The 120,048-nt window shown below is 36.6% G+C and overlaps 4 protein-coding genes and 1 long non-coding RNA gene across 7 annotated transcripts; 2 read left to right on the plus strand and 3 right to left on the minus strand.

Annotated features, from left to right (window-relative positions):
• Positions 1 to 5,430: 5,430 nt before the first annotated feature.
• Positions 5,431 to 8,317, minus strand: LOC133785997 (receptor-like protein 36). The gene is made up of 2 exons (XM_062225209.1): positions 7,527 to 8,317; positions 5,431 to 6,529 (listed from the first exon to the last, which is right to left on the minus strand). Exons 1-2 carry the CDS (start codon positions 8,315 to 8,317, stop codon positions 5,431 to 5,433), a joined length of 1,890 nt encoding a protein of 629 aa, XP_062081193.1.
• A 47,660-nt stretch (positions 8,318 to 55,977) lies between these two features.
• Positions 55,978 to 61,882, plus strand: LOC133783180 (uncharacterized). 3 transcript variants are annotated; one of them, XR_009870796.1, is made up of 6 exons: positions 55,978 to 56,067; positions 56,771 to 57,007; positions 57,114 to 57,213; positions 58,301 to 58,357; positions 61,341 to 61,383; positions 61,532 to 61,882. It is a non-coding gene; the product is annotated as an uncharacterized LOC133783180 (long non-coding RNA). The 3 variants fall into 3 exon arrangements; XR_009870794.1 differs by having other exon boundaries at positions 61,538 to 61,882; XR_009870795.1 differs by lacking the exons at positions 61,341 to 61,383; positions 61,532 to 61,882 and adding an exon at positions 60,423 to 61,059.
• A 5,696-nt stretch (positions 61,883 to 67,578) lies between these two features.
• LOC133785998 (receptor like protein 22-like) lies at positions 67,579 to 77,023 on the minus strand. Its single transcript, XM_062225210.1, has 3 exons — positions 74,817 to 77,023; positions 68,940 to 69,116; positions 67,579 to 68,743 (listed from the first exon to the last, which is right to left on the minus strand). Exons 1-3 carry the CDS (start codon positions 77,021 to 77,023, stop codon positions 67,579 to 67,581), a joined length of 3,549 nt encoding a protein of 1,182 aa, XP_062081194.1.
• A 7,772-nt stretch (positions 77,024 to 84,795) lies between these two features.
• On the plus strand, positions 84,796 to 102,990 carry LOC133785999 (ethylene-responsive transcription factor ABI4-like). Its single transcript, XM_062225211.1, has 3 exons — positions 84,796 to 85,335; positions 85,419 to 85,703; positions 102,977 to 102,990. Exons 1-3 carry the CDS (start codon positions 85,029 to 85,031, stop codon positions 102,988 to 102,990), a joined length of 606 nt encoding a protein of 201 aa, XP_062081195.1. The 5' UTR covers positions 84,796 to 85,028.
• Positions 102,991 to 103,039: 49 nt separating this feature from the next.
• Positions 103,040 to 104,597, minus strand: LOC133784469 (uncharacterized). The gene is made up of 3 exons (XM_062223805.1): positions 104,151 to 104,597; positions 103,671 to 104,017; positions 103,040 to 103,599 (listed from the first exon to the last, which is right to left on the minus strand). Exons 1-3 carry the CDS (start codon positions 104,524 to 104,526, stop codon positions 103,072 to 103,074), a joined length of 1,251 nt encoding a protein of 416 aa, XP_062079789.1. The 5' UTR covers positions 104,527 to 104,597; the 3' UTR covers positions 103,040 to 103,071.
• Positions 104,598 to 120,048: the final 15,451 nt, after the last annotated feature.

A 120,048-nucleotide genomic window follows, 5' to 3' on the forward strand; every position in this document is an offset into this window, starting at 1 on the left:
ATCTAAGACTTTTTTTGTCTATTATTGCACTGGATTTTTTTTATTTCACCTTCTCTTCTTATTTTGAGCATTTGACTAGGCTGAGGGACACTAAGTTTAGTCTGTTTAATGCACAAATTTGGGTTTTTCAGTTTATGATTTTAACATTTCTGTAGATCTATAGGACCTGCTTTTTTGGTATGTTTAGTCTAATGCTTGGTATATATATTCACATGTGAGAATAATTAGAGAAGGTGCAATCTAAATAATGTTGACTTTTCAGGTATGATTCATGCCATGCTAACAATTTACATGATTGTTTTTCGTAAATTTACTAGTATTTGGTTCTAGTTTTATATGATTATTAGAGCCCTTTATTAGTTTCTCTTTGTTTTTTTTATATATATATTTTAAGCATTAGCTAGTTTCTAGTATAATAGAATGTCATATTTGTTTTTTCCTTTTTGTCCTTTTTTTTTCCCTTTTCTTGGAAGATCTTTATCCAATCACTTAATTTTCTCCATTTAAGTCCCTTAGCCAAAATGAAGTAAAATTGGATAAGTAGTTGCCATGTTTACTTCTCACATATATTCTTAACTAGAGAAGTTGAAAAATGATTGATGTTGAAGTGTAACTTCTTTGCCGTTTTTGTGCTTGTGTTGCATCAACAGATTTTCCTGTTGGTTAAACACTTAGTTTGATAAGATTTTTAACATAAAACTTTACCTCTCACTGCTGAGACATGGGTTCAACATATTATTTTATATACTCAGATCAAATAGAATAGATTTTTTGTTTTCCTCATATAAAGACATTTTTTTTTTTTTGAAGCTTTCTTACCATTGCTTTTGATATATCTGTCTTTGATTTTGAAAGAAAAGTTCTGTTCATTGGGATAGTTTATTGGATTTAAATTAACAATTTTCAATGTACTACTTGTATAGTCTACGGTGAGAATTTTTGTTTCTATTTTTGAGAAAACAGAGCTCTACTAAAGACATCTTGGATGTTTTCTATAGGTTTTCTCGGTAAGTTTAAATTTAATGGGGCGGTCCCAGCTAGTTGTTCATTATATTAATCTAATTCATTTGAGCATCAATTTATTGATAATATTGTTTTTTATCAATTTATTGATAAGAGTTTTGGCCTTGGATGGATCGTTGGCTCATGAACATTATTTTGGGCCCTCTTCATCACTATTATATTAGGAACTGCTTATTCAATCAATGTGAGTTGATTTAGTCTCATATGAATTTTCATATACAATGCATAATAAATGGATTTTCTGAAATAATTGACTTAGTTTTATATTGTCATATAATGAGGAAAAGCTAAGAGGAAAACTTTACAGACTTTGTTTCTCACTTGGTAGCTTTAACTTGACAGACTTGGAAGAGATTTGCTTTAGTTACATCAATGTGCATCCTTGTTGTTTTATCTATTCCTCTTGCCTTGTTAACCAAGTTGAACTTTCCATGTCTCTTTCTACACATGCTATGCTATGCACAATCAAAACATTCTTATTTCTTGTGTCATTTACTGTATAAATATAAGCAAAAGATAAATAAATCGTGCATGACATAGCTGACTTGGCATCCAACAGATCCATATTTAAGAATGTAAATGATATGGAACATGTAGGATAAAAATAGAAGGGTATCATGTGGTAAGGTCAATGCACTTTCAAATTTCAATGGTGTTTCAACTACTGAAATATGGATTGCTTTTCAAGGCCTATCATCTTTGCAACTGCATTTATGAGCTTCTTCTCAGTTGTTGTTATAACATTATTTAAAGTATCAACTTCTTTTTCTCTATTTCTATGGAACTTTTAAGTTGTTTGCTTTCCAAATCTGTTTATGCTTTTGGTTGGGCACATGTAACTCTGTCATAAATAAAATGGCTGTATAAGATATACATGATTTTGATGGAGATAGGATATACGACATCCCATCATTTACCGTGCGCTTAGGTCAAAAGCGGGTTAGGTTTAAATTGGAAACCTTGTTTTGTTTCCATTCTAAATCATATTGTGTAGGTGTTTTGGATATGCATTTCACTACTTGAAATTGCTTATGCATTTGCACATTTAGAGGGAGCATCATCCGGCTTCCTGTGGAGCAAAGTTGAAATTGCTTATAGTTTTTTCTGCTTGCTACAATGTTAAGGGCTCAATAGTGATAGGTTGTATGAATGTTGCCTTATTATATGTAAGTTTCCTTGTTTAGGTATTGGGACACACAATTTTGGCTTCAATACTTTGGACTAATGCCAAGTCAGTTGATTTGAGTAGCAAAGCTGCAATAACATCTTTTTACATGTTCAAATGGAAGGTAAGTAACTATGCTGCCAAACTTACTTTGTTTAACACTTATTCTTGGGCATCCCCTAAATTTTTGTGTCTTGACTTGAATTGCATTGATTCAAAATTCAAATCTCTTGTTCCCATTTTCTCAATCCCTTTTATTTTCCATCATTGAATGACAATTAACTCATTAAAATGATATTTCTTTTTATTTATTTTTACATGTGCATTGATTGCCATTTTAAATGAGTTGGCTGCTATTGAGTGGTGGGATATAGAGGAGACAAAAAATGAGATAAGACATATGAATCCATTGATTCAAGCATTTGACAACTTACAAAAGTGAAAAATACTTAATGTTTCAATGTTATTTTAACTACGTATAATGCTAAAGATCTCGACCTTTAATAACAATTGATGCAACATATGAGTTTGTCATACATTCATTCGATGAATCATGAATGCTATAAATCCACCAATTCTAATGTTGCAACTAATATGCCACATCAATTGACATTAAAATGTTAAAGAGTTAAAATTTCTAGCATATCCTTTTTTTTTAACATGAATAGATATCTCATGAAATCTTTATAGGACTTATAGAAATCTGAATTATAGTCTATTTGTCATAGAAATAGGAACTTTAGGACTCTTTATTGTTAACAGATTGGCATGATGTGTAGTGTTTTTCCGTTAGCTTTACAAACTTTACTTTTTGTTATAACAGACATTGAAATTGACTTAATGGTGTGAGAAAGTGAAATTAGCATAATAATCTCGTTTTTATATTGAATGACGCGTAGGGTTGCTTAATCGATCTTGATAATTATTTTGTAATGGAAAAAAAGAAAAAACTTTTGGTGAAAATGGACTTTTAAAACTTCAACTTGCCAAAATAACATGCTATTACAAAATAATCTTTAGTGTTGTTGAGAAAATTACTTTGCAAATAATATATCAACATAAGCCTTTAACCATCCTTAAGAAAACTAGTTTGAAAATAGTTTTCTTGAAAATTATTTTACAAATAAATTTTCTCATTAATTAATGTTATTTCTACAAAGCATTCTCCTCAAAGAGTAATGCTATTCGTTATGAATTCATGATTCATTTGTAAAAGTAGTTATTGTTTGCTAAAATTTATTATTATATCAAATTATTCATTGACATGTTTTGTGCTATATACATCATGAATTTTAACATGTAATGAATTAAAAAAAAATTATGGTATCTCCATCTTACTCTATCTCTTAGTTGTGTTTGCGATTATAAATTGTCATTTATCTTTTCAATTTCATCTAGGGGCATTATATTAACATCTCAAAATTTGATTAAAACACCCAATTTTTATTAAAAATTGATATAAAATATATCCATTTTTTTTAACTTATGCTTATTTTAAAAAAAAAATTCTTCTTTTGCATATTCTAAAAATACATATAAATAAAATATAATTTAAATATTTAGACATAAAAAATCAAAACAATAAAATATTGGAATAAAAGTAAAAAGCTGTAAAAAAATATTGAACATTATTTTCTAAAATATTATGAAAATAAGAAAATAAAGTGGATTAAATTAACACAAAAAAAATAAAAAATCAAGAAAATAAAAAAAATTAAGAAAATAATTTTTTTTAATATATGGGGTGCCTATATAGATTATTAGAGTGTAAATATCATTGGCCTTTCATGTTTTGGAGAAAATTTCTATGAAATGACAATGATACCCTTAAAGGTTGATACCAGTCATTGTCATTGTTGTGTACATGAGAGGAGGTTGTTGATTTTAGGATATTTTTTTAACAAAATTTTATTGGATTTTTTTTTTGACAAAATTATCAGGTTGGATTTGGTTGTCAGTTGTGAGTAAATTTTATTTTTATTTTTTGTCACAAAGATATTAATTTGATAAATGAATTTACACTTATGTAAATTCTTCCTCAATCCATGTTGTCATTTTCCATTTTTTTTTCTTTATTTTGAAGTGGTCATTTTTGAATTGGGTTGATATATCCTAATTTATTATAAATTTTAAATGATAGTTTCAATAATATATAATTAACAATAATTTTTTTATATAATGAATAAATTTATTATTACTCACTTGTGTTTTTTTATAATTATTTTATGTTGAGTATTTAAAAATTATTTCTTGGCGGATATAAGTTGATTAATCTATAAAATGATGTATAATGAAATCTTGTTTAGTGCTAAGTGTTTCATATATTAACAAATCTTGTTTAGAGATCCTTATATGTAATGCATTCAATAAAAAGAGATCTATGGTCTGCCATTTTATTTGTAATTTTGTTAAAGTAGAAATAAAAACTTTTATTGAAACTACTAATAATAGTTCAATAGTACAGTGTGAGATAATGATAAAATTTATTCGACCCAAATCTTCTATCACGTGGTCTAGTATGCATAAAATAGTATTGGTCTTATTATGTTTGTTTTGTTTTTGTTTTTTTTAAATTTTTTATACTTTTCAAAAAAACACAATCATTTACTTAATTTATGCAAAAAAAAAAAAAAAAACTTCCTTAAAAGGTGAGCATATAGATATATTATGATTAACATGAACACAAACCAAACATTTGTATTATTATTTGGATGAATTAATCAAGTAATTAATATGGCTTTTTTTCTTATCCTAGTTTCTTACCAAAGAAATTAAAAAGAAAAATTCTCTATCTTATTGTAATGCACATCATTTTTTTTTTTTTCTAGTTTTATTTTTCATTCAAGTAAAGTATTTTTATTGAAAACAAAAAAGAGGAATATATTGCAATAATGGGAAGAAATGTATGTCCAAACCATAAATTAATTTTGTAATTGTATTTGAGTTATACATTTTCTTGTCTTATTTAAGAAACAACCATTTTTATCATCATTTGGGAAACTTTATAAGTGTATAGAGAAAAATGAAACAAAAAAAAAAGTTCATTTAAACAACACAGTTTTGTAAAGTTGACTAAAATTCATTTAAACACAAACTTGCATAATAACGAGCTACAATAACAAACAACATACATTTAAACAAAATGAAACACAGTATACAAAAAATGTAAACTAATGTCTTCTCTCAATTCCAACATTTTGACGAGTCCTCCTCTGCTTTGATCTTTTTGCCAAAAGATGTCATTATTCTCCTTTCACTGTTTTGACAAGCCCATCAATGATTTTATCTGAAAGGAACATGTATCCCATCGAAATTCCAATAACCATTCCACTTCCAAATTCCATTAACACAATTTTCCAATCAAATCCATTCACATGTTCCTCATCGTCTTCTTGCTGAAATTGGTGTGTGGTGGTCTCGTTGCATGATTCTGAAATTGGAAACCCACATAAGCCCAAATTCTTTTTGTATGAATCATTTGTGAATGTATCAAATTGTCGACTGCGAGGTATAAGCCCATCCAATTCGTTCACAGAAAGATTTAAAAATTGGAGTTGATTTAGATTTGCTGCCAATTGCGATGGAATCTTCCCCACAAGCTTGTTTGAGGAGAGATCTAACCATTCTAGATTGGTCAAATTTCCCAAAGATGGTGGAATACTATCAGAGATCTTGTTATGTGAAAAATTGAGCCCTTTGAGTGAGTTGAGCTTACCAAGTAATTCTGGGATCTCTCCTGTGAAATTATTTCTTGAGAAGTCAATGACTATAAGCATGGTTTGAATTTTCTCCAACTCAGCATAATATCCTTTTATTGTCAACGAACTGATTTCGTAATAATTACCACCACCAAAATTTGCTTGCATGTAGCTCGAGTAATGTGAAGTAGCATTCATCATTCCCAAAAAATTCTTAAAATACTTTTGCGGCAAATGACCAGTGAATTCATTGCCAGAGAGATCCATAATTCTCAAATTGTGAAAGGGATGTCTCACCTTGGGATTGCCTATTGGACCTTGAAATCTATTAGATCTCAAGATAAGAACTTGGAGATACGAAAAAGATTCCAACCACCAAGGAAATGATCCATTTATCTTGTTGTTTCCAATATCCAAAAATTCCAACCATTTACAATTGAGCAAAGACTTTGGTAAGGACCCTTCCAATTGATTTTCGTTGAGATTCAAAACCTGTAGGTGGTTTCCCTTTGGAAAATGTGAAGGAATGATGCCATGAAGCTTATTCTTGTGCAAATCTAGCACAAAGAGACTTGAATTTCCTAAGCATGGAGGAATGTTCCCACTCAAATTGTTATTTGACAAATCAAGGAGTTGAAGCCCACTGAGATTGCAAATCAAATGTGATATTTCCCATCCAATGTATTGTTTGAGATTGAAAAAAAAGATGTATAAGGTGGTGGGATTGGAAGATGACCTTGAAGTCGGTTGGAGCCGAGGTTAATGATTGCTAGATTCTTCCATGGAATATGATCTATTTGCGTTAAAGAGTTGTGAGAAATATCTAGAGAAAACAATGAATACTTACCCACATTCCACAGCCATTGGGGAACACTGCCTTCAATTTGATTGTTGGAGAGATCCAAGTATATTAAGTTTTCTAAGCTTCTTAAGGAGTACGGGAACTCACTTATACCACATGAAGACAAAAATAAATAAGAAAGAGTATTGGGCAAAGTATCTTTATTCTTACTGTTAGATACCAGTGATAAGCTATTATTAGAAAGAGAAAGAGTTTGGAGCTTTTTTAACTTTGAAAACTGGTCAAACTGCAAGACGTCACTCAAGTTATTTGAGGAAATATACAAATCCGTGAGATTGACTTGCTGAAAAATTGATCTTGGGAAAGAGCCTTGTAATTTATTTGAAGATAAAGAAAGATGCTCCAAAGAATTATGTTGGAATTCCTGAATGCTACCACTGAATTTGTTGGAACCTAGATCTAAATATTGTAAAGATGGAAGGGAATATAACCAAGATGGTATTGTCCCATTAAGCTCATTTTCATATAAATATAGAGATTTTAAATTCAATGGAGGAGAACCCACTAATTGATGTTTTGAAGAGACACACGAAAATGAATTTTTTGTTGAGTTGCTACAAATTTCTGGAATTGGGCCTATGAAATTATTCCCTGAAAGATCCAAATAGGTTAGTTGTTGTAGATTTAAAATGGATGACCATGGATATAACCACCAATATAACCACCAATATAATAATAAGAATAAAGGTCTAAGGAAGTGATTTGTGTGCAGTTGTCAAGCAACGTGGGAGAAAGTTTTAAGAAATTGTAACTCCTTAGAGACAAAATATGTAAATACTTAAACTTTCTACAAAGATGAGGTAGATCTATCACGACTCCAGATTCAGAAAGATTCAATACTTTAAGTGGGCTGCTCCAATTATATTGTAGAAAAGAACCATTGAGATTTGGGTTGTAACTCAAATAAAGTTGTTGAAGGTTTGGCAAACTGAGAACATTTTCTGGAAGTTTCCCCTGCAAATCACTGTTACTAAGATCAAGAGATGTCAAAGAAGTTGACAGATTCATAAATGAATCAGGTGAAGTAGAAGACATATCAACATATCTAAGAAACAATTCTCTGAGATTTGTTAGGTTTGCTAGAGTTCTTTTCCAGCTAGATGTCTCTAGTTTCAAATCATAATTCCTTCTCAAGTCAAGTGTAACCAAGTTGGAAAAGTGAGACAATTCGAGAGGAACTTGGCCAGTGAAATAATTATAAGAGAGAATAAGAGATTGGAGATGAGCAAGAGAGAAAAGAGAGTTGTTGGAGTGAAGAATGCCTTGAAGGCCACTGCATGTAAGGTCAAGACGGATGACATGAGCTGTGACCTCATCACATGTGACTCCACTCCATCTGCAGCAGTCCATGTTTTTGTTCCATGAAATTGTATTATTAGGATTATTAATCCCATATTCCTCCATACAGAACCATGTATTGTTATAGAAGGTGAAAGAATTTCTGAAGTTGAGCAACGCAGAGCTTTCATGGGGATGGCACAATGGAGGTGGAGAAGGAGAAGACAAAGAAGTAACAAAGAAGAAAAAAAAGAGAATGATGAGAGAGTAGAGCCATGAAAACAGATCCATCATTTTCACCCAAATCAACTATAATGGAAGAGATGCAGAGATTAAAATACTAATGTTGGATGAGTTATATGCTATATATTGGCTCATCATCCATATATATATATATATATAGGCAAGAGAGTTAATTAGTTAAAATAATAAAAGTTTGTTTGGTCCCAACGTTTACTTGACTAAATCTCACTTAGCTGATGACATGTATTTATTATAGTCAAGAAAATAATGTTGAAAAAGAATTATATTAGAAAATACCTACAGATCTCATTCTCCTGGTTTTTTTAAAAAAAAAAACAGAAATTAAATAATTCTAGGACATCAGTCCTTGTGCAGTGTTCTTTCTCTTATTTTTATATTTTAATTGACGGTAATATATATAAATATAATTAATTATGAAACATCAGACTTAATTATATTATTGATATTTTATACAGTGTTGAAGAAACACAGAGACGAAAGTTTGTCTTCCACAAGCACAATACATCAATCACGTGATTTTTTTTTTAAATCTACTTAATGTTAAAAATTTAAAATTATTAAAACATAATTATTACACTTTGTAAAACTCACTCTTAATTGCAACATAATATTTTTTAGGGATAAGGTTTCCGAATAACAAAAAATTATAAAATAAAATTTAAGAGGTATTTATGCTACACATTTATAAAATTGTAACAAATTCTCTTTAAAACAATCTCATACTATTTAATTTATTAAATAGTAACTCATAAAAAATTTATATAATTCAACAATCTAATGCTATTCCACTTTCTAAACATGACCTATCACAATAATGATACAAAAAATAGGAATCTCAACTTCAATACAATTTCAAAAAAAAAAAAACTCAACTTTAATAATAATAATAATAATAATAATAATAATAATAATAATAATAGGTCACCTTAACTTCTGTTTTGGGTTGGTCCTACAGTGTGTGGTATAAAGTAGATGTAATAAATAATTGAAGAATTATTCCAAGTCAACAAATTTTCTACAACTCACAATTCTATTTCAGCAAAATAGGAATGTGTATGATTCATGCCATTTTAATCAAGAAAGTGAAATGTATTGATTTTATATTTGGGGGAAAGATTTTGACCCAAATAACTCAACTTGTGTTGTGGGTTGGAAATCTTGTAATAGACTTCTTAATGTTTATAATTGAAGTGATACAATCTATTTTAGCTCACTGTATTTCCAACTCCACATATAACTAAGATTTGTCTCATTTTCAAATATTTTTTATTATTATTTTAGTCATTTTTATTCTCTTTTTCTAAATTAATTATTTGTTTATTCTTTATCTCATTTTTTTATTATTTTAATTAATAAAAATATTTAAATAATGTAGAGAGAAAATATAGAAAAATTTATGTATGATGTAATATAAAAATTTGAGATAAAATATAAAAAGTAAATTTTAATGAGGTAGTTTGAAGGATAATAGAGCTAATGCTTTTATTTTAATATTACTCATGCAAGTTCCTACACTTATTTGTCAAGAAAATAATGTTGACTTATAAATAAGATAAAAAAAGTACTAAATTATCATTATTTGTCATTAGTAAATTAGAGAAGAAATTATAGATAAAAGTTTTTCAACGATTGTCTTACTAATATTATATGACCTGATTTTTTAAAAAAAAAAATCTACTTAATGTTAAAAGAATAAAAATTATTAAAACATAATTGTTACACTTTGTAAAAATAAAACCGTTAGGGATAAGGTTTCCAAATAACAAAAAAAATTATAAAATAAAATTTAAGAGGTAAATTTATAAAATTGTAACATTTATAACTCACAAAAAAATTCATATAATTCAACAATCTAATGCTATTCAACTTTCGAAACATGACCTATCAGAATAATAATATAAAAAATAGATAGAAAAAAAATCTCAACTTCAATACAATTTAATAAAAAAACTCAACTTCAATAATAATAATAATAATAATAATATTGGGTCACTTCAACTTGTGTTTTGGATTAGTCCTATAGCGTGTAACAAATAATTGAAGAATTATTAATTCAAGTCAACAAACATATTCCAAGTCAACAAATTTTCTACAACTCACAATTCTATTTCAGTAAGTAGGAATGTGTATTGACTTTATAATTAAACGAAATCAAATATAATTTGGGGAAAGATTTTGATTCAAATAATAATAATAATATTCGGTCATCTCAACTTATCTTTTGGGTCGGAAATCTTGTAATTTTATCTTCGTCATATATATATATGACAATTATCTTACAGGGGTTTCACTTTAAGCCCTGCCGATGGATATTGGGTCATCTCCACTTGTGTTTCGGGTTTGAATAAATCTTGTAATTCTATCTTCGTCGTATATATATAGCTAAAACTATAAAATTTAGCTTAAAATCATTAAAAATACACTCCATTTGGAAGAGTTAAATCACTCATTTATTTTAACTCACTATATTTTTTAACTCCACATGTAGCTAAGACTTACATCTCTTTCAAACATTTTTTTATTATTATTTTAGTTCTTTTTATTCTCTATTTCTAAATTAATTATTTGTTTATTCTTTATCTCCTTTTTCTATTATTTTAACTAATAAAGATATTTAAAAATATAATATTTAAATAATTTAGAGATAAAATATATAGAAGCTGATGTATGATGTAATGTAAAAATTTGAAGTAAAACACCATATATGATATTATGAGTTGGCAATGCTCTTAGGAGTGCTCTTAGTTCAAGATTACTCATGCAAGTTTCTACACTTATTTTGCCTCATCTTTAGTTTATTGCTTTTTTGATATGTATATCCATCCCTTTCAAAATAAATAAATAAATTAGAAAAAGAATTTCATTGTTATTTTTGTTTAATTAAGACATTGCCAGAATTCATTTCTCACTAAAGTATATGAATTTTGAATGAAATCTAATTAAACCTATCCAATTGTGACCAGTTAACATGGGAAGCTTTTCCATGGTAATATAAATTAAATTTAAAATAATATATCTTGTAATTGTAATAAAAGAAAGCAACTCAATAAGCAAACAAAATTTCTCTATAAAAGAAGATTTTTTTTATTTAACAAACTTTTTCTTCATTTCACAATTAATTACTTATAAGGACTAACTGCACAATAAGAAATTGTTGACGCCGTTTTTCGTCAACAGATAAAAGAAGAGAGCACGTAAACAATTAAAGACAATGGCTAAAAGAAACAAACGAATCAGACACACGGTTTTTACGTGGTTCAGCAGTTAAATCTGCCTTGTCCACGAGTCTCTGTTATTAATCTTAAGATTATCTCTGAAAATTCCTTAGCATGAATTCTTCAGAGTTTTCTCTCAAGGATCATAATTTTTTTCTTTTACAATGGTGCATGACTTCTCTATTTATAGAGAAGGATGCAGAATACTATTCCACATATTTTGGGTAGTTACTCTTTTGTGAATAAAAATAAATGGCTTTAAATGCCAACAATCAGATATAAAAGGAAACGTTCCCCAAAGATCAGGAAACGCATAACTGACTAAATAATATCCCATGATTCTTGGGGATTTACATCAATAAATGAGGATTACATCCCATATCTACGATACTTGTAGATATTTAAGGTGATCATAGTGTATCTCCAAGGCTTCAGCATCTAAGGTTTCACGTCATTGTGCGAGCCACTGACATCTCCCGAGCTAACATTGCTTTCGAGATAACATATCGAGCTCGAGATTCCTGCTCCGAAGTTGTTCCTGAAGATGAGGGGCTCTCAGAGCTATCCTTCGAGATCGAGATCATTTCGAGGTCACCATATTCGAGGTCTGTATCATACTTTGCAGGCTCCGATTTACAATCGTAGAGCATACCCTAACCCTCACGAGACCATTTAATGCGAACTCAGCTTTCGAGGTCATATTTGCTATGGCTCGAAATCTGGGTATAACATTTTGCCCCCTCAAAAGTATTTGTTCGAATCCTAAGAGAAGGAAACTTTTGAACTACTCTTTTCGGGAACCATACCGTCACACTCTTAAAAACGGACACGTGCCAGATGGGTATTGCTCACTTTAGGTACTTGAGTACCTTGGGAACACGCCCACGATCGTTCGTCTGACAACTTTTCGGCGTCATCTCATCACCGATTCCCCTCCATTCGATCTGTTGAGGATTTTAACCAACGCTCCTGATCGATTTCAGTTTTCCCACCTATATATATAAGATCTCCTCTTCATCTTCTTCTTTACGTTTGTTCATTGTAAACCAGAAAGAAAAGAAAAAACAAGAAAGCCAGAAACTTTCTTAAGAAGCTTCCATCCTGTGCATGTTTTCTCGACCCAAAAGACAAAGGAACCCTGGTCTGTTCGAGTCAGTGAGTTCATTCTTGCAACCTCTTCTCCACTCGACGATTTCGCTGCACTCACCATCACTGTGTAAGTACGCCATTTTCGTTGTTCTTTTTATACTGTGCTTGCTGTGTACGTTAGTATGTGTTCTTAGCATAATGCGATAGGAGGTTTTGAACCGATAGGCTTTTAGGCTTTCTGGACTTCCACTCTGGATGTTCGTCTCTGGTTTATACCCAGTTTCGACGTTTGAATGTGGTTCCCATTTTCTGGGTTTTGAAGTTCTTAGGCGGCGTTTCTTGTTCATTAAGCTTTTGGATAAAAACATGGGTTTTGACAAATACACGAAAACCAAAAACGCTTTTTCTGGCTAACCGCCACTCTCCTTTCCCTTGAATTTCGGGATTTTCAAAAAGAAATCATCCACGCTCCTTTTTCTTTCCTGTGGAAGCCACGCTCTGACTCTTTAGCAAGGGTCTAAATACTTGATTTCTTGTCCTTAGATATCCGAGCTCATCCTATCGAGTTCGTGATCTTTGCATGCATGGCCCTCACCATTTTTTCTTTCTCGTTAGATGTCACAGAATCTGGAAAGACGGTGGGGGTCATTACGAGCAATCCCTTACGAGCCCAAATCTCCGAGCCCGGAATCGGTCTTTGTCCGGAACCAGCGTCTGATTAAAGAGTACGAGATCGCACGCGAGCAAGAAGACATTCGAGCCCACTATCGCCGCCAGATTGACGAGGTCATCGAAAAGAAGAGAAGGGTCCTTCGGGAAGCCATCTATCCGGAGCCTAACCCCGGACCTAGGCCAGTTCCCCTCGACCCCGCGTTAAAAGTCACGGTAGCATACCACCCGGGGGAACTTCAGTTTTCCTTAATGGCGGAGCCTTCGTCTTCGCAGCCTAGGAGGGAGATGTTTGAAGCCGAATTCTACCAGAGCTCGGTTACCACCTCCGACCAGATAACTGACATCCTGGCCATTCATGGCCTTAGCTCGCTAGACACGCTGAAGTGTCGAGCTCCGACAAGGCATGAACGGAGCTGTTTCGCTCCTGGGGGCCGCGATTCCAGTGTGAAATACGCGGCCTGGAGCCAGGAACACCTAAAGGCAGGAGCTTTGCTGCCCCTGAAGTCCTTTTTCAGAGACTTCACCGATTTCGTTGGGTTGGCTCCATTCCAACTCAACACCAACTCATATAGGGTGCTGTCTGCCCTGAGGTCCTTATTCCACGAACTGGGGTGGATAAGACCTTCACCCCAAGAGATTTTATATCTCTTTTGTTTGAAGAGTAATCCCTCCCGAGCTCGGGGAGGAGATGGTTTCTACTATCTTTCGAGCTACCCCAAAGAGACAAAAATCTTTGAAGACCTTCCGAACCATCCCCCTGACTTCAAGAGGGCTTTTTTCTGGACAGACGGTCTGTTCCCGTCTCGACATCGTTCGTTTAGGCGAATTCGTAAGTATTCTTGTTACTTTCTATTTTTGAGCTCGAATCCTTAGCCCTTGAATCCATGTTTAGCTGAAGTGTATCTCGCCTTTCAGCTAACTTTCAGCGTCCCACCCCTGACGAGACAATGAAGGAGCACAGAGAGAGCCTGCTCCGACTCCCTTATGGCAGGAGGTCTCTCTCATTTCTGCTACATGAGGACAAGCTACGAGCTTGTGGGTTGTTGGGACAGGGCCAGTCAACCTCTGACTGGTCCAGTAACAAATATGAACGTTGGGAGGAAGTGCCTCTGCCCACAGGCATCCTTCCTCCGAGGAGGGAAAGGAAAACATCTCTCCCAATTCGCTCGAGAAGTCCGCGGTCGGGGAACGAGGCCAATGATGAAGCCTCGAGTTCGGACTCCGATGGAGGTAAAACCCTTCCTACTTCGCGAATGTGGTCCCCTACTTTATTAAAACACAGGCCCAATAGACTAGTCTCGTGCCCACAGGATAGATACCACTTCTACATATGGAGTTGGGTAGATGACTGTGTCCATAGGTTTGATAGTGGGCGCGGGAAATACGACACTATGTATACCACGGACGAGATGTGGAATGGGATAGCTGTGCAGTATGGGACCAATGATTATAGGGGCCTTTCGAGGTTATCACCAACTTATAGGGAAGGCCCTCCCCCCGCCTCTTCTGAAGACGGGGGAATTTCATGGTCCCCAAGCTCAAGCTCGGGGGAAAGTTCCAGTTAGGTTTTTTCTTCCACCACTCTATATATAGTGTTGAGGTAACTTGTATTTCTTTTACTGACTCAATGTGATGACTTGTGCAGGCGATATGGACTCCGACCTCGACGCCCTTATCGACAATGCGGGTGCCAAGAGGAGCAAACGCCCCAGGGCAGGGGGACTGAAAACCAGCCAGCCTGGGAAAAGCTCCAAGAGATCTAAGAAAACAACTCCTCCTCCCCCGCCAGCTTCGAGCTCTGCTGCTGCGTTGACTGGTCAGACTAACGCCCCCACGACGATACCACCCTCGCAGGCCGTCGTCTCTGTGGTGGCGCCGACCTCGCAGACTGGTATCGCTGCCGTGGTCGAATCCCAACTTCCTGTGGCGGGTCAAATGCCTTCTACCCAGCTCGCCAAAAGACCTTCTGCTTCCCGAGCTCAGAAGCTAACCATTTCCACCCATATGGATTCGTATGTGGTGGATAATGCTGCCGGTCCTCACGGATCTACGCTGATCTCGGATGTAATGTCCCGGATCGGCCAGAGCTACGGCAATTTCGAGGCTCCTCAGTGGCAGTGTCTAACTGGCACTCGGGACCGCACTGTCCTGTACGAGAAGAGTATCGAGCACACTGCCGCGGTAAGTATCCTATATTCCCTTTGCTTACATTCATACTGTCTCGAGGCTAATGATGGTTTCTTCCTTTTTTCAGGCTCTTGCTTTCACTGCCCAGCTCAATTACGAGCTGAACAACGAGGTCCATTCGAGCAGGACCCTCGCCCAAGAGGAGAGGGACCTCCACCTTAGAGCGAATGATGACCTGAAGGCGGCGAACATTAAGCTCGAGGCAGTGGTTAAGGAGCGTGAGGAAATGGCCAAGGAGCTTGGGAAGCTGAAAAACGAACTCGAGGAGCAAAAGAGAGATAACATCCAGCTTCGGGAGACCAATAAGAAGCTCGAGGAAGACAAGGCCGTCACCCTCGACCTCATGGAGGATATCAAAACCCGCCTTACTGCCGAGTTCAAAGAAAAGAAGGAAACGGCGGTCGATTCAGCCATGTACCGGATGTGGGCCTATAACGAAGAACTGGACACCAGTTTTTTGGGTCCCCTCGAGGCGTCCTTCCTCGAACGATGGAATGCTCGGCTCGAGAAGGAAGAGGCTGAGCAGCTCGAGAAGGATAAAGCTGCTCCGAGTACCGTTTCGGAGGGAGCTCAGGAGGATAGTCATGCTATTCGTCCTGAGGGGTCCGGTGCCACTGATGCTGAGAAGGCCAAGGAGACTCCTCTTCTTTGAATCTGACCTCGGGGAGATCAGTTTTCGGGGCTGCGTCCCATTATTTCTGTAATTATTTTAACTTATGCCCACGGGGCTGATACAATTTCCTTTACTATTCTTTTATATGCTTACATTTCTTGGCTCGAAATATTTTGCATATTTTTATAATTGATGGACCGGTTATGTTTATTTATGCATACAAACATAGTTTGGATTTATGCTCGAAATTCGATGCATTCATGCATAGTTTATTCGAATTATCCGTTTCCAACCTCGTTATTTATCAAGGTCGGACATTACTTTAACCATGAACTGAAAAGTACTTATATGGCATGTAATATGAATGATTTGGTTAATCTTTTAGTCACTTTTCCTCATCCTTAGTATCTTAGCTCCGAGGTTATGAGTTCGAAACTATTTTAAGATGTTCCAGCCTCGATCTCGACATATTTTGTGATGGGTTTTGGCTCCCATTTATCATCGATCGATAATTTGGCTGGTTTGTTCCAAACCTGTTATGCTTGCACATCTGGTTAACTCCAAACGTTTTTGGTTTTTGGTAGTTCGGTAATGTCCGAACTATCTAAGCCCGCGTACTTGGTTATTTCCAAATACTTAATGTTTTTGATAACTCGGTTAAGTCCGAACTATCTAAGCTCGCTCGGTTAAGTCCGAACTATCTAAGCTCGCGTATTTGGTTATATCCAAATACTTTTTTGTTTTTGATAACTCGGTTAAGTTCGAACTATCTAAGCTCGCTCGGTTAAGTCCGAACTATCTAAGCTCGCGTATTTGGTTATATCCAAATACTTTTTTGTTTTTGATAACTCGGTTAAGTCCGAACTATCTAAGCTCGCTCGGTTAAGTCCGAACTATCTAAGCCCGCGTACTTGGTTATATCCAAATACTTTATATATTTTTTATTTTTTAAGCTGGAGGTATGTATACCAACAATGCCCCCTTAATATCCTATGAGTGTGACCATAGGTTATTAAATTAAGAGAGATTGCAAAAATAAAAATAATTACATGTGAAACAAAGTAGACATTTTATTTGATGAAATTCAAAAACAAACTAACGTGGATAGAAAATCATGGTTACAGGCAACACTTTTCCTATACTATTGATAATAAGGTCTAAGGTGTTCGCCATTCCATGCTCGTGGTATGAGGCTCCCATCTAATCTCGCAAGTTTGTATACGCCAGGGCGGATGACTGATTCTATCTGGTATGGTCCTTCCCAGTTTGGCCCGAGTACTCCTGCTGCTGGATCTCGGGTTGCTAAGAATACGCGTCTCAATACCAGATCTCCTACTCCGAACTTTCGACTTCGAACCCTTTTATTGAAATATCTTGTGGTTCATTGCTGGTAAGCAGCATTTTTCAGCTGAGCCTCTTCCCTTTTTTCTTCGATCAAGTCTAGGGTTTCTTCGAGCTGAGTATGATTGGAACTTTGGTCGTAAATCTGAGTTCGAATTGTCGGAATTTCGACCTCAATGGGCAACATTGCCTCGCAGCCGTATGCTAGAGAAAACGGGGTATGTCCAATTGATGTCCGAGTTGTAGTTCTATATCCCCAAAGGACTTGGGGTAATTCCTCAGGCCATCGTCCCTTTGCTTCTTCCAACTTTTTCTTCAAGGAACTCTTGAGAGTTTTATTAACGGCTTCGACCTGACCGTTCGCCTGAGGGTGAGCCACTGACGAAAAGCTCTTTATTATACCGTTCTTGTTACAAAAGTTGGTAAATAAATCGCAGTCAAACTGGGTTCCGTTGTCAGACACAATCTTTCTTGGCACTCCATATTGGCATACGATGTTCTTTACCACGAAATCTAGGATCTTCTTCGAAGTTATGGTCGCCAATGGTTCAGCCTCCGTCCATTTTGTGAAGTAATCAACCGCGACCACAGCATATTTTACTCCTCCTTTGCCAGTTGGGAGTGAGCCTATGAGGTCGATGCCCCATACCGCAAAAGGCCATGGGGATGTCAACATGGTTAGTTCGGAAGGTGGAGCTCGGGGTATCGTGGCGAATCTCTGGCACTTGTCGCACTTTTTCACGAACTCGAAAGAATCCGTTTTAATGGTTGGCCAGAAATATCCTTGGCGTATAATCTTCTTGGATAGGCTATGCCCCCCGGTATGATCTCCGCAGAACCCTTCATGAATTTCTTCAATAATCTTCTTTGCCTCGGGGGGAGTCACACACCTGAGCAATGGCATGGAATACCCTCTTCTGTATAGCCTTCCGTCCAGGGTGGTGTAACGGGGAAGTTGATATATTAGTTTCCGAGCCTGATTTCGATCTTTCGGAAGAATTCCATTTTCGAGGTACTCAACTATCGGGCTCATCCAGGTCGGCTCTGTCTCGATCATACTCACATCTTCCTCGTCAGGCTTAGTTATGCTGGGCATTGACAGGTGCTCTACGGGTACAACATTCAGCTCCTCATTTTCGGCGGAGGTGGCGAGGCGAGCTAAGGCATCTGCGTTTGAGTTTTGTTCTCGGGGAACCTGTTCGATTGCATAAAACTCAAAAAACTCCAATGCGCACTTTGCCTTCTCCAGATAAGCTGCCATTTTTGTGCCACGAGCCTGGTACTCTCCCAAGATTTGATTAACTACGAGCTGAGAGTCGCTGTAACAATGTATAGCTTTGGCCTTGAGTTCCTTTGCTATTCGTAGTCCCGCCAGTAAAGCCTCGTACTCAGCTTCATTATTAGATGCTTTAAAGCCGAACCTTAATGCAGAGTGAAATTTGCTCCCTGCAGGAGTGATCAAAATAACTCCTGCCCCCGCTCCATTTTCATTTGACGACCCGTCGACGTAAAGTTTCCATAGCTCGTGGGCCGTGGTTGTTACCTCGTCATCAGCGATGCCGGTGCACTCCACTATGAAATCCGCCAATGCTTGTGCCTTGATGGTCGTCCTCGGATGGTAGGTGACCTCGAATTGTCCGAGTTCAACAGCCCACTTTAGGAGTCGACCAGACGCCTCTGGTTTAGACAAGACTTGCCTTAGTGGTTGATCTGTTAATACATGGATAGGATGTGCCTGAAAGTAAGGGCGGAGCTTTCGAGATGAGTGGATCAGACTGAGGGCGAGCTTCTCCATCAGTGGATACCTTGACTCTGCCCCCAGTAATCTTTTACTGATATAGTAGACGGGTTTCTGTATTCTCTCTTCCTCTTGGACGAGCACCGCGCTTATCGCGTGTTCGGTAGTTGAGAGGTACAGGAACAGTACTTCTCCCGTCTCAGGCTTTGATAGGATGGGCGGTTCGGCTAGGTGCTTTTTGAGCTCCTGAAAGGCTAGCTCGCACTCTTCTGTCCATTCGAACTTCTTACTTCCTTTCAATAAGTTGAAGAATGGGAGACCGCGGTCTGTTGACTTCGAGATGAACCTGCTCAGAGCTGCCATCCTGCCAGTCAGGCTTTGAACATCTTTATGCTTCCGAGGTGAAGGCATATCGATGAGGGCCTTTATCTTGTCGGGATTAGCCTCGATCCCACGAGAATTGACAATGAAACCCAGAAATTTTCCTGAAGACACCCCAAAAGTGCACTTCTGAGGATTCAACTTCATGTTGTACTTTCTGAGCACGCCAAAGCACTCTTCGAGGTCATCAACATGGTTCTTGTTAAGTTGAGACTTTACAAGCATGTCGTCAACATAAACTTCCATGTTGTTCCCTATTTGCTCTGAGAACATCATGTTTACGAGCCGCTGGTACGTGGCTCCGGCATTCTTGAGTCCGAATGGCATGACATTGTAGCAGTAGAGCCCTTTGTCTGTAATGAAGCTCGTATGCTCTTGGTCGGGGGCATGCATGGGAATCTGGTTATATCCAGAATAGGCATCCATGAACGACATCAAACCATGCCCTGCCGTGGCATCTACGAGCTGATCAATTCTCGGCAGGGGAAAACAGTCTTTCGGGCAGGCCTTGTTGAGGTCCGAGTAGTCAATGCACGTCCTCCATGTCCCATTGGGTTTTGGGACCAACACTGGATTGGCCACCCAATCAGGGTAAAAAGCGTCCCTTATAAAATTATTCGCTTTCAGCCTGTCCACCTCCTCCTTTAGTGCTTTCTTTCTGTCTTCATCCAGCTGCCTTCGCTTTTGCTGCTTCGGGGGAAAGCTTTTGTCTATATTCAATGCGTGGCTCGCTACATTAGGGCTTATTCCCTCCATGTCAGAGTGTGACCACGCGAAGACATCCTGGTTTTTCTTCAGAAAGCAAATTAATTGCTATTTTGATTCGTCTTGGAGGTGTTTCCCGACCTTCACCTTCTTTGAGGGATCAGATTCATCGAGCTGAACCTCTTCGAGCTCTTCCAAAGGTTGGAGGTCGACCTTCTCCTCAATCCTTGGATCGATCTCCTCATCAATTTCTAAAACTGTCCCATCTTTATTCTGTATGACAACGAGTGCTTGCGCGCTTGTTTGTTTCTTTCCCCTTAAGGAAATGCTGTAGCACTCCCTTCCTGCCAATTGATCTCCTTTCAATGTTCCGACCTTGCTTGGAGTTGGGAACTTAAGGGCTAGATGCCTTACAGATGAAACTGCCCCCAGCCCGACCAGGGCGGGTCTCCCGAGCAGTACATTGTAGGCAGATGGTAACTCTACCACCACGAACTCCATCATCTTGGTCACCGAGACTGGATAGTCTCCCAAGGTCACAGGGAGTTCAATGGACCCCATACAGGCGGTTCCTTCTCCAGAAAAGCCGTACAAAGTGGTTGCACAAGCCTTCAGGTCGCGAAGGGAGAGTCCCATTTTCTTTAGTGTCGCTTTATAAAGAATGTTAACTGAGCTCCCATTGTCTATGAGAACTCGGCGCACTCTTTTGTTGGCAAGCTGTAGGGTGATGACGAGTGGATCATGATGAGGGAACTGGACATGGGAGGCATCCTCCTCGGTGAAGGTTATAGGCTGAGTCTCAACCCTTTTGCTTTTTGGTGCCCTTGGTTCGGGTTCGTATGGAGACCCGTCCCCTGTCTTCAGCTCATTCACATATCGTTTTTGAGCATTTCTGCCCCCTCCTGCGAGATGAGGACCTCCCGAGATGGTTATTACGTCCTCTCCATCTATCGGCAGAGGCCTGTCCTCATCCCGAGATCGGGAGTTATTATTCTGTGCTGCCGGAAGCGCGGCTACTCTCTGGCTAGCAGTAGCCTGTCCAGTATTCTGGTTTTTGACGTACTGCCGGAAATAACCTCTCGAGATCAACCCTTCGATCTCGTCCTTCAGCTGTCGGCACTCATCAGTTGTATGGCCGGTGTCCCTATGAAATCGACAGTATTTGCTGGAATCCCTCTTGGACTTTTGATTCCTCATAGGGTCCGGACGCCTGAAGGGGACCTGGTTTTCATTAGCCAGGTATATGTTTTCCCGAGACTCGTTGAGCTCGGTATGCACTTTATATACGGAGAAATACCTTTCTCCTTTTTTCTTCTTTCCTCCATCAACCTCGGGATTATTTCCCTCGCTCTTTTTCCTCTTGGAGGGATTCTCCGAGGTAGGCTGTGTAGCTGCTGGGTCAACCGAGGTTGAGGCGGAGTTAATGTTTATCGTTGTAGTTTCGGTCTGCGAGGTCGCCTTGAGTGTTGACCTCACCTCTTCTACATTGACAAATCTCTGCGCCCGTCTGTTAAACTCGGTTATCGACCTCACCGGTTTCCCTTGCATGTCATCCCAAAGGGCACTCCCGGGTAAAACACCAGCTCGGATGGCCATCAAATGCCCACTGTCATCCACGTCTCGAGCTCGGGCGACCTCTAGATTAAATCTTGTCAGGTAGCTCTTCAGTGTTTCGCCCGGTTGTTGTCGGACGTTAGTCAAAGTGGATGCTTCGGGTCTGACTCCCATCATAGCTCGGAACTGCTTCTTGAAGTCTCTAGACAATTGATCCCACGAAGTTATAGAATGTCTCTTGTACTTCTCGAACCAACTCTTGGCAGGCCCGACCAATGATGTCGGAAACAACATACATCTGAGCTCGTAACCCACGTTACTAGCTCTCATGATAGTGTTGAATGTACTCAGATGGCTGCATGGGTCGGTTTTTCCTTCAAACGCTGGGACGTGAGGAATCCGGAACCCTTGGGGGAACTGAGTGTTAGAAATATTGGGAGCAAACGGCTCGAGCTCCTCATCAGAGTCCTCATATCGACCGTTCCCTCGTTCATTCTTCAAAAGCCTAAAGGCTTTTTCGAACTGATCGATCCTTTCTTGTACTGGGTCCTTAGGCGGTGTTTGGAATTGATAGTCATTAATCGCGATCCCAGGCTCGCGTCTCCGTGAGGGATCTCTACGCCCATTCAGATGATTCCTAAGATCCGGATTTGTCTGATCTCCCTTTCCCCTGCTCTGATTCAGATGATTGCGCAGGTCGGGATGGCTCTTGTGATTTCCAGTATTTTTACGACCCCGGTCGTGTTTACTGACAGACCTAGTTTCTCCGGACTCATCACTGGTGAAACTCATCGATCGGTCATTTTGCGGTGGATCCTTTCTACGTCGCCTTGTCTCTGCAGTGCGAGATCGGGACGTCTGACTTCTCTCGGATGGCGCGCCTTTCCGCCCCCGGAACGTCTCCCTCTCCCCTTGTCTTTCCCCTGTACGCCCTTGATCCTGATCTCGACCAGGTTGAGCGTTCCTGCGGGGAGGTGAAGGATATCTTATGGGAGACGGAGGAAACCGTATAGGTGACGGTGGTTGCCGTCCTTGCCTCGGCCTGGAGGGTCCAGAATTTGCCCGAGATGGGCCAGTTGCGTTCGGTGCACTACCAGGGACCTGAGTCCGAGCCTCGGCAGGAGCTCGGTTGTTCTCAGTTCTTGCAGGCACTTCCACAGGTGGATTAGGCGGGACCCGAGCTCGGGTACTCCTCTGAGGCCTAGAAGGAGCAGATGGCTCTGTTGGTGCTGGAGGTTGTGCTGGCCTCCTTGTGGTAGAATTTTTCCGTGGACGCCCACGGGGCCTCCGGGGAGGAACGTGCACGTCCCTTGGAGGAGGGACTTGGTCTTCGCGCGAAAGCGGGGGCTGAGCCACCTGCGCCTCCGCGGCTATCCTAGTCAACTCCTCGTTACGTTTGTTGGCATCTGCCAGCAGTTGTTTCAGCTGCTGATTCTCCAATTCTACAATAGGGACATAACGCTCAGGGTTATAATACATGTCCTCATCCCTTGGTTGTGGAGGTGGTCCCCGGGAATCAGAGGACCCACTCCTTTCTTCAGCATCCGGGTTCTCCATTGGTTGTTTTCCAGGACGCCTTGGGTAATTTTCTTCAGGAGTGTTCTGATTGTTTGCAGCCATGAATCTCTCTGGGATGGATGCTTGAGGCTCTCAATGAAAGCAACAAACTGTTGACGCCGTTTTTCGTCAACAGATAAAAGAAGAGAGCACGTAAACAATTAAAGACAATGGCTAAAAGAAACAAACGAATCAGACACACGGTTTTTACGTGGTTCAGCAGTTAAATCTGCCTAGTCCACGAGTCTCTGTTATTAATCTTAAGATTATCTCTGAAAATTCCTTAGCATGAATTCTTCAGAGTTTTCTCTCAAGGATCAGAATTTTTTTCTTTTACAATGGTGCATGACTTCTCTATTTATAGAGAAGGATGCAGAATACTATCCCACATATTTTGGGTAGTTACTCTTTTGTGAATAAAAATAAATGGCTTTAAATGCCAACAATCAGATATAAAAGGAAACGTTCCCCAAAGATCAGGAAACGCATAACTGACTAAATAATATCCCATGATTCTTGGGGATTTACATCAATAAATGAGGATTACATCCCATATCTACGATACTTGTAGATATTCAAGGTGATCATAGCGTATCTCCAAGGCTTCAGCATCTAAGGTTTCACGTCATTGTGCGAGTCACTGACATCTCCCGAGCTAACATTGCTTTCGAGATAACATATCGAGCTCGAGATTCCTGCTCCGAAGTTGTTCCTGAAGATGAGGGGTTCTCAGAGCTATCCTTCGAGATCGAGATCATTTCGAGGTCACCATATTCGAGGTCTGTATCATACTTTGCAGGCTCCGATTTACAATCGTAGAGCATACCCTAACCCTCACGAGACCATTTAATGCGAACTCAGCTTTCGAGGTCATATTTGCTATGGCTCGAAATCTGGGTATAACAGAAATAAACAAAATTATAATGATAAAAATAGATAATAGAAGAAATCTCAATGTCTTTCAAGTAAAATAAATAAAATCGAAATCTTGGTGCTATTTTGGTTTTAGCTTTGTCTTGTGCCAATTTTAATTTAGTTTCGTCTTTGTGTCAACTTTATTTTTGGTTTTGTCTTGTGTCAATATTTATTTGACTTTGTTATGTTATTAGTATTTTTTTTAAAAAAATTGATGTTATAAGTTTAGTGACTATTTATGGTTTGATTTTTTTGCTATGTTTTTTTTACTTATAATCTCAGTTGAAAGAGTTTGTTGGTTTTTTTTATTTAACTTGTACAAGAAAGTTTACCTTTAATCTTATTTGTTTTTTATGTGGTCTATAAATCGATAGTGCTTTTCTAGAATGACTTTTATTTTATGAAACTGAAGTGATTGATTGTGTCAAGTGGAAGCTCTTGCCTTATTAGAGGGACCTTTTTTGGGACTCAAGTTTCTTCGCTTTTTACATATTTATGTTTTTGTTTTCTCAATTATGTAATTTTTTTGGGATAATTCTCTCTTTTGTTGGTTGCTTTCTTAAAAAGTAGCTAATAAATTTGTTTATATGTATTTTGGCTAGATAATAAGTTTGTTGGATGGAAATGATACACCCATTTAGTTTGTTCTCTACAATTCTATCTATGGTGATTTAATTACTTTTTTTTTAAAAAAAAAAAAAGTGTAAAAACTTGAATAAGAATGGATGACCTCAATGTATTTAATATATTGGAAACTAATATTGTATTTTATTCATTATGTCTTCTTATCATCAATGATTAGGACACTATAGACCTCATTATTAAACATCTCAAAGTCTTCCATGTAAAACAAAAGTATACATAACATAACCACTTTAATAATTGTTTGTCTAAACTTTTTTTAGGGTGTAGAAATCTTGATTCATCCTATCTTATTCTATGCTAGACTTTTTAGCACATCTATTGATTGTACAAATATTGCTATGACTTGCATTAAAGACTTTGAAGTAGAGTTTTTTCTTTTCAAACTTGACTATATGAAGTTTTGTTAGCTGAATTTTCTTAATTTGCGATAGTTATTTTTTACTCTATCCATTGATCTCACTGTTTACTTGATCAACACTATTTGAATGGATTTTTTTTACCTCTAATTAGCACTATTTTATTAAATAAAAATTGAATGAGAAATTTAGGATTGTCATCATTTTAATTTGTGCATGTTCTTGTTAAGTATTGATTTATATATAAAATTTGAAGTAAACATATTAAAATTTGGCAGTCACATAGAATAATAGATTAACAAAAAAAATTATAAAATTACCTTTGAAGTAAGTTCTTTACTTTTTGCTGCAGCAACTGATTTTCCCGTTGGTTAAACACTTTGTTTAAAAAGATTTCTGAATCTTGACATAAAATTTTACTTTCCAGTTCCATTGCAAGGACATATATGTAGACAAGTTTTTTGTTTTCTATTTTTTTTCAAATAAATTTATATATAAAAAAAGCATGAATTGTTTTCAAAAATTTTCTTACCGTTGATATTTTTATATCATGATTACTTCAATTATAGTAATCACTATTCTCAATAACCATTTTTTGATGAAAGAATTTGGTCAGTTTATTTTTTATTTTTTTATTTATGTGTGTTATTAAGAAACATTATTACAAATATAATTATTAAGGATTGAATTTGCTTATGCTACTTCAAATCTAACAATTTAATAATTTATGCTAGAAATGATAAGGCTCATCCAACGAAGTATTTGCTTCATATGGCAACTCTTTTGGCATAATATGCACATCTATTACTTGGCTCTTTCAACATTTATTTTTTGGACTTTGAATTTTCATTCCATATTAATTAGTTATGAATTTGTGAAAGCCTTTTCAAGTAAAACAAAAGTATTGTCATTGTGGATTGGGACCTAACAATATGACTTGATCATATCATCAATTATATAAATCTTCCAACCTTATATTTTGGGTTGGAAAATTCTTGTGTCTGAATGCTAATTTGGACAAGTATTATGTGGTGTAGAAGTAATGAAACTGACCTCCACATACATTTTAAATGTCCAAAGGACTTTCCAATGTTATTTCCATGGTGCACCATTATTGTATATATATATATATATATTCACTTTACCTATTTCACTATTTACTAATTGTTATGAAAAATATACACCCAGATATTAAAAATTTTGAAAATTTTCAAAAAATATGGTTCATGTGGTGAACTAGGTTCGTGATTGGTTTGCTGAGTCAACTGAGTGAGTTGCTCAGGCAAATCATGCTTTCTTGAAATATTGCATATTTTGTGATTGTCTTTGATTTTATATAATCAATTTGATAGCTGTGAAATTTTTTGATTAGTTCTTGAAAATGTATATTTAATGTTCTTAAGTATTAAAATAATTAAGTTTTAATCAATATTTTTATGAAATTAATGTAATATATTTTATTATTGAAAATATTTGATTTGATTTTGAATTTATGTTTATTTTACACAAATAATAATACATTGTGGCAAATATAAAGAAAGAAATTAAAAAGAAATAAAGATGCAAGCTTTGAAAGAGAAATTGGTATTTTTGAAAATTAAAAGCCCACAGAAAAATGACATTTTTAGGGGAAGAATCCAGAAAAATAGAAGTGACATTTGTACAATAGATCCCCCATATTCATATTTAAGGCCAGTTTGGCATGAATTTCAAAACTTAGAGTTGTTTTAATATTTAATGCTTTTAAAAAGAAAACTTCAACTTTTTTTTTAAAAAAAAGCTCTTAAATGATTTAGTGGCGTATTTCTAAAATTACAGTAAATTATATTTTCTATCAAAACTAAATGGGTTTTTTACACAATTCATTACAATATTATTTTTAATTACTATATTAATACCAATTAATATATTTTCATTTATATATACAAATCTTAACCAATTTTTTATTTTATTTACTAAAATTATTTTTATTATTTCTTATACAAATATTATATAATTAATTGAGAAGCGTGATATTAGAGTATGTATTTAAAATTTACCATTTAATTTTTTTTCTCTTTTTGGTTTATTTCAAAAAAATTCTGAACCTCTGCCATAAAGCACCTGTTATATACATTTCCCCAAACACTGCACATTTTCCCAAATTAAAAATCAAAACCCCAAACATCTTCTTCTCTTCATTCCCAACTGAAAACTCATACACTCAAACCCATTTCTATTCTTCATCTTCCAAACCGATGGTCTCAACGAGGAGCGTCGGTGATACTCTTTCCATAGACTCGCTGAAAAAGGAAGAAGAGATGGAGGTTGAGTCTGACCCCGAGAAGACTCGTCATTGATACTCTTTAACGTGACTGTTTGTTTATTTTTATAAACTCAATTGTATATTTTTATTTTAAATTTAATATATTGGTTATTATTAATAGCAATTTTGTTTATTTTTATGTTTATGCTCATGATGTCATTTTAATTTTTTGGATTGTTTTGTATGTTAATTTATTTTTTATTTTTATGAATATAAAGTTATGTTTATATTTATTTTTATGAATATTTCTTGCTATGAATATACAACTAAGTTTATGTTTATTTTTTGGAAAACATTGTTTATTTTGTCAATGTTGAATGAATATATTGCACTTTAAAAAGATTTGTTTATTTTTTAATTGTTATTTTTTGCTTTAAATTGGTAGATGTGGTAAATGTACACAATTGTCATATTTGTTTATTATGTTTTAATAAAATAAACAGTATTGTATATGATAGACAATAACGTTATTGTTAAACATTGTTTTCATTTATTTTTATCATGGTATAGTAAAATAAACAAAAATATTTTAGTTAGACGGGTAGATTGTAATTATACATCGTAATTTTTTTTAAAAATCTTTATCGATAAAATAAAAATAAAATAATACATTAAAATAACATGTTATAGTTATATAAACGTTTTGTTAATTTATTGTTCAATGTGTATTTTTATATTAAATAATTTTATGTTTATTTTTTTTTCACTATATTAGTTTATCAATTTATAGTAGTTTTTCTGAAGATGGTTATTCAAATATTTTATTAATTACCGCCAGTTAATTGTGGTATCTCATTTAATTGAGATAATAATTTGAATATTATATAATTACTATTTGATTTATAAATTGAATTCATATAATATTAAATATGGGAAGTTATATATATATATAAAACAAATTAGGAAAGTGGCTTAATTGGTGAGATTGTGTTTGTATAATTATGTTTAATAAAATAGTATATATTGTATATAATCTTGTAAATAATATATGTGATATTATTATAGTAAATTCTTTACTTTTGTTTTGTTGTATATAAGTGAAAAAAGCTCAAACTAAATCAATATATGTTTTTGGGAATTTTAATAGAGTATGCAAAAATATGGCTTTTTTTTCAAAAAAGGTTAATCTATGGCTTTTTTTTTTAAGAATTTTCACTTTTATGGGTTTATTTTCCCATATTTTTGTATAAAAATTGGTTTATGCCATAGTTTTACTCTTAATCAAATTTGGAAGGGTATGTTTGTAATTTGATTATTATTTTTTTTAGGTTATTTGTCTTTTATATTGTTTTTATATTAAATTTTTCTTTGGTTGTTTTACAATTTTTTTTTTGTAATATGAATTGTTTTTAAAATTATTATTTATTTATTATAAACATTTTTTTAAGATTGTACATTTTTTTTAAAAATCCTGGGTAGGGTAACCAATTACTTGATTGATCTTAAAAAAAATCATAGAGCTAGGTTAAATAGCATGCACCAAGAGGGGTAACCAATTATCCTGAGATGAGTAACTTTCTACCATAAGAGAGGTAACCAGTTACCTAAGAGAGGTGACGAGTTACTCATATTAAATATGAAAAGAAACATCAAATTTGAAGGCAAAAAATGGAAGAACACTTCATTAAAAAAGGAAGAAGAAGTAACTATGACTTCAGTAACATAAGTAACTAGTTACCATAAAGAAACCATAAATATACACACACCAGAACGTGAAAGTAACCAGTTACCCTAAGAAATATACACACAAAGAATGTGAAGGTAACCAGTTACCCATTCACGTTTTCATATTTTTATTAGTTTTCTTTCCAAATTTTGGTATTCCTATAAGTGTTACAGTAATTTATTTGAATTTTTTTTACATATAGTGGAAAAAACTATAAAAAAAATTACAATAATAAAAGATAATAAATAAAAAAATAGTAGAATAATTATATAATGTTAAAATATATGTGTGAAAAAATTGAAAAAAAAAAGAAATAGAATGAGAAAAGAATAAGTACAAAAATGAAAAAAAAACAAAAGAAATGATGAATGAAAAAAAATAGATGAATAAATAAGAATGAAAAGAAGAAGAAGAAAAATAATGGAAAAATGAAAAGAAAAAAAATATGAATGAAAAAATTAGTAGAAAAAAATGAAAAAAAAATGGAAGAAGAAAAAAAAAGCTCATATATGTGAAAAAAGAAAAAAAAATGGAAGGAGAAAATAATAAATACAAAAATGAAGAAAAAATAGAATGAAAAAAAACTGAAAAAATATGAAAAAAAAAAACAAAACAATACAAATGAAAGAAAAAAATAGATAAATGAATAAAAATGAAGAAAAAAAAGAAGAAGAATAATGAAAAAATGGAAAGAAAAAAATTGGTAGAAAAAAAAAAGAAAAAGAAAAAAATAGAAGAAAAAACAAGTAAGGAAAAAAAAATAAAAAATAAAAAAATGATGGAAAAAAAGAGAAAAAAGAAAAAAGAAAACATAACTATGATAAAAAAATGTGACATTTCCATATATTTAGTTAGCTACTAATTGTGTTTCCATACTTTAACTCTTTCTTTAATAAATTTCCCATACAAATTAAGAAAAGTATAACTCCCATATTTTTGCACATTAATGGTATAAAAGCCATATTTTTGAAAAATTCCCCTCTTTTAAAAGTTTTAAATGTAATTTTTTTCCCTTTATTGGGATAGTATTTTTTTTTACCTTTTTGATATGCATGAAAATGAAATATAAATCTTTTCGAAAAAGAAATATAAAAAAATTCGTTAAATAAAAAATAAAACAAATTTTTTAACGTAAATGGTGATTATTTACTTACTCATATCATGAGAACCTCTTAACAAGAGTAAAACGATATAAATTGTTATATTATTTTATATAATATAATGTTAGGTTAAATAATATGACAAAATATGATTTGTCGCACAAATATGATTTGTAACATAATATGGATGTTACAAAATTAGACATATGTGTGTGTCTAAGTGTGTAACATATTTGGAGTTACAAAATCAGTATTAACGCCGTTTTTCGTCAACTTAAAATGTAGAGCACGTAAACAGTAAAGAATTATGGCCAGAATAAAACAATAAAACAAGCAAGGAGAGTTTTTTACGTGGTTCAGCAGTTAACTCTGCCTAGTCCACGAGTCTTTGTTATTAGAACTTAGAAATTTCTGGAAATCCTTCAGAGATGAATTCTCCAGAGTTTCTCTCAAGATCACAAAAATTCTGGTCCTTTACAAAGGTATATGACTTCTCTATTTATAGAGAAGATCTCAGAATACTATCCCACACGTTTTGGGAAGTTATTCTGTATATTAATAAATTTAATGGCTTTAAAGCCTATAACTCCTATATACAAGGAAACGTCCCCTGAAGACCAGGGGACGTGTAACCGACTAGTAAATATCCCTTTATTGTAGGGAAGTTACAATAATAAATGTAGACTGCGTCTCTTCAAGTGACCTATTAAGCTGTTCGAGATCAGCAATTAGCATCATCAGCATCATGCCAGTCTAGGCCTCTGAGTAACTTACGAGTTATATTATTTTCCCCCAGATCAGCTCGGAGTTAGGAAAATATCACTGAGACCACCTTGTTTCGAGCTCACACTCATGTCAAGCTCAGACTTCTTGATCCGAGGTCACCTGAAAATGGACGCCTTCCGATGTTCTGTCTTTCGAGCTTATAAGGACTTCGAGGTTACCCATCTTCGAGATTGCCACCAACTATGAAGATTCGGCGCCTAGGTTGCGAACATGTATTCTAGATATTGCGAGCTCATACCTGACGAATCCAGCTGTAGAGTCCAAGAACTTTACTTAGCTAATTGTTTAGTAGTATTATAGTATGTTTAGTGCTATCTTTGTTACTATGGATTTTTGGTTCAGACCGGGAATTATTTGGACACTCATAGTAGTACTTATAGATTTTCTAAGTTTAACCTATAGTTTAAGAATAGTAAGTATAACCTAAGGTTTGATTATGTGACTGATATTAAGGATTATATTTATTATATTATAAGGTTTAGACATCAACCAATAGGATTTTAAGCACATGTTATGAATGGTGATTAAGGATTAAAGATTTTTGAGGATTTAATTTAATAAGGAGTAAAGTTTGAATGTTATAGGGTCAGTCAGCAGCTTTGAATACGTTGAGGGCTTAGTCAAGGCTGTTTACTCCATTCAAACTTAGCTAAAAATGTGTAATTTTGTGTTTAATTATTCAGCGTGTGCCGATATATCGCAGCTATAGGGGGCGATATATCGCAGCACGTAAATACGGAAAACACGAAACGATGCACGGTCGCCTCGGGCATACTGGCCCAGGCGATATATCGCCTACAGGGGGCGATATATCGCCTCCTCCAGTATGTTTTCAAACGTTTTTGAATTCATTTCCTTTCAGCCATTCAAACTCCTTCAACAGTCCAACATCTTTTGAACGAGTCTTCAGCCTCTGCTGAGCGATTATTCAAATGATTTTCACCTAAAAAGCCATTATTTTTATTCAAGTAAAATCAAGATACTTTCATTCCCAAACTCTATAAATAGGACCTAGTACCCAGCCATTATTCACCTTTTGCTCTAAGTTCAGAAGCTGCTAGTGTTAAGTGAGTGTGAGAGTGTAAACACCTGGTTTGGGAAATCATAAGCTTAAACATCATAAGCTTATCAAACACTTTGGGAAGTGAGGTTCGTTAGTATTTCGGTTGTGGTTAGATTGATCTTGCAAGTCTTTGAGGAAACCAAAACTCTAGTTCATTTCTGTATTATGTTATTTTCTTTCTCATAGTCTTCTACTCAATCTCTAACCTTAATCTCTATTTTGGTTAGGGAATCTAAGTTCTTGAGCACATAAGTTTCGGTAAGCATGTCTCTCAAATGGTTTAGTCTTCTCATTTCCTTTTCATCTCTTTCCTTCTTTCAACTCACTCATGTTCATTATGGTTTTAGGAGTGTTCCAAAAGTCCCAACTCAGTCCATTATATCCCGGTAACTTTGGTAAGGAAAATAGGCTAGAATCAATATGTTATGTGCTTATGTTATCTATATATTTTATGTTATTAAATGTGTATGATATGTATGTATGTTGTAGGCTTGGGCATATGACCCATATGACTAACAAGACCCCAAATGGGTTATGGGCATATGACCTACTTAGCTAGTAGGACCCCACTAATTCCATGGGCATATGCTTGTTTAGTCTATGGGACCCCAAGTAATAATGGCCATTATAATAAGTGTATGTTATATGTATTATGTTAAGTCTTTATGTTTCTTATGAAATTATGTATATGACTATGTGTTAGATTTTCCTTGCTGGGCATTAGGCTCATTCCTTTCTGTTTTATGTGCAGGAAAATAAGCTTTAGAGGCGGTAAGGTTCGTGACGCTTAGAGGATGTGTATCGATGGTGAATGGAGTCAAGGGGCCGAGCGTTATTCGATTCGAGGATGTAGTCTCATTTTATGTTTTTTATGGTTTTACATGTATTTTCCGCATTTCTTATGTAATGTCTTTTAATTCTTAAATCATGTTTTGTTTTTAAAGACAATGGGATCCCATATCCTTCTAAGTATTCTATTTATTTGTAAGTAACTCTTATTTTTACAAGTTACTCAATAAAATTATGGTATTTTCGTAAAAATGTAAGTTTTATGTATAGTTTCGTTAATGGTCCAAATAGTCTAGATTAGTGGGTCATTACACCATCTTTCGAGATCACAACTCTCAAGGCTCGAAATCTGGGTGTAGCATTTTGCCCCCTCAAAAGTATTTGTTCGAATCCTATGAGAAAGAAACTTTTGAACTACTTTCTTCGGGAACCACACCGTCACACACACTCGAGTATGGACACGCGTCAATTGGGTATTGCTCATTCAAGGTACTCGAGTACCTTGGAAATCTGCCCACGATCGTTCGCCTACCACCTTTTCGGCACCATCTTGTCATTTATCCCTGGCCGTTGGATTTGATAAGGATTCTGGCCAATGGCTCGGATTAATTCCTTTTTTACCACTTCTGATAGTCTATATATAAGACTCCAGTCATCTTCTTCCTCTTACTTTAACGTTTATCAGAGAGAAAAGAGAAGAGAGAAAAAACCAAATGCTAGCCCAGAAAGCTTTTTGCTTTTGCATGTTTTCCCAGCCAAAGAAGCAAAGGACCGCCAGCTTGTTCGAGACCGTGAGATTATACCTGCAGCCTCTTCTTCAATCAACTATTTCTCTGCAATCGCCATCTTCATTGCGTAAGTATCTGATTTTTTTTTATCAGTTTCTGGCTTTGCTGTTCTTTAGTTTCTGGGAATGCACTAGTTCATTTTTACTTTGATGTACTAGGACGCTTTGATCGATAGATATTAGGTTTAGGTTCTCCCATTATTGGTTCTAAATCTAGTTTATATGTAGAAAGACCCAAACGTGGTCTCTTTTTTCTAGGTTTTCAAATTTTGGAAGACGTATCTTGCACACCAAGATATTGGGTACAAAATCTTGGTTTTGAAGAATGCATGATACTCAAAAAATACCATTTTTGAATAACCGCCACCTTTTTTCCTTGATATTTCGGGATTTTCAAAAATCAAATCCACTTCCTTCCCTTTTTCGTGAAATACACGTTGTGACACTAATCAGGTCCTCAAAATCGAACTCATCTCGTACCCAAGCATCTCCGAGCTTGTTTCACCAAGCTCGTTATTCTTAATTCCTTGCTTGCATGGCCCTTACCATTTTTTCTTTCTTGCTAGATGTCACAGAATCTGGAAAGACGATGGAGGTCGTTGCTTGCCGTCCTGTACTTGCCAAAACCTCCAAGCCCGGAGTCGTTGTTTGACCGGAACCAGCGTCTAATCCGTGAACACGAGCTGAGGTGTGAGCAAGAGGACACCCGAGTTCACTTCCGACGTCAGATAGAAGAGATCGAGGAAGGAAAAAGAAAGAAACTAAGGGTCGCCCTTCATCCGGACCCTGACACCGAGCCTAGACCGATTCCCCTCGACCCTAACCTTAGAGTGACAGTTGCCTTCAAACCAGGTGACTTGCAATTTTCACTGATGGGGGAGCCCTCTACCTCACAGCCGAGGAGGGAATTTTTCGAGGCCGAGCATTATGGGAGCTCGGTTACGTTGCTAGGCTAGATAACTGATATCCTGGCCTTTCATGGCATAGGATTATCAGGCTCGTTAAGGTGTCGAGCCCCGACCTCCCACGAACGAAGCTGTCGCGCTCCAGGAGATGGAAATCCTGACAACAAGCTAAGATACGCGGCTTGGAGCCAGGAGCATATGAAGGCAGGAGCGATACTGCCATTGAAGTCTTTCTTCAAAGACTCCACAGACTTTGTTGGGTTGGCCCCTTTCCAACTCAACACCAATTCTTACAGGGTTCTGTCTGCCCTGAGGTCGTTATACCACGAGCTGAAGTGGGAAGGACCACCGCCAGAGGAGATCCTGTATCTTTTCTGTTTGAAAAGCAATCCTTCCCGAGCTCTGGGAGGAGATGGCTTCTATTATCTCTCGAGCTACCCCAAGGAGAAAAAGATGTTTGAGGATCTTCCCAACCATCCTCCTGACTTCAAGAAGGCCTTCTTCTGGACAGATGGCCTAGCTCCGTCTCGATACTACTCGTTCAGACGGATTCGTAAGTATCCCAACCTCCTTCTTTTCTGTGCTCGGACTTTTGTCTATAGGCCCATACTTAGTTGAAATGTATTTTATTTTCCAGCCAACTACCATCGTCCTACTCCTACTGACGAGATGAATGTAGAGTCCCAGAATTTACTTAGCTAGTTAGATAATAGTAGTAGTAGTAGTAATAGCTAGTATTAGTTATAGTATGTTCATTACTGTGGATTTTGGTTCAAGCCGAGACTTAGTTGGAAACTCCTAGCAATAGTTATGAATTTTATAAGTTTAACCTATAGTTTAAGAATATTAATTATAACATAAGGTTTGATTAATATTGCTGGTTATTAATATGATGATTATTATAACCTAAGGTTTAGATAGAGCCAATAAAATAATGACACTTGTCATATGCATGATTATTAAGGAGTCATAATGTTAATAAGGGAAATATAAGACGTAGTCTTCATCAGAATTTGTTAGGAGCATGATATTTATTTAGATATTTAGACTCACAATTTTATTTATTTGTGATTTAGATATTTTATTTATTTGTGATTTAGATAATTAAATAGATTTTTCGTAACTTTAGGGTACTGTAACTTCCGACCTATTTTTGACCCAGTTATGTTATTAATTTCGAAAAATAGTATTTCTAAAAAGTTGTAGATAATTTAATTAGCTTTCTAACGGTATAAAGATATTCTAAATCGGAGTCCTACAGCTCCAGATATGTTGATTTTACAGTAGGTTAGTTTAGAGTTACGGGATTTAGAAAGTTAGAAGATTTTTATTCCTTAGGATTCTATTTTAAATTTGAATTTAAATTTGGATTATAATTAGAAGATTTTTATTACTTAGGATTCTATTTTAAATTTGAATTTAAATTTGGAGAAGATTTTTATTCCTTAGGATTCTATTTTAAATTTAAATTTAAATTTGGAGTATAATTAGAAGATTTTTATTCCTAGAGCTCTATAAATAGGACCTAGCACCAAGCATTTTTCATTCATTCATCAAGTTAAGTTCAGAGGCTGCAAGTTGCTAGGTTATTGTGAGAGTGTAAACACTTGGGTTGGGGATTATAAGCTTAATCATTTTTAAGCTTACCAAACACTTGGGAAGTAAGGTTTATAACACATTTCGGTTCAAGGTTTAGATTGGTCATAAAGCATTCAAGGTATTCCAAAACTCTAGTTCATTTGGTATTATTTTCTTCAAGTTCTTATAGTTTTCTACTCAGCCCCTAACTTTATTCTTTATTCTTGGATAGGAAATCTAAGTTCTTGAACATAAGGTTTTTGGTAAGTATATTCTTAATGGTATAGTTCTTCCATTCTTTTCATCGCATTCTCTTTAGTATACTCACCCTGTCATTTATGGTTTTTAGGAGTGTTCCAAAGTCCCAAAACTGTTCTCATATCCCGGTATTTTTGGTAAGGAAAATAGGATAGTTTTATATGCTTATATGTTATGTTGATATGTTATGCTATAGTATGTTATGTTATGTTTTCTTATGTTTCATGGTTATGATTTACCCTACCTCAGATATTAGACAGGGGACGTAGATGGGTGATCATAAACCTACCATGTGATCTAACCTACCTCAGATATTAGAAAGGGGACGTAGATGGTTTATCACATGTTTTAATGGCCATTAATAGTATAGTGTTATATGATGTACGTCTTTATAGATATATGGTATATGTTTATAGCTTATAGTTATGTGTATGATTATGTTTCATGCTTGTAGTAGATTTTCCTTGCTGGGCATTAGGCTCATTTCTTTATGTTTATATGTGCAGGAAAATAGTTATGGCGGCGGAAAGATTCTTGGCAGCTTGAGGATGTGTATTGAGGCAGGATGGAATCGGTGGATTGCGCGTTCGATTCGAGGATGAAGTTTTTAAGTCTTTTAGTTATGATTTCTATGTATTATTTTTCCGCACTTAATTTTGTAACCAATTTATTTAAGTTATGTTTTGTTTTCAAAACAATGAGATCCCATATCCTAAATGAATTTTTATGTATTTAACCTTTACTTTACAGTTTTTAAATAAATTTATGGTTATGTCATATGTACGTTTTCTTAAGATTAGTATAGTAGTCATTAATGGTCCAAAGTCTAGAATAGTTGGGTCGTTACAATGAAGGAGCATAGAGAGACTATGCTCCAACTCCTTTATGGCAGGAGATCCCTCTCATACCTTTTGCATGAAGGTAAGCTCCGAGCTTGCGGGCTCTTGGGAAATGGCCAGTCCACCTCGGATTGGTCCAATAAAAAATATGACCGCTGGGAGCTCGTGCCTTTGCCAACAGGCATCCTCCCCCCAAGGAGAGAGGTGAGGCCCTCGCATCCAGTTCGCCGAAGGGGCCCGCAATCAGGGAACGAGGCCAACGATGAAGCCTCGAGCTCGGGCTCAGATGATCAAGGTATAGTCATCGTAAGCTCGAAAATGTGGTCCCCCTCCCTATACAAACACAAACCTGATAGGTTAGTATTATGCAAGGACGATAGAGACCATTTTTATGTATGGACTTGGGTAGATGAACGGGTTCATAAGTTCGATAGCTGGCTCGGGAAATACGACACCATGTATAGCCTGAATGAGGTATGGAATGGAATAGCCGTCCAATATGGGACCAACGACTATAGGGACCTTTCGAGGTTGACATCCACCTATAGGGAAGGTACTCCCCCCGCCTCTTCTGAAGATGGGGGATTTTCTTGGTCGCCGAGCTCAAGCTCGGGGGAGAGTTCCAGTTAGGTTTTCTCCACTTGTCTTTTTTATCTTTGTCTGTTAGTGCCATGCTAAACTTTAATTGCTATCATGCAGGTGACATGGACTCCGACCTTGACGTCGTGCTTGCCAGTGGCGAGGGGGCTCAAAGGAGTAAGTGCCCGCGAGGTTCGCGGAGGTCGGACCGACCCTCCAAAATCCTCAAGCACACTGAGAAGACTCCACCAGCTCCAACTACTGCGAGCACTGCCGAGGACCCGACTGCCCAGGTCGATGCATCTGTCTCGGCCGCATTTGCCGTGCTTCCTCCGGCTACAATTCCTTCAGCACTCGGCCCACCCCCAAAAAAACCCTCAACCTCCAAGTCACTCCTGCCGTCGGCCCGACCTCATGTTAACAAGGCGGTTAGGTTATTTTACTACGAAATTAAAAACATGAACATATACTTTCTTTCACACACCATTAAACGTCATTTTGCACCAAGTTGTTTTTAAGTTTTAGTAGTATGTTTCTAGACTTCTCATTATGCCTACAGTAATTAGGAATTCTAGAAAGAAACTCTCCTTAAAGAAATCTGTGACATCCCAAAGGCTCAGATGGATGAGGTTAACGACAGAGCTGAAAGAATATCAGTTCTCTAAAAGACGTCTGTTGTGAATGAACGCATTGAATTGATGAGATGTATCATAGGAAATAGCAAGTATGACAGTATCAAGTTTCATGTTTCAAGTAAAGCAGAGAATGGAATACGAAGACGATAATATAATTATGTGACGCCCCACATCACTATGGCTGGGGTCAACCTCAAAATGGTCGGAACAACCACAACAACAGGTGTTAGCATAGCAATAGTAATAGTAATGGTCAGAAGAGAAGGCATCTAGATGATAAGCAGGCCAATGGTGATAAAAGAGCACGAATAATCAACGAAGGCAATAAGTCGGGTTATGTAGAATACCCGCAATGCTCTAAGTGCCAAAAAAAACATCTTAGGGAATGTCATGCACACATCAAGGGATGCTTCAACTGTGGATAGGAAAGTCATCGAAAGAAGGATTGTCCACAGCTCAAGCAGAAGGAGAAAAGGGATTGAACGATGGTTCCAGACCAAAATCTTTGCCTTGACCCAGGGAGGAGCCCATGCTAGTAACAAACAGTTACAGGTCAAATTCCTATCCTCGATACTATATGTTCTAGTATCGCTTGATTTGGGAGCAATATACTCGTATATCTCGTTAGGAATGATAAAGAAATTAGACAAACCTTGTAGAACTAGGTTTGTGACATAGTTTCCTTTGGGTGAAGTAGTCCTATCATCACAGATAGTATGAGGCGTACCGATCAAAATTGAGGACATAGAACTAGAAGGAGACTTGATAGAAATAGAGATCAAAGACTTTGACATGATATTAGGCATGGACTGGCTAGCAAGGCATGGCGTAACCATCGATAGCAGACGTAAGCAAGTGATGTTTGAGACTCCTGACGATCAGAAACGATGCTATATGGGAAAAGTTTTAGGACTACATACACCGCTTATTTCATCACTCAAAGCTTAGATGATGATAGAGAAAGGATGTCACACATTCTTAGCTAGCGTTACGCATGTGGTAAAGGGAACACCACTAAAGGTCGGAGATGTACATATTGTAAGGGAATTCCCAGAGGTATTTCCCGACGACTTGCCAGGATGGCTGCCGACGCGGGAAATTGACTTCACAATTGAATTAGTACCGGGCACCGAGCCTACCTCCAAGGCACCATACCAGATGGCTCCTACCGAACTCAAGGAGTTAAAGATGTAGTTAGAAGAACTCTTAGAATTGGGTTTCATTAGAACGATCCATTCACTATGGGGAGCACCGGTACTATTTGTGAAGAAGAATGATGGAAGCATGCGGATGTGTATAGAATATCGCGAGCTGGCCCGCTACCCCGACTTGAAGACTTGTTTGATCAACTCCGAGGGGCAACCGTGTTTTCAAAGATTGATCTACAGACCAGGTATCATAGCGCAAAGTACGGGAAGAGGATAATCCCAAGACGACTTTTAGAACTCGTTATGGACATTACGAGTTTCTAGTTATGTCTTTTGGTCTTACCAATGCTCCAGCCGCGTTTATGGATTTAATGAATAGGGTTTTTATGGATTATTTGGATAAATTCATTGTAGTATTCATTAACGATATCTTGGTGTACTCAAAGAACGAAGTTGAGCACGAGAAACATTTAAGGTTAATCTTGTTATGACTAAAGGAGCATCAGCTTTACGCCAAGTTCAAGAAGTGCGAATTTTGGCTTTTAGCATTTCTTGGCCATATAGTATCCAAGGACGAGATTGTTGTAGATCCATCTAAAGTAGAGGTTGTGAAGGATTGGCCAAGACCAAAGAATGCGTCAGAAGTAAGAAGCTTTCAGGGATTAGCAGGCTATTATCGGAGGTTTGTAGAAGGTTTTTCCAAGATAGCCACTCCGCTCACCAACCTGACTCAGAAGCGGTAAATATTCAACTGTAATGATAGATGTGAAGAAAGCTTCCAGTTGCTTAAGGACAAGCTGCGTTCAGCACCAGTACTCTGTGTACCGACACCCAACGATAAGTTCGTAGTCTACTGTGATGCATTGAAGCAAGGGTTGGGTTGCGTGCTGATGCAGAATGATAAAGTGATAGCCTACGCCTCACGGCAGCTAAAGGAGTATGAGCAACGCTATCCAACGCATGATATGGAGTTGGCAACAGTGGTCTTTGTGTTGAAAATCTGGCGCCATTATCTTTACGGAGAACAGTTAATCTTACTACGACTTAAGGAGCATTAGCTTTACGCCAAGTTCAAGAAGTACGAATTTTGGCTTTCACAAGTAGAATTTCTCAGCCATATAGTATCCAAGGACGGGATTGTTGTAGACCCATCTAAAGTAGAGGCCGTGAAGGATTGGCCAAGACCAAAGAACGCATCCGAAGTAAGGAGCTTTCTGGGATTAGCAGGTTATTATAGGAGGTTCGTAGAGGGCTTTTCTAAGATAGCCACTCCATTCACCAACCTGACCCGGAAACAGCAAAGATTCAACTGGAATGATAGATGTGAAGAAAGCTTCCAGTTGCTTAAGGACAAGTTGTGCTCAGCACCAGTACTCTGTGTACCAACACCCAACGATAAGTTCGTAGTCTACTGTGATGCATCGAAGCAAGGGTTGGGTTGCGTGCGATGCAGAATGATAAGGTGATAGCCTATGCCTCACGACAACTAAAGGAGTACAAGCAATGCTATCCAATGCATGATATGGAGTTGGCAGCGGTGGTCTTTGAGTTGAAAATCTGGCGCCATTATTTTATTTAGAACGGTGCGAGATTTATACGGACCACAAAAGTTTAAAGTACTTCTTCACACAGAAGGAGGTCAACATGAGGCAGCGCAGGTGGTTAGAGCTATTGCAGGATTACGACTGCGAAATCATATACCACCCAAGAAAGGAAAACGTAGTTGCCGATGTGCTAAGTAGGAAAAGTTATGGAAGTTTAGCAGCGCTAGCAGGAATAGAAAATTCGCTACAACAGGAGCTGATCAATGCCGGAATAGAAATAGTTTTCGGTAAGCTGGATAATTTGTCTGTCCAGTCAAATCTGCTAGAAGATATACGAATTGGGAAAGGGCATGACGACACACTAGTGGCACAAATGGATGCAGTTAGAGAAGGCAAGGCCATTGATTTCTCAATATCAAATCAAGGATTATTGAGATATAAGGATCGGGTATGCGTGCCAAATGACCAAAGGATTAAGATGACGATTCTAGAATAAGCGCACAGTACCTCGTACTCAGTTCACCCAGGGTCGACTAAGATGGCACACGACATCAAGGCAATATATTGGTGGCCAATGATGAAGAAGGACATAGCAGAATTTGTGTCTAAGTGTCTAGTATGCCAGCAAGTGAAAGCAGAACATCAGTGGCCTACAGGCTTATTGCAACCACTTAGCATTCCAAAATGGAAATGGGAGGATATAGCCATAGATTTCGTGACGAGTTTACCACGAACAAGTAAGCAGCATGATTTGACTTGGATAGTAATAGATAGATTAACCAAGTCAGCTCATTTCCTTCCTGTTAAGACTTCATACACAGCGGATCAATACAAAAACGTTTAAGTCCAAGAAATAGTACGACTGCATAGAATCTCTAAGACAATAGTATTCGATGGAGGATCGGTGTTTACATCGAGATCTTGGAGTGAGTATTTGCTGTTGATAGAATTCTCCTACAACAATAGCTACCAGTCAACAATCGGGATGGCACCCTACAAGCTACTTTATGGAAGAAGGGTCGATCACCGTTGCATTAGGACGAGGTAGGAGAAAGGCAACTACTTGGACCTGAAGCTGTTAGAGGAGCTCAGGATGTAGTAGCACTGATTAGAAAGCGTATGCTCCCTGCTCAAAGTCGTTAGAAAAGTTATGCGGATGCCAAGCGACGTGATGTGGAATTCAAAGTCGGAGATCAAGTTTTCTTAAGAATATCTGCTATGAAAGGTGTGAAGCGGTTTGGGAAGAAAGGCAAACTTAGTCCCTGATTTATAGGTCCTTTTGAGATATTGGACAAAGTGGGAGCAGTTGCATATAGATTAGCCCTACCGAAAGCTTTAGCAGATAGTCATAATGTATTTCACATCTCGATGCTGCATAGATATGTGTCAGACCCATCTCACGTCCTCAAGTATGATACGATAGGAGAAATCTTTGACCATCGGACACCATCTATTTCCCCATTGGTATGATATTGTCCGCTTTGGGCCTAAGCCCTCACAGATTTGTTTTTGGGCACCTTCCCAAAAGGCCTCAATCCAATGGAGATAGTGTCCATCCTTATATACCCAAGATCCTTCCCATTTCTAGCCAATGTGGGACTTTGGTTGTACACCCAACAATCCTCCCCTCAAACAAAGGACCACCTTGCCTCCCCTCAGACGATTACAGATCTAAACCTCAATCACTCGATTCCAACACTCAAGATCCCCTTGAGTAAGCTAAATGAATCCCTTCACTAGCTAGATTCGAAATCCCTTCGAATACCTGAATCCCTCGATTCCAACACTCAAGATCCTCTTGAGTAAGCTAGATGAATCCCTCCACCAGCTAGATTCGAAATCCCTTCGAATCAGATCTGAACCTCCGATGACTCTAGCAGCAAGCTTCACCTCCTTTGTTTGCATCTCTTCTTGCGGCTCCCTCCTTCCAAATACGGTCCTCCAAGAGCTCTACCTCCAAAGCCCTTTCAAGAGTTCAGCATATGTAGTTACCCCGACACTCGTCATCTTTACATCACGGGCAATCATAGGCTTTAATCCTCTGACAAACCTATGAATTCTTATCACTTCAGTGGGCACTAAATCTTCTGCGAAGTTTGCCAGTCTATCGAATTTTTGTGCGTACTCGGTCACAGTGGAGTTTCCTTGAGTTAATGCTACAAATTCATCTACTCGTGTAGCCAGTATCGCTGCACTATAATATTTTTTGTTGAAAACTTGCACAAACTCATTCCAGGTCATGGCCGCCACGTCTCGAGTTTGTTTAACTATGTCCCACTGATAACTCTATATTTTAGAGTTATTAATTGAGCTTTTGGACTTAAAAAGTTAGGTGAAATTGAGTGTTTGTGCTGTTATTGTGTGGTTTTAGTCACTTTGTCTCTTAACTTTGTTTGTGTAATTTGTTTTAATTAATGATAACTCTTGTGGAAAATAATGGAATTATGTTATAAAAATGTGGTATTTATTTTGAAGGCATAGCAAGAGGGTTCTTGGAAAGCTTAGTGAAGCATGGGGAAGGAAATCATATTAGAGCTGAAATTCTGGCTGTTGTTGCAACATCAGTCAACTTTGCTGCAGCAAAGTATGGACAGTCAGCAACATAAAGTCTGCACACTTGGCATGTACTTAGATGAGGTGGAAAGGAGCTGCAACTTCTGAAAAGGAACAGAATATTGTCCCCCACGTGTAGAGAGAGAAGGAGGGGGTTTATACCCTTTGTGAGCCCCAAAAAAAAAAGGGATTATCTTCTTCAACCAAGAGAATAGAGAGAGAGGAGTATACCAGCCGCCCAAGCTCCATTGAAGGGGTTTTCTCTGAATTTCTTTGAGCTGAATCATCAAGAAGAGAAGAGGAAAGAGAAGGAAGCTAGAAGAAGAAGAGGTTTAAGAGTTAGAAGACAAGAAGAGAATATCTCTATCAATTTGGCTTGTTTTTCTAAACTCTACTTTCATATAATTTTAATTTCTTTTTCTTCTTTCCTTGAACTCTTGAGATAATGCTGAATATTTATTGTGGTGATTTGGGTATTTTTACTATGACTTAAGTTATTTGTGTTAGGGATATTGATGAACCCTAATTTGCAATTGCCCCCAAATTGTTGACTATTTTATGAAATTTTTCTCTTGTTCAATTAAGCTATTTTTATTGTGCAAATCTCTTGCTTGAGAATGATCAACTTATGTGAGAGACAAGCTAGTTTTAATTCCGAAAGGGTAAAAATTAGTGGAAATGCTTGATTGATGCATGTTGATACTTTTGTATTGATTAGTGAATAACTTAGGAATATTTTATTCACCTTGCAAACTTGAAGGATTGATGTTAGGAATTATGTTCTTGAAATTAAATTTAGCATAGGAATATGCGAATCTAATTGATGGAATTTTAACATGAGCATTTGGAAAAATGGCATGTGCATTAAATTGGAAATCCTAGTTACAAGAGAACTTTGCTATGAACTTTGTTGCAACATCAGGGGCAAAACTACAAATTAGGGGGATTTGATATGCCTAACTTTTATCATCATAGTAATCGCAATTTGTCATTTTCCAGCTTTATTGTTAACCGCCTAAATTAATTATTTTGTCTAATTCTTTTTGTCCTTTAGTTTAATTGATTAGTCATAAAAAAAAAGGGGATAGTTAATTGCACCCCAAATTGTTTGATGATGATTTTTACAATATTTGTTTAGCAATCCTTGAGGAGACGATAAAAATTACTTTCACTATATTACTTGTTCAACGATTGTGTACACTTGCACACACTTAGGAAAATCCGCAACACCCACCATATTTGAGCATCTTTCTTCAGAAGGTGAGAGGCACACGACACCCTATCTTCATTGCCCAACCTCATGTGGTCAAGAATAGATTCTACCTACCTCAACCACTCTTCAGCTTCAAGTGGGTCAGTGCTCCCTTCAAGATGTCGCCATATTTATTAAATGAAAAAGAAATTTTGACAAAATGGGATTCCAGTAAAAAAAAAATAGTCTTAACATAATCATAGCAACAATCTTTATTGGAAATAAATAAATAAAGTTGGCTCGTCCGAGATCTCCCATCGATTATATGGTCCTCACAGGATACACACACTTTTGGCCGGAAGTGTAGTCCCACACCTACACAGCAAGAAATCTTTATAGTTAGATAATAGTAGTAATAGTAATAGCTAGTAGTAGTTATAGTATGTTTATTATTGTGGATTTTGGTTCAAGCCGGGACTTAGTTGGAAACTCCTAGCAATAGTTATGGATTTTATAAGTTTAACCTATAGTTTAAGAATATTAATTATAACATAAGGTTTGATTAATATTGCTGGTTATTTGTAACGACCCACTACTCTAGACTATTTGGACCATTAACGAAACTATACATAAAACTTACATTTTTACGAAAATACCATAATTTATTGAGTAACTTGCAAAATAAGAGTTATTTACAAAGTAAATACTAAAACGGATATGGGATCCCATTGTCTTTAAAACAAAAACATAATTTAAAATAATAAGACATTACATAATTAGTGCGGAAAATACATGTAAAAAGACATAAAACCGAAACTACATCCTCGAATCGAATAACGCTCGACCCCTTGACTCCATTCACCATCGATACACATCCTCCAAGCGTCACGAATCTTACCGCCTCTAAGCTTATTTTCCTGCACATAAACAGAAAGGAGTGAGCCTAATGCCCAGCAAGGAAAATCTAACACAAAGTCATATACATAATTTCATAAGAAAACATAAAGACTTAACATAATACATATAACATACACTTATTATAATGGCCATTATTCTTGGGGTCCCATAGACTAAACAAGCATATGCCCATGGAGTTAGTGAGGTCCTACTAGCGAAGTAGGTCATATGCCCATAACCCATTTGGGGTCTTGTTAGCCATATGGGTCATATGCCCAAGCCTACAAACATACATACATATCATAACACATTTAATAACATAAAACATATAGATAACATAAGCACATAACATATTGATTCTAGCCTATTTTCCTTACCAAAGTTACCGGGATATAATGGACTGAGTTGGGACTTTTGGAAACTCCTGAAACCATAATGAACAAGAGTGAGTTGAAAGAAGAAGAAGAAATGAAAAGGATGGAAAGACTAAACCATAAAAAACATACTTACCGACTTATATGCTTAAGAACTTGGATTCCCTAACCAAAATAAGAATGAGGTTAGGGGACTGAGTAAAAGGTTTTGAGAAAGGAAATAACATGAAATGAATGAAGTAGAGTTTCGGGTTTACCTCAAAGATTTGCAAGATCAATCTAACCTCCACCGAAATACTATAGAACTCCCTTCCCAAAGTGTTTGATAAGCTTATGATGTTTAAGCTTATAGTTTTTCCCCAAACCAGGTGTTTACACTCTCACACTCACTTAACACTAGCAGCTTCTGAACTTAGAGCAAATGGTGAATAATAGCTGGGTACTAGGTCCTATTTATAGAGTTTGGGAATGAAAATATCTTGATTTTACTTGAATAAAAATAATGGCATTTTAGGTGAAAATCATTTGAATAATCGTTCAGCAGAGGCTGAAGACTCGTTCAAAAGATGCTGGACTGTTGAAGGAGTTTGAATGGCTGAAAGGAAATGAATTCAAAAGAGTTTGAATCCATGCTGAAGGAGGCGATATATCGCCCCCTGTAGGCGATATATCGCCTGGGCCAGTATGCCCGAGGCGACCGTGCATCGTTTCGTGTTTTCCGTATCTACGTGCTGCGACATATCGCCCCCTATAGCTGCGATATATCGGCACACGCTGAATATTTAAACACGAAATTACACATTTTTAGCTAAGTTTGAATGGAGTAAATAGCCTTGACTAAGCCCTCAACGTACTCAAAGCTGCTGACTGACCCTATAACATTCAAACTTTACTCCTTATTATATTTAATCCTCAAAAATCTTTAAGCCTTAATCACCATTCATAACATGTGCTTAAAATCCTATTGGTTGATGTCTAAACCTTATAATATAGTAAATATAATCCTTAATATCAGTCACATTAATCAAACCTTAGGTTATACTTAATATTCTTAAACTATAGGTCAAACTTAGAGAATCTATAAGTACTACTATGAGTGTCCAAAAAAATTCCCGGTCTGAACCAAAAATCCATAGTAACAAAGATAACACTAAACATACTATAATACTACTAAACAATTAGCTAAGTAAAGTTCTTGGACTCTACATTATTAATATGATGATTATTATAACTGAATGCTTAGATAGAGCCAATAGGATTATGACACTTGTCATATGCATGATTATTAAGGAGTCATTATTTTAATAAGGGAAATATAAGACTTAGTCTTCACCAGAATCTGTTAGGAGCATGATATTTATTTAGATATTTAGACTCACAATTTTATTTATTTGTGATTTAGATATTTTATTTATTTGTGATTTAGATAATTAAATAGATTTTTCGTAATTTTAGGATACTGTAACTTCTGACCTATTTTTGACCCAGTTATGTTATGAATTTCGAAAACTAGTATTTCTAAAAGGTTGTAGATAATTTAATTAGATTTCTAACGGTATAAAGATATTCTAAATCGAAGTCCTATAGCTCCAGATATGTTGATTTTACTATAGGTTAGTTTAGAGTTACGGGATTTAGAAAGTGAGAAGATTTTTATTCCTTAGGATTCTATTTTAAATTTGAATTTAAATTTGGATTATAATTAGAAGATTTTTATTCCTAGAACTCTATAAATAGGACCTAGCACCAAGCATTTTTCATTCATTCATCAAGCTAAGTTCAGAGGCTGCAAGTTGCTAGGTTATTGTGAGAGTGTAAACACTTGGGTTGGGGATTATAAGCTTAATCATTTTTGAGCTTACCAAACACTTGGGAAGTAAGGTTTATAACACATTTCGTTTCAAGGTTTAGATTGGTCATAAAACATTCAAGGTATTCCAAAACTCTAGTTCATTTGGTACTATTTTCTTCAAGTTCTTATAGTTTTCTACTCAGCCCCTAACTTTATTCTTTATTCTTGGATAGGAAATCTAAGTTCTTGAACATAAGGTTTTTGGAGTGTTCCAAAGTCCCAAAACTGTTCACATATTCCGGTATTTTTGGTAAGGAAAATAGGCTAGATCTTGTATGTTTGTATGATATGTTATGTTTTTATGTTATGTTATGTTTAATATGTTATGATAAGTTTATGTTTTTATATGCTATGTTATGATTTACCCTACCCCAAATATTAGACAGGGGACGTAGATGGGTTATCATACACTACATGTGATCTAACCTACCTCAAATATTAGACAGGAGATGTAGATGGTTTATCACATGTCATAATGGCCATTATTAGTATAGTCTTATATAGTATATGTTATGATATGTTTTTAGCATATGTTATGATATAATTTTATGTGTATGTTTATGTGGTTAGTAGTTTTTCCTTGCTGGGCATTAGGCTCATTCCTTTATGTTTATATGTGCAGGAAAATAGTTATGGCGGCGGAAAGATTCTTGGCAGCTTGAGGATGTGTATTGAGGCAGGATGGAATCGGTGGATTGCGCGTTCGATTCGAGGATGAAGTTTTTAAGTCTTTTAGTTATGATTTCTATGTATTATTTTTCCGCACTTAATTTTGTAACCAATTTATTTAAGTTATGTTTTGTTTTCAAAACAATGGGATCCCATATTCTAAATGAATTTTTATGTATTTAACCTTTACTTTACAGTTTTTAAATAAAGTTATGGTTATTTCATATGTACGTTTTCTTAAGATTAGTATAGTAGTCATTAATGGTCCAAAGTCTAGACTAGTTGGGTCGTTACAGTTGGTATCAGAGCCTTGACCCAGCCAGAAGTGTGGCCGACAGGGACGTCGGGACCGTAAGGGGGGGTGATTGTGACAGTTAGAATCCCGTGATCCGTAAGGGGAAAGACCGGGTAAGCTGTGCAATCCCACACTGCCTGGGGAAGGTCAAGTGTAATGATTCTAAGACTGTGTAGGTATGGGACTACACAGTTGAAGAGGGCTTAAATGGATTAATGGGTACTACCTATATCAGGAAGATGCATTTTCTTTTCGGTAGCCCATCACTTGAGAACTCCATGGTTAAGCGTGCTTGGCCTGGAGTAATCTAGGGATGGGTGACCTCCTAGGAAGTTTTCCCAGGAAGTGTGCAAGTGAGGACAAAGCACGCTGGAAAGACTTGTCTTGGTTTGTAGGGCCAGTTGTCATTCCAGAAAGCAGTCATAGTGATGTGGGGCGTCACATAATGGTATCAGAGCCTTGACCCAGCCGGAAGTGTGGCCGATAGGGACGTCGGGCCCGTAAGGGGGGGTGATTGTGACAGTCAGAATCCCGTGATCCGTAAGGGTAAAGACCGGGTAAGCTGTGCAATCCCACACCGTCTGGGGAAGGTCAAGTGTAATGATTCTAAGACTGTGTAGGTATGGGACTACACAGTTGAAGAGGGCTTAAATTGATTGATGGGTACTACCTATATCAGGAAGGTGCATCTTCTTTTAGGTAGCCCATCACTTGAGAACTCCATGGTTAAGCGTGCTTGGCCTGGAGTAATCTAGGGATGGGTGACCTCCTAGGAAGTTTTCCCAGGAAGTGTGTGAGTGAGGACAAAGCACGCTGGAAAGATTTGTCTTGGTTTGTAGGGCCAGTCGTCATTCCAGAAAGCAGCCATAGTGACGCGGGGTGTCACAAATTAGACACTATCAAGTTCAAATGACACACAAGCTTTACGACACAGCCGTTTTAATAAGTTAAAAAAGATAGGTTAGGGAGTTTACTCAACGACATTATCTTGCGAGGTGATGTTGTTAACTAGATAGATACGTGCAGTCACTAAGGAGTCTTCAGTGGAGGAGCATACAAAGTGGACACGCCACAACATTCGGTAATGAATAACAACAAAATCTCGATGGAGTGAATGGAGACTAAGGACACAGTGAGGCGAGTAAATCCATGGTAACGAAGTTCAACATAAAGGACAATGACAAGCTACAAACTAATGCAACAATGAGGACAAGTAATGAGTTGCGACATGATGAAACTAATGCAACAAGGCTATGTTATGTGTTGGTAACTAGTTTACCATATGCATAGCGGAAAACACGGGGTGATAGGCCTACAAATTTCAAAAAAATTATTTAAACAACCTGTAAATAATCAGATCCATTAATATGCAAAACATTAATGATAAAGAAATAAAATATATGAAGATTTACCAGTTGAAAAACTATCAAGAATCTTTGCTATGTTTTTTTCTCCTACAAACATCCAATCCAAAACAGTCCCTTAAATACTCGGACCAAGATTTTCCAAGATGTATCTCTACACCTAAAGACGTGTGTGCACATAAAGTAATGGTAGGAAATTTTTTGATTCACAAGATATTCTCAACACATGAGATCTTGGAATATTAGGTCTGAGACAGATTTCAGGGATATGAAATATTACGATATATTTTCTCTCTCTGAAAAGATAAGAATTTTCTCACTCTAGAATCATTTTTATTTCACATATATTTTGAAACTCTATTCCTAATAGATTTATAACAGAATTACTTAAATTCAAATTTTAAAATTTAAACTATAAAATAAATAAAAGAAAAATATCAAGATCCAATCTTGATCTTTTACATGTTGTATACGCACCAACCATAGTCATTGAACTGTGGTTGGCGAGTAGCATCCCCATATTTAGGGATGTGTTACAACCAATTTTTCTTATAATAATATTTAATAATTTATTTATTCAAAAATAGCTAAACGTCATAACTTATCTTATCAAATTAATTAAAGAATAAATATTAATTCAAATTCAAAATCTATTTGAATTATCATAAATATTTTTTTCACATTTATTTAGATACTAGATACAAGCAACGTGCAATATGCACGTTTGCTTAGTTTTATTTATAGAATTTATTAATTATTTTTATTAAATTTATATTAATGTCATATAAATTTTGAAATAAATATCCTATTTTAATTAAATAATTTATTTATTTTTGTTTAAGTTTATGTTTGTTCTAGTTTTTGAATTTGGGAGTGACAACAAGAGATTATATATTATATGTTTAATGTAATATTAAATATTATACGTGGATTTTAAATTTAAGTTTCTTGCTAGTTTTTCTTTAAAAAAAATAATTTGTTGCTAATTCACAGTAGATTATATTATATGTTTAATATGATATTATTATAATAAGTGAGTTTAAGTTTAATTAAATTTTATTTAAGTTATAAAATGTATGATTTTATTATTTTTAAATAATTATCATTTTAAAACATCTCAAAAATATCATATTTTAATTTTTTTTTAATTATTTATTATTTTAAAATAATTATCATTGTAAAATATTTGAAAAATATCATATTTTAATTTTTTTAATTATTTATTATTTTTAAATAATTATTATTGTAAAATATCTAAAAAATATCATATATTTTTTCAACTATTTATTTTATTTTATTTAAGTTTAAGTATTTACAAATTATCATTAAATATAAGAATATTCTGTTAAAGTTATGGTTGTAAATAGATTAAACAATTAATAGAAGAGATGAGCTCACTTGTCATGAATGAAACTTGGATACTGACTCAAAGACCAACAGACAAGAGAGTTATCAGCTGTAAATAGATTTATAAGATAAAGCCAGGAATCAAGGAAGGGGAATTGCCAAGGTTCAAAGCCAAATTAGTAGCAAAGGGGTTCAGTCAGGAAGAAGAGGTTGACTTTAATGAAATTTTTGCTCTAGTAGTATCACAGTTTGACTTAGAGTTTGAACAAATGGATGTTACTACAACCTTCTTAAATGGAGAATTAGAAGAAGTTATATACATGGAGCAACTAGAAGGCTATGAAGTTGATAAAGAAAATGAGCAAGTTTGTTTGCTGAAAAGGTCTTTATATGGCTTAAAGGAAGCTCCAAGACAGTGGAACAAGAAATTTGAGTCTTTCATCACCAAACAAGGATTTAGAAAAAGCATGCATGATACATGTCTTTATTATAAAGGGTCTGATATTATTCAAGCATAGTATTTACTTATAGCAAAGAGAAACAAAAGATTGCAAGAATTAAAAGAGTTCTTTCTAAGCTCAGAGTTTGATATGAAAGACCATGAAGTAGCTAAAACAATTATGGGAGTCAATATAAAAATAAACAAAAGTTCTAGTGATCTGTTCCTTGGTCAAAGTGAATACCTGAATAAATTGATAGACGAGTTTGTAATAAGAGGAGCGCTTCTCTACCATTGTCTAGTCAGTTTCAAATATCAGCAAAGCAAAGTCCCAAAACAGAAAGTGAAAGGAAAGAAATGGAGAAATTCCATACTCAAAAATGCTATAGGATCAGTTATGTACTCCATGGTTTGTACAAGACCAGATTTGGCTTATTCAACTAGCATTCTGAGTAGGTACATGGGAGATCCAGGGAAGCCAAATTGGGTAGCTCTAAAATGGATGCTAAGATGCATAGCTATGACTACTGACTATGGTTTAAGATTTAAGAAGAAATATGATACAATTCAGGTTGAAGGCTATGTAGATGCTGACTTTGCAGGTGATAAAGATTCAAGAAAGTCATCTACTTCATTTGTGTTCTTAGTTAGTAACTGGTAATTGTGTGAGCTGGAAGTCACAACTTCAACCAGTTGTAGCTTTTTCTTCAATAGAATCTGAATACATTGCTAAAACCAATTCCTTCCATTGATAGTGAATCAAAATAGAGTAAAGTAATTACATTGCTAAAGCTCTTCTAAAAGTGCTTTAATATGGTTTAGTAGTATTCCCATATTACTTTTGTGAGCTTTAGCAATTGAATCAAAATAGAGAAAATCCCAAGTAAAGAGAATCCAGCTGATATGGGAACCAAAGTTCTAACACTTAGTAAGTTTCAACATCTTGAAATTACTAAGTATTGATTGAAAAAGGATGATTGTAGAGTAAAGTTTGAGCAGGCATCTTTGAGAAGCTTTTTTTCTTCTTCTAGTTTATATGAATTGTCAAGTGGAATTTGTTGTTGAGTCAGACCTCATATAAACCAATTAGATGGCACAAACACAAGTCACGTAGTGGATCACTCAAGATTCCAAGACCATTATATTAGTTATTTAGGTTCTTTATATATATATATATATATATATACTAATACCTACTAAAATGTGCACTAACCTTTTTTAGAAAGTATTTTTCTGTAACACATGTATTGACAGTTGCTGAGTTGTAAGGTGAGAGGAATGTTGCTAAGGGACTTCAAAGACTTATAACAGAGGAATGTTGTGTACTGACAATTATTAGTGATTGTAACTTGTGCCATTGATAGTGAAAGAGGCTGAACTCAAAGGGAGTTCACGGGGACGTGACCAAAGCTTCTCTTTGGTTGAACCTCGAAACAAATCTGTTGTGTTCCTTTCCATTATTTTTCAATTATCTGTTCTTGGTTTCTTTTGTTTCTGGTTTGATGTGTTTGTGTGCAGATTAAAGTTGAGGTTATTGTTTCACAACAGTTGCCTATGACGCTAATTTGAGCATGAAAATAAAAATACAAAAGCACAACTAAACAAAGATTTTTGATTCAGAGACTTATATTGCTCTGTCAATCCTAGGGAATGAGCTATGAAAACAAGTACAATTTTTTTGTTTCAGTCGTATCGGTTTATCATTTATGTTATATTAACATTGCTCTAATAATTGCAACTAATTTATTACTTAAATCGTCTGCAGAGAACAAAAGACTACTAGTCTTGTAAAATGTAAACTTACTCATGTCTAGATCTAGAGATTACTCTTTGATTACTGAATCCTTATCAAGTCCTGGTGAATCTCTTGAGGTTTATATGTGTTTTTAACTTTGCAAGGATGATATTTTATAATGTAAATTATTCCACGATGCTATATTTTGTTAGTTAGTTTAAAGGAATAATAATAAAGATATTATATGCAAAATAAAAGCATTTCGATTGCTGCTCTGTTTTCTCTCTGAGTCAAACTCATTATTAGTTATTTGCATAAGATTAAGATTACAACAAGTGCTTAGTTAGGATTATAACATTGCTCTAATAAGGCACAAGGCCAGTACAGCGTACATAAAGAGACAAAAGCAGGACACATGTCCACTATAGCTAAAACAGAAAAAGGAAATGTAATTAACAGTAATTCAAAGTGTAATTATGGTTTAACATCTCCTCAAACTCAGCAGCGGGCATGGAAGCACAGTGAGTTTGGTCTCATTGCCCACGTTTGGTGGTGGAATAATATATCATAAAGTTATATCTCATGAAATCTTTACAGGACTTTTAGAAATCTGAATTATAATCCATTGCCCACGTTTGGTGGTGGAACTTTAAGACTCTTTATTGTTAAGGGAATGACATGATGTGTGGTGTTTTTTCTCTCAATGCCTCGATAGTTGTTACATGATGTGTTGTAATTTTCAGTTAGCGGTAGTAAACTTTACTTTTTGTTATAACAGATATTAAAATTGACTTAATAATGTGAGAAAGTGCAATTAGTATAATAATCTCGTTTTTGTATTGAAGGACGTGCAAGGTTGCTTAATTGATCTTGAAAATTATTTTGTAATGTAAGAAAGAAAGAAATGAAAAATTAAAGAATTTAAAAAAATTAAGAAATTTTTTTTAAGAATAAATTATAAAAAAATAATTTATTTCAATTCTTTTTAATATATAAAGTGCCTATATTAATTATTGATGTGTAAATATCATTGTTCTTTCATATTGAATGATTATATTTGCACCTCAAAATTTGATTCACACAATCTATTTTTATTATAAATTAATATATAACATATATTTTTATCAACTTATGCTCATATTTTTCTATTTTTTTTGTTTATTGTATTCTAAAAATTACATATATATAATATATTTTAAATATTTAAATAAAATAAAATTTTAAACAAAAAAATATAACAAACAAGAGTTTTTTTTTCTAAAAAATTATACATTATTTATAAAAAGAATTTAAAGAATAGAAAAAAAAATACTGAGAAAAAGTGTTAAAATTAATTTTTTTTCATTAATGAAGTGCCTATTTATATTTTTTGGGTACAAATATAATACCCCTTTGGAATTTTTTTATGAAATGACAATGATACCACTACAACACTTGTGAGTATATATCACATTGAAAAAATGACATTTTTAACAAAGTGTTATTATTAAAAAATGGGCTAATAACCTAAAACTAAACACACGGGAATCCTAATTTTGCCAACAATAAAATAGTAAAAATTAATTGGAATACCCATTTTTAGAGGGCACCTTCAATTTTTAACCAATATTTAAAATTCTTTCATTTATGCCCAATTTTTTAGTGTCTCTTCCCATAATACCCTTTTTCTCACTGAAACTCATCACCCATCATCTTCCCCAACAGGACAAATACGCATCTTCTTCACCCATCTATGGCGGATCTCCGTCAAGCTGTCGTCCGACTTCGAGACCACATGCGCCACAAACTGATGGTCTCTCACCGACGCAAGCGAGGCTCAGAAATTTCAAGATCTAAGAAGTTATAATGAAATCCTCACTCACAAATGGCAACCGCAGCCGCAGCCCCCTCCATCTTCATCTCCTCCGAGTCCTAACCATGAGCAACTCCAAGAGCTGAGAGATCTCCCAGCTATGGCTGGACCTCCATCTCGTTGCCAACCTCCGCTGTGGACTCTGCTACTTCTCCAAATTCCACTCAACCTGTTACTTCAAGTCCACTGATGGCCACAACAACAACTGGTCATTCGACTATTCTCACCTTAATCTCCCTGTACTCGCTCACCTTGCTGGTACACCCTTATTCTTTATTTGTTTAATTAAGTGGTCATAACACAAAATTGGCACTGGAACTGGGACAAAAAATCTTAAAAATTATTATTAGAAAATATGTTGGGAGAGAAAGAAGGGTGTATCATATTGGATTCAACCCGTAAAGGGAAGAGATTTCTGGATAGCATGCACTGTATTGCAGAAACTGAGCTTGTAGTTGGCAGTGGTTGGTTGATTGCTTGGTTCGTTTAAATTACTATACACTTATTTCATATATATGACCCGTTTAAATTACTTGTAGTATAAGTATATTTATATATATAAACCTTGTTTATATTATCTTTAACAACGAAAGATTCAATAATGGTTTACTGGTTTGCTTGAGTTGATTTTCATACCCTTTATATGTTTGATAAAATGCCTCAACTATATTTCATGTGTTTGACTTTGATGCTTAAAACTGCTTGGTGTGATACTATCTTTCTACCTTTTGAACACTAGGGAGATGGGTACCACAATAATGTCTTCTCATATTTGTCTCAACTTTTTATGTTGCTAATCTTGCTATTGCTTATAGTATAAGGTGCATGTGCTGTATGCAAGAAAAATGTAGCTAAACAAAGACATAAACTGAAATAAATACAAATAGAACATGAGCAAGAAACAATGAAAAGCCAGTAATACTGGGCCTTTTAACTATTTGGCCTTTTTCTTATACTGTAGCAAAACGTGACATTTCTAGATGACCATACGACCTAGGTCATCATTGCCTCCTCCGATCAGTCGTCGGGCTTCTCCGATCAGTGTTGTACGCCTCTGATTATCCTCTCCACGATCATCCATCTCATCTCAGGCTTTGGCTTCGGGGATTTTCCAAATCAACACCGCCGTCTCTTCCTTCTTCCGCCTCGTCAATTCCCTTGGCACCCCCAAAGATATTCTTCAACTTCGAGAAAAACTGTAAACAAACCCTTCCCTCTTTATTAATCTATACCATCTTCATCATCATCATCATCTTCTGATTTCTCAATTTTTACTAATTATTATTTTTTTTTAAAAAAAACAGACACAAAACGAGGAACCATATCACACAATTGGTGAAGGAGACTTCATCCAAACTCAGTCAAGCCAGTGAGGCCGATCACCAACATAATAATCAAATTACAGTAAGTCTTATTATTATTTTTAATTCATGGAAAGTCTTTAATCTCTCTTCTTTCTCATTTGATTTTGATTTTTTTTTTAATAAATTGCAAACTGACAAGACAATTGCATATGCCAAGCTAGCTAATGATTTTCAGTCGGTTCTGAAAGAATTTCAGAAGGCTCAGAGGCATTAAATCATTGATTTAATTAATTTTGTTTGTGGTAGTAGCCCCTAAAACCAATCGTATAAACCACTATACTCAACAATATCATAACATATACTATTATTATTACCCTTTCTCTCCCTGTCCTCTCTGTCTTTCTCTCTAAAAGGTTGAGTGTCCTGATTAAGTTTTCATGGGAAATAACATGGCAGATGTACTAAGTGAGGAACAGATTGTTGAGTTTGAAGAAGTTTTTTGTCTTTTTGACAAGGATGGAGATGGAGAGTTTTCTGCTACCTCGTTAGTATTAATGGATGTGTTTTTTTTTTTTTTTTTGGTTTTAATATAGCTTCCCCTGTTTGGTTGCCAAGAAAACTATATGCACTGAATCCTAAATCCTTGCCCCTTTTGGTCTTCATCACAAATATTATGGTTCATGGTAAATAAATTAAATGATCACTGTGTCCTCTAGTTATTAATATTTCTGTATTACATGAATAGTTATTTAATATTCAAGAGAAGAAAAGTCAGGTCTAATCCAAAATAGAATATCAAAAGTTTTTTTTTTTATGATTCACGTGATGATATAGTTCTTGTAATCACATGTTGTATTTAGCAGTTTAATTAAGCTCTCTCATATTGAATTTAGACAGAAGAAAAAGAAAAGGTCACTTTCATTCTAATTATTGTTGGGTACACTTGCTAGCTAGTATGCTCTCACTATCGAAAGATATGTGATAATTAATTATTTAAATTTATATTTATTGACTCACTATTATTCATACATTTATATCAACTTTCAATTGGAAAAACAAAATGTATATAAACTTTTATTATTACCATTCATACCTTAGTTAGATTTTATTTTTCCTTTTTTCCATTATTATTTAATTATTTAATTCAAATTTGACTCACTTTCATTATATCTTATTACATTGTAAAGGTGTTTATGTGTTGAGACGAACTTCAAAGAAACTTTTGTGGCAATAGTTTGCAAGAGGTATGTCTCTAACTTTTATTTTAATACTATGCAAATGTTAGAGGAGTTTGAATATCTTAAATATTCATCCATAGTGTAGTAGGTTCTGGGATTGTTACTGTGTGCTGCGGTGATAACGGAAGGTTGAGAACTTGTGTGTTTTAGTGAAGTAGGATCTGAGAAATTTGTGTGCTGTGGAGATAAGGAAGAAAACTTATGTGTTGTTTGAATTGATATTGGCAGATGGTTGGTTGCTAGTGACATATCACTATATATAATATTTGAGTGCATATTTTGAGTACACATATCATTACTCTTCAAATTATTACGTAATTGTTCCTTTTGTTCCCACCACTACTTTGCATTTTTTGAATGACCCTTCCTCTCGTACTTTGCATCTGGAAGCTGGAATCTGAATCATCAAGGACAACCTGACACCCCTTTTCTTCTTCTTCTTCCCATTTTATAAATAATTCCCATTTTTTTCAAAAATTATGAATTTGGCCCCCTTATATAAACTTCTTATATTTTGGCCCCCTTGTATAAAAAACTATGCATCTAATAGAACAAGCCCTTGTATAGAAGAGACTTCTTTAAGTGAAAATTTAACTGAAAAGCACTTTAAAAAATCTCAACAAAAGGACTTGGAGGATTAATTTACTACTTAATGAGATTTGATACAATTATGTGTGTAATACCAATAATTTACCTGAATTAGAACATTGTTGGATAGAAAAGTTAATTATACTTGTAAGTCATCATTGGTGCCATTTCCAGTGGCTCCAAAATCAAGCACATTGTGTATGTTTTGGCCATATGTAGTGCCAAAACAGCTTGACAAAGTGATACCTAATGATACCAGAACTACTAAGCAGCTTCTGGGGTCCTGCATAATTATTAAGAATTAAATCAAAGAGAAAAAGAAAATACAGAATAAATTATTATTATCAGAAGAAGAAAGAATGTTACTTACTGACCATTATTGGAGATGAAGTAGTAAACCAGAGAGAAAAGAGTGATGGTTTTTGATCTCTCTAGTTCATGTATTTATACATAATATTAAGTTTTGATGTTATCAATGGTTAGGGTATTTAATTCTATAGTTGACTGTTTTAACCATATGTGGTACTAAAGATCAGAATAAGTAACTGTTTAGTGTCAGTATTTACTAAAAAATCTGTCTTTGTAGTTCTTTCATTGGGACTATTAATGGCATGGGTTAGTTTCTTAAATAAACACTTATTGACTTTTGTAATGGATTTGTTGCTTTGTCAAAAGTATACACAACTTGTAACCACTAGTTTGAGATTATTTTGTTTTGGTGAATACGAGAATTGTTAAGGGGCACCGGTGGTGCCCAACACCACAAGGAGGTGGTGTACTCATAATACTCTTGGATTTGGAAGTACACTCTCCCTCCCATTGGCCTTTTTCCAAAACTTGTCTCAGAGTCGGAACTTGAGGCCTATATCCCATCTCATTATTAGAATGCCGAATTGCCTTTTTCATCACCAAACCTTTCATGTCATGTCATTGAATTCAGTCATGATAATTTTCTTCTGCAATCCCACTCTTTCAAACCGAGAATCGTACTGAACATCCAATTAAATTGATAATTAGAAACTAAAAATATAAATTATTTAATAAAAAATATATGAAATAAAACCCATTTCCCGAGTAATTAGTTGAGCATTGGGACGTCTCCCTTCCATTCTATTGCAAACAAACACACCACCATCAAACAAATTACCCCGGCTTTATAATGTCCTCTTTTATATCACGTTCACAGCCAATATCTACATTTTCCAACTTCATTTCATGCAAAAAAAGATAATAACATTTGGGTGCTGATTGGTAACACTTAAAAAAAATAAGTAGTTTTTTATTTAATTAATTAAAAATTTGACAATTAAACAAAAACAGTGTTTGATATCCTATAATTGAATTGTGTTTGTTTGTTTGATTGGTTTCATTATAACATATACTTGTATGAATGTACGTATTGTGTGTTGGCATACACATATAGCATAGCCTTTTGTACTTCTTGTTTTATATATGTTAGTTTTCTTCTTGTCCCTTCTCACAGAAGAAAGGTTTCAAAAAGGAAGATATATAGGCTTTTATTACCAACTTTGGACATCATGTTTGATAAAAGTTGGTTACAGTTCAACATGTAATAAGAATCGAGGACTTAGTTAATATTAAGTTAATAAATTCATAGATAGATAGGTTATACCTTTCTCTAATAATTTTGAGTATATATTTTTCATTTAATTGTAGAGCTTCAGATGAGTATAAGTAAGACGCTAAGAGTTTTGTAGAGACAATAGAGAAAGGCTAATTATCCAAAAAAATTATTGTGTCCCTGCAAAGTGTGTCGAAACTTAAGTCACCAAGATGTCAGCATTCTTTATGAGCATTTGATCATAAATGGGATTGATCCAACTTACAAAATATGTTTTCATCATGGGGAAGAAGTATCTAGAAGTGATGATATTGACGAAATGAATTATTTTGATGCTTATAATGTGTTTAGTGCTACAAATCTTGATGACTATGATTTTGACGAACATGTAGAAGGCCCTGATGACAATTTCACCAAAAAAATTAGAAGATGCAGAAATTCCATTATATCCACAGTGCACAAAATACACTAAGTTATTTGCAATTGTTGCTTTGTATAAGCTTAAAACTTCTAATGGATTGTCGGACAAATGTTTTGATGAAATGCTAGGGCTTTTCCATGATATGCTACATTTTGATAATGTGCTCCTCAAGTCTATGTACTCAGTGAGAAAATTTCTTCGAGCATTCAAGTTAGGATATGAAAGGATTCATGCATGTGTAAATGATTATTGTCTATTTAGAAAAGATAAAGAGACGTTGGAAAATTGTCCAACATGTGGAACTTCTCGTTGGATGTCAAACAAGCTTACTACTCTACTATTTGTTTTTTATATATGTCTAAGTAATTTAATTATGTTTATTTTGGGTTCTAATGCAGTTGGTTGTGATGCCATACATCTTCATATAGTTAGGCTCTTGAGGTGTATTTTCTTTTCCTTGTACTCTTTATAATGGAAAATATCTTGTTGACTTGCTTAAGTAGTATAAACCATTCATGAATATAATATTTATGTCTTTTAACATTAATAGTGCTTTAATATTGTTGTTGTTGTTTCATTTCTGACCAAGACACAGATAGATGGAAACAAATGGAAGGTCATGGCACACATTTTAGGCTCGGCAATAGGCTTTCAAATCTAGTGCAAATAATAAAGCATCAAAATATCTTTAGATTTCGTTTTTCACTTTTAAAGTGAAACATGAAAGTTTTTTCAAATTTTAGCTAAACCTTTTAGCTAGAAGTTTATTATGATGACTTTGATTCTCTAAACTTTACTTTTTGAAAGATGGTTCACTTAAGTGAAATATGTATTTGGACCGAGTTACCTAATATGATGATATTGATATTTTTTAAGATCTAATGCTTTTTTTTAGGGATTTTTTTTATAAATACCTATATATAAAACTTATCATTCATTTATACGGTAAACTAATACTTAATTCAATACTATATAAATAAAAGATTTTAATGCAAAAAGACGGTCTCTCTTATCACTTCTCAAAACTATATGATTTTTTTGTTTTTTTCATTTGCAATGCATGCATGATCATCTAGAGAGAGTAAATTAAAGCATATATATTTATGGTTTTTGTCATATATGATTTACAGGTAGTTAATTACTTTTAAACATATATATATATATATATAAATAATGATTATGATGATGGAATTAATATATATTGGTGAAGAAAGAGATGAAAATCTAGTTTTGTTGTAATAAAAACTCCATATATCTTTTAGATTATGCGAATAAATATTTTACATAAATCAAATTGTAATATATGACAACGGAAGGTGATTTCTTTACTTTTTATTTTTATTTTTTTAGAGTTAAATTACAGAAGTGAGTTATGAGAACAAATCAAGCTTTGAATTTAGCAATGATGATATATATATTTATAATCTTTCACACACTCTATCTCTCTCTTTCTCTCTCTCTATCTCAAGATTTGGCATTCGTATTGTAACTAAAAATATAAAACTCAAATCAACTTCAAAGTATAAATAAATTACCAATTCATTTTTCTTTCCATTTCCTCCCAACTCCAGTTTTCTATCAACTCTCTCAACACCTTTATATATATATATAATAATAAGAGACAAACAATTTCACTCCCTCCTACCACTTTCGTTGCCCCTATAAGATTATAAAGAAAAGTTTGAACTCACTCTATTCGTATAACATCAACGAACTCCTTTTGTCATATGTATATATATGTACAACAATTTATATTTATTTTTCCCCTTTTTCAAGATATATTAGAGTGTGAAATCCAAGGACAAAAGAGAATGAGAGATGGGAGCAAATGCATATGTTTGAACCCAAATTAATTTTACTTTTCCTCTAGTAAAGTGCACTATGTATGAATAATATGTTACAGTTCACATGGCTTTTCTCTATTAATGGTGTTCACATATACTATATATGGGGTTGCATTGGATTGCATGATAGTTGCATTGGGTTGCATTTTGCAATTTGGAAAAGAGTTCTTTAATGTCTTTTAGATTGCAATTACTTGCATGTGATATTTCAGTGAGTTGCTTTAGGTTGCATTGGACTTGCATTTCAGGTTGCATTGAGCTTGCATTTTAGGTTGCATTAATTTCATAAGGATGAAAGAGGTTGCATTTGAGGTTGGAGTGGGTTGCATGAGTATTAAAGTAGAATATTAGTTTTTTGAAGTTGATTTAGATTGCATGAAATTGCATTAAGCTTTCGTTTGAGATTGCAGTAGGTTGCTTGAGTTGCATACAAATGAAATTAGCATGAGTTTTTTTAAGTTGTCATAGTTTGCATTGAGTTGCATATGAATTTTCATGAGTTCTTTTAAGTTTCCATGTCTTGCATTGGGTTGCAGTTAGTTACATGGGCTAACATTTGAGGTTGAAATGGGTTGTTAAATTTTCCAAAAATGCATTTAGGTTGCTTTTGAATTTGCATGAAGTTGCATTAGGTGGTATTTGACATAAGAATTGGGTTGCATTATTTTGCATGTGTTAATTTAGCTTATTTGAGTTGCAGTGGGTTTATTTAGGTTACATTAGGTTCTTTAAGTTGCTTTAGGTACTTTAGGTTGTATTGAGTTGTTCGGGGTTGTATGTGACTTTTTAGATTGGGAACATCGTGTTGAATTAAGGTTGTATGGGGTTGTTGCAATGTATGCAACCTCTGTTTCAACTACTTTTGAAACTTTTGCAACTTCTCTCGCCACATTTGCAAAACCTATGAAACATGAGTTGCAACCTCTCAACCTCTGTCACAATATCTGCAACCTTTGAGGTTGTATAAGGATGCATGGACTTGCCTTTAAGGTTGTTTTAGGTTCCATTGGGTTTGCATTTAAGGTTACAATGGGTTAGACGAGTTGGGTTCTTTTAGGTTGCATTTAAAATTACATTGAGTTGCATTGGAATTGCATAGGCTTGCATGTGTTGCCATGTGTTGCTTTAGGTTGCATGAGGTTGTAGTGGGTTGCATTTGAGGTTGCATTAAAGTATGTTGCATGATTTGTATAACAATGAAAATAGAATATTAGTTTTTATGTTGCCATGAGTTGCATGGGGTTATAGTGGTTGCATGCATGGGCTTGCATTTGAAGTTACAGTGGATTCCTTCAGAATGTTTTAAGTTGCATTGGGGTTGCATTTAAGGTTGCAGTGGGTTGCATTTGAAATTGTATTTGGTTTGTATGTTTCTAGAGGTTTCATGGGTTTGCATCTGAGATTGCAGTGAGTTATCGTCTGGGATGTTTTGAGTTTGCATTTGAGGTTGCAGTAAGTTGCATGAGTTACATTATAATGAAATTTCCAAATGAGTTTACAAGTTGTTTTGAGTTGCATTAAGTTGCATGGACTACTATTTAAGATTGCAATGGGCTCGTGTGCTTCCATTTGAGGTTGTAACGTATGCAACCCATGCAACATTTTTCAAAACCTTTTCCATCTAGGGTAGCTTTCAGTAAGCAACCTATGCAACCTTTTTGCGATCTCTTTTAAAATATCTTCCATTTGAGGTAGCTATTGCTATTGGTATGCAACTTTTGTTGCAATGTGTGCAACCTCTGCAACCTTCGTTTCAACTTTTGGAACCTTTATGACAATATCAACAACCTCTATTGCATCATTTGAAACCTAACGTGCAACATGTGCAACCTTAATTTGGAAATAAAATTTTATAAGTTGTTTTACTTGCATAGAAGGTTGCTTAAGCTATTTTTTTTTTAATTACATTGAGTTTCATGAGTTTGCATTTGAGGTTGCAGTGGTTTGTTCATTTTGAACAAATTACACTTTCTATTTATAATATTATGAGTTATTTGAACAAATTAAACTAAATAAATGCTCAAAAATATTGGATGGATCTGATCCGATCATATACATAAGCAAGGGGACACATTCAATGGAGAAAACCGATCCAATCCAATGGATAATTGGATCGGATCGGCTGAGACAAGTTAATTGCATTGGATCGGTTATAAAAATCTAACATCCAATGAATAATTAGATCGGATCAGATAGGTCTAAAAACATTGGATGTGATCCAATTAATACCCCTACTTGCTGTGCTAGACTCCGACTTTAATATTTTCAAACTACTTTGTAGATCAATTGTTATTTAGCTTATAATTTGAGTAGAGGATTTTACAACAAAAGGCTGAAGAATAGCAGGTTTGAACCATTTGAAGCTAATTTATAGGCAAAAAGTATAACCAGATTAAAATGGCAATGGTTGAGCTTCTAAATCACACCACTCACGACTTCCAATTTTTCTACCAACAAATACCAAGAATGCAAATGATCAATCATACAAATACTAGTAGCTTTTTCTAAAATTTAATTAGAAGAAAACATATTATATTTATATAAGGTTGCATTAATATATATGGTAAATTATAAATTGCTCAGTTTGATATAATATTGTATAATAAAACAAAAGTTCATGACACATATACATTGGATCTGTTGAGGAAAGGGAGCTTGTTCTTTAGCCCGAATGGAAATCTTGAAATCCCTTCTCCATTGTTGGAAATTCTTGTCTGTGAGAGGAGAGGAGGAGAGGCAAGAACAGTGCCAGGTGATCTCCTGTGCTCAAGAAGTAGGGACTACTACCATCTTCATGGGCAGGTCGATCAAGAACAGAGAAAGAAGAGAAACGGTTCGAGACATGGATGGGAGAACTCGGAACCCTAGAAATTGGGGGTTCTTGAGGAGGAGCATCAGGATTCGGAAGAGAAGAATCAGTAGCAGCCGTTGAGGGCTCCGGAAGAGGAGGAACGGGGCTTGTACTTCGACGACCTGTAGCTCTTGTTCGTGCCATGGAAACAAAGGAAAAGAAAGGTCAGATGGTCACTGATACCATATTAGAGTAAGAAGACTTATTATTCAATCAAAAAGTATATCAAGTCTTATAAACAAGGGGACCAAATCAGCTTAAATAAAGGCTGAGAAAGGTCTAAGTCATTGATAACAAACCTAACTAAAATGAAACAGAATTGGTTAAACCAAGAATGCTAACAAACCAAGCCTAACTAATTAACCATAAACTGAACTCTAATAGTATCGTCACTTAAGTGATATAGCAAGCTACTTACATACCTCTTCCAATATAAATATATATTTCATTAGATTAGATAAATGGAGTAGCTAGCCCATGCTTACTAAAGACTTGATCATTATTTAATATCGACTATTGATCGGTTAATATTAATACCAAGTAATTTTATCTTTATAATCAATCACATATAATTTTTACATTTTGACAAAATTTAAATTTAGTACTATTAGAATCGATCAAACATGATATGTTGCCCTCAAATAGCGGCACTCATCAAATTCGTATAATTAAAAAATTTATAGTAAAAAAATCGTACAACAGAAAAAAATGCTAAATAAAATTGAACTAATAAAAACTTAACCGTATAATTGAAAAGTTTATCAAAATTATAGTATATCGGGTAATTTCACTTTTATTTTTTGTCACAAAAATATTAATTCGATAGATTAATTTACACTTGTATAAACTCTTCCTCAATCCATGTTGTCATTTTCTATTTTCTTTTCTTTTCTTTTCTTTATTTTCACGTGGTCATTTTTGAATTGGGTTTATATATCCTAATTTATTATAACTTTTTAATGATAGTTTCAATATTATGTAAATAAAAATATAATTTTTCTTTTATAATGAATGAATAAATTATTTACTCACTTGTGTTTTTTTTTTTATAATTATTTTATGTTGAGTATTTAAAAATGATTTCTTGGTGGATAAAAATTGGTTGATCTATAAAATGATGTATAAAGAAATCTTGTTTAGTGGTAAGTGTTTCATATATTAACAAATCTTGTTTAGGGATCTTTATATGTCATGCATTCAATAAAAAGAGATCTATGGTCTCCCATTGTATTTGTAATTTTGTTAAAGTAAAAATAAAAACTTTTATTGAGAATACTAAGAATAGTTCAATAGTACAATGTGAGATAATCATAAAATTTATACGACCCAAATATTATATCATGTGGTCTAGTATACATAAAATAGTATTGGTCTTATTATGTTTGTTTTGTTTTTTTGTACTTTTCAAAAAACACAATCATTTACTTAATTTATGTAAAAAAACTACTTCCTTAAAAGGTAAGCATATAGATATGCTCTCTAAGTATTATGAATAACGTGAACACAAACCAAACATTTGTATTATTGTTTGGATGAATTAATCAAGTAATTAATATGGCATTTTTTTCTTTCTTATCCTAGTTTCTTACCAAAGAAATTAAAAAGAACAATTATCTATCTTATTGTACAGCATCTCTTTATTTTTAGTATTATTTTTCACTTAGGTAAAGTATGTCTAAACCATAAATTAATTTTGTAATTGTATTTGAATTGTACATTTTCTTGTCTTATTTAAGAAGCAACCATTTTTATCATCATTTGGGAGACTTTACAAGTGTATAGAGAAAAATGAAACCAAAAAAAAAAAAAGTTCAGGTGACCAACATAGTTTTTGTAAAGTTGACTAAAATTCATTTAAACAAAAACTTACATAATAACGATCTACAATAACAAACAACATACATTTAAACAAAAAGAAACACAATATACTAAAAATGTAAACTAATGTCTTCTCTCAATTCCAACATTTTGACGAGCCCTCCTCTGCTTTGATCTTTTTGCCATAAGATGCCATTGTTCTCCTTTCAATGTTTTGACAATCCCATCAATGTTTTGATCGGTAAGGAACATGTATCCGATCGAAATTCCAATAACCATTCCACTTCCAAATCCTATTAACACAATTTTCCAATCAAATCCCTTCACATGCTCCTCATTGTCCTCTTGCTGAAATTGGTGTATGGTGTCCTCGTTGCATGATTCTGAAATTGGAAACCCACATAAGCCCAAATTCTCTTTGTATGAATCGTTTGTGAATGTATCAAATTGTCGACTGCGAGGTATAAGCCCCTCCAATTGGTTCACAGAAAGATTTAAAATTTGGAGTTGATTTAGATTTGCTGCCAATTGCCATGGAATCTTCCCAACAAGCTCATTCGAGGAGAGATCTAACCATTCCAGATTGGTCAAATTTCCCAAGGATGGTGGAATATTGCAAGATATCTTGTTATGTGAAAAATTGAGCCCTTTGAGTGAGTTGAGCTTACTAAGCAATTCTGGGATCTCTCCTGTGAAGTTATTTCTTGAGAAGTCAATGAATATAAGCATGGTTTGGATTTTCTCTAACTCAGGATAATATCCTTTTATTGTCAATGAACTGCTTTCATAATATCGAATTAGTGTTGGATATTCCATGTATCTCAAGTAATCTGAAGTAGCATTCATCATTCCCACAAAATTCTTAAAATATTTTTGGGGCAAATGATCAGTAAATTCATTGCCAGAGAGATCCATGATTCTCAAATTGTGAAAGGGATGTCTCAACTTGGGATTGCCTATTGGACCTTGAAATCTATTAGATCTCAAGATAAGAACTTGGAGATTCGGAAGAGATTCCAACCACCAGGGGAATGCTCCATTTATCTTGTTGATTCCAATATCTAAAAATTTCAACTCTTTACAATTGAGCAAAGACTTTGGTAAAGAACCTTCCAATTGATTTTCTTTGAGATTCAAAACACCTAGGCAGTTTCCCTTTGCAAAATGTGAAGGAATCAAGCCATGAAGCTTATTCTTGTGCAAATCTAGCACACGGAGACTTGAATTTCCTAAGCATGGAGGAATGTTCTCACTCAAATTGTTATTTGACAAATCAAGGATTTGAAGCCTACTGAGATTGCAAATCAAATGTGATAATTCACCATCCAATGTATTGTTTGAGATTTAAAAAAACATCATTTTTAGGTGGTGGGATTGGAAGATGACCTTGAAGTCGGTTGGAGCAAAGGTTAATGAATGCTAGATTCTTCCATGGAATCTGATCTATTTGCGTTAAAGAGTTGTGAGAAATATCTAGTAAATACAATGAATCCTTACCCATATTCCATAGCCATTGGGGAACACTCCCTTCGATTTGATTGTTGGAGAGATCCAAGTATCTTAAATTTTCTAAGCTTCTTAAGGAGTATGGGAACTCACTTATGCCACATGAAGACAAATGTAATTCAGAAAGAATATTGGGCAAAGTATCATTATTATTACTGTTAGATACCAATGATAAGCTATTATCAGAAAGATAAAGAATTTGGAGCTTTTTTAACTTTGAAAATTGGTCAAACTACACGACACCACTCAAGTTATTTGAGGAGAGTTCCAAATCCGTGAGATTGACTTGCTGAAAAATTGATCTTGGGAAAGAGCCTTGTAAGTTATTAGAATATAAAGAAAGATACTCCAAAAAATTATGTTGGAATTCCTGAATGCTACCACTAAATTTGTTGGAACTTAGATCTAAATATTGTAAAGATGGAAGGGAATAGAACCAAGATGGTATTGTCCCATTAAGCTCATTTCCATATAAATCTAGAGTTTTTAAATTCAATGGAGGAGAACTCACTAATTGATGTTTTGAAGAGACACACGAAATTGAATTTTTTGTTGAGTTACTACAAATTTCTGGAATTGGGCCTACGAAATTATTCTCTGAAAGATCCAAATAGGTTAGTTGTTGTATATTTAAAATGGATGACCATGGGATATAACCACCAAAATTATTACGAGAAAGGTCTAAGGAAGTGATTTGTGTGCAGTTGTCAAGCAATGTGGAAGAAAGTTTTAAGAAATTGTAATTCCTTAGAGACAAAATGTGTAAATACTTCAACTTTCTACAAAGATGAGGTAGATCTATTACGACTCCAGATTCAGAAAGATTCAATAATTTAAGCGGGCTGCTCCAATTATATTGTGGAAAAGAACCATTGAGATTTGGGTTGTAACTCAAATCAAGTTGTTAAAGGTTTGGCAAACTGAGAACATTTTTCATTATATTTTTGTCTATATATTTTTCATTATATTTCCATACAAATTCCTGTGTTTAGACTTTAACACATTACAAAGCACTTTCGTCTTTCTTTTTGAGCTTTGAATTTAAAAACATCGATTGAGACATAGTTGAACATGATGAGATAAATAGTCAAGTAGTGGATAACCACATTGGAGATGGAAATTATCTACCAAATAAAAAGGAATTTAAGAAAAATAAATTAAAAATAAACAAAAAAGATTGTTTTCTTTTCTTTTGCTGAGATAATTGAATGTGTATCGCATAATCTATGTGTACAAATTTATCAATAATTACATCCCAGTGAAATAAAATTAGATAATTAGTACTGTATCTAATTGTAATAATGTGTACCTAATCTCAAAAATAATAATTTGACTAGTGGATCATGCAAAAGTTTTAATTAAAATTAATGTCAATTTGCCTCTCCACAAATTTCTATTATTTTAAATTTTGTAAATTTTACCCAATATTTAAATATATATATATATATATATATATATATTGTGTCAATTTAAAAAATTATGTTTCAATTTTTTGTGGACTTTGTAAGTATTTACATGTTAACTCAACTTAAAAATTTATTTTGAAAACAAACATGTTAAAACTAAAAATGGACCTTAAATACACAATCACACTTTGGGTGTGTGGTATATATAGAGTATTAATGAATTTGACTGGCCTCCGTCAAGATGTCTGCTACATTTGGATCACTATCAAAGACAGCTAATATGGAGGGTTGACCTTTTCTTGCAAAGAGTGAAACAACCCTTTCAACTAATAAATGAGAGTAGTTGAATTGTCGATATATAGTTTTACTTATTTAATTTGTGGTTCCAAATTTCTTTTTCCTTTTGGTCCCATTTATTTATTCCTTGATTAATTAGATGAAATTAATTAAATATATATATATGCAAGTTTTATTATCAAAATATATAGTATAATAATGATAAAAAATATATATATATATATATATATATGCAACAGAAATTTTTACTAAAATGAAATATAATGACTAGACACTTGATGATGATTTTTGATATCAATATATAATGATGTTTAAAGAATGAATTATATAGTTTAGATTTCAACAAATGATTGTAACTACAGACTTATGATAAAATTTTGAACCTACAAACAATGATAGTTAGAAAATTGTACTGATAATATATTATAAAAGAATAATTGACAGGAAAAATCTATTATCTTTACATGTTTTATACTTAACCTTTCATTCTTTATTTTTTTTTATGGTAGTACCTCCCAAACTACAATTCTGTTGGCAAATCCACAATCCTGGTAGTTCTAGACTATTATCTGCCAACATGGATGTACTGTCCACATCATAATTTGAGGTCCAAGTCATTAATAAAAAAATATTTTGTTTAATAAATTTTTTTTAGAATAAATTAGAAACTATGAAAAATCAAGAACACTAACAAAAGATTATGGGCTTTTATGCTATTTTTTTCTTGCTTACCCAACCCATCACAATTTTCTCGCTCTAGATCTTCTCGGCTTTTCTTATTAGCTTTGGAGATATCCCTAATCACTACAAGAAATACGACTTTTGCTTGCAGTTCTATAGTTATGCGCTGGCAAAGGAAACTTTTATCGGCGCTTTATACATAACGCCAGCAAAAGCACCCCCATTTTCGCCTATGAATCAATCTTTACCGGTGCAACTTCTTGCCGACATAAATCACCTTGTCTAGTGGGTTACATACATACCTTGTTGGCAAAGGTTGAGAACTTTTCCCTCTTAATTAAGCATGGGGTATTTTTGGTGGGAAACATAACTTTTGTCGCTACAAATTTGCGTAGGAAAAATCAAGTTGCACCGGCAAAAGTTTTTTGTGGGAAAATTCCCGTTGATGAAAACGTGGGAAAATTGGTGCCAAAAAAGTTGGTGGGAAAATTCATTTCTAGTGAAACAAATTGTGCCAGCAAAAGTAGTCGACTTTGAAAACGCCACCGTTTCATTTAGTGAACATGAATTCATGTGCTTCTTTTCTAGACCAACGTGAGTGTTCTCCTTTATATCCCAAGAATTTATTTATAAATATGACATCTCTTTCATCATTTAGGACACACCTTATCTTACACCACTTTTTTCATCTCTCTATTCTCTCCATCTTTTTATCTTTTAGAGCAGCCTTTATGTAGTTTTAGAAGAATAATTTGGAGGCTCCACATCCAAATTTTCCTATTTATGTTGTAATTTTTATTTTATTTTGATAATTATGGGTTTCTAATCCACATAATATTATTAAGATGGAGGATGAAACAAATTGTAACTAAATAGTATTTGTTGTATGTTGATCTCCCAAACTTTGAGTAATAAAAGACTATAATTTTTCTTCTTCTAAATATTTCTTTCATCTATAATATCATGTATTTTAGATTGTTAGAACATATTTTACTTGGTTCTTAATGTTTACCCAAAAAATATTTGCTTGATGACATGGCACGATCAGGACGCACGTGGATATCATGTGACTGTTTAGTGATGACAGTCTGGTCGACCAACGACCAGGAAACAGTAAGCTGCTCAATTACAAGAAATAAGTTGAATAGTAAGGATGAAGATATGCTAACATATGTGCCAGGTCTGATCATAGGAACGAAACCAGAATTAAAAAACAGTTCTAAGATAGATATTTCTAAGATTACTAGCCAGCCATTTTAAAAGACATTAAAAATTTAAATGTTGACACTCCCCTTTTAGCTCTTTCGTCTTTCCTTTTTGAGTTTTGAATTTGAAAACATTGATTAGGACATAACTACTGAACATGATGAGATGACTTGACCATATCTATAATCATTCATAACTAATATATGAATAGAAATAGTGGATAACCACGTTTGAGATGGAAATTATCTACCAAACAAAAAGGAATTTAAGATGATTTAAATTAAAAATTAAAAATAATAATTATTTTCATTTTTGGGTGCATTAATACAACATTCCCCAATTAATACTTACTTTTTTTTGCTATAAAAAAAACTATATAGTAATTTATGTGCAAGTTTTTAGATTACTAAATAATTTTTTACACTAATTTATCTAAATAAAATTACTTATATGAAATGTACTCGGCCATTATCGTACTTGCTCCATTGTAAGCTTTGTAACTCTCTCTGAACAGAGTTTAAAGTTATGTAATCGATTGGTTTAATTAGAAATAATAAAGTTATCCCAGATATATAATACTTTCCACTATCAAATTAATCATTCTTTGTCTACTTTATTACAGCCATGTATATAAAAATATACGTGACATAAAAAATGTATTTTTTAAAATTTATTGTTAAATAACATTGTTTTGTATGATGAAGCTTTATAAAAGAAAATATTTCAAATAATAATCTTACCAATCACTTCTCCGATTTTAGTTTGTTCACTGTAAGGGGAGATTACATTTTATATAATTTTTTAATAAAATTTGCAAAAATATGATTTTTTTTAAGAACTTTCACTTATGAGTTTAGTTTTTTATATTTTTATATAAAAGTTGGTTTATAACATAATTTTACTCTTAATCAAATTTTTTATATTTAGTTAGTTATCAATAAAGTTTCTCATATTTTTTTTTTCTTTAATAAGCTTTCTTATATAAACTAATAAAAATAAAATCCTCGTATTTTTTAAACAGTAATAGCATAAACACCATATTTATGAAAAATCTCTTATGTAATCTTTAATCTTTATTACCAAATTTATAAATATCCACGAGATTTATCTTATATTTATTATTTTGATAGAAGAACAATAAAACACATAAAAAAAGTTGAAAAAAGAAGAAGAAGAAGCATGATTCTGTTATTCCATTATTAATGAAGTGTTCATTAATTAGCAAACTAACAGCTTTAACAACTTTATTGCAACAGTAACTAACTACAACTACCAAACCTCTATAAAAAATCTACAACTACCAAACACTAATTCTGTTTATATAATTCTCGGTTGAAAAAACCTATGAAACTTGAGAACCAAATTAAAATAATGATAGACTTTGTTGCAGTAGTTTTTTTTTTATGTTCTAATATTTATACAGGGAACACGCATAAATGGGTTATTTTCTAAATTTGATTTTTCTGTGTTGGATAATTAATTGAAGATGGAGTGAAAAATGATGCTTGTAGCTGTAAAATCATACTTTTGAAGTTATAAAAAGAAGAAAACAGAGAAAAACAGGACAGCTCCAAAAGACCATTTTAGCTAGAAATGAAACTAACATTACAATAATAATAATTTCCTATTTCTCAAGAAAAAAAATAAGATGTGTAAAAACTTGTATTGGCTAAATTTTATTTTAGACAAAATATTTTAAGTAAATTGAGAAAAATTAGTAGCATATCCTTAATTAATTGTCACATGATTCAGCTGGTTCTAGTATGAAAATATTTTAGTGTGAATACAATAGTTTTACCATATTTATTACAATTAATTTTTATTGATAAAATATTGTATTTAAATTATCTTGTGAGAATATTTTCAGGCATTATGTCCATTCAGAGAATATGATTGGTAATGATGTGGTCATTATTGATCCGCAAGGTGAGCTGAGGATGAGTGGTGATGATGTAATAATGAACATTTGCATACTTAAATTGCAAATGATGGTCAATCTCAAGTACAAAAACACATAATAATAATAATAATAATAATAAGGAAACTAATTACTCTTATTTACTCCAAGGCATTATTTTATAAATTTATACCACCCAAAAAGACAAGAAAAAAGAGAGGAAAATAATAAAAATACAAAATACTACAACACCAACATGAGCTTTATCACAACATGAGACTAAATATAATTAAATCTAAATAAATAAGAGACACTCCTTGCCAATTATGACACCACATTGCTCTACTACAACCACTTCACAAACACACCTGCTCTTCCAATTTGAGAAAAAATTAATATAACCTATGAAGATCCCAAACACAAAGCCACATCCATACCCCAATACCACAACTTTCCAAGTAAATCCATTTGCATCCTCCGATTCATTTTCTTGCTCCACGGTTGATCCTTCATATTCCTCATTGCATGGTTTGGACAGTGGAAAACCACACAAATCTAAATTTCCTTTGAATGAATCATTGCTAAAAGTATTGAACTGCTTACCATTGGGTATTGGTCCCACGAGTTGGTTTTCTGAAAGGTTTAAGATTTGGAGCCATATTAAATCGGTCAAGTGCAAAGGGATATTCCCACTTAGCTTGTTAGCAGAGAGGTCTAACCACTCAAGGTTAGTCAAATTTCCCAATGATGATGGTATGGTACCTGTGAGCATATTATGAGAAATGTTGAGGCCCTTGAGTTCGTTCAGCCCTCCAAGGAACACTGGAATCTCTCCACTAAAATTATTGCATGAGAAATCAAGAGTTACAAGGATAGTTAGGATATGCACCAACTCTAACTCATATCCTTTCATGGTCACTGTTATAGAGTCTTGGTAATAATTCTCTCCCATGTACTTCAGTTCTACATTCTTTGTATTGAAAATCATAGCTTTGAAGTTGACAAAGTATTTTGTTGGAAGAGCACCGTCAAACTCATTGTGGGACAAATCTATAATCCTTAACTCAGGAAAAGGATATTTGATTTTAGGTTTTCTTATTGAACCATAAAACCTATTAGATCTCAAGACTAAAACCCGTAAGGCTGGAAGAGAGTCTAGCCAGTGAGGAAATGAGTCGTTGAGGATGTTATTTCCAAGATCTAGGACTTCAAGATTTCTGCAATATTCTAGTGATCTTGGCAATGAGCCTTCTAAATGATTTCCATTTAGATTGAGATTTCTCAAAGTACTTCCTACTGAAAATGTGTTGGGGATAGTACCATAAAATTTGTTCCTAGAAAAATTCAAGACCGAAAGAAGTTTACTATGTTTTACAATGCATCGAGGAATGATACCACTCAAGTTATTCGAAGATATATCAAGCACCGCAAGGAATGACATGTTGCAAAAGGAAGTTGGGATCTCTCCCACAAATTGATTTTTGGATACTGAGAAGAACTGCAGATAAGATGATGCAATAATTGGAAGAGGTCCTGAGAACGAGTTCGAGCTGAGATCAAGATATGATAACCCATTCCATGGAAGAGGCTCTATATATGTTAAAAAATTGTGAGAGAGAGTCAAGTTGTAGAGAGAATTCTTTCCCACCTCCCATAACCATTTAGGAACACTTCCTTGAATCTGATTATGGGAGAGATCTAAAATTTGTAATTGTTTTGAAGATTTTAAAATGTGTGGGAACTCAGTAATGTTGCAAGAAGACAGATATAATCCCTCAAGATTATCCAAACTATAGTTTTTGGTGTTTCCAAAAGTTACTGAAATATTATTAGAGGAAAGGTCAAGATATGCTAACCTTTTGGAAATTAAAAGCTTTTCCAATTCCAAAGTACCACTGAACTTATTTGATGAGAGATCCAAATATTGGAGGTTTTGACTTTGAAATGTGGATCTTGGAGTGATGCCCAAAAACACAGTTTCACCGAATGAAGTAGTTTCAAAATCACGAATTATCTCCCCAGTAAATTGGTTGTCTCTGAGGTTTAAATACTCCAAATACGGTAGGGCATATATCCATGTTGGTATTGTCCCGTTGAGTAAGTTGTTTGATAAAATCAATTCAGTGAAATTTGGAGCACTATGCACGAGATGGATTGACGAGTCATAAAATTGAATGTTGTCCGGAAGTGGACCAACTAAGTTACTGGAACTTAATTCCAAAGAAGACAAAGATTTTGGGATATCTTTCAATAAAAGAGGTAAGTCAATGGAGAAGGTGTTATTACGGAGACTTAAGCTGTTAAGTGCACTACTCCAATTAGATGTTGGGAGAGAGACATTTGGTGCTTCATTATCTTCTAAAGAAAGAGCGGTGAGATTCGACAACTCAAAAATACTCTCTAGTAGCTTCCTACTCAACTTACAATCGATGAGTTCTATATATGTTAAAGAGGATGAGAAGTTTTTGAAAGGGAGTGCTGGTGGGAGAGAAGACAAATCAATACCAGCTAGGTAGAACCTTGTCAAGTTGGATAAGTTTTGAGAAAGTGCTTTAAAGGTATTTTCCCCTATCATGATGACTTTATACCCCCAATGCGAATGCCCACCAAGTGCGAGAAAAACCAATTTGGAAAGATGGGATATCTCTAAAGGGACATGACCGCTGAAGTTGGAGTTGCGCAGATCAAGAGAGGTCATATTCTTGAATTTGCCAAACTCTGGTACAATAAAGGACTCTCTAAAATCATTATAAGAAAGAGAAAGCTCCTGGAGATGGTGGAGTTTGAAGAGAGTGCTGTTGGAACTGATAGTGCCTTGAAGGCTGCAACAGTTCAAATCCAAACCTATTACGTGGCCTGTAACGTTGTCACACGTGATTCCCTCCCACGTGCAACAATTGGTTTTGTTATTCCAGGTGTCTGTAGGATGAAATACAGTTCCATTCTCGTATGGCTTATAACAGATGACATCTCCAGGAGCAGGATATTTGAATAATGAGGTCTTGAGTTGGAGAAGGGCAGAGCTTTCATGAGGATGGCATTGGGGTGCATGGTGAGGAGAAGACGAAGATGATGAAATGGAAATAATATCTGAATAGAAGAAACTTGTACGCCATCAAACTTGCACGCCTGAATATATTAGTTTTTATTTTTTATTTTTTTAAGAATAAATAAATAGATAAAAAAGCTGAAATATGTGTCTAGGTACTAAATTAAAACGAATATAATATAAAAGTAGATAGAAAAGAAATATCCAAGTCTTCCATCTAAAAAAGCAAGTCGTCCACTCATGATCTTTTCTTTGCTAACAACTAATTTTGGTTTGGAAATTCAAACTAGAATGCAGTTTTTTCAAAATATATTTTAAAACATTACACATAATTATAACTTAATTTAATTTAACCAATCATGATGATAAAAATTGGAACTTATTGGGTGTATATTTATCATTAATATTTATAAAGAGTATGATTTTTTTAAGTCAATGACTACTATATTCACATTATCATATCTTTTCGTTCACACCGTCACTTGTTTTGGTCAATTAAGTTTACCACAATTTACACTTTTCTTTTTCTAAATAAAAATAATTTTGTTACAAGACCGAAAGCAGGATAATTATTTGTGAATGCTCTTGATAATCATCAAATTTTATTAATATAAAGTTGTTTTCATGGTTCTTTATATATAGAGTGTTTCCACCAAGTACTAAACTTTTTATGTGTTTGGTAAAAAATTTATTTTTGAATTTTTTAAGCATAAAAATGAAAATATAATTTTATTTTTGTTTCTTTATTTAAAAAAAAAATATGTGTTTGGTAACTATTTTTGTTTTGTATTTTTAAAAACAAAAAATAATAAACGCATTTGATAAATTTTATTTTAATTTTTTGTTTAACAATATGATGTGTTGATTTGAAGAATAGAAGAAAAAAAAGAAAGAAAAAATCGAAAACGGTTTAAAAAATTTTTGAAAATGAAAAAAATTCTATTTTCAAAATTTAATAAATTTTAATTAAAATTTAAAAAAATAATAAATCAAATTAGAGTTACCAAACACATTTTATGTTTAATTGTCAAATTTTTAATTAATTAAATAAAAAACTATTTCTTTAAGTGTTACCAAACATAATAATTCAAACATTCTTGGATCAAAGCTATATATGTATGTGTTACAAATGAATGGGTTGATCAAAATTATACTATAATTATGTGTGGTTACAGTACATGTATATATAAAAATTATTTGAAACTTTATTAATAAAGATATCTAAATTATTATCCATGTAATATACTTACCTAACATAACATAAATCAATTGTCTAATGTATATAACAATCATTTTCTATGACAGACCAGAAAAAAGACAATCTTGTTAGGCCATAACGTGATTGTTACCTAACATAACATAAATCAATTGTTTAATAAATGTGAATCGTATTTTTGAGTGGTAATAGCTTTAGCTGAATCATTATTTTGCTTAGAAATTATTAAACTAAACGTAATGGAGGTGCAAAGTAAAGGTAATTAACAAACTGAAGTTTTCTATGGAAAGAGAGTTAATTAGTTAAAATAATAAAATTTTCTTTGGTCCCAACGTTTACTTGACTAAATTTCACTTAGTGGATGACATTTATTTATTATAGTCAAAAAAATAATGTTGAAAAAGAATTATATTAGAAAAATAATAATATTTATCTCAACTTATGTATTGGGTTGGAAATCTTGTAATTTTATCGTTGTCCTACATATATATCAAGTCAACAAATTTTCTACAACTCACAAATTCATCAATAAGTATTTGTATCTTATAAATACGTGTAGCTTCATCTATATAAATAGTACAGACAATATATACTAATTAATTACAATCTATTAAAATATATTAAAGTTTTATACTATATATATATATATTTAAGAAACTAATTTCAAGCGTTACCATATATTATTTAATTGAATATTTATAATTTAAAAAGTTTCAGATAAATAATTTCTGAAAATAAAATTTAGCAATGAAGTTCTTTAATTATATAAACTGTTATTTGTTTTTACTTTTTTTTACAAAATTTTTAGTCTATGAATGAAAATTTAGAATTTTTATCATAAACTATACAATATATTTATTTTAAAAAATAACAATAGAAGTTTATAATATATAAGAAAATATCAACTTTTTATGTAGAAAATATAAAATTGTGTTTAAAAAATAAGCTATAAGAGCTAAATCGCTACAATTTTTATAACTCATGTACAGACTTGATTAAAAAAAATATCAATTTTGCTTTCGTTGTATAAGAAATATAGATGAAATTAACCAGCAAAATCATATATGTATACATTAATTAAGTAACTTACACATTTTAATATACAAGAAATGATAATATAATATATGTGATAATGGTGTACTTAGAAGAATTTATTTATTTCGACCACTCACAATGGGTAAGTTATAATAGCTCAAACTATAAAATTTTGCTCTAAATCATCAAAACAAATTATCACTTTTATTTTAGCTCACTATATTTTTAACTCCACGTGTCCCTACAAAAAACAAGGGCTATACTGAGAACAAAAGTTGTCGGTAAAAGTCCAAATGTTCTCAGTACAGCTTCTACCGACAACATGTTCTCGGTACATCCTCGTCGGTAGAGGAAAACTTATACCGAGGACATTGAATATGTTCTCGGTATAGGATGTGTCGAGGACATTGTCCTTGATATAGAGTTGACAATATTGTCGGTGAAATTTGTCCAATTTTGTCATTTAGGTGGGCTATACCGAGCACACTGTCATCGGTATAGACTGAACCGAGATTTTTTTTTATATGTGCAATGTTTATTTATTTATTGCTTTAATTTGAATTAAATATAAAACAATAGATTAAAATTAAAACACTGATATTAAACATATGTTGAGTAATGTGCCTCGATTCATATTTTCGCATTAACCTAAGGGTTAAAGGAAAATAACGCATCACTTTATGAGACATTTTCTTGCCTTTGGTGTTCTTGTCCACCCATCGATCATCCCCACAACACAAGACATTTGCTTTTTCCAACATTTTCTTTCCAAAACAGTGCCCAATCATGCTTGCAGACATGGATTGACTTGTAGCCCAATCCAAGTTTACGCAACAACCTTTTCCCTGCATAATGCGATTTTGGAAGCTTATTTGGGGCTGGAAATGCATCATGTAACAACTCCAGCATTCCATCAAATATTTTGTTGGGAATTTTGCCCAACACTTTAAAATGTATCAACTTCACTAGGAAATTCAATGATGTGTAATTTTGACACCCAGGGAATAATGGAGCATCGATCTCAACAAACAAATCGTTATAATGTTGCCCACCCCTGTAGTCTGCTGTAGGTATCTCTTGATCGCACTTTTTGTCTTCATATTCGTCATTATCATTTTGCATAACATCATTGAGAACATCCATCATTTCATCTTCATCATTTTGATCTATCACTTTCCACATTTGTATTATTACATCCTCTCCATGTCAATGCCAATTGGTATATTTCCGAAGAAAATCATTTTCAAAGAGATGATTTTCTAATACATCAATCGTCTAAAATTCAACGTTGACATACCTCCTGCACATAAATTTTACCAATCCCCTTGAGTCAACGCACTGCCTAACTCTATGAAGGAAATCCATCACACCAACTTCATACTCATTAGATAATCAATTTGTCAAATTAATCCAGCTCTTGTCGATCGATATTGTATGAGTGTAGCACTACATGGAACACTAATCATCAAACTTACAATCAATTTTTGTGTGTGTCCTAATTCAGAGAAAGACAAATTTAAGAGTTTTCAATGATTCACCCTCTCCGAACAAGTCTAAGGCTTCTTGTGAAGAACACTAATAAAATAAAAAAATTATCACTATGTGATGGTAACACACTATCATATCTTTGGCAATAATTTCTTATTACCAAAGAAAAACAAATTTTATTAAATATTGTTTTTATAATGTCTTATGTTCTTTTAAGTTAATTATGTTGTTTTATGATATCTAACTGTAATATATTTGAGTGTAAATATTATTAAAATTAATAAAATTTGACATTATTTTTCTAAATTCAAATATTAATTTTAATTTTAATTACAATTAATGATTAATATTTTACAATTAAATTAATTTTAAAAATTATTAAGATTATGTTTAAAATTGGTTTTATAATAATATATTTGTTAATTTTATTTAATCAGAACTAACAAATATTATTATTTTACATATTGATTCACTATTTATTAAATTACATATTTTACTTATGTTTTATTGAATAGTTTTATTAATTTACACAAAATTTCTAAGATTATGTTAAAAGTTATTTAATTAATTTAGGATTTATTACTTAAATTATTTACTTAATATTCATGATTAATATTTATTTTTATTAAAATTTGGTTGCATAATGTTATTGTTAATTTTATTTAATCATAATTATAAAATATATTATTTTACTTATCAATTCACTATTTATTAAATTAGAAATTTTATTGAGTACTTCTCCTATGTTGACGCCGTTTTTCGCCAACAGATAAAAGAAGAGAGCACGCAAACAATTAAAGACAATGGTTAAAACAAACAAACGAATCAGACACACGGTTTTTACGTGGTTCAGCAGTTAAATCTGCCTAGTCCACGAGTCTCTGTTATTAATCTCAAGATTATCTCTGAACAATCCTTTAGCATGAATTCTCCAGAGTTTTCTCTCAAGAATCAGAAAATCCGTCCTTTACAATGGTGCATGCCTTCTCTATTTATAGAGAAGGATGCAGAATACTATCCCACATATTTTGGGTAGTTACTCTTTTGTGAATAAAATAAATGGCTTTAAATGCCTATAATCAGATATAAAAGGAAACGTCCCTGAAGACCAGGAAACGCATAACTGACCAAATAATATCCCACGATTCTTGGGGATTTACATTAATAAATGAGGATCATATCCCATATCTACAACTCTTGTAGATATTCAAGGTAGTCATTGCGTATCTCCAAGGCTTCACGTCATTGTGCGAGCCGCTGACACTTCCCGAGCTGACATTTCTTTCGAGATGGCATATCGAGCTCGAGATCCCTGCTCCGAAGTTGCTTCTGAAGATGAGGGGCTCACAGAGCTATCCTTCGAGATCGAGATCATTTCGAGGTCACCATATTCGAGATCTGTACCATACTTTGCAGGCTCCGATTTACAATCGTAGAGCATACCCTTAACCCTCACGAGACCATTTAATGCGAACTCAGCTTTCGAGGTCATATTTGCTACGGCTCGAAATCTGGGTATAACATTTTTCCCCCTCAAAAGTATTTGTTCGAATCCTAAGAGAAGGAAACTTTTGAACTACTCTTTTCGGGAACCATACCGTCACACTCTTAAAAACGGACACGTGCCAGATGGGTATTGCTCACTTTAGGTACTTGAGTACCTTGGGAACATGCCCACGATCGTTCGTCTGACAGCTTTTCGGCGCTATCTTATCATCGACTCCCCTCCATTCGATCTGTTGAGGATTTCAATCAACGTTCCTGATTAATTCAGTTTTCCCACCTATTTATGCAAGACTCCCTCTTCGTCTTCTTCACATTTTCTCATCACAGACCAGAAAAAAGAAACACTCCCTAAACCTCTTACCACAGTTCATGCTCATTGCATGTTTTCCAGGCCGAAGAAACAAAAGAATCCTGGTTTGTACGACTCAGTGAGTTCTTTCCTGCAACCTCTTCTCCACTCGACGATTTCGCTGCACTCCCCATTACTGTGTAAGTACGCCATTTTTGTTGTTCCTTTGCTATTGTGCTTGCTGTGTATGTTAGTTTACGTTATTAGCATGATGCGATAGGAGGGTTTGAACCGATAGGTTTTTAGGCTTTCTGGATTTTCACTCTGGAAGTTCGTCTCTGGTTTATATTCAGATTCAATCGTTTGAATGTGGTTTCAACTTTCTGGGTTTTGAAGATTTTAGGCTATGTTTCTTGTACACCAAGTTTTCGGGTAAAAACCCTTATTCTTGACAATTACACGAAACCCGAAAAAGCCCTTTCCTGGCTAACCGCCACCTTTCTTTCCCTTGAACTTCGGGATTTTCAAAAAATCATCCACGTTCTTTTTCTTCCCTGTGGAACACGCGCTCTGACTCTTTAGTGAGGGTCTTAATATTTAGTTTCTTGCCCTTAGTTATCCGAGCTTATCTTATCGAGTTCGTGATCCTTGCATGCATGGCCCTCACCATTTTTTCTTTCTCGTTAGATGTCACAGAATCTGGAAAGACGGTGGGGGTCATTACGAGCAATCCCTTACGAGCCCAAATCTCCGAGCCCGGAATCGGTCTTTGTTCGGAACCAGCGTCGGATTAAAGAGTACGAGATCGCACGCGAGCAAGAAGACATCCGAGCCCACTATCGCCGCCAGATTGACGAGGTCATCGAAAAGAAGAGAAGGGTCCTTCGGGAAGCCATCTATCCGGAGCCGAACCCCGAACCTAGGCCAGTTCCCCTCGACCCCGCGTTAAAAGTCACGGTAGCATACCATCCGGGGGAACTTCAGTTTTCCTTAATGGCGGAGCCTTCGTCTTCGCAGCCTAGGAGGGAGATGTTTGAAGCCGAGTTCTACCAGAGCTCGGTTACCACCTCCGACCAGATAACTGACATCCTGGCCCTTCATGGCCTTAGCTCGTTGGACACACTGAACTGCCGAGCTCCGACAAGACATGAACGGAGCTGCTTCGCTCCTGGGGGCCGTGATTCCAGTGTGAAGTACGCGGCCTGGAGCCAGGAACACCTAAAGGCAGGAGCTTTGCTGCCCCTGAAGTCCTTTTTCAGAGATTTCACCGATTTCATTGGGTTGGCTCCATTCCAACTCAACACCAACTCATACAGGGTGATGTCTGCCCTGAGGTCCTTATTCCACGAGCTGGGGTGGATAGGACCTTCACCCCAAGAGATTTTATACCTCTTTTGTTTGAAGAGTAATCCCTCCCGAGCTCGGGGAGGAGATGGTTTTTACTATCTTTCGAGCTATCCCAAAGAGAAAAAAATCTTTGAAGACCTTCCGAACCATCCCCCTGACTTCAAAGGGGCTTTTTTCTGGACAGACGGTCTGTTCCCGTCTCGACATCGTTCGTTTAGGCGAATTCGTAAGTATTCTCGTTACTTTCTATTTTTGAGCTCGAATCTTTAGTCCTTGTATCCATGTTTAGTTGAAGTGTATCTCGCCTTTCAGCTAACTTTCAGCGTCCCACCCCCGACGAGACAATGAAGGAGCACAGAGGGAGCCTGCTCTGACTCCCTTATGGCAGGAGGTCTCTTTCATTTCTGTTACATGAGGACAAGCTTCGAGCTTGTGGCTTGTTGGGACAGGGCCAGTCAACCTCTGACTGGTCCAGTAAAAAATACGAACGCTGGGAGGAAGTGCCTCTGCCCACAGGCATCCTTCCTCCGAGGAGGGAAAGGAAAGCACCTCTCCCAATTCGCTCGAGAAGTCCGCGGTCAGGGAACGAGGCAAATGATGAAGCCTCGGGTTCGGACTCCGATGGAGGTAAAACCCTTCCTACTTCGCGAATGTGGTCTCCCACTTTATTAAAACACAGGCCCAATAGACTAGTCTCGTGCCCACAGGATAGATATCACTTCTACATATGGAGTTGGGTAGATGACTGTGTCCATAGGTTTGATAGTGGGCTCGGGAAATACGACACTATGTATACCACAGACGAGATGTGGAATGGGATAGCTGTGCAGTATGGGACCAATGACTATAGGGACCTTTCGAGGTTATCACCAACTTATAGGGAAGGCCCTCCCCCCGCCTCTTCTGAAGACGGGGGAATTTCATGGTCCCCAAGCTCGATCTCGGGGGAAAGTTCCAGTTAGGTTTTTTCTTTCACCACTCTATATAGTGTTGGAGTAACTTGTATTTCTTTCACTGACTCACTGTGATGACTTGTGCAGGCAACATGGACTCCGACCTCGACGCCCTCATCGACAATGCGGGTGCCAAGAGGAGCAAGCGCCCCAGGGCAAGGGGACTGACAACCAGTCAGCCTGGGAAAAGCTCCAAGAGATCTAGGAAAACGCCTCCTCCTCCCCCGCCGGCTTCGAGCTCTGCTGCTGCGTCGACTGGCCAGACTAACGTCCCCACGACGATACCACCCTCGCAGGCCGTCGTCTCTGTGGTGGCGCCGGCCTCGCAGACTGATATCGCTGCCGTGGTTGAATCCCAACCTCCTGTGGCGGGTCAAATGCCTTCTACCCAGCTCGTCGAAAGACCTTCTGCTTCCCGAGCCCAGAAGCTAACTATTTCCACCCATATGGATTCGTATGTGGTGGATAATGCTGCCGGTCCTCACGGGTCTACGCTGATCTCGGATGTAATGTCCCGGATTGGCCAGAGCTACGGAAATTTTGAGGCTCCTCAGTGGCAGTGTCTAACTGGCACTCGGGACCGCACTGTCCTGTACGAGAAGAGTATCGAGCACACTGCCGCGGTAAGTATCCTATATATTCCCTTTGCTTACATTCATGCTGTCTCGAGGCTAATGATGGTTTCTTCCTTTTTTCAGGCTCTTGCTTTCACTGCCCAGCTTAATTACGAGCTGAACAACGAGGTCCATTCGAGCAGGACCCTCGCCCAAGAGGAGAGGGACCTCCACCTTAAAGCGAATGACGACCTGAAGGCAGTGAATACTAAGCTCGAGGCAGTGGTTAAGGAGCGTGAAGAAATGGCCAAGGAGCTCGGAAAGCTGAAAAACGAACTCGAGGAGCAGAAGAAAGACAACATCCAGCTTCGGGAGACCAATAAGAAGCTCGAGGAAGACAAGGCCGTCACCCTCGACCTCATGAAGGATATCAAAACCCGCCTTACTGCTGAGTTCAAAGAAAAGAAGGAAACGGCGGTCGATTCAGCCATGTACCGGATGTGGGCCTATAACGAAGAACTGGACACCAGTTTTTTGGGTCCCCTCGAGGCGTCCTTCCTCGAACGATGGAATGCCCGGCTCGAGAAGGAAGAGGCTGACCAGCTCGAGAAGGATAAAGCTACTCCGAGTACCGTTTCGGAGGGAGCTCAGGAGGATAGTCATGCTATTCGTCCTGAGGGGTCCGGTGCCACTGATGCTGAGAAGGCCAAGGAGACTCCTCTTCTTTGAATCTGACCTCGGGGAGATCAGTTTTCGGGGCTGCGTCCCATTATTTCTGTAATTATTTCAACTTGTGCCCACGGGGCTGATACAATTCCCTTTATTATTCTTTTATATACTTACATTTCTTGGTTCGAAATATTTTGCATATTTTTATAATTGATGGACCGGTTATGTTTATTTATGCATACAAACATAGTTTGGATTTAGGCTCGAAATTCGATGCATTCATGCATAGTTTATTCGATTTATCCGTTTCCAACCTCGTTATTTATCAAGGTCGGACATTACTGTAACCATGAACTGAAAAGTACTTATATGGCATGTAATATGAATGATTTGGTTAATCTTTTTAGTCACTTTTCCTCATCCTTAGTATCTTAGCTCCGAGGTTATGAGTTCGAAACTATTTTAAGATGTTAAAGCCTCGATCTCGACATATTTTGTGACGGGTTTAGGCTCCCATTCATCATTGATCGATAATTTGGCTGGTTTGTTCCAAACCTGTTATGCTTGCACATCTGGTTAATTCCAAACGTTTTTGGTTTTTGGTAGCTCGGTAATGTCCGAACTATCTAAGCCCGCGTACTTGGTTATTTCCAAATACTTAATGTTTTTTATAATTCGGTTAAGTCCGAACTATCTAAGCTCGCTCGGTTAAGTCCGAACTATCTAAACTCGCGTATTTGGTTATATCCAAATACTTTTTTGTTTTTGATAACTCGGTTAAGTCCGAACTATCTAAGCTCGCGTATTTGGTTGTATCCAAATACTTAATGTTTTTTTTATAATTCGGTTAAGTCCGAACTATCTAAGCTCGCTCGATTAAGTCCGAACTATCTAAACTCGCGTATTTGTTTATATCCAAATACTTTTTTGTTTTTGATAACTCGGTTAAGTCCGAACTATCTAAGCTCGCGTATTTGGTTGTATCCAAATACTTTTTGTATTTTTTTTTTTTTTTTTTTAAAGCTAGAGGTATGTATACCAATGATGCCCCCTTAATATCCTATGAGTGTGACCATAGGTTATTAAATTAAGAGAGATTGCAAAAATAAAAATAAATTACATGTGAAACAAAGTAGACCCTTTATTTGAAATTCAAAAACAAACTAAGTACAGAAAATCATGGTTACGGGCGACACTTCCTTCATTATTGATAATATGGTCTCAGGTGTTCGCCATTCCATGCTCGTGGTATGAGGCTCCCATCTAATCTTGCAAGTTTGTATACGCCAGGGCGGATGACTGATTCTATCTGGTATGGTCCTTCCCAGTTTGGCCCGAGTACTCCTGCTGGATCTCGGGTTGCTAAGAATACTCGTCTCAAAATCAGGTCTCCCACTCCGAACTTTCGGTCTCGAACCCTCTTATTGAAATATCTCGTGGTCCGTTGCCGGTAAGCAGCATTTTTCAGTTGAGCCTCTTCCCTTTTTTCTTCGATCAAGTCTAGGGTTTCTTCGAGCTGAATATGATTGGAACTTTGGTCGTAAATCTGAGTTCGAATTGTCGGAATTTCGACCTCAATGGGCAACATTGCCTCGCAGCCGTATGCTAGAGAAAACGGGGTATGCCCAGTTGATGTCCGAGCTGTAGTTCTATATCCCCAAAGGACTTGGGGTAATTTCTCAGGCCATCGTCCCTTTGCTTCTTCCAACTTTTTCTTCAAGGAACTCTTGAGAGTTTTATTAACGGCTTCGACCTGACCGTTCGCCTGAGGGTGAGCCACTGACGAAAAGCTCTTTATTATACCGTTCTTGTTACAAAAGTTGGAAAATAAATCGCAATCAAACTGGGTTCCGTTGTCAGACACAATCTTTCTTGGCACTCCATATCGGCATACGATGTTCTTTACCACGAAATCCAGGATCTTCTTCGAAGTTATGGTCGCCAATGGTTCAGCCTCCGTCCATTTTGTGAAGTAATCAACCGCGACCACAGCATACTTTACTCCTCCTTTGCCAGTTGGGAGTGAGCCTATGAGGTCGATGCCCCATACCGCAAAAGGCCATGGGGACGTCAACATGGTTAGTTCGGAAGGTGGAGCTCGGGGTATCGTGGCGAATCTCTGGCACTTGTTACATTTTTTCACGAACTCGAAAGAATCCGTCTTAATGGTTGGCCAGAAATATCCTTGGCGTATAATTTTCTTGGATAGGCTGTGCCCCCCGGTATGATCTCCGCAAAACCCTTCATGAACTTCTCTAATAATCTTCTTTGCCTCGGGGGGAGTCACGCATCTGAGCAATGGCATGGAATACCCTCTTCTGTATAGCCTTCCATCCAGGATGGTGTAACGAGGAAGTTGATACATTAGTTTCCGAGCCTGACTTCGATCTTTGGGAAGAATTCAATTTTCGAGGTATTCAACGATCGGGCTCATCCAGGTCGGTTCTGTCTCGATCATGCACACATCTTCCTTGTCTGACTCAGTAATGCTGGGTGCTGACAGATGTTCTATGGGTACAACATTCAGCTCCTCATTTTCAGTGGAAGTGGCGAGCCGAGCTAAGGCATCTGCATTTGAGTTTTGTTCTCGGGGAACTTGTTCGATTGCATAAAACTCAAAAAACTCCAATGCGTACTTTGCCTTCTCCAGATAAGCTGCCATTTTTGTGCCACGAGCCTGATACTCTCCCAAGATTTGATTAACTACGAGCTGAGAGTCGCTGTAGCAATGTATAGCTCTGGCCTTGAGTTCCTTTGCTATTCGTAGTCCCGCCAGTAAAGCCTCGTACTCAGCTTCATTATTAGATGCTTTAAAGCCGAACCTTAATGCAGAGTGAAATTTGCTCCCTGCAGGGGTGATCAGAATAACTCCTGCCCCCGCTCCATTTTCATTTGACGACCCGTCGACGTAAAGTTTCCACAGCTCGTGGGCCGTGGTTGTTACTTCGTCGTCGGCTGTACCGGTGCACTCTACTATAAAATCTGCCAACGCTTGTGCCTTAATGGTTGTTCTCGGATGGTAGGTGATCTCGAATTGTCCGAGCTCAACAGCCCACTTAAGGAGTCGACCTGATGCCTCTGGTTTGGACAAGACTTGCCTTAATGGTTGATCTGTCAGTACATGGATAGGATGTGCCTGAAAGTAAGGGCGGAGCTTTCGAGATGAGTGGATCAGACTGAGGGCGAGTTTCTCCATTAGTGGATACCTTGACTCTGCCCCCAGTAATCTTTTACTGATGTAGTAGACGGGTTTCTGTATTCTCTCTTCCTCTCGAACGAGCACCGCGCTTATCGCGTGTTCAGTTGTTGAGAGATATAAGAACAGTACTTCTCCCGTCTCAGGTTTCGATAGGATAGGTGGTTCGGCTAAGTGCCTTTTTAGCTCTTGAAAGGCTAGCTCGCACTCGTCTGTCCATTCGAACTTTTTACTTCCTTTCAATAAGTTGAAGAACGGGAGACCGCGGTCCGTTGACTTCGAAATGAACCTGCCCAGAGCTGCCATCCTGCCAGTCAAGCTTTGAACATCTTTATGCTTCCGAGGTGAAGGCATATCGATCAGGGCCTTTATTTTATCGGGATTAGCCTCGATTCCACGAGAGTTGACAATGAAACCCAGAAATTTCCCTGAAGACACCCCAAAAGTGCACTTCTGAGGATTCAACTTCATGTTGTACTTTCTGAGCACGCCAAAGCATTCTTCGAGGTCATCAGCATGGTTCTTGTTAAGTTGAGACTTTACGAGCGTGTCGTCAACATAAACTTCCATGTTGTTCCCTATTTGCTCTGAGAACATCATGTTTACGAGCCGCTAGTACGTGGCTCCGGCATTCTTGAGTCCGAATGGCATGACATTGTAGCAGTAGAGCCCTTTATCCGTAATGAAGCTTGTATGCTCTTGGTCGGGGGCATGCATGGGAATCTGGTTATATCCAGAATAGGCATCCATGAATGACATCAGACCATGCCCCGCCGTGGCATCCACGAGCTGATCAATTCTCGGTAGGGGAAAACAGTCTTTCGGGCAGGCCTTGTTGAGGTCTGAGTAGTCAATGCACGTCCTCCATGTCCCATTGGGTTTCGGGACCAACACTGGATTGGCCACCCAATCAGGGTAAAAAAGCGTCCCTTATAAAATTATTTGCTTTCAGCCTGTCCACCTCCTCCTTTAGTGCTTTCTTTCTGTCTTCATCCAGCTGCCTTCGCTTTTGCTGCTTCGGAGGAAATATTTTGTCTATATTCAATGCGTGGCTCGCTACATTAGGGCTTATTCCCACCATGTCAGAGTGGGACCACGCGAAGACATCCTGGTTTTTCTTCAGAAAGCAAATTAATTGCTATTTTGATTCGTCTAGGAGGTGTTTCCCGACCTTCACCTTTTTCGAGGGACTAGATTCATCGAGCTGAACCTCTTCGAGCTCCTCCAAAGGTTGGAGGTCAATCTTCTCTTCAATCCTTGGATCGATCTCCTCGTCAATTTTTAGAACTGTCCCGTCTTTATACTGTATGACAACAAGTGCTTGCGCGCTTGTTTGTTTCTTTCCCCTTAAGGAAATGCTGTAGCACTCCCTTCCTGCCAGTTGATCTCCTTTCAATGTTCCGACCCCGCTTGGAGTTGGGAACTTAAGGGCTAGATGCCTTACAGATGAAATTGCCCCCAGCCCGACCAGGGCGGGTCTCCCGAGCAATACATTGTAGGCAGATGGTAACTCTACTACCACGAACTCCATCATCTTGGTCACCGAGACTGGATAGTCTCCCAAGGTCACAGGGAGTTCAATGGACCCCATACAGGCGGTTCCTTCTCCAGAAAAGCCGTACAAAGTGGTTGCACAAGCCCTCAGGTCGCGAAGGGAGAGCCCCATTTTCTCTAGGGTTGCTTTATAAAGAATGTTAACTGAGCTCCCATTGTCTATGAGAACTCGGCGCACTCTTTTGTTGGCAAGCTGTAGGGTGATGACGAGTGGATCATGATGAGGGAACTGGACATGAGAAGCATCCTCCTCGGTGAAGGTTATAGGCCGAGCCTCAACCCTTTGGATTTTTGGTGCCCTTGGTTCGGGTTCATATGGAGACCCGTCCCCTGTCTTCAGCTCATTCACATATCGTTTTTGAGCATTTTTGCCCCCTCCTGCGAGATGAGGACCTCCCGAGATGGTTATTACGTCCTCTCCATCTATCGGTGGAGGCCTATCCTCATCCCGAGATCGGGAGTTATTATTCTGTGTTGCCGGAAGCGCGGCTACTCTCTGGCTGGCAGTAGCCTGTCCAGTATTCTGGTTTTTGACATACTGCCGGAAATAACCTCTCGAGATCAATCCTTCGATCTCGTCCTTGAGCTGTCGGCACTCATCAGTTGTGTGGCCGGTGTCCCTATGAAATCGACAATACTTGCTGGAGTCCCTCTTGGACTTTTGATTCCTCATAGGATCCGGTCGCCTGAAGGGGACCTGGTTTTCATTAGCCAGGTATATGTTTTCCCGGGACTCGTTGAGCTCGGTATGCACTTTATATACGGAGAAATATCTTTCTCCTTTTTTCTTCTTTCCTCCATCAGCCTCAGGATTATTTCCCTCGCTTTTTTTTCTCTTGGAAGGATTCTCCGAGGCAGGCTGTGTAACTAGAGGGTCAACCGAGGTTGAGGCGGAGTTAATGTTTATCGTTGTAGTTTCGGTCTGCGAGGTCGCTTTGAGTGTTGACCTCGCTTTCTCTACATTAACAAATTTCTGCGCTCATCTGTTAAACTCGGTTATCGACCTCACCGGTTTCCCTTGTATGTCATCCCAAAGTGCACTCCCGGGTAAAACACCAGCTCGGATGGCCATCAAGTGCCCGCTGTCATCCACGTCACGAGCTCGGGCGACCTCTAGATTAAATCTTGTCAGGTAGCTCTTGAGTGTTTCGCCTGGTTGTTGTCGGACGTTAGTCAAAGTGGATGCTTCGGGTCTGACTCCCACCATAGCCCGGAACTGCTTCTTGAAGTCTCTAGACAATTGATCCCACGAAGTTATAGAATGTCTTTTGTACTTCTCGAACCAACTCTTGGCAGGCCCGGCCAATGATGTTGGAAACAACATACATCTGAGCTCGTAACCTACGTTACTAGCTCTCATAATAGTGTTGAATGTACTCAGATGGCTGCATGGGTCGGTTTTTCCTTCAAACGCTGGGACGTGAGGAATCCGGAACCCTTGGGGGAACTGAGTGTTAGAAATATTGGGAGCAAACGGCTCGAGCTCCTCATCAGAGTCCTCATATCGACCGTTTCCTTGCTCATTCTTCAAAAGCCTAAAGGCTTTTTCGAGCTGATCGATCCTTTCTTGTACTGGGTCCTTAGGCGGTGTTTGGAATTGATAGTCATTAATCGCGATCCCAGGCTCGCGTCTCCGTGAGGGATCTCTACGCCCATTCAGATGATTCCTAAGATCCGGGTTTGTCTGATCTCCCTTTCCCCTGCTCTGATTCAGGTGATTGCGCAGGTCGGGATGGCTCTTGTGATTCCCAGTATTTTTACGACCCCGGTCGTGTTTACTGACAGACCTTGTTTCTCCGGACTCATCGCTAGTGAAACTCATCGATCGGTCATTTCGTGGTGGATCCTTTCTACGTCGCCTCGTCACTGCAGTACGAGATCGGGACGTCTGACTTCTCTCGGATGGCGCGCCTTTCCGCCCCTGGAACGTCTCCCCGTTTCCTTGTCTCTCCCCTGTACGCCCTTGATCCTGATCTCAACCAGGTTGAGCGTTCCTGCGGGGAGGTGAAGGATATCTTACGGGAGACGGAGGAAACCGTATAGGTGACGGTGGTTGCCGTCCTTGCCTCGGCCTGGAAGGTCCAGAATTTGCCCGAGATGGGCCGGTTGCGTTTGGTGCGCTACCAGGAACCTGAGTCCGAGCCTCGACAGGAGCTTGGTTGTTCTCAGTTCCTGCAGGCACTTCCATGGGTGGATTAGGCGGGACCCGAGCTCGGGTACTCCTCTGAGGCCTAGAAGGAGCAGATGGCTCTGTTGGTGCTGGAGGCTGAGCTGGCCTCCTTGTGTTAGCATTTTTTCGTGGACGTCCACGGGGCTTCCGGGGAGGAACGTGCACGTCCCTTGGAGGAGGGGCTCGGTCTTCGCGCGGAGGTGGGGGCTGAGCCACCTGCGCCTCCGCGGCTATCCTAGTCAACTCCTCGTTACGTTTGTTGGCATCTGCCAGCAGTTGTTTCAGCTGCCGATTCTCCAATTCTACAATAGGGACATAACGCTCAGGGTTATAGTACATGTCCTCATCCCTTGGTTGTGGAGGTGGTCCCCGGGAATCAGAGGACCCACTCCTTTCATCAGCGTCCGGGTTCTCCATTGGCTGTTTTCCAGGACGCCTTGGGTAATTTTCTTCAGGAGTGTTCTGATTGTTTGTAGCCATGAATCTCTCAGGGATGGATGCTTGAGGCTCTCAATGAAAGCACCAAACTGTTGACGCCGTTTTTCGCCAACAGATAAAAGAAGAGAGCACGCAAACAATTAAAGACAATGGTTAAAACAAACAAACGAATCAGACACACGGTTTTTACGTGGTTCAGCAGTTAAATCTGCCTAGTCCACGAGTCTCTGTTATTAATCTCAAGATTATCTCTGAACAATCCTTTAGCATGAATTCTCCAGAGTTTTCTCTCAAGAATCAGAAAATCCGTCCTGTTATCCCAAAAATTAGAAAGGAATGACGTGACAGTGAAATTGACACGTGGCATGAGTCAGTAGGGTGATCTGGCTTAGTAATGGCCCAATACATCAGTTAAGGAATGAGACAGATAGTCAAGCCAAATACGCCCGATCGAAGAGAGTATTTAGGCTGGGGGTTGCTTGGCTTAGACCTCAGTTTAAAGACCCATATAATTAAATTGGTGCCAAGTCCAAGAAAGTGAAGGGGAGGTATGAATTTTGGTTCAAGATATAAAAACAGTAGGTCCGATCGGACCTAAGCTTAGGGGACCTCTTGTTAAGCTTGGCTCGAATAAGTTCAAAAAGAATAAGGCTCAAGTTTTACTCAAAAGGGGAAAGCCACATAGTGGCCGATCGAGCATACACATAGGAGGTACCTTCGACCATTCAGGTCCAAGGAGGAGTAGATGGTGGCTCGGACCATCTTGGTCCGAGGAGAGAAGCCTAATGCCCGATCGAGCATTTGGTTGAGCGAAGAGGTTCAAACCTAGTTGGCCCAAGGAGAAGGGTGTGTGCCCGATCGAACGTGGTCTTGTGGGTACCTTGGACCATTTTGATCCAAGGAGAGGTGGTGGCTCGGACCACCTAGGTTCGAAGAGAGAGGACCAAGGTCCGATCAGACCTTGGTTAGGCGAAGGAAGCTTGGACCATTTAGGTCCAAGTAAAGGGGCATTATGCCCGATCGCACAAGATCTCCCCCGATCGCACATGACCTCCCCCGATCGTGCAAGACGCCTGCAGGAGCGCTTGGACCATGTTGGTACGAGGATATGCTAGGAAGAAGATGGCTCGGACCTTCTTGGTCCGAGGAGCAAAGTGTAAGGTCATATTGGACCTTGATTGAAGGAGTCAAATAAGATGGTTTGAACCACCTTAAGCCAAAGAAGACAACCATTGTGTCCGATCGGACACAATGGAGGAGTATACCTCGAGTGTAGTTGACCTTTAGTCCAAGGAAAGCCATGCGTATACTACCTTTGACCTACGTGAAGCTTGAAGAATAGTCAACATGCATGAGAAGCTACGTCAAACTGCCCGAAAACTACTTCAGTAAGAATTGGTCTAAGCGTCCGGGAATCACTCAATCCTCACTCGAAATTAGGGATCAGTTATATTTTGAATGTTTATTTTGTAATATAAATATTAGGTAAATAATAGAATATCCCGATCAAAAGGGGATATCAGTTGAGAACCCAGGTCTATAAATAGGGACTTGGGAGGATCGTAAAAGGACTTTTGGCAAAATCAAGAGTGAATCTGTATTCTAGAGAGAGAAAGTGTGTTGTTCTTGAGAAAAACCCATTTTTGCGTTCTTGAATATCTCACACTGAAGAAACTCAGTTGACACGGTTCATCTGATCTTGAGTGCGAATACAGTAATAAAATCTCTAAGTGGATTAGGCTATTACCGATCATCGGGGCTGAACCACTATAAAAACCTCGTGTTATTTACTTTCGTTCATAAAAAACTGTCTGTTGTCGTTTATAATTCTCTTGAAGGTTGTCGTAGTTGACGTTCTCACGTCGTTGGCTAAATTCACAGTCAACATTTTGGTGCTTTCATTGAGAGCCTGAAGAGAAAACAGACAGTCCCTAAAGCGATATGGCGCCTAAGAACACCACCGCGGCCTCCAAGAGGGGAAGCACCTCCAGGGAGCATGCTAGATCGGAAAATCCTAACGTTCAAGATCGTGAGAATGAGCCTAGGGTCGTGCTTGAGGATGCAGCTCCTGAAGTTGAGGAGCTCCAGGAGACCATGAGCGCGTTCCAGGATGAGTTGGCCCAGTTCAATGCTAGGCAGGAGGCCTTTGCTGAGGAAATGGCCAAGCAGAGACAAGAGATGGACGCTAGGAGCGAGGAGATCCGTCGACAGCAGGAGGAGGCCGACAGGCGACACCACGAAGCTGCACTTGCTCTGGAGGCAGCTGCGCAGTTGACCCGAGCCAATGCTCAAGCTAGGCCTGGGGTGATACCCACTCAAGAAGCAAGGACCATAGAGGCTGGTCAAAAGAAAGCTGATAGACCAGCAAGAGGTGGTGGTAACCCGCCTGGTCATGAGGAGGAGGGAGTACGATCACGCACTGCCTCTACCCAAAGGGGGAATTCTAAGACCCCCTCAAGGAGCCATAGGTCAGAGACTTCCAGGTCAGGAAGTCATAAGTCTGGCAGTAAGAAAACACCTTCTGAGCAGGGGCACAACAAAGCCCCTCGTGGCAAGGAAACTTCACACTTCAAAGATGGACATGGGCGTGATGAAGGTGACAGTTACCACACCAACCAGTCGAAAGAGAAGAATAATAACCGACGAGGGGGAGATAATCAACCAGCTCAAACGGGGAAGCCACCACGACATCCCAACCAACGTAATGGCAAGGAGCACGCTCCACCTAATAGACCCTCCGAAAAGACTCGGAGTACGGTGTTCGACCGGTTGGGAAAGGACACTGCTCAGAAGGACCTAAGGGACATCATTGATGACAGAAGGATGACCGCTCCGGTCGAAGGGCAGGAGCCAATCCGTCCTACTAGTCGAGTAGAAATACTTGACGTGGATACGCTGGATAGGAGTGCCCGACCTAGCGGTCCCGAAAGTGCATCCCCAGCAGTGGCCCCAGCCATCCAAGCCCAGCTTGATGCTTTGACGGCGGCAGTACAAGGTTTATCCAAACAACCAGTTATTGATCCAGTAGACCACAGAAGTGGTAGCCCTTTTTGTGCTAGAATAAGAGCAGCCCAACCACCAAGGAAATACAAGGCGCCGGTATTGCCAGTTTATACAGAAAAGGCAGACCCGGTGAGACACGTTGGAAAGTTCGAAGATCAGATGGAGCTGCTTGGGGTGAGTGACGATTACCGCTGTAGAGTCTTCCCCACCACCTTGTCAGACACTGCCCAAGAGTGGTACTGGAAGTTCAAATCCGACTCCATCACCTCTTGGGAGAGCTTTAGGAAGGAGTTCTGCAGGCAGTTTAGCACTACCCGAACCCCTCCAGTTTATGCCAACCACTTGGTGGATATTAGGCAAGGCAAAGATGAATCTCTCAAGAACTACATACAGAGGTTTATGAGAGAAGCCAATCGGGCTACCGCTGTTGAAGATGAAGGGAAGATGGTTGCGATCTCCTCGGGTATTATTTATCGAAGTCCTTTGTGGGACAGCATTCACCGCCATCCAATTTCAACTTTACAACAGTTCTTGGACCGTGCAGATAAGTACATGAAGTTGGACGATGCCATTGAGAAAGGAGAGAACGGGTTGAACAACCCAAGTGGATCGGGGGATACTCCAAAGGATAGCGGAAATGATCAAGGCGGTAGTAAGAAACGTGGGAATAACGGGTCTGACCACCGCAGTGAGAAGAAAGCTAAGTCTGGGTCGAATGACAAACCTACGAAGTATGAACCTCGATTCACCAACTACACTACTCTTTCGGCAACCCGAGCGGAGATCTATCTAGCCAGCCATCAGGAGGTCCCTTACCGAAGGCCCCCTCCAATCAAGAAGGAAATGAGTAAGAGGGATAAGAACAAGTTCTGTCGTTTCCATGGAGACTATGGTCATGACACGAACGAGTGTAACCACCTTAAGGATGAGATAGAGTTTCTCCTCCGTTCGGGGAAACTAAAAAAATATAAGGCAGAGAAGACCCAGGGAGAGGGAAGCAACAATAATCCTGGGTTCAAGCGACAACGGTCCCCACCTTTGCAACCTGAACCTGTGGACTTCACACTAGATACAATATGTGGAGGACCACATCTTGCGGGTGATAGCAGCAAGGCGAGGGAAAGATATGCTCGCACCCTTCGTCATGAGTTGGAGGCAGCGTCCACATCCGAGGTTATGACGGTGGAGGAGAGACCATCAAAGAACCCAAGGTATGAAAGTGAGTCCCTCACCTTCACTGAGGAGGATGCCAAACACGTGAGGTATCCTCACAATGACCCTCTTGTAGTGACAGTTCAAATAGCTAACATGAAGGTGAAAAGATGTCTGGTTGATACGGGAAGTTCCGTAAACATTATTTATAAGTCCCCTTTTGAAAAAATGAAGTTATCCATCAATGACTTGAAACCATGCTCTCACGTCATTTACGGGTTTACTGGAGAGGGACTATCACCAGCTGGAACAATAAAGTTACCAGTCACCACGGGGGAAGCTCCCAAGCATGAAACCGTGATGACTGAATTTTTGATTGTTGACTGCCCGTCTGCCTACAATGTGGTTATTGGTCGACCACTACTCACCAACTTGCATGCGGTAGTTTCAATTTGGCACCTCTCTATGAAGTTCCCGACCAGCGCTGGCGTAGGCTACGTCCAAGGAGACCAAAGGGAAGCTAGAGAGTGTTATAATGCCTCCATAGCTAAGGCAAAGAAAGGTGCCAAGGAAAACAACATGATTGTGTGTGTTGAAGGAGGGGAAGTGGATGAGATGGACGTAGACCAGAGTCTTGTCGTAGTAAACGATGAAGAGGTGTTGAAGGAGTGTGACCAGGAGAGCACTCCCAGTTTGAAAGAGCAGAAGACCCCATCAGGTGATGAAGTCACCAAATAGGGCGTTGCCCAAAGCGAGGAAAGAGATATTGATCCTCGTTTTGGGGATTATGAGAGTGATGTGGGACCGTCCGAGGAGTTAGAGGAGGTCCCTATAAATGAGAATGACCCGACAAGAGGGGTCAAGATTGGGAAGAAATTGAAAGCTGAGGTGAGAGCACAGCTGATAGAGTTCTTGCGAAGGAATCAGGATGTCTTCGCCTGGTCTCACAAGGATATGGTGGGTATCTCACCAACTGTGATCAGCCATGTGCTCAACGTAGATGAAAGGTATCCAGCGGTACAGCAGAAGAGGAGGTTACTTGACAAGGATCGAGCAAAGGCTCTTAAGGAGGAAGTAGAGCGGTTGAAGGAGAACGGGTTTATTAGAGAGGCATACTACCCAGCTTGGGTTTCAAACCCAGTCTTGGTGCCTAAACCCAATGGAAAGTGGAGGACTTGTGTAGATTTTACTGATCTAAACAAAGCATGCCCGAAGGATTGTTTCCCTTTACCGAGAATAGACCAGTTGGTGGATGCAACCTCTGGTCACGAGACCTTGTCCTTCATGGACGCATATTCGGGATACAACCAAATCAGCATGCATCCTCCTGATGAAGAACATACCAGCTTCCGAACGGATATAGGGCTCTATTGCTATAGAGTGATGCCCTTCGGGTTAAAGAATGCAGGAGCTACCTACCAGCGCTTGGTGAATGGCATGTTTCGTGACTTAATCGGCAAAAGCATGGAGGTATACGTAGATGATATGCTGGTGAAGTCGAAAGAAGTTGGGGGGCACGTGGGAGACTTAGAGGATTGCTTTGCAATCTTGAGGAAGTATAACATGAAATTAAACCCCCTCAAATGTTCGTTTGGAGTGGGTTCTGGGAAATTCCTTGGGTTTATTGTCAACTCCCGAGGAATAGAAGCAAACCCTGAAAAGATCAAGGCTCTCATAGAGATGAAGTCTCCCACAAGAATAAAGGATGTGCAAAGCTTGACTGGGCGGATTGCGGCTCTAAGCAGGTTCGTCTCAAAATCAACGGACAAGTGCGTCCCGTTTTTTAACCTGCTTAAAGGAGGCAAGAAGTTCGAGTGGACCGCAGAGTGTGAACAAGCTTTCCAGGCGATAAAGGAACATTTTGGTCAACCTCCTGTTCTTTCTAAACCAGTTGATGGAGAGGACCTACTTGTATATCTAGCAGTCACGGAACACGCTGTTAGCGCTGCTTTAGTACGTGAGGAGGAGAAGGTGCAGCACCCAGTGTATTACGTTAGCAAGCGTTTGATAGGAGCGGAGTCCCGATACCCCATGATTGAGAAGTTGGCTTACTGCTTGGTACTTGCATCACGAAAGTTGAGGCCGTATTTCCAAGCACACCCCATCAAGGTCCTCACTGACCAGCCTCTTCGCCAAGTTTTGCAAAAACCGGAGTCGTCTGGTCGGCTACTTAAATGGGCGGTCGAGCTAGGCCAGTTTGAAATCAAGTACCAACCAAGGACTGCTATTAAGGGTCAAGCCTTGGCGGATTTCATCGCTGAGTGTACCGGAATCGTTGAGGTCCCTAACCAACAGGAGAGTGTTACTGGGTTAAAAGAAGAAGTTCCTGCTTGGCAACTTTTCGTTGATGGATCGTCGAACGAGCACCATTCAGGAGCTGGGATTATACTAGTCACACCAGAGAAGCACCGAATTCATTGTGCACTGAGGTTCGGATTCAATGCTTCTAATAACGAAGCAGAGTATGAGGCCCTCTTAGCAGGCTTGCGACTGGCTAGAGATGTACGTGCCCGGTCGGTGGAGATAAACAGTGATTCCCAATTGGTGGTTTATCAAGTATTAGGGGAGTACCAGGCGAGGGGCCTACGCATGGTGGCATACTTAAACAAAACTAAAGATTTACTAGCCCAGTTCGAGGAGTATACCATCAAGCTAGTGCCAAGGGAGCAGAATTCCAATGCTGATGCTCTGGCAAAGCTTGCAAGTGCGAAAGATGCCGAAACACTGAATATAGTTCCAGTAGAGTACTTGGCAGAGCCAAGTATTGATAGAGAAGAGGCCATGCCGATTACGATAGTCGACACCTGGATGACTCCCATCATTGCTTACCTTGAACATGGGACGCTCCCAGATGGTCGTAATGAAGCAAGGAAAGTTATGAGGCAAGCTGCTAGGTACACCATGGTGGATGGAGTGTTATATAGGAGAGGATACTCCTTACCTCTCCTCAGGTGCATAACCCCCGACCAGTCAAAGAGCTTATTAGCTGAAGTGCATGAGGGGTTTTGTGGAGATCATGCTGGGGGGCAGAGTCTATCTAAAAAGATCTTGAGGCAAGGATTTTTCTGGCCTACTATGAATGAAGACTCTATGGAATATGTGAAAAGGTGTGACAAATGCCAAAGATTTTCTAAGGTACCCAGAGCACCACCAAATCTTTTGAGGCAAATGCAAAGTCCGTGGCCTTTTGCAGTATGGGGCATTGATTTGATCGGGAAGTTACCCAAAGGAAAGGGAGGAGTGCAATTCGCTGTGGTCGCGGTAGATTATTTTACTAAATGGACTGAGGCCGAACCATTAGCCACGATTACATCGAAGAAAGTGTTGGACTTTGTTGTTAAAAATATAATATGTCGCTATGGTCTACCTAAAAAGATAGTGTCTGACAATGGCACCCAGTTTGACAGCGACATATTTACCGATTTTTGCACTCGGCATGGCATCACCAAAAGTTTCTCCTCGGTGGCCCATCCTCAGGCCAATGGGCAGGTTGAAGCAGTGAACAAAACATTGAAGGACACTTTGAAGAAGCGCCTGGAACAAGCTAAGGGTGCTTGGGCAGATGAGTTACCAGAAGTCCTTTGGTCGTATAGGACTACCGCTCGGACGGCAACTGGCCATACCCCATTCTCTTTAGCATATGGGTATGAAGCCATGTTACCTGTGGAGATAGATCCACCCTCTCATAGAAGGACCGTTTACAACCAAGAGGAGAACCATCAGTTGTTGGCAGAATCATTGGACTTCCTCGAAGAAAGAAGAGAGGAGGCAAGCCTCAGAGTAGCAGCTCATCAGCAAAAAGTGGCACGCTACTTCAATTCCAGAGTGCGAGATCGAAAGTTCCAGGTCGGAGATTTAGTCCTAAGGAAGGTGTTTGTTAGAGACCCAGCAGCTGGTGTGCTAGGACCGAACTGGGAAGGACCATATCAAATTGAACAGGTCTTACCGCCCGGCACTTACAAGCTTGCTCGATTGAATGGGGAGCTGATCAGAAACTACTGGAATGGCGAGCACTTGAGAAAATATTATCAATAAATACTACTTGCAGAGTAGTAGCTTTGTATCAAGTGCTTAACTTGTTATTTAAGTTTTTTGTTTGTGAACTGGTTATTTGCTACCCAGTCGCATTATTTTGAACAATATTATTTTGTTTGGAACTCGTTGTTAGACACGTTTTGTCATTTATTATTACGAGTAATAAAAGAAACCACACGCATTGTGGTCGTACCTTGCTACAAACTTTGCATATGTGTTGATTATTTTTGTTGGGCAGTGTTCAACTGTCATAATAATTTAAACAAAACAGGTCTTTTAAAAACTAATGTACTGGACAGTGTTCAACTGGTCGGTATCATAATATGGAGGACCAACGTTTAGATAATATTTATGTAGTGGTCAACTACTGATATATTTTCGTATATTTCATGTGTTTCACGAGTAGTAACTACTCGAACAAATCCGATCAAGTAGTAAGTGATCAAGGATTTATCCACCCTCAATCACTTGGGGGGCACATAGGGTATACTGGTATGTATTTCAACACATGCAATAAGAGCACGAGCAAATATGTTTGTTTTTGGGCTGACTTGTAAGTTTAGGAGTCTAAAATAGCGCTGACTTGTAAGTTTAGGAGTCTAAAATAGCCGTTAAGCTAACTTGTTTTACAAAGCTTAAGTAACTTAGAATTTTTCAAATTCTAAGTTAAAAACTGATATTCGTGTAACAAGACATTTACGCTCATAAAAAGTTAGAGCAATAAGAGCATGAGGAAGTATATTTGGTGTGAACTTATGGAATGGTAAAAATTTCTAAGTTAAAAAAAAAAAAAAAACTAAATTCTCATGTGAAATTAAAGGCATCTAAAAACTTTGCTATGCACAATAAAAACTTAGAAGTTTGAAATTGCCAGCAAGGAAAGAGTAAAGTGCTAAATGTCAAAATAGCTCACTAGTTCGAGCAACAAAATACAAAGTAAAGTAGACTGTGATGAACTATGAGAGGGAGTCACAGGCGAGCTCCTCTAGAGGGTTGATCGACTCCCTCCTCTGCATCAGCTGCTCCTCTCGCTCGAAATGATATAGCAGAGCAGGTTGGGGCGAGTGCAGGAGGGTTGGCAGCTTCTTCAGCGGCTCTTGCTTCACATCTGGCAAGATCCTCTGCTTGGGCCTCCTTGGGGAAACAATCAAGATTAAGAGGCTTGTTCAGCTTCCAGACCTTATAGAAGCAGTCAAAACTGGCCTCCTCAAAGCGAATCAAGTCAAGCTCTTTTTCTTGCTTCAGCTCTTCGTTCTCGCTAATCAACCTCTCATTGTCTCGAACTAACTCTTTAATATCAAGGGATTGCTTCTCCAATTGAGTTGTCAAGGAAGCATTGTTTTGAGCCTGCTTTTTGAGAGACTCGTCCCGTTCAGCTATAGTTCTCTCTGCTTGCTCCAGCTTGGACCTGGCCTCCACCAGTTGATCGTCCTGCACTTTGATCAGCTCCTTGTAATCTACGGCTCGAAGCTGAGCATGACCAATGGTGACAAGTGACTGCATGGAAGACAAAAAGTTAATACAAGTAAAAATACTAATAACAAAGTATCTCGAGGAAAAATGCTTACCTTCATCAATTGAGCGAGTCCTCTCTTCAAGACAACTTCGACACTAAGTCGAGGGTAGGAGTCTAGGCTTTGAAGCGTCGATGCATCACGGCCAATATCCTCAAGAAGCCCCTTGCCCAGGTCGCTAACAGCACGAAAAAGCTCACTCGAACTACCCTGGTGAGTAGGAGTTAGGCTCGCAGAAGGAGGAAGGGAAGAGGGGGTCAATGGCGGAAGTGTAGTCGGTCCCCCAGGTTGCCTCCCTTGATTTGGCGGTACTACCTTCTGAATCTTCTGTGGAGGCATAGAGCCACTTCCATCACCAGTTTTCCTCTTTGAAGCAACGCAATCTCTGAACATGTCTGAATCTGCCAAGGATGAAAAAACAAGATTGTTAGAGAAATAAACATAATGAAACATATGCAAGTGTATACTACAATTGTGATACTCTCTAATTACCAATTATAAAAAATATGCCTATTTTCACTAAGCATGTGTTACCTGCGTTGAAGATCTGATCAAGGAACTCATCCTCGTCGTCCGAGGATGAGCTAAGTTCCCCTTCAACCTGGATAGCTTTTCCTTTCCCAGGTTGAGCGGGAATAGTAGATCTACGCTGAGGATCAGGCTCTCTAATGACTAAGTCGCCAGGTCTACGGGAAAGCGGAGAAGGCCCAGGAGAATGCCGATCAGTCATTTGCTCTGTGCCCTCGGTAGACTGACCAGGCGTGTCGTTCTCCCCGGTGGTACTTTCCACCACCAGATCCTGCTCACATGGCACCAGACTCACCATCTGAAGAAGGTCCAGCGTGACCAACTTTTTTACATCCTTCTCTTTAAGACTCATGTTAGCCAATTTCTTGGCCCGCCTAAACATCCCTTCAGTAGGCAATGGTCGCTCAAACGGACCCGAGCGCGTAAAAGCCAAGTTGTTGGCCTCAATATCCAATGTGAGGAAGTATTCCTTATGATACTTCCCGGCGTTTGACTTATGGGAGATGCCATTGAGATATGTAACCCCCCTATGCCTGTGATAGAAATGGAAGAAACCTGAGTTGTTGTGAGAAGGGTTGGTCCGAAGATCAAACAGGTAATGCACCTCATGAGGGGTGGGCTCGTCCCAACCATTCAGAAAATAAAGAATATACAGCGCAGAGAGTGCCTGTATCCCATTCGGCGTGATCTGAAATGGGGAGATGTTGAAGTAGTCTGCTACGGACCGGAAATAGATGTGCAGCGGGAGTGTTGCTCAGGCTTGTACATGGTGCCTGGACCAGGCGCAGTACCTTCCACCGGGCCTATTGGCTCTTTGATGTGAGCCCGGACATGTCACGTTTGCCCCGCTCAAGCCTAAAGCTTCAAGATGTTTCTGGAATAGCGCAGGAGTAAGTTTGGAAGCTTCGGCAACGAACCAGGAGGGTTCTTCTTCTCCCTCATCACGTGGCTTCTGGACAGCCAAATCCTGAATCGCGGTAGCAAGTTTCAGGGACGGCTTTCTTGAAGCTGTGGTAGTGCGGGTTTGATTGCGCTGTACCACCTTCTGTACTGCTCTGCGGGCGACCTGCGGATCGTGTTCCTGAGGGAGCCTGTTAGATTGCTTCACCCTCATCGTCGACTCAAAAGTTTGTCGAAGGAACTGTCCCTCGTGGAGAAGATATAAGGCTGAGCGAGGGAGGATCTGTTTGAAGCGGCGAAGACGACCCTCTGGAGTGTAACCGGTAGACGAGCCTGGTGAGGAATCGCTATTCAAGGGAGTTTCGATTGTCTGCGGGGCAGATGATTCAGAGTCCGTATGATTGTCACCTCCCCTGTAGTCAGAGCGATTCATCTACAAAAATGAATAAAAAATGGGGAGGTGAGTAACCAAACAGAAAAAATTCATTAAAAATAAGATTTATTTTTATACTTGGAAAATTTTGTCGAAGTTATAAAAATATAGGGCATGTGGAAAAAATAATTTTAATGCTCAAAAGTGCCTAAAAGGCACTTAAAGTATTGAACTTATTAAACTTTGTAGAAGGAGGCATTTTTGGGATTTTCCTATAAGGCTAGGTTCCTTATGTACGCAGTTAACATACAGAGGTTGGTTACATGTTTGGAAGGAAAAAAGGCCAAAGCCTAAGAAAAGTATGTATGGTCCGATCGGACCACATTTTGAACTCAGGAGGGAGGTTCTATGCATTCGATCGTACATAGCTTGGCTGGGAGGGCATTCGACCTTACCTCCATGCGAGCCTAACCCCAAAGCGCCTGTGACACGCCCGATCGGACGAGGCATGACCAAAGAGATGTTCAGAGCCTATGGGTCAAAGAGTCGTGCATCCACGCGAACCCAGAAAAAAAAAAAAAAAAAATATACAATTGGTCCAATCGGACACATTCCAGCCAGGAGACGTCCTGCCTCGCCACCGCACGAGCCTCGCGAAGCCTCCCAAACGTCCGATCGGGCGTAGCATGCCCGAGGAGAGGTGTGCACCCAGGTCCTGAGAGTTCGCCTGGTGTGCCTCGTGCCTCCAAAGCTTCTAGCCAGCAGCAACAAGTTAGGTTCGATCGGGCATTGGTGTCTAGGGAGGTTCGGATTTAACTATCAAAAATCTGGGCACTAAAAAGCAAGGGGAAGAGCGTGTGGTCCGATCGGACCACACACTTATCTGAAGTATTTTAGAGCCCGATCGGAGGTGGTTGTCTCGCCTCGTTCAGAAGGGACGCACACCTCGAGCTCGACCACACTCCAGCGTCCCCGATCAAGCATGGGCTCACGATGAAGACAAAGTGTGGTCCGATCGGACCACACGCTTATGCCCAGAATTTCTGGGCAAAACTAGGTAAAAAATGGTCCCTAAATGGCATACTTTGCCTACCCCGAATCCTAACCAAATAGACAGCCCTAAAAATCCCTAGTCTCAAACACATTCCATCATTCACATAAACAAAAAGCAAGATCAAAACATATAAATGAAAGGTTTTCTTCATGTTCTTAAAAACCCATTACACTATCAAAACCCTCAAAACCCATATTCATGTTTATGTCAAAATACCAAAAATGTCTTGAAATTCCTAAAAGCTTAAGGGAAAATTCGGGTTACCCATGCCACAAACCTCATCAAGACAACAAGCAAACACATTGAACAAGACATATTCAAGAACTTCAAGAACATCCAAGGCACAAGCATATTCGGCCATGGCATTTTTTTTTTAAAAAAAAAATGTAGCAATCTAAGAGGCATGGAGAAGAAGACTTACCCAAGGTTGGAGAGCTTTGATTTTACTTGGAGGATGCTTGAAGATGAAGAGCTCCCCTTTGAGCTTGTGAAGTCGGCAAGAGGAGGGGGTCCTTGAGAGGGTTTCGGCCAAGAGAGAAGATGAAGGGTTTTTTAGAATAATTTTTTGTATGTGTGAAGAAGAGAATGTAAGGTGGAGATATTTAAAGGGAAAAAAGTGGGTTTTTCATTTACATTTGGACCTTTGATATTCTGGGACTATTTTTCTCTCCACGATCATGGGTGGATTTTTGCAGTGATCGTAGGTCTGCTGCATGAAGATGAACAGTTATTATTTTTCATAATGACTTCAGCGGAGGAAAAGTTTATTACGTGAATAAATCATATAATAAACTTAGGGGGCAAATGTTATCCCAAAAATTAGAAAGGAATGACGTGACAGTGAAATTGACACGTGGCATGAGTCAGTAGGGTGATCTGGCTTAGTAATGGCCCAATACATCAGTTAAGGAATGAGACAGATAGTCAAGCCAAATACGCCCGATCGAAGAGAGTATTTAGGCTGGGGGTTGCTTGGCTTAGACCTCAGTTTAAAGACCCATATAATTAAATTGGTGCCAAGTCCAAGAAAGTGAAGGGGAGGTATGAATTTTGGTTCAAGATATAAAAACAGTAGGTCCGATCGGACCTAAGCTTAGGGGACCTCTTGTTAAGCTTGGCTCGAATAAGTTCAAAAAGAATAAGGCTCAAGTTTTACTCAAAAGGGGAAAGCCACATAGTGGCCGATCGAGCATACACATAGGAGGTACCTTCGACCATTCAGGTCCAAGGAGGAGTAGATGGTGGCTCGGACCATCTTGGTCCGAGGAGAGAAGCCTAATGCCCGATCGAGCATTTGGTTGAGCGAAGAGGTTCAAACCTAGTTGGCCCAAGGAGAAGGGTGTGTGCCCGATCGAACGTGGTCTTGTGGGTACCTTGGACCATTTTGATCCAAGGAGAGGTGGTGGCTCGGACCACCTAGGTCCGAAGAGAGAGGACCAAGGTCCGATCGGACCTTGGTTAGGCGAAGGAAGCTTGGACCATTTAGGTCCAAGTAAAGGGGCATTATGCCCGATCGCACAAGATCTCCTCCGATCGCACATGACCTCCCCCGATCGTGCAAGACGCCTGCAGGAGCGCTTGGACCATGTTGGTACGAGGATATGCTAGGAAGAAGATGGCTCGGACCATCTTGGTCCGAGGAGCAAAGTGTAAGGTCATATTGGACCTTGATTGAAGGAGTCAAATAAGATGGTTTGAACCACCTTAAGCCAAAGAAGACAACCATTGTGTCCGATCGGACACAATGGAGGAGTATACCTCGAGTGTAGTTGACCTTTAGTCCAAGGAAAGCCATGCGTATACTACCTTTGACCTACGTGAAGCTTGAAGAATAGTCAACATGCATGAGAAGCTACGTCAAACTGCCCGAAAACTACTTCAGTAAGAATTGGTCTAAGCGTCCGGGAATCACTCAATCCTCACTCGAAATTAGGGATCAGTTATATTTTGAATGTTTATTTTGTAATATAAATATTAGGTAAATAATAGAATATCCCGATCAAAAGGGGATATCAGTTGAGAACCCAGGTCTATAAATAGGGACTTGGGAGGATCGTAAAAGGACTTTTGGCAAAATCAAGAGTGAATCTGTATTCTAGAGAGAGAAAGTGTGTTGTTCTTGAGAAAAACCCATTTTTGCGTTCTTGAATATCTCACACTGAAGAAACTCAGTTGACACGGTTCATCTGATCTTGAGTGCGAATACAGTAATAAAATCTCTAAGTGGATTAGGCTATTACCGATCATCGGGGCTGAACCACTATAAAAACCTCGTGTTATTTACTTTCGTTCATAAAAAACTGTCTGTTGTCGTTTATAATTCTCTTGAAGGTTGTCGTAGTTGACGTTCTCACGTCGTTGGCTAAATTCACAGTCAACACGTCCTTTACAATGGTGCATGCCTTCTCTATTTATAGAGAAGGATGCAGAATACTATCCCACATATTTTGGGTAGTTACTCTTTTGTGAATAAAATAAATGGCTTTAAATGCCTATAATCAGATATAAAAGGAAACGTCCCTGAAGACCAGGAAACGCATAACTGACCAAATAATATCCCACGATTCTTGGGGATTTACATTAATAAATGAGGATCATATCCCATATCTACAACTCTTGTAGATATTCAAGGTAGTCATTGCGTATCTCCAAGGCTTCACGTCATTGTGCGAGCCGCTGACACTTCCCGAGCTGACATTTCTTTCGAGATGGCATATCGAGCTCGAGATCCCTGCTCCGAAGTTGCTTCTGAAGATGAGGGGCTCACAGAGCTATCCTTCGAGATCGAGATCATTTCGAGGTCACCATATTCGAGATCTGTACCATACTTTGCAGGCTCCGATTTACAATCGTAGAGCATACCCTTAACCCTCACGAGACCATTTAATGCGAACTCAGCTTTCGAGGTCATATTTGCTACGGCTCGAAATCTGGGTATAACATACTAATATTCACAATATCTCTAAATTTTACAATTCTATAAAAAATTCGGCAGCATGACGACTATATTTTCATCTATCCAAAAATTTAAAATCCTACAAATAACACATAAAAAATATTTAGACCCAGAATATACACAGAAGTAGACATACAACTATTAGTCTTAATTTTATTAATTATGCAAAATATCGGAATTTCACTAAAAAAAAACAACAACACCAAAAACAAAAATAAAGTATCAATATTCATCAACACTAAGAATAAAAAAATTAACAACAACAACAAATACAAATTTTAACAAAATAAAAAAAAAATCTAATAATATAACTTTATCAACTCAATCTATTAATCTAACTTTATTAACTCAATCTCTATAATAATGTAACACTCAAATTAATTATCCCAAATAAAAAATTAACACTCAAATTAATTATTCCAAACTAAAAAATTAACACTAAAATATTATATTTTCATTTATAATTATACAACACATTTTCATACATATTAATTAAACTCAAATTTTATTTTTAATTTGATTATTTAAATAACAAATATATTTATATATATACCTATAATACAATAACAAAAATGGTGAAAAACCAAAAAAAAAAATCAAAATCTTACCAATAGGAGTCAGGTGAATATTGGAATGTGTTTGTAGACACCAAATTAACCAAAAATACTTCATAAAAACAAAAAAAAAAAGACACATAAATCTCGAATTCAAAATAACACAATAACAAAAAAAATTCAAAGAAAAACACAAACATACCTTCAAATCTTGGAATGAAACTCAAAATCTAACCATGGGAGAGCCAAAATTGGGGATAAATGAGTTTTATAGTAAGAGAGTGGGGGGTTTTTTTAGAGAGAGGTCGGAGGAAATGGAGTTTTGATCGAGAGAAAGGCTGTTTTTTTTGCATCTGGAGGAAGAAGAAAGGTTTCAGTATTATGTGGTGTGGAAGTAATGAAATTGACCTCCACATACATTTTAAGGCCTTGTTTGGACCATATTTTGTAGTTTTGATTCATTGAGAATCAAGAATAATTTGATTTGTCTTTTTTATTTTTTAAGAAATCATTTCCTCGTATATAAAGATAACAAAAATATGTATTTTTATAAAGACAATTATTTTTTTGTGAAAATTTATCTGATTTGCATATTTCATATATCTCATTGAACAATGCAGGAATTAAGATTGTCAAAAATCAATATGGTTCATATGGTGAATCGGGTTCGTGATTAGTTTGCTGAGTCAACTGAGTGAGTTGCTCAGGCAAATCATGTTTCCTTGAAATATTGCCTATTTTATGATTGTCTTTGATGTTACATAATCAATTTGATAGTTGTGAAGGTTCTTGATTAGTTATTGAAAATGTATATTTAATGTTCGTAAGTGTTAAAAAAAATTAAGTTTTAGTTAATATTTTTATCAATTTAATGTAATATATTTTATTATTGAAAGAATTTTATTTGATTTGAGTTTATGTTTATTTTGCATAAATAATAATGCATTGTGGCAAATATAAAGAAAGAAATTAAAAAGAAATAAAGATGCAAGCCTTGAAAGAGAAATTGGCATTTCTGAAAATTAATAGCCCATAGAATTATGACATTTTTAGGGAAAGAAGCCCAAAAAATAGAAGTGACATTTGTACAATGGATCCCCATATTCATATTTAATGCCATGGCATGAATTTCAAAACTTAGAGTTGTTTTAATTTTTTTTTAAAACTTTTTTAAAAAAGGTCTTAAATTATTTAGTGGCGTATTTCTAAAATTACAATAAATGATATTTTCTATCAAAACTAAATCAATGTATGTTTTTGTTGGTTACGGTTGTTTTAAAAGTTTTAAATGTAATTTTTTCGCTTTATTGAGATAGTATTTTTCCTTACCTTTTTTATATGCATGAAAATGAAATATAAATCTTTTCGAAAAAGAAAAAAAGAAAAAGAATAATAATAATTCACTAAATGAAAAAGAAAAAAAAAATTTAACGTAAATGGTGATTAGTTACATACTCATATCACGAGAACCACTTGTGATAAGTAAAACGATATAAATTGTCATATTTTATATAATATAATATTAGATTAAATAATGTGACATAATGTGATTTGTCATACCTTTTAATATAATCTTGAGAGTTACAAAATTTGACATATGTATGTGTCCAAGTGTAACATATTTGGAGTTACAAATTTGTAACTCTCAAATATTAGCTAATAATGGGTAGATTGAGAGTTACACATTTTGTTTGAATTTCACAAAGCCATAATGTGATATGGTTGTTGAAGATATGATTCTAACTCCCATTATGTGTATGGAGGTTACAAAATCAAGTGGGAAAGAGTTTGGACGTTTTGAAAAAGTGAAAAATTTGGGAGGCTGGAAGAGCATGCTGGTCGCGGCTAGAGAGTCGGGGACTAGCGGTCGTGAATGTCCCTGGTCATGGCTGGGTGTGCTGAAAACCAAATCCCAATTTTCTATTTTTTCAATTTTGAACGGTTTTAACATTTCAAAATAACTCTCAAATCTTCATTTTAATTCCATAAGATCCAATTAAACATTGGTAACAACCAAGGGAGTTGGTATAATTGAAATAAGTTTTTGGATACTTTGGTGATCCACACTACTCTACACTTTGGTTATGTAAGTATTATAGTGTTATTGTTATTTTTACTTTGTTTTCTATTTACTATTGTTCTTATTTATTTCTTCATGTTCTTTTTTGTTTTTTTATATTTACATGTATTATTTTGCTTTGAGTTTGTAATTTTTTTCTCCTCTACTTCTTCTACATCCCTTCTATTTATTTGTTTTTTTAGCAATTGAGTTGTAACATTAATTTTAATCAAACACATTGTCTATTGTATTTGGTTCTTAGAGCTGTATCTTGATATCTATACATTCCACTTGAATAATACATTCTCTAACATAAATGATTGATGAACAAACAAATAAAACTTTATTTATTTTTTAATAGTTTGTTTTTGGTCTTTCAATCTCAACCATTGGATTTAGTTTTATTTATTTATTATTCATTAAAATCTAACGGAAAAATGAATATTTAAAGGGAATTAACAAACAAAAATATTGGGTCAATGAGACTCTGTCTAAATACAGAGAGGCTCGGTCATTTAGGAGAGAAGCCACTCTCACTCTATAACTTCGTTCTTTCGCACACATTTCACTCACTCCACCTGTCCAAAATTGAATCTTTGAAAAAACCCAGAACTCAAATTCATCAAATGAGACTTAGAATCATCATCATCATCACCATCACCATCACCATCTCTATCGCCATCTTTTTCTCTTATTGGGTGTAAATGAACTAAGGAAGTTTTATGGTTCAAGCAAAATGCCAATGGATTCTTTTCTTCTGGGCTCCATTATCACTCCTTGTAAACTATCAAAATGTAATTGTAGCATCCTGGAATTTTACTTAGCTAGATAGTAGTAGTAGTAGTAGTAGTAGCTGTAGAATTTTAGTTTTCGTGAATATTGGTCAAAGCCGAAATTTAGTTAGAAACTCATAGAAATAGTTATAGATTTTATAAGTTTAACCTATGGTTTAGAAATATTAATTTTTAACATAAGGTTTGATTTATATAGTTAGTCCTAAGAATATTATTTATTATAACCTAAGGTTTAGATAGAATAATTAAGAGCGTGACACTTGTCATAAGCATGTTTATTAAAGATTTAAGTATTTTTGAGGAATAGTTTTAATTAAAAGAAAGATCTAGAAGCTCTAGAACCTTCCATTATCTGTTAGGATCACGTTTTTACTCAGTCAAAATAGTTCTAATCAATTTCAAATTATCCTAAAATGTGCAAAAACATGTTTAAAAAATCAGTGTATGCCGATATATCACAGCTATAGGGACCGATATAACGCCTATATTTGATACGGAAAACACGTTAACTTCGCACTAACGAAACCATGGACCCTCGATATCATGGTAGAGGCGATATATCGCCTACCCTTGGCGATATATCGGCTCCAGTGGCCAATTTTTGAATTTCGTAAAATTCGGAACTAGAAACAACCCTCAAAAACCTTGACTCGTTCCTGAACGTTTTTGACCGAGTTCTGGGCGTCTGTTGAATAGTGTTGACGCGGTTCTTCGCCAACAGGTAATTAAGAGAAGAAGAGAAAGGGATTAGTACTGAAAGTAGAACCGTCACAGATATGAAATCTTAGAGAATGAACTAGGTGACTCAAGACACGTTTTTTAAGTGGTTCGAAGGTTAAAATCCTTCTACTCCACTAGTCAATATTATTCATATATTCTGGGTATTTGGTTTACAAAGTATATAGCTCTTCATAGACTATTTTTTCCAACCCCTATCAACTCCCAGGGTCCCCATATTTATAGCAGAAGGCACCTGGAAGTTGGTAGGGAGGTCATCCCGTGACCTTACCATTTGTCATATCAACTCTGTGACATTTATGATTAATTCCTAAACCTGACACATAAGTGTGGTCTAATCAGTATATAAGGAGATAATGGGCCGCACGGCCCAACCCAGCCGTGGGTGTCTGAATGCGCACGTTCCTGCTGCGTGTCCGAGAAGTCAGGGGGATATCGGACACGTGATGTCAGATATATGCACGTTTATCTTGCGTGTGTTGACTTTACAAAGGGTCAGAGATCCACGGCCAGCTCGTACCACGAGCTGCTTCCCTGAACTGACCTTCAGCCTTCAGGCCTTCTGATTCCTTCCTCCAATCTTGGGGACCCTTGGCGAGCCTTTGAGGATCCCTCGAGCTAAGAAGATACGATCTAGAAACAGGATCTCCGCCCTGGGGGAATCCTACGACTAAACCATGATTAGTCCGAGGCTCGACCTGCTAATCAGCCCGTGGGAAACCCAGGGCGTACAAATAGATAATTCAAATTTATTAATTTTTAATCATTTATTTATTCATTGAAATGGGAGTTAGTTACACTCCTTGAACTCTATAAGTAGGACCTTTCACTCAGTCATTTCATTCATCATTCAAGCACAATTCAGAGCCTCTAAGCTGCTAAGATTGTTCTAGAGAGAAACACTAGGGTTTTGGGGTTAAAGCTTTCAAATCTAATGCTTTTATAAACACTTGGGAAGTAAGTTTTTGTGTGATTTCGGTGTTCGAGGTATAGATCGAGTATCTAAGCTATCCAAGGTATTCATTATCTTAGGGTTTAGTTCATTATAGTTTCATCTTATTCTTTCATTTTCTTCAAATCCTAACTTGTGATAGTGACTTTTGGGTAGGTGTTCAATCCCTTTGAAACATAAAGTTTTCGGTAAGTTTCTATCTCGATGGTTTAGATCTTCTCTTTATCTTATTTTTCTTTAGAAATTTATGGTTTCTTTATGTTTGGTTTTAGGAGTTTCAATCCCGCTCTTGTCTCCAATATTCTGGTTTTTTGTAAGGAAAATTAGATAGTTTAGTATTATGACTTAGTTCATGATATAGTTTATGTTTGTATGACCTAACATTTCAGGTACAATAAATGGATAAGTGTGTTTGGACCTAAGGTGTCAAATGATGTATGACGGACTATGTCCGGTAGGCTCGGTTGCCAAAACTTTATGACAGACCTATGTCCGGTGTATGACGGACTTTTGTCCGGGGCTTAATTGCCACCCCTGTATAAACACTTATCTTTTTATTATATCTGACTTGTTATTATGACCTATAGTTATGATTTATGACCTATGACCCATAGTTATGATTATGACTTATGACCTATGATTTATGACTTTGAGTATGATTTATGATGTATGACTTAGATTATGATTTAGAGTTATGACATAAGTTATGATATGATCTAGAGGTTTGTGTTTATATGACTCTTGTGAATTTATGTTATGTTTGATTATATGACTAACTTTTGTATGTATTTTCCTTACTGGGCTTAGAAGCTCACTCCTTATAATGTTGTTATTTCAGGAAATTAAGGATAGAAAGGCCGGTGGCAAGTGTGAGACCTAAGTGCTTCGTGATGTACTCGTGGGGACCATATAGTCGAGGAAGATCAAGCGGGCCTAATTATTTATTTTTATTAAAGAAAGTTTATTTTAAAGTTTTATTTAAATGCTGTTCATTTTTATGTTAAAGACACGTATTTTATTTTTGTGAAAACTATAGATCTATGTATGTATTTATTTTTAAGTTTTTATTCAATAAAATAGCAATATTTATAATTATGACCCAACGCTGTGTTCTCGATAATCTATGAGAAATTAGGGCGTTACAGTAACTACCCATAATTACACTATATTCTCTTAATTACTAATTGATTATTACATTTAATACATGAAATCATATATTTTTCTTTTCGAGAAGTAAATCCCAGAGCCTAAGGGATCTGCTTGCACGTCTTTATTATATCCAATCCTTCGCAAGCTGAAATCACATCATGATGACTCGAGCAAGTTTACCCGCATCATACAAACTAACATCATGATGACCTGAGGAACAACTATTAAGACGATCGTATAACTTCCATCGCAATACCTCATTTCGGACTGGATTGAACTATCTGCATCATTGAACCACGAGCTTGGTTAAATACTTAGTTCATATTTAACCTTGACTAAAGAATCTTGATTGCCCTTATCATATGATTAATAAGTTTAACCAATTTGCTTGTTATCATTCTATATCACCAATTTGCTTGTTATCATTCTATATCACGATCTAGACACTTCAACACTTATTTTTCTGGTACAACAAAAACATATTATCTATAGTTCTAAAAAAAATATATATGATAATAAAAAAAAATTGTTAAACAATAAAAACCTTCAGATATAAAGATTTTTTGTATTTTAGTTTTAAAATTAAATCCTTTTTTTCTAATTTTCTTTTAGAAAAATATGATCTTTTATTCTCATTATAATAAAATATTTTAAATTAAAACTATAAATCTTAAAAAAATTATTTGATCAAATATTAATTATTTAATTAAAAAAATTAAAGCTAATAGAAAGTGATGAACAATTAAAACAAGTAATTTCTTATTAAAAAAAATAAACAGCAAAATAAGAAATAGATATGGATTCGGATAGAATTTTTCACAAATAAAAATGAGAATAGGTAAGAAGATAAGCCAAAGTTTTGTTTCTTATGATTCGAAGTGAGGAAACAATTAAAGAAACATCAAAATACAAGAAATAAATAAATATATATATATATATAGCAGCCACTACGAAAGATATTAAAAATTGAAATAGCCACTGCTTATTTTGGCTGTCGAAATTATCATGCAAGTTTTCAACTTTAGTTTACTTGTATCTTTTTATTATAGTATTGTATTTTCTATTACTCTCTTCAACTACATTTTTCTATATTTATATGTATTTTTTGCAATAGAATTGTAACTTATTTAATCAATCATCTTATTTTTATACTATTTTAGTTAGAGTTATAAGGGCCTTTTTATTTTTCATTGAAACAATTTAATTATCTTTAACAATTTAAATGGCATTTGAAGTCAATGTCAAAAGTGAGGGTGCAAAATAACTAATTGTTGTTATTTCATGGAAAACTTTTATTAAAATTATGATAAATTAAGTACTGTGCACACCACAGCATAGTACTTCTTACACAGCCCAATTTGATTTATTATCCAATGTAGTGACCACATGTGAGAAAGAAACTCACGTGATACATTGTATTAAAGAGAAAAGAGAAAAGGAAACAAAAAAAATATAGTATATGCCATGAACTTTATCTATCAATGTGTACATATTATGTGATTCTACGTTAGGGCTCATCGAGCTTCAAGCACTGTTATGCTCATGCCGTTTATGTAAATTGGGCTGAGGTAGCTCACTATGGCTTGGCTACCCAACATCAAAACAACAGAAGACATGGTTGGTCTATCCACATGACTTTGTTGCACGCATAGAAGACTAATATTGATACAACGTTACACTTTTTGTAAATTTTCATAAGAAATCTAAATTGTCATGAATAAATTCATTGGATTAGAAATGGAGTACAAGAACAAGGAAATTAGCTTTTAAGATACTCACATGTCCAATGAGCGTCAAACCTTGATTTTCATCATGAAAGCCTCATGTTTTCTTTCCGCTTACTATTTCTATCACGAGTACACCAAAGTTAAACACATTAGAAATATATTCAGGCGTCATGTAACCACTGCATAAGAGCAATATAAGAAATTATTTTTAATGGACAAATAATTTAAATTCATTTATATAGATACTTACACGGTTCCAATTACTCTGTTCCAAAAATTCTAGCCTAGCCAAAATCAGAAATCTTAGAATTCATCTCATTGTCAAGTAAAATATTACTAGCTTTGAGATCTCGTAGTCTTGAATCTTCATGAAAATAAACAAGCCACTTAGCAATTCTGTAAATAATTTGAAAGAGCTTTGACCATTTTAGTAGTTTTCCTTGCTTTTTATCTATCAAATTTGTTTGTTTGAACATCAATTAAACTAGTAGAAGTGTTGAAGAAATTAAATTGATTCAAAATGGGTATACAGAACAGAAACGCAGACCGAAAATGAAGAAGTCGAGGCTTGTGTTGGGCATGTATTCATAAACTAGCATGTTGTCATCTCCCTGAACGCAACAACCAAGAAGTTTTTACAAGATTTCGATGTTGAAGCTGCGCGATTAGCTTTACTTCATTTTTTAACTCATTTAAGCCTTGTGCTGAACTCATTGACAACCTCTTCACAGCAATTTATTGTCCATCGTCTAACTTACCCTGAAAATATCACATTAATAATCACAAGGCTTTTATGGTATTATTATTATTGATCAGTTATTCTTTTATTTATATATGTTTTGTTTAAAACAGAGTAAAGAACGAATGACATAAAATGTTGAGCTTCACGTTAGAATAGATGATATACTAATACATAATTAGGGTGGTATATTCTACATCGAATACAAAATTTGATTTTATCATATAAAATCATTAAAAAAATTAGATTAATCAAAACTAATGTAAAGAAACTTGGCCAAGAATATTTGGTAAAATAATACCTTTCACGTCCCTCCTGTAAAAGTAATAGCCAAGAAAGATCATCACAGACATACCTCCAATCACAACTATCTATGACTACTATCTTCACCTTTCGGTCATCACGTCCTTTTTAAAAATAAAACCAAAAAAGAATGACAAATCGAAATGAGTCCTACGAATTCATATCTATATCTCCGACTCTGGCATACGAATGTAGAGATCTAATCCACCACCTCCTGCGATTTGCCTAATATCCATTAAATTGTCAAACCAGATAGCCCAACTCTGATATCTGTGTTTGAGTAAGCCATGCAAGAGCAGTTGTTCAGGCATGTAGCCCTGCAATCCTTTAAGTTCATATCTTTTTTCACCCATGAGCGTTTAGTATCTTTTTTCACCCATGCAAGATGCAAGAAAAGTTGTTCTGGTATAGGCTATCGAAAACAAGATGCATATTCTTTTCAGTAGTCCACCACTTGAGAACTCCAAAATTAAGTGTGTTTGACCTGGAGTAGTCTCATGATGATTGACATCCTGGAAAGTTTTCCCAGGAAGTGTGCGAGTGAGGACAAAACACGTTGAAAAAGACTCGTGTTGGTTTGTATGGTCAGTCGTCATTCCAAGAAGCAGTCATAGTGACGTGGGACGTTACTTGTAAAATTGTCTTGAATTAAATGATACTTCATTTCATGTGCTATACCCTTTCATGATTTATAGTTATTCTATAATAGTTGCATCTGCATTGCTTTCGCAATGAGATACTAGTAGTTTATTTTAGTCTGAAACCTTTTCTAGAATGGTAAAGAACTGAACTAAATCAAATAGCATATATAACTGCTCGTAGATGTTACATTTCAGCTTCTATGGTGAAACATATACTTGAAATGTCCAATACATTTCCAGATTAATGTGTTTCCTCTACAGTTATAGAAACTGATTTTTGATATCAATCTTTGAATATTTCTATCTAGTTTAAAATCAATTCATCCTTTGGGATTTTAGGTCACTACCAAAATACACAAACATATAATCTCCATTATATTCAAGATACTCAAAAACTAAGTCCTTGTATATAATTATTCAATGACTCAATCCATCATTGGATTGACAACTGCTGACTATTCCCACCGTTTAAAAAATGTTAATTCGAAAGCATAACATTCGATACATTAAACAGTCCATTACCGAGTTGTAGGAATACTATCTCATGTCCTCATTTTCTAGTAAAAGAACAAATGAACATTATTATTTAGATAATACATCCTCCTGACTAGGAAGACAAAAAATCTTTTTTGGACTTTTGTAAACTAAAGTATTTAAGCTTCTTATCTATATAAGTTGCTTGAGATAGTGCCAAAAGATTGTTCTTTCAATCTCTATAGACTTGAATATATAGAACCTGTTTGGCTTTTCTAAATCTAATATTTAGAAATGTTCAGGTAACCATTTCTTTTCTATTGATAATTTCTCTACATCATTCCCAATAATCAGAACGTTATCAATATTAAGAATAAGAATCACAAAAGAATCTCATAATTCATGCATAAAATAATGGATAAGAGTATGTAAACAGATTTAAGCTTGGTTACAGTAGAAGGTATTTATTCGAGTAATAAATTATTATTTCT

Source organism: Humulus lupulus, chromosome 6, assembly GCF_963169125.1.
Source record: "Humulus lupulus chromosome 6, drHumLupu1.1, whole genome shotgun sequence".
NCBI classification, from domain to species: Eukaryota; Viridiplantae; Streptophyta; class Magnoliopsida; order Rosales; family Cannabaceae; genus Humulus; species Humulus lupulus.

What these genes read in the sequence shown, in the direction of transcription:
- LOC133784469 (XM_062223805.1), bottom strand. Translation starts at nt 104,526, where the DNA reads ATGTTTAGGCGGGCCAAGAAATTGGCTAACATGAGTCTTAAAGAGAAG. An exon ending in TGATCAGATCTTCAACGCAG is followed by an intron (nt 104,018 to 104,150) that starts GTAACACATGCT and finishes CATCCTTGGCAG; the next exon opens with ATTCAGACATGTTCAGAGAT. An exon ending in GACTCGCTCAATTGATGAAG is followed by an intron (nt 103,600 to 103,670) that starts GTAAGCATTTTT and finishes TCTTCCATGCAG; the next exon opens with TCACTTGTCACCATTGGTCA.
- LOC133785999 (XM_062225211.1), top strand. Translation starts at nt 85,029, where the DNA reads ATGTGGTCTCCCACTTTATTAAAACACAGGCCCAATAGACTAGTCTCG. An exon ending in GATCTCGGGGGAAAGTTCCA is followed by an intron (nt 85,336 to 85,418) that starts GTTAGGTTTTTT and finishes TGACTTGTGCAG; the next exon opens with GCAACATGGACTCCGACCTC.
- LOC133785997 (XM_062225209.1), bottom strand. Translation starts at nt 8,317, where the DNA reads ATGGATCTGTTTTCATGGCTCTACTCTCTCATCATTCTCTTTTTTTTC. An exon ending in CATCTTTGTAGAAAGTTTAA is followed by an intron (nt 6,530 to 7,526) that starts GTATTTACATAT and finishes TTGCAATCTCAG; the next exon opens with TGGGCTTCAACTCCTTGATT.
- LOC133785998 (XM_062225210.1), bottom strand. Translation starts at nt 77,023, where the DNA reads ATGATAGGGGAAAATACCTTTAAAGCACTTTCTCAAAACTTATCCAAC. An exon ending in TTCTCAAATTGGAAGAGCAG is followed by an intron (nt 69,117 to 74,816) that starts GTGTGTTTGTGA and finishes GGTATCTAACAG; the next exon opens with TAATAATAATGATACTTTGC. An exon ending in AATATGGGTAAGGATTCATT is followed by an intron (nt 68,744 to 68,939) that starts GTATTTACTAGA and finishes CAATCTCAGTAG; the next exon opens with GCTTCAAATCCTTGATTTGT.